At 43.3% G+C, this 143,436-nt stretch overlaps 1 protein-coding gene across 1 annotated transcript; it reads right to left on the bottom strand.

Moving 5' to 3' along the window:
* Positions 1-61,444: 61,444 nt before the first annotated feature.
* On the bottom strand, positions 61,445-123,979 carry LOC126252015 (uncharacterized). The gene is made up of 4 exons (XM_049952799.1): positions 123,827-123,979; positions 113,672-113,951; positions 85,343-85,445; positions 61,445-63,046 (listed from the first exon to the last, which is right to left on the bottom strand). Exons 2-4 carry the CDS (start codon positions 113,875-113,877, stop codon positions 62,828-62,830), a joined length of 528 nt encoding a protein of 175 aa, XP_049808756.1. The 5' UTR covers positions 113,878-113,951; positions 123,827-123,979; the 3' UTR covers positions 61,445-62,827.
* Positions 123,980-143,436: the final 19,457 nt, after the last annotated feature.

The following is a 143,436-nucleotide window of genomic DNA, read 5'->3' as shown; positions in this document are numbered from 1 at the left end:
GTGAATACTCTATTCAAGGATCACAAGAGGAGGAAGGATACTTGGAAAAGCCCGGGAGATACGAGAAGATTCCAGTCAGATTACATCATGCTCAGAAAGAGATTCCGAAATCAGATACTGAATTGTAAAGTATACTCATGGGCAGATAATGACTCAGATCACAATTTAGTAATGATGAAGAGTAGGCTGAAGTTTAATAGATTCGTCAGGAAGAATCAGTACGCAAAGAAATGGAATACAGAAGCACTAAGGAATGAAGAGACTCGCTGGAAGTTTTCTAGGGCTATAGCTACAGCAGTAAGAAATAGCTCAGTAGGCAATTCATATGAAGAGGAATGAACATCACTGAAAATGACAATCGCATAAGTTGGAAAGAAAACCATAGGTACAAGGAAAGTAACTGCGAAGAAACTATGGGTAACAGAAGAAATACTTCAGTTGAACGATGAAAGAAGGAAGTACAAAAATGTTCAGGGAAATTCAGGAATACTGAAATACAAGTAGCTGAGGAATGAAATAAATAGGATATCTGCGAAGCTAAGGCGAAATGGTTGCATGAAAAATGTAATGAAATTGGAAAAGAAATGATGAAGAAAAGTCAAAACAGCTTTCGGGGAAATTAAAAGCAAGGGTGGTAACATTAAGGGTACAATGGGTTAAATGCAGAGGAGAGAGCGGATAGGTGGAAGGAGTACATTGAAGGCCTCTATGATGGGGAAGATTTGATAGATGTGATAGAAGAAGAAACAGGACTCGATATGGAAGAGATATGGAATCCAGTATTAGAATCAGAATTTAAAAGAGTTTTGGAAGACCTAAGACCAAATAAGGTGGAATAGGTAGATAACATTCCATCAGAATTTCTGCAATTATTGGGTTGCTACAAAACTACTATTCACGTTGGGTGTGAGTCTGGCGATATACCATCTGGCTTTCCGAAAACTATCATCCATACAATTCCGAAGATTGTAAGAGGTGACAAGTGCGTGAATTATCGCACAATCAGGTTAACAGCCCACGCATCCATGTTGCTGACAAGAATAATATACTGAAGAATGGAAAATAAAATTGAGGATGTGTCAGACGACAATGAGTTTGGCTTTAGGAAAGGTAAAGGTGCCAGAGAGGCAGTTCTGACGTTGTGGTTGATAATGGAAGCAAGACTAAAGAAAAATCAAGAGGCATTCATACTATTGGGCGATCTTGGAAAAGCGTTCGACAATGTCAAATGGCGCAGGATTTTCGAAATTCTGAGGAAAAAAGGGGAATGCCATAGACAGTGATATACAACACGTACAAGAGGCAAGAGGGTAGACCAAGAACGAAATATTCATATTAAAAAGATGTGAGACAGGGAAGTAGTCTTTCGACCCTGCTGTTCAATCTATACATCGGGGAAGCAATTATGGAAATAAAAGTAGGTTCATGAGTGGAATTTAGATCAAAGGTGAAAGAATATCATTGATTAGATTCGCTGGTGACATTAGTATCCTCACTGAAAGTGAAGAATTACAGGATCCGCTGAATGGAATGAACAGTCTAATGAGAACATCGAGAGTAAATCGAAGAAAGACGGAAGTAATGAGACGTAACAGAAATGAGAACGGGAAGACACATAACATAAGGATCGATGGTCAGGAAGTAGATGAAGTTAAGGAATTCTGCTATCTAGGCTACGTAATAGGAGCAAAAAAATGGTTCAAATGGCTCTGAGCACTATGGGACTTAACTTCTAAGGTCATCAGTCCCCTAGAACTTAGAACTACTTAAACCTAACTAACCTAAGGACATCACACACATCCATGCCCGAGGCAGGATTCGAACATGCAACCGTAGCGGCCGCGCGGTTCCAAACTGTAGCGCCTAGAACCGCTTGGCCACAACGGCCAGCGTCTCTTTAAAGCAGACATGATTTCCATCCTTATAGTGGCACTACTTAGCGCCACTCTTATACAACTGACACGAAATTTGAAGAAGACTCCTACCAGTTTTCGTTTTTGTTGCACAACTACCTTCCTGGTGTTGCGATTTGCGATTTCTTTTCATCAGTATCTTACGCTCTGCTAGTGACTCTACAGTTCCGTTGGCTTATCTTACACATACTGTCCTCATAATTTGTACCTACGATTACACATGTGTTCTGCAAAGTGCATGTACTCCTTAAAGTGCATGGCATGGCACATGACGTCTCAGGGCATGCTGTAGTTAGTCTAGTATTGTCTCCACAGTCCCTACAGGAGCGATACGTAGGTGCTGCAGCTTATTCTTAAATTCTTCACCTACTAGTCATTCCTTAAGCTTTGTAAGTAGGTTTTTGCAGAATAATTGGCGTCTGTCTTTAGGTCTCTGGCAACTGAGGATTTTCGACATTTTCGTGAGGCTTTCGTAAGTGAAACAAATCAGTAACAATATGTACCACCCTCCTTTTTATACGTTCAATATCTCGTATTAGTCCTATCTGGTACGGATCCCACACGCTTGAGCAATATTCTAAGACGGACAGCCGCGCGGAGTGGCTGCGCGGTTTGCGGCGCCATATCTCGGACTGCGTGGCCTCTCCCGCCGGAGGTTCGAGTTCTCCCTCGGGCATGGGTGTGTGTGTTGCTCTTAGCATAAGTTAGTGTAGGTAGTGTGCAAGTGTAGGGACTGATTGACCTTAGTAGTTTGCTCCCTTAGGAATTCACATAATTTGAACATTCTAGGACGGACAGGACCGGCCTTACGGGGAGGGGAGGGATCAACGGGGCAAAAGTCCCTGGTCCTGTGCCTCTGGAGACGCCTGGGTGTCTTGCCAAATAGAAATCAAACACAATTTTTAAAACCTGCCCTGTTATTTTGAGCAAAAGACCTGGGCGCACTGGAGGTCCTCACTGAACCCGCGGGATTGTCTTGAATAAAACTATTAACCCAGAGTACTACGGTTTTGCATCTAATGCATGGTCAATACATCAAACACTGTACAGCAAAAAATATTATTGTGATATACAAATAATTGTTGTAATAATAATGGATATATTTTAATTTCTATTGATTGATACCGTGATTTACTGGAAGTATAAGAAAAATTTTTAAATCAGAGTAAGGACAGGTTATTCTTTATCAAATAAGTTCATTTCTAGCCATTTAGAACGCTTATGTTGCGTAATATGTACGACTATGCATGTACGAACTTCAAACTTCACACCCATCGTCAAGTTTTGGTTTTGCATACTGATTGAGCAGTGGCGCTCGTTTTATGAAGTTAAATTTTTTTCACTAATTTCGTGCAAAAATAATATAAGTATTTAAAGAGTATTCACCAGTAAAATAATTAAGGGTCTTAAAACGAATTTTGTGTCGGGCAGTTTTTGATTTGCCCACTCTCCATGTAAGTGTTAAATACATAAAATTTTTAATTAAGTGGGAAGTGATTTTTGAAGAATGAAAATAGATGATTTTCTTGATTTTTTTTCAAATAATATAAAAAGTAATGCAATCTCTGATGATATAGTTTTATTCCTTACATTTTTTTCTGTAAGTAATCATTTTTGTGCCAACATCGGGCGCTCCCCGTACAGGTGCACCAAGTGGAACGGCCCCTTGCAGCCGGGACATTGCTCACCGGTGGAAATTTCAGATTGGACCTCTCACAAAATAATTATGTATAAATAATTTTCAATATATTTTCTATCAGCATACTTAGAATAATCGAAAAACATTAAGTTCTAAGAAAATGGCGACTTACTGAAACAAGTGTCATTTTCTTCCTCCACGACATCGAGACAAAAACGTGCACCGAAAACAGACTTTTTGAGATATCGCAAAACGGCTACGTACGCTGACGGCGAATTCATTCAGAGTGCCCATCAAATCCCCATCAAAATCATACGTACCATTCTCAAGTTATGTCTCCCACCCATTTGAAAAGCACAGCTTCCAAAAAACGCGTTTAAAGTCTTGGAACTACACCTATAGAAAGCGATTCATGGACGATAAAGCAGTCCCACCAGATCCCAAAGGAGGTCCTCCACCATCTTCCCCGTGGTCATGGTGATCCCGCAGACCTCTTTGTCAGCTTCTGTCATCCGCTGCTCTGCTCCATCCGCCTTTGTGCAGAAGTTGTAACAGGCTGACACGATCTCAAGTTGGAGCAGGTTCATAATTTCCGTAACGGCTGTTACGCCGTCGTTGCACTTACATGCTGAATATTTATCTCCAGCTGGGATGGTTTTCGGAGATAGTTTTTCATAAAACGCCTTGTAACTCGGTAACGAAGCTTCTGGCGAACTTGGGACGAAGACTACCAATAAAGTAGACATCCCTAGAAAACATTTTCAGCACAAAAAAAGATTTTTTGAAATTTAAAAAGTAGACTACCCCTTTAATTGACATTTACAACTTTTACATTTGACACTTTCTTCTTTTCGTCGTTTCAAAACGATTTTCGCGTTCCGGAGGATTAGGAGAATGTTTACGTTTAGGTCGTTTTAAAACTTTCTACACTTTGACTTTTCATTATTTACGAAGTAGAGAGTTTTTATATCGTTGCATCACACAGTTTTGAGTTTTTTTTTTTTAATGGAATCGAATGACACAAGCGGCAAAAAGTGTTACAGCACCTCAGCAGGATATAAAAAACGAAAGCGTAAGGCTGAGAAAGACAGTGCTGCGAAAATGGAACAGTGATTGTTACCCATTGTGCCACACACTAAATCAGCAGTGTCTGGAGAGTCAGAAGGACGTCGGGGCGACGTTGAGGCTTCCTTAACTGATAGTGCACTGGATTAGGATTCTCAGAGAGTAAGTACGTCATCAGTTAGAGAGTTCCACTTACAACTGATTAATATTGTTGATATGGTAGATGTGACTCCCTATGAATCCCACACAGTGCTCAATATTTTTATACTGCGCTACTCCACCGTCGATGAAGAAAATCAGTACACAATGAAAGAACGTTTCTCGGCTTTGTTGACTATAACGATAAGACTGGTCAGTCAATCGTTATCATGGGCAGGTTTATGACAAAGGAAACTATGTGACTGGTATCTATTATGGAGATGAGGCACATACATTAAAAGAAAATCGGTTGTTAACTTTTTCTTCTTGCGGTGCTCATTCATTAAATCTTCGTGGTGTCCATACGGGTGACAGTTGCGCAGATGTAGTCACTTTTTGCGGAATTGTTTGGAAAACACATAATTTATTTCGCTCTAGTCCCCAAAGATGTAAAGTTGCAAAAGAAAATTTTGGCTCGGCCCTTTTTGGTCTACCGGAAACGAAATGGTATGCACGGATATATGCCGTGCGTGCATTTGCTAAGCATTTGCCCTGATGACAAAGACCGGTTGAGCCTGCTTTTAACTTTAATTTGGCTAATGAGGTACGTACTGAACTAAAGGGCATTCAGATGTATTTGAAATTTGAGTATGTCTTTATGCCTTCAATATGCACAAAGTATTAGGTGCAACAAACGTATGTAACGTAGTGCATCTAGCAAGGGAAGTCACAAAAGATGTTGAAAGTGCAAATAGCAAGAGTCTAGCGGAAGAATGAAACAAATTGAGAAATAATTTGCTATTTGCGCATAAAGTTGCAAGGTAGCAGAAAATATTGGACTATCACCTGACTTGACTGCAACGATTCGTGTCACAGAGAAACAGGAAAGCAAAAGAAAATGCTTTGTAGATGAAACGCCAGAAGAATATTTAAACGTGAGCCCAGAGGACAGTAGATACCACTCGTAAATGTTTTCAATGTTATTCTAGATACTGTTGTAGGGTACTTAACTATAATATGTGCTGCCGTAGACAACACAACATGATGGGCACATTTGGTCTCTTCTGGAACTACATAAGCCTAGACATTCTACACTATCAGAACTGGAAGAAAAAATGGTATCTCTGTATGGCGTAGACATTAATAAACAGGATTTGAAAGAAGGAATTTTGCACCAAAAATAGGTTTATGCAGCTAATTTTGGGCCTCACCCATTTCGTCCTTTGCGGCTTCTCAATGCTTTTCATAAGTACAATTTTAATAATACAGGGTATTTACAAATGGGTATCGGGGTTTTGACGCTTTATAATATTTATTACATTAAACTTTACAGTTATAAATGATATGTCAAATGAAAGAGCAACCCAAACAGTTGTGCTTGGCACCAGTGCGCAAGCGCAGCGCGCAATGTTTCCGCCGCAATCCGTTGAACTTCATTGTCCCCCTAGCGCTGGATAGGCCGCAAGGAGCCCAATGACAGGGCTTGCTTTGCATGGCCTCCACGTTCATCCGACCTAACGCAATGCGATTTTTTCCTTTGGGGCTTCATCAAGGATCGTGTGTATGTGCCTCCGCTACCAGCAGACCTCCCTGAATTAAGAAACCGGATTGAAGCAGCTGTTGCTACACTGAAGGCACACTTATCAACGTTTGGGAAGAACTCGCCTATAAACTTGATGTGTGCCGTGTGGCAAATGGTGCACACATTTAACATCTATAAGGTACTTGGTACAACTGTTTGAGTTGCTCTTTCATTTGACATATCATTTATAACTGTAAGTTGAGCGTTAAAACCCCGGTATTCATTTATAAACACCCTGTATATTTCCAAACGTAATGATAGCTTTATTGATTTTCTGCATCTTGTCTGTTTCTGTTATCCAGGCCGAGAGGTCACTCAGCAATTGAAAGAAAACAGTCCTTGGTCACAATTTTTAACGAATTAACCGGGTTTCAACACTGCTAGGAGTGTCTTCCTCAGAATTTAAATCAAAGAATGGTCTATAAAATGCTCATTGCACGCCGGCCGGAGTGGAGCCGGCACGGTAGCTCAGCGTGTTCGGTCAGAGAGCTGGTTGGCCTCTGTGATAAAAAAACTGAGTGCAAGGACCAACAACGAACTTGAACGGATGTCGTGTGACGTCCGCAACGACCAAACACAACGATCAATTAAAAAAAAATCATGAGATTAAAAAAAAAGAGTGGCCGAGCGGTTCTAGGCGCTTCAATCTGGAACCGCGCGACCGCTACGGTCGCAGGTTCGAATCCTGCCTCGGGCATGGATGTGTGTGAAGTTCTTAGGTTAGTTAGGTTTAAGTAGTTCTAAGTTCTAGGGAACTGATGACCTCAGAATTTAATTCCCGTAGTGCTCAGAGCCATTTTTTTGCTCATTGAATTATGACTTAAAACGTATGGTACAGAGTATAAGTACAGAATCATCGTGAAAGACTGGCAGTACTTATATGTCATTTATAAAATAATAAAATGCCAAAAGGGCATTAGTCACAAAGATATTTAAGATAAAAAATTGTGATGGCGAGCCACCAAGGGCTGCTCGTTACTTGTGCAGTTACAGGTTGCACGCGGACTGAGGTGCCCGCGTTAACAAATGCGGCCAGGTGAGCATGGCACTGCGACGAGCTCGCCATCTAGTAGCCGTAGATACAATTAGGCTACTTCACATTGAACTATAGGCAGAAGTGATAATGAATGAACAGTATTTGGTACATAATGGAAAGCAATGTTTGTTTGATAGTAGCATACAAGATAACATTTTGTCTACATCGAAGCTTATAATAGTAAGATAAAATACGAAAACATCATTATGAAAATGTAGATAGGACTGAATGACAACTTGTAGAAAGCAATATTGACGTGAAATACAGCCAAGAAACATTTGATAATTAGGAAACATAGGACTACCTTAGAAGGAAAAGAACATTTCGGCAACCTGCACAAGGAGACCCGAAGTCAGATATCAAGTAACGGCTTTATACCGTTGAAAAAATTTTTGTTACGTAGCTGTAGCTGTTCGTTAAGGATGAGGCTATCCTTTAGAGCAAGATGTTTGAAAATCTCTAATTCTTCTAGAATATCTAGTCTACGCCCTTTCTTTTCGGTGTGCAAAATGTTGCTATCGCAGATGGCTTTTGGTGAATGACCTGTAATTAGAAGATGGTCGGCAAAATACGCATTTTAGTGGCTAGTGCCACTTTTTCTTAGCAAGTGTTCTTTATATCTGGTAGTGAAGGCACGTCCAGTTTGTCCTATATAGTAAGAGGAGGAAGTATCGCAGGCAATTTTGTAGACACCAGAATTTTCTAAAGGGGGACGAATAGAATGTAAATTATGAATGAAGTTTTCTTTCAAATTGTTATTAGTAGAAAAAGCAACGTTGCAATATTTCTTTCGAAGAATGCGTTGGTTCTGATAAGAGATAGGCCCCACGAAAGAAATATAGAAAATTTTTTTGAGTTAGACTCGATAACAGAAGTGCCCAGTGTAGTAATTCTTTTAGCGGTTTTCTTTTTAAGGACGTCATCTACTATGTTAGGTTTATACTCATTGTTAACTGCTATTGTTTTAAGTAAATTGATTTCGTCGTTGAACTTTTCTTTAGAAAGTGGGATAGAAATGGCTCGGTGAACAGCAGAATGAAAGAAGGCTTTTTTATGCGATTGTGGATGAGTAGAAGATACAGGAACGATCTGGTCGGTATATGTTACTTTACGAAAAATATTGAAAGAAATTTTATTTTTTTCTATGGTAAGCGTCAAGTCAAGGACGTTTAATTGACGTGCCTCATTTTCAAATTCGGTAGTGAAAGAAATTTTCGCATGAAGATCATTGAATAGGTTAAAGATACGATCAACCCCGTCAGCGGGTCCTTTTTAGATGATTAGAATATCGTCAACGTATCTGGAATAAGAAAGAATACCTAGTGACGCAGCTGGAAAACAATTAAAAAATTTTTCTTCTAGGGAGTTGATGAAAATATCAGCGAGGATACCAGCTAACGGATTTCCCATAGCGAGACCGTCGGATTGCTGGTACAAATGTCCATTAAATTCGAAATAGTTGTACTTGACTACGACTGAGATGAGATTCATGGACATTTCTACCAGCAATCCGACGGTCTCGCTATGGGAAATTTTGAGGTCACTCAGCGTTCTCGCACGAGTTAAAACTACAATACGACAACTGCGGCTTGTTGGATTAGCTATGTTCGCCAAACAGTCAGTTAGCCCACTCTTTAGGTTATACCGGGATTATAAAAGAGTTCGCATCGAAAAAAGCTAAAAAGAAGGTAAAATTCTAGGGAGACAATTATTGAACCAGATGAAATAAAATCGTCATAACTTCTGAACGGATGGCGCTAGGACGCTCAAACTGCACGGTTGGCCGCGGGGCATGATGGGAATTAGTGTGGGCGGTATGGTTTGGTTTTGCGACTGAGGCCACTTTCATTTGGATGGGTTTGTTAATAAGCAAAATTGGCGTATTTGGAGGGACTGAGAATCTGCATTTCGCGATCGAGAAATCTCTTCACCTCAGTGGGTGACTGTGTTGTATGCAATGTCTAGTCACGGAATAATCAGTGCGATATTCCTTTATGGCAAGGTTTTGGAAGATGATTTCATCCCCATTATCCAAAGCGACTATGATTTCTACAAGATGTGCTTCATGCAAGACGGAGGTGGACCCCATCTAAGCAGAAGAGTGTTTGGTGTCCCGGAGGAGCATTTTAGGGGCCGCATTCCGGCTCTCGGGTACCCAGAGGCCACTGGCATGCGCCTCGATTGGCCGCCATATTCTCCGGATCTGAACACATGCGACTCCTTTTTGCTGGGCTATATTAAAGACAAGGTGTACAGCAATAACCCTAAAACCATTGCTGAGTTGAAAACATTCATTCTGGATGTCATCGATAGCATCGATGTTCCGACACTTCAGCGAGTCATGCAGAATTTCGCTATTTGTCTGTCCCACATCGTCGCCAGTAATGGCAGGCATATCGAACATATCGTAACCTAAATCCGAGTATCTTTAGTGACGTTTACATCTTGAATAAAGTGTATGCATATCGTAGATTGTAACTAATTTATGCCTCTTTTCATATAGTTCAACAATTGTCATCCTGAATGTACAGAGCGAGCATTAAAAAAGTTCCTTAAAAACAACGTCGTTTGTTTTTTTTCTTTCTGCATTAAAAAGTTCTAACTTTATCCAAAATGCAGAAGTTCAAAAGAAAAAAATTGGGGTAGGCACCCAGGAACGCTTACCAGGGGCCAGAATAGAAAATCCTACTGCTGAACCTGAAGATGGGACAGATAGTGACTGCATTTTTCAGAATTCTGACAATGAACCGCAGTCTGCCACCTGATTTACCTACGACTGTGCGTATGTCATCATACCATTTCACATCCTCACAAATCATTATATCTTGATATTCGTACAAGTAACTGGTTCCATTTGTGACTTACTGATGCTGCATGTAGTTACTTTTCTACGCTTCGTAAAGTGCACAGTTTTTCGTTTCTGAACGTATGGAAAAGATGCAAATCTTGGTCACTATATTGAAATCGTGTCACAATCTCACCGGATATTTATTCAGAGTCCTCACTTGATAATTGTGCAGTTCTTCTCAACAAAATATTTAATTATACATAATTCTAATATTCGTTCCCTGACAGGTTAATATTGAACGATGTGAACAACAAGGGACCTAATACACTTCCCTGGGGAACACCTGCAGTTACTTCTACTTCTGTCGATGACTCTTCGTCGAAGATAACATACTGTGTCCTCCCAACCAAGAATCATCAGTCCAATCTCAAATTTTGCTTGAGACCCCCGTCTAACAGTACTTTCGGTAATAATCGTTGGGATAGCACGAAGTGTTTGCTTTTCTGAAGCAATTCTAAATCCACTTGATTGCCTTGATCTTGACATAGAACGTTTAGAGAAAAAAGCAGAAGCTGCGTTTCTCACAATCAGTGTTTTTGGAATCTATGCTTGTTGGCTTGAGTGAGTTGGTTCTGATCGAATACCTTGTTATGTTTGAGTTCAGAATATGGTCTAGGATTCTATAACACATAGACGTCAGTCAGATACGTAGAATGGTAGTTTTGTGGGTCACTTCAGTGACTATGCTAACTTCCTCTTCTTGTAGACCTGTGCTTTTATGTGCTTTCTTCCAATCACCGGGCACAGTTTCTTTGCTCAAGGGATCTACTGTATATTTTGGTAAAAATGGGAAATAAATTAGTAACAAATTCTGAATAGAATATGACAGGGAACCCATCGGGCTCTTAAATCTTTAATTTTATCATTTCTAGCCGTTTGGCAACTCACTGAAGTTTACATCAATCATCTTTTCTGCGATCCTAGAAACATACTGGGCCAATATTTAGGTATCTTCGGTAAAGGAGTATTTGAAAATGGAATTCATCATTCATGCTTTTGCTTTGTTACCCTCAATTTCAGTTCTTGCGTCATCCACGAGTGTGTGGACACCAACGTTGCTGCCACTGACAACGTAAACGTATCATCACCACTTCCTTTGGTTTATGAGAGATTTTGCGATAAGATTTTGCTACGATAGTCGCTGAAGGTTTCACGCATTGCTCTCTTGACAGCAAAAAATGTTTCATTCAGCATTTCCCTATCTATAGCGCTATGTTGTGTTTTACACCTGTTATACAGTTGTCGCTGTTTCTTTAGAAGTTCCTTTACAGTGAGAGTATACCATGGAGAGACACTTCCATCACGTACTGTTCTGCTAAACACTAGGCCTATATAATCAGTGTACGGTCAACTACTCTCTTAAACTTAAGCCAAAGTTCCTTAATATGCACCTGCGCAGAGGTGAATGTTTTAACTTACACTTTGAGTCATGGCACGAACGTCTTTAAGCAGCTTGTCAGTATTAAAATACACTCCTGGAAATGGAAAAAAGAACACATTGACACCGGTGTGTCAGACCCACCATACTTGCTCCGGACACTGCGAGAGGGCTGTACAAGCAATGATCATACGCACGGCACAGCGGACACACCAGGAACCGCGGTGTTGGCCGTCGAATGGCGCTAGCTGCGCAGCATTTGTGCACCGCCGCCTTCAGTGTCAGCCAGTTTGCCGTGGCATACGGAGCTCCATCGCAGTCTTTAACACTGGTAGCATGCCGCGACAGCGTGGACGTGAACCGTATGTGCAGTTGACGGACTTTGAGCGAGGGCGTATAGTGGGCATGCGGGAGGCCGGGTGGACGTACCGCCGAATTGCTCAACACGTGGTGCGTGAGGTCTCCACAGTACATCGATGTTGTCGCCAGTGGTCGGCGGAAGGTGCACGTGCCCGTCGACCTGGGACCGGACCGCAGCGACGCACGGATGCACGCCAAGACCGTAGGATCCTACGCAGTGCCGTAGGGGACCGCACCGCCACTTCCCAGCAAATTAGGGACACTGTTGCTCCTGGGGTATCGGCGAGGACCATTCGCAACCGTCTCCATGAAGCTGGGCTACGGTCCCGCACACCGTTAGGCCGTCTTCCGCTCACGCCCCAACATCGTGCAGCCCGCCTCCAGTGGTGTCGCGACAGGCGTGAATGGAGGGACGAATGGAGACGTGTCGTCTTCAGCGATGAGAGTCGCTTCTGCCTTGGTGCCAATGATGGTCGTATGCGTGTTTGGCGCCGTGCAGGTGAGCGCCACAATCAGGACTGCATACGACCGAGGCACACAGGGCCAACACCCGGCATCATGGTGTGGGGAGCGATCTCCTACACTGGCCGTACACCACTGGTGATCGTCGAGGGGACACTGAATAGTGCACGGTACATCCAAACCGTCATCGAACCCATCGTTCTACCATTCCTAGACCGGCAAGGGAACTTGCTGTTCCAACAGGACAATGCACGTCCGCATGTATCCCGTGCCACCCAACGTGCTCTAGAAGGTGTAAGTCAACTACCCTGGCCAGCAAGATCTCCGGATCTGTCCCCCATTGAGCATGTTTGGGACTGGATGAAGCGTCGTCTCACGCGGTCTGCACGTCCAGCACGAACGCTGGTCCAACTGAGGCGCCAGGTGGAAATGGCATGGCAAGCCGTTCCACAGGACTACATCCAGCTTCTCTACGATCGTCTCCATGGGAGAATAGCAGCCTGCATTGCTGCGAAAGGTGGATATACACTGTACTAGTGCCGACATTGTGCATGCTCTGTTGCCTGTGTCTATGTGCCTGTGGTTCTGTCAGTGTGATCATGTGATGTATCTGACCCCAGGAATGTGTCAATAAAGTTTCCCCTTCCTGGGACAATGAATTCACGGTGTTCTTATTTCAATTTCCAGGAGTGTACATTAGTACTATACCTTCATGTACTCTGTAAAAGAGCTGTATCGTTCACGAACGAATGAGCCCAAAGGAACGGTTCACTGATGAAAGACCGGGGAACAACTTCTAAAGAACGATTGTCCATCGTTCACTTCTGTCGCGGCTGATCTCGTTCCCGGGAACGGTCGTTGAGCGTTCTCTTCGGCCAGTTTTGTTTTTTGTCTGGCCAAGAAAAGCGAGCAGTGATTGTGTTTTTAATCGCAGATTTTTTAAGTTCCGTCCGTTTGATTTAAGGACTAGTTTTTAAGATAACCCTTAACCATTTTTAATTGTAGTGTAAGGAAGTCTATATACGAGGGCAGTTCAATAAGTAACGCAACACTTTTTTTTCTCGGCCAATTTTGGTTGAAAAAACCGGAAATTTCTTGTGGAATAATTTCAAACATTCCCGCTTCGTCTCGTATAGTTTCATTGACTTCCGACAGGTGGCAGCGCTGTACGGAGCTGTTAAAATGGCGTCTGTAACGGATGTGCGTTGCAAACAACGGGCAGTGATCGAGTTTCTTTTGGCGGAAAACCAGGGCATCTCAGATATTCATAGGCGCTTGCAGAATGTCTACGGTGATCTGGTAGTGGACAAAAGCACGGTGAGTCGTTGGGCAAAGCGTGTGTCATCATTGCCGCAAGGTCAAGCAAGACTGTCTGATCTCCCGCGTGCGGGCCGGCCGTGCACAGCTGTGACTCCTGCAATGGCGGAGCGTGCGAACACACTCGTTCGAGATGATCGACGGATCACCATCAAACAACTCAGTGCTCAACTTGACATCTCTGTTGGTAGTGCTGTCACAATTGTTCACCAGTTGGGATATTCAAAGGTTTGTTCCCGCTGGGTCCCTCGTTGTCTAACCGAACACCATAAAGAGCAAAGGAGAACCATCTGTGCGGAATTGCTTGCTCGTCATGTGGCTGAGGGTGACAATTTCTTGTCAAAGATTGTTACAGGCGATGAAACATGGGTTCATCACATCGAACCTGAAACAAAACGGCAATCAATGGAGTGGCGCCACACCCACTCCCCTACCAAGAAAATGTTTAAAACCATACCCTCAGCCGGTAAAGTCATGGTTACAGTCTTCTGGGACGCTGAAGGGTTTATTCTGTTCGATGTCCTTCCCCATGGTCAAACGATCAACTCTGAAGTGTATTGTGCTACTCTTCAGAAATTGAAGAAACGACTTCAGCGTGTTCGTAGGCACAAAAATCTGAACAAACTTCTCCTTCTTCATGACAACGCAAGACCTCACATAAGTCTTCGCACCCGAGAGGAGCTCACAAAACTTCAGTGGACTGTTCTTCCTCATGCACCCTACAGCCCCGATCTCGCACCGTCGGATTTCCATATGTTTGGCCCAATGAAGGACGCAATCCGTGGGAGGCACTACGCGGATGATGAAGAAGTTATTGATGCAGTACGACGTTGGCTCCGACATCGACCAGTGGAATGGTACCGTGCAGGCATACAGGCCCTCATTTCAAGGTGGCGTAAGGCCGTAGCATTGAATGGAGATTACGTTGAAAAATAGTGTTGTGTAGCTAAAAGATTGGGGAATAACCTGGTGATTTCAATGCTGAATAAAACAACCCCTGTTTCAGAAAAAAAATGTGTTGCATTACTTATTGAACTGCCCTCGTAAAACTTGCGGTTTACGCATTCCTCCCAAAAATAAAACGTGACACTTGCACTTGATTTCGGCTCACTGCGAAAAGAGGAAACGGTGCCTCTCCGTTTAAAAAAACGTAGAACGGCATAAAATCATATTTACATTTTTTCTCAAAAAATTTTATTCAGTAGTAGCTTGTTAACGAAATACTTTTTCACTTTCGACTTAATTACTCGTAATTCTTTTTCTGTGGCACCTTATGCGAATACTCAGACAGAACTGAGTTGTATGTATTCTGTTTCTCGTTTTGTAAATTATTCATTACAGCGTTCCATAACCTTGACGCCTGTCTCAGCTAGATAATTTACAACTAATGGTTTAGTTTAGCCAACTTGGTCCAACGTGCAGACATCACACAGCGAGGTCTGACTTGTGACTGCGCTGCAGATGAATGAGAGGCCGACACACACACACACACGCACGCACGTACACACATACACACACCTTAGAGGTGCCGCCAGACAAGCAGCAGAGACGACTAACGCTAGCAGTTTTCATCTCGCCTGAGGACACAGTATGCAGATGATCTAAAAGTTTTATATTACACTTCTTTCTAAACACCGAGAATATTTCCAGTAATGACGTGTTATCAACATGACTTGACCACGTCGCGCATTCATCGCACATTGCCTATGCGGGTTATCAACGATGAGAGATATAAAACTGGATGCCTCTTCTATATGATACTGGAAGCTGTAGCGGTTGACGGCCGCCTGCAGTCAGGGACCCATTCGGTCCTCTACGTATACAGAAAAATCCCATTCCTTTAATATGTGAACTGATGTACATATCACACCTGGAAAACAAACTTTCTTTTTTTCTTCTCCTTCATGTCCTATTATATTTTTCACAACGACGGTGTGTCTGTATCACTGTATCTGACACATTTGTCTTTTCTATTTATTGTAAAATATTAGATGGTACATATTTAGTTTCTTTTAGATCTTAAGATGATCCAGGGTGGGTGAAGCATGTCATGTAATTAAAAATGTGCAACTGAGACTGAAAACTAAATGAAAAGTGTTTCTCTGTATCTTTTGTCGCTATCATGTGACTTTGGACCAAGCGCACCGGTTGATGACTGACAGTCGGGTACCACAACAGTAGCTCCAGCATGCGTCAGATATCTAAACCGATGCGCCTGCAACATATGTGCCTCTCCAGCGTCCGTATCACATATCACAGCCAGTTTCCAGTTTTTTGGCCATCTGCTGTTAGAATATCCAGTAACGACTAACAACTAACGAAGAACCGACAACATGGTTCTCGCGAAACTCCGCTGGGTATTTTTTTCTAGGGAACATGTGTTTGAGGCGTAAATCGTTTCCTGAAACGCGTTGTGCAAGTGATAAATAAGTATAGAATAGATCTATCAGGGTGAGTAATCGTAGGCATTTTTACGATGGCGTATCGACAGTAGCGTAGCGTGGAGGAGCTGTTATACATTCCCACATACACTGTTATCTATTCTAGCATTAGGCAACAGGTTAAAAGCACCTAACACACAAATCGATAACTTCAAGAACCAACCAATTGTAACGTGCCAGTCACGAAGAGTGGGACTTTTAATGTTGCTGTTGGGCACGTTAAGAGTGGAAATATCCGTCATTACTAGTAATATTCTCAATATTTAGAGTCGCCTCGGTTGCTTCCTGTTGGGCAGCACCCTCAAGGTATGTGTAGGAGGGAGGGGGTGTCCATCAGCAGTGCGGTCACGAGAGTTCTGACAGGCAGAACCTGCTGGCGTGATTTCTGCGCATTGTACCCTGTCGACTGCTGACGTAATTGTTCTACCTGTGGCGAGGAAGTATCCAGTCGGTAAATATTTACACGTGTCTGCGGTTCAGACATTGGTTTGTTTATGTAGCTGTTTTTCGTAATGTACGGTTAAGTTATTCGTACCAACAGATTTAAAGACTGCAGTGTGTTAATTGTCCAGCCTCATTTTACATCATTGGAATACTATAGAGAAAATAAATAGCACAAAATAATGTACAAATCGATGTGTTGTGAGCTGACGTACACAAATCTTTTCTTTCGCTTCTATCAATTACGAGTATGCTAAGGCGGTCTTATAGTGGGGTCACATTAATAACGCAGGGATAATGTAGTCTTCATATGCATTCATTGTTAAACAATGCAATGTGGAATTTGTTAAACGTTCAAACATGTCATATTTATATTTTTGTTTCGGAATACTGGCTGGTGGTCGTGCTTTGTAGTGCTTACTGACAACGCTGTGATATCATTAAATTACAGTAATTCTGTCAATAGGACAACAAGCCAATTTTAGTACATATTAAGACGTCACTAACTAACAATCTGGGGGCAGCATAGGTAGGGGACTTGACAGTGTTTCAGATTGCGGTAGCTTCTCGTCAGCCATGCAAGACGTCAGTAAACATGAAGGAAAGCGATCATTCGTCAGTGTACTTGCAGAAGGTGTAAGCAGGGGTTTATCAGCTGTTAAATTTTTTCCAGTATACCTATTGCTGATACAGTATGATTCACGTGCAGGAGAATATGGCAGTTTCGTCTCTAGAAGCGCGTCGTGCCGCTTTTACCCATATCCCCCAGGCTAACCTTACCAAGATGATGGACACGGAAAGATTGGCAAGTCGCGATCGAGTGGTAGGCCAACATTTACACATTTAGATCAGCTAGCAGTCAAATTATATATATACATCGGCAAACAGTAGGGCTCTGCAGGCACTTAACTCGGACTTGGAGTGCAATGGCACTGGTATACTCATCATTTAGTGGTTTATACACACAACATTCAATTTAGCTGGTAGACAGATCTGCAGATGTCCAACTGCAATTTCATATTTCTCTGTCTCAACAAGACCTGACAAGTCGGAGCTCCTGTGCATCACTGAGACGACGCAAATGCATGTGTGTTTATCTCAAGACGGCCAGAGGCTTGCAAAAATGCGTAGTCTGCGAGTTCGGACTTGCTGCTGGCTCATCGACGTCTATGGCGTACTACATCAAGCAAACACTCTACGAATTCATAGCATGCACCTCCAACATATGGACCCCATAGCCTCTGTTTTTACCTCACGATCGCAGAAACATAGCATAGCACGGATATCCAGAGCACTCGAATACTTAAGGTAAATGCACATGGGAGGATGAGTAGAGCAGTGCAAGAATTGAGAGGACGTGTTGCTTCAGAGCAGTAGTTTATTTGCTGCACAGATTCGTACTTAGAATCAATGGAAGGTGTAGTGCTTACAGAAAAAAGTCCATAATTTGCTGCTAAGTGTGTTAATTAATAAAGTAAACTTGAACCAGGCACTAATTACGGTAATATTGGCAACCATTTCTAAGTAGGGTAGCATCCAGTCACATGCAGTTCACCTAGAGTAGTGGGGGACTAACATTTTCCGTCATTTTGTTGAATCTAAAATGCAAAACATCTAACATCTCGCAAGAACCAAACTTTTGTAATTTATGCTTTTTTTACATAAATGTATGGTCAGTGTAGTTCAGCCAGTCAGTCGTATGTTGATGGGACTATTGTACTTCACGCATGCGTAAACCCGTGTTATAAATGATCTACCTTACTCACTCTGCTACATTGAGTTCACATCTTTTACAAACTCTTAACATACATTAAATGACAAAATGAGCTGGTAATGCGGCTAATTGCCAATTTTTACCCATTCCTTATGAGTTTAACACGATCAAACTACTGTCATCTTCTATCCTATGATTTATTTAAGTATTATGGAGAATTTTGGTTCGGAAATATTTCATTTTATGCCTATTTGTTATTGCAAAGTGAGCGAAATCTTACATATAATACAATTTTATCATTTTGTTCGAATTTTCATAGAGGTCTTGCATATTACAATAAGCATACAATTTTGAACATGGCCGATAATGCAGCAACCGTAGACGAAATTTATAATATTACTTGAAAATACAGCTCTTCGGTTGCAACCGAAGAGCTGTATTTTCAAGTAATATTATAAATAAGCATACAAACTGCATGTTTTTTTAATTACACTATTGGCCATTAAAACTGCTACACCGCGAAGATGACGTGCTATAGACGCGAAATTTAACCCACAGGAAGAAGATAGTGTGATATACAAATGATTAGCTTTTCAGAGCATTCACGCAAGGTTGGCGCCGGTGGCGACACCTACAACGTGCTGACATGAGGAAAGTTTACAACCGATTTCTCATACACAAATAGCAGTTGATCGTCGTCGTCTGGTGAAACGTTGTTGTGATGCCTCGTGTAAGGAGGAGAAATACGTACCATCACGTTTCCGACTTTGATGCTGCTCGCGTTGGTCGAGATCCAATGACTGTTAGCAGAATATGGAATCGGTGGGTTCAGGAGGGTAATACGGAAAGCCGTGCTCGATCCCAACGACCTCGTATCACTAGTAGGCGAGATGACAGGCATCTTATCCGCATTGCTGTAACGGATCGTGCAGCCACGTCTCGATCCCTGAGTCAACAGATGGGGACGTTTGCAAGACAACAACCATCTGCACGAACAGTTCGACGACGTTTGCAGCAGCATTGACTATCAGCTCGGAGACCATGGCTGCGGTTGCCCTTGGCGTTGTATCACAGACAGGAGCGCCTTCGATGGTGTACTCAACGACAAACCTGGGTGCACGAATGGCAAAAGGTCATTTTTTTGGATGAATCCAGGTTCTGTTTACAGCATCATGATGGTCGCATCCGTCTTTGACGACATTGCGGTGAACGCACATTGGAAGTGTGTATTCGTCATCACCATACTGGCGTATCACCTGGCGTGATGGTATGGGGTGCCATTGGTTACACGTCTCAGTCACCTCTTGTTCGCATTGACGGCACTTTGAACAGTGAACGTTACGTTTCAGATGTGTTACGACTCGTGTCTCTACCCTTCATTCGATCCCTGCGAAACCCTACATTTCAGCAGGATAATGCACGACCACATGTTGCACGTCCTGTACGGGCCTTTCTGGATACAGAAAATGTTCGACTGCTGCCCTGGCCAGCACATTCTACAGATCTGTCACCAAATGAAAACGTCTGTTCAATGGTGGCCGAGCAACTGTCTCGTCACAATACGCCAGTCACTAGTCTTGATGAACTGTGGTATCGTGTTGAAGCTGCATGGGCAGCTGTACCTGTAAACGCCATCCAAGCTCTGTTTGACTCAATGCCCAGGCGTATCAAGGCCGTTATTACGGACAGAGGTGGTTGTTCTGGGTACCGATTTCTCAGGATCTATGCACCCAAATTGCATGATAATGTAACCACATGTCAGTTCTAGTATAATATATTTGTCCAATGAATACCCATTTATCATCTGCATTTCTTCTTGGTGTTGCAATATTAATGGCCAGTAGTGTAGTTAGCAGACGCTTTACAAGCGGAAATATTTCGTTTAAAGCTCCATAGTGCTTGAATGTGTTATACCTTACTTATAATACAACAACCAGTAAATAATTTTATTTTTGTTCAAGATATTGTCTCTGTCATAGCCTCTGGATACGTCACATCTCTCTCTGTTAGCATCTTTGGTCTCATGATTGTGTTTCATAGCATTTCGTTCTGCGGTTTAAGTGACATATTGTAATTAAAAAGGCCTTCTTCCTTTCTAAACTCGAACTGCTTCTTCCTTCCGAAAATCCGACACCCTCTTCCTTCTTTCCTTCCTTCCTAATATGCTGTTTGTCTTTTGACTATGTTGAGTGTGTCGCATATTTTTTATTAGATGATGGTGTTATAGAGAGCCTTTGCACCATATTTCTGATTGCAACTTCGTCGAAAATTGTTATTGCACATAACTTGCAGCAGACCTGCGTGATTTGTAATAATAACAGTAATTATCAGTCATCATAATCGATTATACGAGGGTTGTCCAGAAAGGAAGTTCCGATCGGTCGCAAAATGGAAACCACTGGGAAAATCTGGTAAAGCTTTGCACAGATGTGTTGGGCAGTGTCTCAAGTATACCATCGATCGTATCGCGTTGCTCTTTCAGTTTTGAGTGAACAGTGAGCACGTAAAGATGCGTAGGGAGTAGCGTCTCCCGCCAAGTACAGGTGAAAAGTATTTAAACCGACAAACTCTGGGAGATTGTAGAGGACCTCAAAACAAATATTTTTCGTAAGGTCTTTTTTCCTACGAGGATTATTTAAATCGGTGGAGGCCGTATTACGATCTTCAGTTGTTAGAGGCCGTATTACTATCTTCAGCTGTAGGCAACTGCTGTCCACCAGTGTAGTAGTGCATTGTCTCTGTTTAGTAATGGAGCGATACACCTGGAGCTACTACGTAGGGCACTACAACGGACGAGCTGCACAGCAGGTTTATCAACAACAATACCCTAATCGCCTTATCCCGCATCATACGACATTTGCTGCTGTGTACCAACGTCTGCATGAGACCGGGTCATTTAGAAGATTACCTGGACAGGGACGCCGTCGCACGATAAGAACACTGCAATTTGAGGAAGCTGTCTTGCAGCATGTGGAACGGGATCCTTCAATCAGCACTCGTGCAATTGCACGTAACGTGGGGATGAATCAGGCGAATGTAAGACTTACAGTCCTTCTAGAGCAACTGTTACGTCCATTTCACTTACAACGTGTCCACAACCTGGAACCAGTTGATTATCCACCCAGAGCGCAGTTTTCGCAGCAGTACCTGGAACAGTGTGAAATGCATCCTACATATCCATCCTCTGTGTTGTTTACCGATGAAGCAACGCTCGGGCGTGATGGAGTCTTCAAGCCGGCCGCGGTGGTCTCGCGGTTCTAGGCGCGCAGTCCGGAACCGTGCGACTGCTACGGTCGCAGGTTCGAATCCTGCCTCGGGCATGGATGTGTGTGATGTCCTTAGGTTAGTTAGGTTTAAGTAGTTCTAAGTTCTAGGGGACTAATGACCACAGCAGTTGAGTCCCATAGTGCTCAGAACCATTTGAACCATTTTTTTGGAGTCTTCAAGATGCACAATTCGCATGTTTGGAGTGAGGATAATCCACATGCCACAGTTACTAGCGCTCCTCAAGTGCGATTCTTCGTTAATGTGTGGGTCGGTGTCGTTGGGGACTATTTAATTGGGCCGTATCTGCCACCTAGGCCATTAAATGGCAGGCACTATTACAATTTTCTCGCCAGAGCGTTGCGAGAATTACTGGAAAACATCCCGCTCCCTACAAGACAACGCATGTGGTTCCAACATGACGGGCCGCCGGCAAATTTCAGTCGTCGTGTGCGTCGATTCCTGGACCGAAGGTTCCCAGAAACGTGGATTGACGGAGGTGGTCCTGTACCATGGCCTGCTCGATCCCCAGATATGTCCCCTCTGGACTTTTCTGTGTGGGGAGAGATGCGCAACCTTGTTTACGCAACTCCTGTAGCATCAGAAAAGGATCTGGTTGCCCGGAGAGTAGCAGCAGCAAGAACAATTCTGGATACTCCTGGGGTTTTTGCCCGTGTCAGATAGAACATGGTCCGACGGTGTAACCTTTGTTTACGTGTCAATGGAGGCGTTTTTCAAAATCTACTGTAATTGAAATTGGGTTGTGTTAATGTGTTGTCTCTTGGTCATAAAAAATGGAAAAGTGTTTGTTGTTTTAATTAATTTGCCACCAGAGAAATAAAATACTCCTCATAGGAAAAAAATGATATGAGGGAAAAATATTTGTTTTTATGTCCCCTACAACCTCCCAGAGTTTGTCGGTTTAAATACTTTTCACCCTGTATAAGGGCCTACTTAGAGATTTCGCCTGTGCCATGCAGCCCACGTAACACAAGTCGAGCAGTTCCTCCTTCGTGCCAATTCTCGGCCGCACACTGCAGGGGCAATGAAGACGCTCCTGCAGCGTCTCCGATGAGAAGTGTTTGATCACCCACAATACAGTCCGTAATTGGCTCCCCCTGAGTCTTACCTCTGCTCATAAGAACCGCTGGCTATGAAGACAAAATTTTTCCACAGACAACGAGCTGCAGACCAGTGCAGATTAACTGGCCTAAAGCACAGGCGGCTGCTTTCTATAACGAGGATATTGGAAAATTGATACAACACTACGACAACACTCGAAGTTGGAGCGGCGACTATGTAGAGAAGTAGATGGATGGTGTACCTAACTGTTGCAAATAAAACGTTTCTGGTTTTCACTGTGGTTTCCATTTCGCGACCGATCAGAACTTACTTTCTGGACAACCCTCGTATTTTTGTGGTACGTAACATGATGCTTTATCTTTCTCCCTCCTTAAATTGTCCTTCGAGAAAATTTAAATGTGGAAATATTTTATTTGAGGCTGTACTGCGACTTACAAGAGTAAGTCTAATTCATTACATCCAGACTATAGATCTGCTGTGTGCTTGCTTGCTTAGCGTAGTATTTTAGCTAACATGTATTCTTCTGCAGTTATAAGTACTACAAAAAGTACTACAAAAAGTTCACGTTAGTTTTACGACATCGATTCCTTAGGCCTACCTTCCAACATTATTAGGCATAGAAATACTATTACAATACCTACCTTAGGGTTTTAGACACTAATTTGACGACCGTGTATGTCGAAATTAACGTTACTGTACTTGATGTGGACACTACACTCTCTTTACATTCTAGTCGTACTTTTGCAAACATTTTGAGATATTGTGGCACGTAATAAGCATCATTGCTATGGAGAATGGTTGGAAAGAATGCTGTGGCATTTGAGAAGCATAACTGATGTGGAAAGTAATTAATTTAAGACTCTGTTGTGTCGTAAACCAAAAGTTTTAGATAGAAAAACAGTAATTGTCGTTTTTACCAGAGTAGACATCTGTTGGTGACAGTAAGAAATGTGGCTTAAGGACCGACCTACACATGTTTCTACAGTGCAGTAATCTGTTATACGAAGGACGAACAATGTAATGCGTGATCAAAATGTCAGTATAAATTTGAAAACTGAATAAATCACGGAATAATGTAGATAGAGAGGTACAAATTGACACACATGCTTGGAATGACATGGGGTTTTATTAGAACAAAAAAAAAAATACAAAAGTTCAAAAAATGTCCGACAAATGGCGCTTCATCTGATCAGAATAGCAATAATTAGCATAACAAAGTAAGACAAAGCAAAGATGATGTTCTTTACAGTAAATGCTCAATATGCCCACCATCATTCCTCAACAATAGCTGTAGTCGAGGAATAATGTTGTGAACAGCACTGTAAAGCATGTCCGGAGTTATGGTGAGGCATTGGCGTCGGATGTTGCCTTTCAGCATCCCTAGAGATGTCGGTCGATCACGATACACTTGCGACTTAAGGTAACCTCAAAGCCAATAATCGCACGAACTGAGTTCTGGGGACCTGGGAGGCCAAGCATGACGAAAGTGGTGGCTGAGCACACGATCATCACCAAACGACGCGCGCAAGAGATCTTTCACACGTCTAGCAATATGGAATGGAGCGCCATCCTGCATAAACATCGTACGTTCCAGCAGGTGTTTATCAGCCAGGCTGAGATGATGCTATTCTGTAACATATCGGCGTACCTCTCACCCGTCACGGTAGCAGTTACAAAACCAGAATCACGCATTTCCTCGAAGAAAAAAGGCCCGATAACGGTAGATGTGGTAAATCCAACACATACCGTGACTTTCTCGTCGTGCAATGGAGTTTCCACGACAGTTCTAGGATTTTTGGTAGCCCAAATTCTGCAGTTGTGGGACTTGACAGACCCTTGGAGCGTGAAATGAGCTTCGTCGATCCACAACACGTTACTCAACCAATCGTCATCTTCCGCCATCTTTTGAAACGCCCACACCGCAAATATCCTCCGCTTCACTAAATCGTCAGGTAACAGTTCATGATGCCGATGGATTTTGTGCGGATAGCATCGGAGGGTACGCCTCAGTGCCAACCAAACAGTAGTGTATGGAATGCCAGTACGACGTGCGACTGCACGAGAGCCGACTTCCCCGTGCAGAGACGAACCCGCTACAGTCTCCATTTCTCCCTGAACTGTCTCAGCAGCATTACGCCTTGTGCTCGGTCGGTCACTACGGGGTCTATCGTCTAAACAACCCGTGGCTTCGAACTCCGAAATCATTCTCGCCACAGCTGCATTTGTCAACGGACCTTTACCCTTTCGAATCCCCTTCTATGGCGATAGGATCGTAACGCTGAACTAGCACATTCCCCATTCTGATAATACTGCTTCACTAAAAGCGCCTTTTCAGGTAACGTCAACATGCTGCGACTGCTGGCGCATCTGATTCTCTCTCTCATTACAGCTCCTTTTATACACGATTGTCATGCGCAGTCATCTACATCTACATCTACATCTATACTCCGCGAGCCACCTTACGGTGCGTGGCGGAGGGTACTTATTGTACCACTATCTGATCCCCCCTTCCCTGTTCCATTCACGAATTGTGCGTGGGAAGAACGACTGCTTGTAAGTCTCCGTATTTGCTCTAATTTCTCGGATCTTTTCGTTGTGATCATTACGCGAGATATATGTGGGCGGTAGTAATATGTTGCCCATCTCTTCCCGGAATGTGCTCTCTCGTAATTTCGATAATAAACCTCTCCGTATTGCGTAACGCCTTTCTTGAAGTGTCCGCCACTGGAGCTTGTTCAGCATCTCCGTAACGCTCTCGCGCTGACTAAATGTCCCCATGACGAATCGCGCTGCTTTTCGCTGGATCATGTCTATCTCTTCTATTAATCCAACCTGGTAAGGGTCCCATACTGATGAGCAATACTCAAGAATCGGACGAACAAGCGTTTTGTAAGCTACTTCTTTCGTCGATGAGTCACATTTTCTTAGAATTCTTCCTATGAATCTCAACCTGGCGCCTGCTTTTCCCACTATTTGTTTTATGTGATCATTCCACTTCAGATCGCTCCGGATAGTAACTCCTAAGTATTTTACGGTCGTTACCGCTTCCAATGATTTACCACCTATGGCATAATCGTACTGGAATGGATTTCTGCCCCTATGTATGCGCATTATATTACATTTATCTACGTTTAGGGAAAGCTGCCAGCTGTCGCACCATTCATTAATCCTCTGCAGGTCTTCCTGGAGTACGTACGAGTCTTCTGATGTTGCTACTTTCTTGTAGACAACCGTGTCATCTGCAAATAGCCTCACGGAGCTACCGATGTTGTCAACTAAGTCATTTATGTATATTGTAAACAATAAAGGTCCTATCACGCTTCCTTGCGGTACTCCCGAAATTACCTCTACATCTGCAGATTTTGAACCGTTAAGAATGACATGTTGTGTTCTTTCTTCTAGGAAATCCTGAATCCAATCACAAACCTGGTCCGATATTCCGTAAGCACGTATTTTTTTCACTAAACGTAAGTGCGGAACCGTATCAAATGCCTTCCTGAAGTCCAGGAATACGGCATCAATCTGCTCGCCAGTGTCTACGGCACTGTGAATTTCTTGGGCAAATAGGGCGAGCTGGGTTTCACATGATCTCTGTTTGCGGAATCCATGTTAACTTTTTTTTGGTTCTAATAAAACCCCATGTCATTCCAAGCATGTGTGTCAATTTTTACCTCCCTATCTACATTATTCCGTGGTTTATTAATTTTTCAAATTTATACTAACTTTTTGATCACCCGGTACTTACTCTATGGTGCACCCATGTATTTGTGACACTGAGCAACAACAATTGACTTTATTTCGAATTTCTCAGTATTTGGGGAGTAGCGTTTACAGTAAAACTCATGTTTGACAATTACGTATTAGTAAATCGTTGATTACATTTTATAAGCAAAAAATTGGTCTTCAATTATTTATAGAGAGTATGTTATATTCTCATTCCAATATTCTATAGTGAATGGTACATAGCTTCAAATGAAATTTACTTATGTGGCTGGTGAACCAGTCCATAAACGATTCTTTGGGAGTGTTTAATGCAAACATGATTCGTCATTTTTTACACAGTTCACATACTTTTAACACCAAACTACTTTCGTTCCTCTCACTACATAGCACACACTTTGAGTGGAGAGCAAATTGGCAGAGAACAGTAGGGCCCTGTGGTTGTTGGCTGAGAGCATGATGATGTAACCTAATGTAATTGGCCGAGCAAAGCAGGGAACGGGGTGCGGAGGGCAGGGAAGGGAAGGGGAGAGGTTGACCTCGAGTATAACAAGCATAATTGCATTAGGTGTAATCTGACACCGGATGCAAAAAAAGGCTGATGTCAGCGATTTTTGCCAGAACTGGTACTGTTACCCTACGTACAGATATGTGATGATTATAAAAACGGGACTTTCCGTCCGTTAATGCGCAGTAAGCTACATTTGTTTACGTTGAGCGACAACTTTCAGTCTCTGCATAAGCGTCTATGTTCTACAGGTTTTCCTGCATTTTCCTACAATTTTCTAGCATTGTAACTTTTCTGTATACAGCCATATCATCCGCAGACAGCGTCATGGAGCTTCCGTCGCCATCCGCCAGGTCATAGTGCAGGGTGATCCAGCTGTTCCTACCTATAGGTTTTATGCAACACGCAACGCCATCAAACACCACTTCCATAGTCTTCATATTCTCTCGCTCGCTACGTGCAAACTTTTAGTCCTGCAGAAAAAATGAACAGGGCCCTTTTGTAGTAAATTTAATGTACTTAAATTTTTTCCGGAATACGTTTCCCTAAAACCCGTAGCGAAAAAGCATCCGAATACAAAATAATCGCATTAAATTTTCTACAAAAAAAGCCTTCTCATTTTTTTCTGTAAGACAATAATTAGCCAGTATAGAGCGAGAGAATTTTAAAATCTCGACTGTGAGCGCTGAAAGCGTTGCGGGTTGCACAAAACTCACAGGGGCAGCTAAATCACCCCATATACTACTTACTGGCCATTAAAATTACTACACCAAGAAGAAATGCGGATGATAAACGGGTATTCATTGGACAAATATATTTTACTAGAACTGACACGTCATTACATTTTCAGGCAATTTGGGTGCACAGATCCTGAGAATCAGTACCCAGAACAACCACCTATTGCCGTAATTACGGCCTTTATACGCCTGGGCATTGAGTCAAATCGAGCTTGGATGGAGTGTACAGGTACAGCTGCCCATGCAGCTTCAACACGATACCACAGCTCAAAACGAGTAGTGACTGGCGTATTGTTAAGAGACAGTTGCTCGGCCACCATTGACCAGACGTTTTCAATTGGTGAGAGATCTGGCCAGGGCAACAGTCGAACATTTTCTGTGTCCAGAAAGGCCAGTACAGGACCTGCAACATGCGGTCGTGCATTATCCTGCTGAAATATAAGGTTTCGCAGCGATTGAATGCAGGGTTAGAGCCACGGGTCGTAACACATCTGAAATGTAACGTCCACTGTTCAAAGTGCCGTCAATGCGAACAAGAGGTGACCGAGACGTGTAACCAATGGCACCCCATACCATCACGCCTGGTGATACGCCAGAATGGCGATGACGAATACACGCTTCCATGTGCGCTCACCGCGATGTCGCCAAACATGGATGCGACCATCGTGATGCTGTAAACAGAACCTGGATTCATCCGAAAAAATGACGTTTTCCCATTCGTGCACCCAGGTTCGCCGTTGAGTACACCATCGCAGGTGCTCCTGTCTGTGATGCAGCGTCAAGGGTAACTGCAGCCATGGTCTCCGAGCTGATAGTCCATGCTGCTACAAACGTCGTCGAACTGTTCGTGCAGATGGGTGTTGTCTTTCAAACCTCCCCATCTGTTGACTCAGGGATCGAGACGTGGCTGCACAATCCGCTACAGCCATGTGGATAAGATGCCTGTCATCTCGACTGCTAGTGATACGAGGCCCTTGGGATCCAGCACGGCGTTCCGTATTACCCTCCTGAACCCACCGATTCCATATTCTGCTAACAGTCATTGGATCTCGACCAACGCGAGCAGCAATGTCGCGGTACGATAAAACGCAATCGCGATTGGCTGCAATCTGACCTTTATCAAAGTCGAAAACGTGATGGTACGTGTGGTGTCACCGCTAGACACCACACTTGCTAGGTGGTAACTTAAATCGGCCGCGGTCCTGTAGTACATGTCGGACCCGCGTGTCGCCACTATGTAATCGCAAACCTAGCGCCACCACATGGCAGGTCACAAGACACGGACTTGACCTCGCCCCAGTTGTACGGACGACATAGCTTGCGACTAGACCTACCAAGTATTCCTCTCATTTGCCGAGAGACAGATTAAATAGCCTTCAGCTAGTCCATCGCTACTACCTAGCAAGGCGCCATGTGTATCATTGCTAATTGCTTACTACTATGCAAGAGATGTATTTCAACAAGAACAAGACTACATTAAAGTTAAGTATATTAAAATCTCTCTTCTTTTCTTTATAGTTTTCATCCAGTCTCCTGTTTCAGAATTTACGCCCGTCTGCGTTAGTTTCGCGTGCACCTAGCCACTCATTGTGTCGAGACCTTAGGGAATCGACACAACAGTACGCATTTCTCCTCCTTACACGAGGCATCACAACAACGTTTCACCAGCCAGCACCGGTCAACTGCTGTTTGTATATGAGCAATCGGTTGGAAACTTTCCTCATGTCAGCACGTTGTAGGTGTCGCCACCGGTGCCAACCTTGTGTGAATGCTCTGAAAAGCAAATCATTTGCATATCACAGCATCTTCCTGTCAGTTAAATTTCGCGTCTGTAACACGTCATCTTCATGGTGTAGCAATTTTAATGGCCAGTAGTGTATACTGCCGCAATTTTTGTTGCATGCAATATATCGTAGTGATTAGCGTCGTTGGCTGTAAAACTGCTGGTCGCTAGTTGAAACGTGACTGCCATCAAATATCTGTTATTTAGTATTCATCTTTCAGGAAGGTTTCGAAATTTCTTTAGTGTGCAATGTTTGCTTGTTGTGGAATATTCAATGTCTGTATGAAAGGGAGCACTCTCTGTCCTGGAGTTCCTTTCTGTTCTGGCTGTGCATTGGTGTCTGTAATAAGCGTGCTTTGATTTCTAAGTGCTGTACGTCACTGACGACCCTGGATTCGGATTTGGTCTTATGACGTAACATGGGTCTGGGAAGACGCCGGATACTTCGAAACTTGTACATCACCATGGCTCCAATTAGGCAATGTAAAAACTGTCGGCCGGCCACTGTGGCCGAGCGGTTCTATGTGCTTCAGTCTGGAACCGTGCTGCTGCTACGGTCGCAGGTTCGAATCCTGCCTCGTGCATGGATGTGTGTGATGTCCTTAGGTTAGTTAGCTTTAAGTAGTTCTATGTCTAGGGGACTGGTGACGTCAGATGTTAAGTCCCATAGTGCCTAGAGCCATTTGAACCATTTTTTTAAAAACTGTCACCTTGAAAGGGAACCGCTTTTCCCCTTTCACTGGCGTCCACTTTCTACAGAACAGCAGGTCGTGTTTTGTGCACATAATTTCATTGTATTTCGGTACCGTGGTACCAGTGTGTCCTGGAGAAGGGATAGACAAACTGTGTTATTTTATTTTTCAGTGCACATCACTTACTAATCATGAAGTCCCTTATTGCCTTAGTGATATTTTTTATGTTTTTCATTTTTGTTTTCTTCCGGTGGTTGGTTTCGGGTGTTGAATGGCTTGGAGTGTGTCGTCTGCTCAGGTGATAGATGAAGCTTTCATAGGTGCTGCCTCTGAAGCCCCAAGCCAACTTAAGTTATCTTCCAAGCAGGGCAAAGCAGGAACCAGGGGTTAAAGATGTGTACCGTTCTGCAGGTGTGATAGGCCATGGTTGGTAGGAAGTCCACCCCCACCCCCCTCTCCACCACATGCCGGATGGGAACAGGTCGCTGCTGTCGCCATATTAGGCACTCGGAAGCAGGCGCTGGAGATGGGCAATTGACTTTAGTATGTGCTCCGCAAATTTTGCTGACGACGAGGGTATTGTAAACGGAATATTTAGGTTGAATTACATCCTACTTCATTCCTCTTTAGTAAATATTAACAGTAAGTAAGAGAGTGATTTTTTAAATTTACTTGCATAGGAAAATTTAGTAGTAACTACTTAATGAATCAGACGCCTTTGTCTTAAAGAAAGCGTATGCTTTGAAGCCAGGCTTGCTAATGACTTCTGCGTGTGCTAGTCTTAAGAGGAGATTATCTGTGTGTGGAGTGTAGAATTAAGCCGAGTCTACTCGCATGTGAAATCATTTATACGTATACATGATGAGTACACACTATTCTCGTTGTCTGTGGCGGACCTCGTGACCGCTGGGTGTAATGACAATAATTGTGGAGAAAGCGTGCTTGATTGTTAAGAGTGCCCACATTCCTGTTATACTGTTCCTTTCGTCTTCAAATCTTAGGACATGTAGAAGATATTAGCGAGGTGGTATTTGAGTACGTGCGAATGTTTAATTGACGGCACATCCTTTTCCCTCTCCTTGTGCAGAAGAACATTGCGTTTGAGACCAATCGTTTTATGGAGAAAGTGAATAAACGTATTGTCTCCCAACAAAAGTGGGATTTGGTAAAATAATCGTCAGTAGTTTACGATATACGAAGGACACCAGTAGTTTTAGTAGACAAAAAATGAGAGAGTTATCTGTTTCTCCCCAAGAGTGAATTTACTGTGTAAATAAATGTTGGAAGTCTTCAAAGAAGATGGAGGGACGTACGTTTTGATTTGCATACTATACCTTACACCACTTCCGCCATTTTGTACGGCGATGGCCGCCATTATCAACATGGCAAGGCCAGTACGCGCCATGAGCGTGGAATAAGAGCGATGTGGACAATCCAATAATACAATGAGTGGCTCACTTTGCGTAACTTTCATTGATGTAAATTCACTTAGGCGTTATCCGCTGTGCTACTTAGCTTTTGAACAATACGTAGTAATGAATTCACTTAGGCCCGTTATTTTCCGTTCCCATGGTCCGCACATTCAGGAAACCATTGGACACCAGAACAGCGGGAAGGCCGCTGCACATCAGGCATCCATCAGTATTTTCTGGAGATGTTCATCATGACTCGAGGAAATGGCTGAAAGGATTCGATGGACTCACCAAACACAACAGGGGGATGACTTGATGTGTAAGCCATATTTGCACTTTTACGTGTGTGTGTGTGTGTGTGTGTGTGTGTGTGTGTGTGGTTTACGGGCATTCAGCGAAGAGATTATCAGCGTTTACACTTTTATACTTTTTCATGAACAGCACAGCCCAGCAGTGGTTCGTGAACAATAAAGAGAAGCTCGATGGGTGGCGGAAATTCCAGGTGATTGGTGACTATCAACACCAAGTCCGCTTAGCGGAAGAAGAATTGAAGAACAGAGTACAGCCTCATGAGAAAACGATACAGTCTTACATGCAGATTTTTTTGGCCCTATGCCTAATATGGCAGATGTCGACAAAATGTCACGTTTGATGAAACGAGTCGCAAGAAGACATGTACCAGGCTCTTCTGGTAAAGGATGTTACGATGACACAGGAATTCATCAAGTGGTGCCAATGCATCTAGAAGATGCAACAGAAAAAAAAATAGATTCGAACAAAAGAGGTATGACCGACTTCCGAATGTGGTCCCGATGGCAGCTGTAGGTGAACGCCATGACCCCATCTCTCTCATGTGGCAGGCACTCGGACCGAGTAGACAAGGCCATGAATGTCGACCCCATCCGGGAGTAGACAAGAGGCAGCAGTCACAGGAGGTACATACATCAGGAGATAACACAGAATATTGAAGAAGAAATGTATCTGTCAGTAGCTCCAACCTTCGACACCAGTCGAACGTTTCATGAAGAATGCACTCGACCAAAAGAGTCTTAAGCTGCAGCCGTCAAACGACAACCCAGCATCCGACCAACGCAGGCCCAACGAACGCCTCCGCTAAGTATAACGCTTCGCAGATGAATAGACATTTGGCGAAGAGAAGAGAACACGCTGGCATGATTCCACTTTGGACGCCCATGACACACTGTACGCTTTTGCAGAGAAAGGAGACGAATTTTCGACGACTACAACGCCGCGAGATGTCAACCATCACAACAGTTCTACTCACGTCAGCAGCCGGCCGCTGTGGCCGAGCGGTTCTAGGCGCTTCAGTCCGGAACCGCGCTGTTGCTGCGGTCGCAGGTTCGAATCCCGCCTCGGGCATGTATGTTAGGTTTAAGTCGTTCTAAGTCCAGGGGACTGATGACCTTAGATGTTACGTCCCATAGTGCTTAGAGCCATTTGAACCATTTGAACTCACGTCAGCTAGCGACGGGAACTGTTAGGCCACATTGCAAGCAAAACGGATCGCGGCATTGCTTATTGCGAAAAGTAATAGTTCTGTAACACTCCCTTGGGGTAGCCTGGGGTTATTCTTACGTCTGTTCTTTTTATGCATTGACCTCTATTCCCCTTATACGTTGATCCCTCTTCCGAAATTTCCTTTCACTTCCTTCACTGCTTGTTCCTAGTATAAGTTTAACAACTGTGCTGATAAGTAACAGTTCTGCCCTACACATTGCTTAACGCGAACTTCAATCGCTTTGTCTTCGTCTTTTATTAATTCCTTTTTATTTTTTGTATACGTTTTTTCTAAACGCAATTCACAAGGTGTTTTCCGTACCTTAACTCGACTTGCCCTTGGACTACAAAAGCATTATTCCGCATTAAACTGACACAATACTTCTCTAGGTCAACAATGGTTGAAGGTATTCTGATTTTTCTTTATTCTTCCTTCTATTACCAAACGCCTCATCAAAAGTCGAAACTGCTTCTCTGAAATGTTCTCCTTGTCAGAAATCGGAACCGTTTTTTGATCATTACCTCTTGAATGCTCGCTCAATACCGATTTATCTAATGAAGTTTCTTCATTTTCACTAATCATTCAAATGAGATATTGTTTAATGGAAAGCTGGGATGCTCAAGATTATAAGTGAAAATGACCAGAATAATGGGAGAGCGAGCACAATCGCAAGACCGCTTTGAGTAGCACGCATACAGAACCAGATACGTTGTTCGGGCTTTGGCGCCGTGGACAAAGGCAGAAGAGGGATCAATACACTTCGCAGTTGACGGTCGCCCGATTCGTTTGCGATTCGGGAGCTCTCTGCCTGTCCACGGGCAAACATTTACCGCCTGCGAGAAGTAGGACAATGCGAGCCAGACTCTAGATTTCACTTTCGGGTGTTGTCTCTCAGCGGTATAACTTACGATCGTTCACCGTAGCTGTAACTGTAGCAATTTAAGGTTACTGATAGTAGCTTACACACTAGCCACTCCGGTGATCCCTCCAACACTGTAACAGCCTATCATCTGTTACACAGAGAACTTGGTATCGAAAAGACGCACCGCCAGTTTTTCCAAAGTATGAGTAAACAAAAAAAATTCTGTAAGATATTCTCTTAAGAAATTTCTTATCCTCGTTCAGTTCTTGAAGGTCATTACTTTTGCAGTCACCTGTGGACCTAATTTATGGGATAAAATGACGCACAAATTTATTGTTAGCATGTACCCTGTGGGACAGCCACTTCTACGGGACGAGCAGTCCATGAACTGTCGCTTTTACCAGGGGAACAAATCAGCGAAGTCTTAATAAGTATGGATTCACCTTTTCATCACTCTGAAAGGACCTGCGTGGAAGCTAAAACAGGGATCTTTGTCTTGCTGGAGAACTTTGTCATTAAGTCAGGTACTCTTCTTTCACACTGTGACACATGGCCGTCACCACATGAAACATTTTCTAACGTCGAGGGAATTCAGAGTCGAGTTTGATGTAACGTCGAAGGAATTCAAGGACGAGTCTGTTATTGGGTATTTGTTCCTGAAGCGGCAGCATCTCCTGGTACCGGAAGCCAGGTGGAGAGAGAAGTCGAGCTAGCAAAACCTATTCTGTTTGCCATGCTTTCTGCAATGGAAGCCAAGATATCTCTGATGACATGCTATCAGACTACTGTGCCTCCGACAGCAAAACCAGCATAAATTTGTGAATTGCTTCCGATATAGCTTTTTTTTTTTTAGGGGGGAAGGAGGGAGTCATCAGTCTTCTGACTGGTTTGATGTGGCCCGCCATGAATTCCTCTGCTGTGCCAACCTCTTCATCTCAGAGTAGCACTTGTTATTTGCTGGATGTATTCCAATCTTTGTCTTCCTCTACAGTTTTTGCCGTCTACAGTGCCTCATCTTGTCCCTTCTCCTTATCAGTGTCTTCCACATATTCCTTTCCTCTCCGATTCTGAGCAGAACCTCCTCATTCCTTACCTTATCAGTCCACCTAATTTTCAACATTCGTCTGTAGCACCACATCTCAAATGCTTCGATTCTCTTCTGTTCGGTTTTCCCACAGTCCGTGTTTCACTATCATACAATGCTGTACTCCAGACGTGCGTTCTCAGAAATTTCTTCCTCAAATTAAGGTCCTTGTTTGGTACTAGTAGACTTCTCTTGGACAGGAATGCCCTTTTGCCACTGCTAGTCTGCTTTTCATGTCCTCCTTGCTCCGTCCGTCACTGTTAATTTTACTGCCTACATAGTAGAATTCCTTGACTTCATCTACTCCGTGTCAGTCAATTCTGATGTTAAGTTTCTCGCCGTTCTCATTTCTGCTACTTGTCATTACCCATGTAGCTTTTACGGAATCACAATCTAGTCCTCCACAGAATTCCTCTAGCTCTTGTCCCTGAAAGAACTAAATTCACGTGTACTTACGGCTGGGGATTGTGACCGTAGCGAGATCGCGATGAAGGAGTTGTCTGTCGTTCGCGTGCAGCTGAAAGCTCTGTTGGCAGCTGTCGGTCGGCCACATGTGGCTCTTGGGAACTGCGCAGGCGATGGAGCGACAGGCCAGTCTCCAGTATCGAAGGCTCTGCGCAGATTGCCATCTGCTCGTTTTGCCGACGTGGCACGCAGAAGACCTCTGTTTGACACCACGTCTTCATCTCTTGTTCTCTGGCGGGACGTGCATACATCTGAAAGCAGCAGCACGAGAAAGGTTTTGTATGTGGTTGATCGACGGAAGGTTAGCCCTATACTTCTAACGAGAAAGTTTGAGGTATTTCCTCCCGCTGAAAATAAGACAGAGCCAGCGGGTGTAGCCTCTCCTGCATTTGCAGCGGTCTCTCCCGCGTCGCGGTCGTGGCACCCACCTCGGGGAAAGAATTGGCCGTTGGTGGCAGGCAGTTCCAGTGTTGGGCGAGTGGTGGCCCCTCTTAGGCCGCGTTCTCAGTGGCCAGATGCCGACGCCAGAGGCATAACATAGGCTTGGTCATAGTGCGTCCGATCTCCTTCGTCAATTTGTGGCAAGGTCAAGGAAGTTAGGTTAAGTTAAAATGCCTTCTGTCAAGGAGATCAGAATCTATTTTATCCTCCGTGTGAGGGGTGGATGCCACGATGCCTATGTGCTTGGAGTCGAGTGTTGCAGTGCGGCTGTTGCTATTAAAAAGACGTGGAATGCATGTGAATGAACTATATCTGTCTCGAGAAGAACGTGGAGGCAACTATGTACTCTTTCCTCAGTTATTGGAATAACCAGACAAGTTTAGTAACCATACAAGTCTTATGAACAGATGAGATTAAGAGAGAAACGTTCTGTTACACACTCGAGATGAGTGGCTGGCGTTTAGCAAGCATGTGTAAGACAAACGAACAAATACCTTTTAGATAATATACTCTGGTCATCTAAAGCACTGAAAAGCGGAAATACGTACACCACATCTGCAAACCATCTCAAATAATACACTACTGGCCATTAAAATTGCTACACCACGAAGTTGACGTGCTACAGAAGCGAAATTTAAACGACAGGAAGAAGATGCTGTGATATGCAAATAATTAGCTTTTCAGAACATTCACCCAAGGTTGGCGCCGGTGGCGACACCTACAACGTTCTGACATGAGGAGAGTTTCCAACCGATTTCTCATACACAACCAGCAGTGACCGGCATGGTGAAACGTTGTTGTGATGCCTCGTGTAAGGAGGAGAAATGCCTACCATCACGTTTCCGACTTTGATAAAGGTCGGATTCTAGCCTATCGCGATTGCTGTTTATCGTATCACGACATTGCTGATCGCGTTGGTCGAGATCCAATGACTGTTAGCAGAATATTGAACCGGTGGGTTCAGGAGAGTAATACGGAACGCCGTGCTGGATCCCTACGACCTAGTATCACTAGCAGTCCAGATGAAAGGCATCTTATCCGCATGGCTGTAGCGGATCGTGCAGCCACGTCTCGATCTCTGAGTCAACAGATGGGGACGTTTGCAAGACAACAACCATCTGCACGAACAGTTCGACGACGTTTGCAGCAGCATGGACTATCAGCTCGGAGACTGTGGCTGCGGTTACCCTTGACGCTGCAGCACAGACTGGAGCGCCTGCAGTGGTGTATTCAACGACGAACCTGGGTCCACGAATGGCAAAACGTCATTTTTTTAGGATGAATCCAGGTTCTGTATACAGCATCATGACGGTCGCATCCGTGTTTGGCGACATCGCCTGAACGCACATTGGAAGCGTGTATTCGTCATCGCCATATTGGCGTATCACCCGGCGTGATGGTATGGGGTGTCATTGGTTACACGTCTCGGTCACCTCTTGTTCGCATTGACGGCACTTTGAACAGTGAACGTTACATTTCAGATGTGTTATGACCCGTGGCTCTACCCTTCATTCGATCCCTGCGAAACCCTACATTTCAGCAAGATAACGCACGACCACATGTTGCAGGTCCTGTACTGGCCTTTCTGGATAGAGAATATGTTCGTCTGGTGCCCTGGCCAGCACATTCTCCAGATCTCTCACCAATTGAAAACGTCTGGTCAATGGTGGCCGAGCAACTGGCTCGTCACAATACGCCAGTTACTACTCTTGATGAACTGTGGTATTGTGTTGAAGCTGCATGGGCGGCTGTGCCTGTACACGCCATCCAAGCTCTGTTTGACTCAATGCCCAGGCGTATCAAGGCCGTTATTACGGCCAGAGGTGGTTGTTCTGGGTACTGATTTCTCAGGATCTATGCGCCCAAATTGCGTGTAAATATAATCACATGTCAGTTCTAATATAATATATTTTGTCCAATGAATAGCCATTTATCATCTGCATTTCTTCTTGGTGTAGCAATTTTAATGGCCAGTAGTGTCGAATCACTATCCTACTGACACAAAAACGTCAGTAAGCAGTAATAACAATTCTCAGATAGCTAACGCGCACCTACCATAACCCAACAAGGTTCACTATAGTAACTTTAAGCATAATATAAACCAGTCTTCTAAATTGAACAAATTATTTTTTGAGCTTAAAAGTTACGAGTGAAATTTCCGATAAAGATTTTGCCTACTCGTAGTTGACAATAAAGCTGCGATTTCTGCCAGTAGATTTCGAGCTCGTATATCCCGATTATGAAATTTTTCATTCTCCGGATCCCGTAAACTCCTTCTTTGATGGACTAAATTTATCAGTCTTGTGCAGCCATATTTCATATGTGAGAACATCGGCTGATTCGACCGAAGGAAACAAACTGATTTGATGTAGCTGATTATTGTTCGTAGTCTGTGTGTTCGGGCGATGAGATCAGCCGCATTGTGCTGGCGCACGCAATGGCTTGCTGATTTGGAATGAACAGTCGTCTTCGTCTGATGTCGGTCGTCGGCGGAATCCACTGAAGTCGGTGTATTGTGATAGCAGCCTTAAGGCCGATCCCTGCTACAGCGCGGCGTGCGGCACCGGTAGCGGCAAGCGTTTTCCGCGGTGACGCGGCGGCATGCGGAACTGGCGTTCCCACCTGAAAGTGGCAGACGCTAGAGGTAGCCAATGACAGACAGACAGTAAGATAAGGGTGGGGATCCACTGAAAGGCGTGTCAACGCGCATCTTCGAGACAGATTCATTCGTCAATATAACGGTAACTTAGAATGTGCATTTGCACTACACTTATTTCAACCACTCTGCGAGTGTTAGTTAGTGAAACAATGAAAGAAATACTATCACAATACTCAACTCCATCTCTAAACTGCCATTAACATTATCATAGCAATGAGTGAGATAAAACCAACACCCACCCACCATAGTGGTACAAGTTTACACGTCTACCAATACAATAGGTGATGAACAGTTTGGAAGGATATACGATAAAATAAAGAAAATTATTGAGATTGTTAAAAGAGACAAAAATTTGAAGTGTAATGAAAGACTGGAATTCGGTAGCGGGTATAGGAAGGTGAAATAGAAGAAGAACATGGGCTAGCGGGAAGGAGTGAAAGGGGGAGGCAGCTGCCTGGCAAAATTTTGCACAGAGCGTAATTTAATCATCTCTAACACTTTGTTCAAGAATCGTGAAACAAGGATGTGTACGTGGAACACAGTAAACTTTTCGACACCAGATCTTAAACTCTACGACATTTCCAGGTGCTGATGCAGACTGACGATAATTTGTTGCAGATTACAACGAAAGAGACGGCTACATGCAGCGAATTAAGGTATGAAACCTGAATAAGTTAGGAGTCATAGGTTGACGATAATCTTAAAGGGATCATTAGGCGACGATTGATCGAAATAGAGGAAGGAATACAATACAAGACGAATGGGTACGCTTGAGAGACCAGGTAGTGAGAGCAGCTGAAGATAACAATGGGAAAAAGGTACAGTAGAAATCTTTGTGTAACATACGATGTATTGACTTCAATTGACAACGGGAGAAAATATAAAAAAGGAGTAAATCAAATAGGTAACAGAAAATACAGATGTCTAAAAAATTACACTGACCGAAAGTGCAAAATGTAAATCAACAAAGGCTTTGCAATTGCACATGGAAAAGGTAGATGCTACATGTAAGACAATTAAATTAAAAAGAAAAACGCTTTGGAGCAAAGAAAAGCAGCTGTACGACTATCGACAACTCAGATGGCAAGCCAGAACTGAGAAGAGAAGGCTGGAAGGTGGAAGGAATATGTGTGTGGGGGGCGGGGCTGGGAGGGGCTACACAAACTAATCTGAGCACAATGTTAGAATCCTATGAAATTTGGTAACACGCAACGCAATACTGATACTACAACTCATCTTAGTAGATAGACTGAAGAAAGGCAAACCTACGTTTATGGCGTTTATAGATTTAGAGAAAGCTTTTGAGAATTTTCACTGAAATACACTCTTCAAGGCTCTGGAGGTGTCAGCGATAAAACACAGGGTCACAAAATTATTTACAGCTTATGCAGAAGCCAGATTGTAGTTCTAAAACTTCAAGGACTTGAAAGAGATGTAGTAGTTGAGAAGACAGAAGTAGAGAAAATATAAAATGTAGATTGGCAATAGCAAGAAAAGCATTCCTGAAAAAGAAAATTTGTTGACACCGATTATAAATTTGAATACTGGGAAGTATTTTGTGGGCGATAAACAGGTCTGTCAAGAAGTCAATGGATGCTTTCGAAATGTGGTGCTAAAGAAGAATGCCGAATATTGGATATGAAGATCGTATAAGTAATGAAGAGGTACTGAAACAAACAGAGGAGAAAAAGGAAATTATGGCACAACTTATCTAAAATAAGAGGTTGGTTAACAGGACATATGAGGCATCAAGGAATCATCAGTTTGTTAATGGAAGAAAAATTTTAGAGCATAAGGTAAGCATATTGATGAAGAGGTTTACACAGAATATACTACAGTGGAACGCTGTATCAACACAGTCTTCGGGCTGAAGACCACAAAAACAAATAGATGAATTGTATTCTTGTTAACGCGTTCCTGCAGCAGCTGGTAGCACCTTTGATTAACTAGGTTTCCAGATTATTTTGTTTTTAATTTAGCAGCTACTACGTATCACTTGTGCACTTGTGAAGTATTTGTGTATACTTTCCTCTTACTACAAACAGTCTTATGTTAGGAAAAAAGTTCAAGAGTCCGCGGATTCTAAAGACGGTGCTCAGAATATTGTCTATGGTTCTTTGTACCAAGCTGTTTCGCAAGATGCGATCGGGGATGTACAGTCTTTTGGCAAAAGAAACTGAATTATCAGAGGCTACATATCCTGCCTGTAAAGAATACTTTAGCGATGCTGTAAGGAATCATTGGCAAGCTGGTGTTATTACATGTCGTTCTAAATTATTCTAAATGTTGCAGATAAACCAAGTTTCTTAAGGCAAAATGAAATAATTAATACTTGTTAATATGGAGCAATTATATCTTATGACATGCCAGCAAATTAGTTTCTGTTTAAGCTATGTAGGTCTACATAGAACATTGTAAACATTAACGTGTGCCATGTCACTGCCCTTCTCATTCCATATGCTGCTGAATGGCTTTTAAAAAGTACATCGATCGATTGTAAAAAACTATAGTTGGTTCCATATCTCAGTAGATAAAGTTTCGCATATTTACCGTATGACAAAATACGTGACTCTTTGCGAGCTATCATTTGCAAAAAAACAGTTTCGATAATCTAAAGCATTCACGAAATTTGATGCTGTTACAACCACGTGATTTCCAACGAGCATGGCGACCTGCAAGGGGCTACCGCGCGACCCGTCCGCCGACTTATCATCCAATACCTCGAGAATGGTGGTAGCTATCGTTCTGCTCTCAACTTTAAAAATCATTTCGATATGTTACGTAAATTTCATACACAATAATGTGTTACCTAAAATGAACTGTATGCAAAGTGCTGAGGACATCAGTCCCATCAGACACACTACTCAATTTAACTTAAACTAACTTCCACTAAGGACAACACACACACACACACACACACACACACACACGCACACGCACACACACACACAAACACACACCCATGCTCGAGGGAGGACTCGAACCTCCAACGAGGGTAGCCGCGCGAACCATGGCAAGGCGCCAAAGACCACGCGGCTACCCCGAGCGGCTGTCGCGGTTTACTTGAAAGTGATACAGCAAGTAACCACGACAAAAAATGAAAAGAAATTCAGTCCTTCTTCGGGCGAAGATATCAGACTGTAAGATGCGAAAGAATTAAATTTTTTCACCGAATAGTTTCCTTGAAATGGGATGATAAGTATTTCATAGCTGCCGTCGCGTCCGCGCTAGCGCTTCGGCGCAAGTTCCTATGGTCAAGGGTTGTGTACCTGATGTCTCGCTCAACGATTTCCGTGACTGGCGGACCTGGGCAAATAGGGACCGATGACCTCAGCAGTTTGGTCCCATAGGAACACACCACAAATTTCCAATTACCTGGACAAACCACGACGCAGAGCTGGCTATACCGCGCCACTGACGCGCGGTTTTGACGCGCGGCAATCCTAGTGGGAACCGGCCTAGGGATACAGCGTCATGGGGAGAAAATTAGGTTATGTACACTCGGTGTGCATCCCGGTAGGAATTGTCCTCCAGATGGAAGAGGTCATCCCAGGGGCAATTAAGGTCACAGGTTGCAGTGAGCTGCAGATCGTCGCTCATGTCGGCACCAACGGCGTTTGAAATAATTCTCAATTCTTCCCAGATACAGTGTGAAATGTTGTAGACAGAGACCCCCACTCGTGAGATCTCTGCACAGTTGTCATTTGCAGCATCATTCCAAATCATCTGTGGATTCCTGGACCTGTGACACACAGTAGAAACTTGTAAAATCGCCCTGAATAGACAGGTGTGCACTGTAACCAGTAAATGGGCACTAGGGTGGAAAAGTATGTGTTATATGCACATGTGCTTTCTTTTATATTAGGTGAAACACTGAGACAGCCAGTAGAAAAATCAGCACAAGATACACCAATTACTTAACAGACCGGAGAAGTACGAAAAGCAAAATCACAAAGCGCATATTTCTCGTAAAAATCAGTCGACCCCTCATCATGGCAACAACTGGGAGTTGCTTGGAACTCGAAGCAGAGAGTAGGTAAGTTTTCACCAACGCGTGGAAGACATACTAGGAAGATATATTCTCTATGAGGAGAAGGAGAAGGAGGAGGAAGAGCAGAACAGCGACATCCAGAAGTAATAGGACTATGGAGGTCCAAAATGAATACAGTTGCAAACTTACGAGGGGCGTTCAGTAGGTAATGCAACAATTTTTTTCTGAAAGCAGATTAGTTTTATTCAGAATTCCAGTGCACCTTATTATTTCCAACTCTTTTGAATACAAAACCCTATTTTTCAACATAATTTCCATTCAATGTGACGGCCTTACGCCATATTACTGTGATGGTCTGTATGCCCGCATGGTACCACTCTCTACTGGTCGACGTCGGGGCCAAGGTCTTGCAGCATCAATAACCTCCCCATCATCCATGTACGGCTTCCCACGAAGTGCATCCTTCATTAGGCCAAACAGATAGAAGTCAGGAGGTGCGAGATCCGGGCTGTAGACTGGTTGAGGAAGAACAGGCCAATGAAGTTTTGCGAGTTCTCGAGTGTGCAGTCTTGTGTGAGGCCTCGCGTTATCATGAAGAAGGAGAAATTGCATGTCATTCTCAATGGAGGGACGTCTTCTGAAGTAAGAGTGATTTCAGGTGTGTCACAGGGGAGTGTCGTAGGATCGTTGCTATTTGCGGATGATGCTGTAGTATATCGAGAGGTTGTAACAATGGAAAATTGTACTGATGTGCAGGAGATCTGCAACGAATTGACGCATGGTGCAGAGAATGGCGATTGAATCTCAATGTAGACACGTGTAATGTGCTGCGAATACACAGAAAGAAAGATCCTTTATCATTTGGCTACAATATAGCAGGTCAGCAACTGGAAGCAGTTAATTCCACAAATTATCTGGGAGTACGCGTTAGGAGTGATTTAAAATGGAATGACTATATAAAATTAATCGTCGGTAAAGCAGATGCCAGACTGAGATTCATTGGAAAAATATTAAGGAAATTCAGTCCGAAAACAAAGGAAGTAGGTTACAGAACACTTGTTCGCCCACTGCTTGGATACTGTTCAGCAGTGTGGGATCAGTACCAAATAGGGTTGATAGAAGAAATAGAAAAGATCCAACGGAGAGCAGCGTGCTACGTTACAGGATCATTTAGTAATCGCGAAAACGTTACGGAGATGACAGATAAAGTCCAGTGGAAGACTCTGCAAGAGAGATGCTCAGTAGCTCGGTACGGGCTTTTGTTGAAGTTTCGAGAACAGACCTTCACCGAGGAATCAAGCAGTATATTGTACCCTCCTACGTATATCTCGCGAAGAGACCATGAGGATAAAATCAGAGAGATTAGAGCCCACACAGAGGCATACCGACAATCTTTCTTTCCACGAACAATTCGAGACTGGAATAGGAGGGAGAACCGATAGAGGTACTCAAGGTACCCCGCCGCCACACACTGTCAGGTGGTTTGCGGAGTATGGGTGTAGATGTAGATGTAGAATTTCGTTTCCATGTTTGTGGCGACGAACACGCTGAAGTCATTTCTTCAGATTCCTGAGGGTAGGACAATATACTTCAGAGCTGATCGTTGCACCATGAGGGAGAATACCAAACATAAGATCCCCTTCAGAGTCCCATGACTTTACCTGTTGAGGGTGCGGCTTTGAACGTTTTCTTCAGGGGAGAGGTGTTGTGGCGCAACTCCATGGATTGCCGTTTTGTTTCCGATTCGAAATCATGTACCCATGTTTCGTCGCCTGTGACGATGTTGGAAAAAACATCGTCACGCTCAGCCTCTTAACGAGCAAGCAACTCCACACAGATGGTCCTTCGTAGCTCTTTATGGTCTTCTGTTAGGTGGCAAGAAACCCGGTGGGCACACTTCTGAGTACACCAAGTGATGTACGAGTGTGTCCGCACTACCAACAGAGACGTCGAGTTGAGCAGCAAGGTATTTGATTGAGATCCGTCGATCACCTCGAATGAGTGTCCACACGTTCCAATGTTGCAGGAGTCACAGCTGTGTGCAACCGGCGGGCGCGCGGGAGCTCGAATAGGTTCCTCTTGAATAAATCATCCAATTTTTCTGAAACTGTAATTTTATCATACATCATATCGTCCGATTTCTGTCCAATTCGGACAATTCCTTCTAAGTCCGTGTTTTTTCTTTTCTTATAGTGTAAGATTAAAAGTTTTCATATGGTTTCGCTAATTTGGCAGCTCACCGTGCCTGACAAAGATTTTTCTGTGTTCTCAACACCAGTCCTAAACAACCAAGGACGCTCAACTCCCTCTCGACTCTATTAAAGAGATTAATTAACGGAAACGCAACACAACGATATTGTCGTAAACATTCGGACTACGCCACGCATCCCACGCCGACTACATCAGCACGAAAGCTTGAATCCTCCTCTGTACTTATGTTTTAGCTGACAGTAAGAACACATAAACTGTTATTTCGTGCTGGGGACGAATTCTGAGCCTCATGAAAGGAAATTTCGGAAAGTACAGCGTCAGCTTGACGCAGAAGAGGGGACTCAGTTTTCGACCACATCAGAACCAGGAGTTGCATTACTCTGTGTGGTAAATCGGTAGTACGTTCCAGTTGGAACTTCGAATTATTCGCTTTTGTGCCCTCAAGACTTGTGGAAAATTCGCTGATAAGACGCAGTGTGTACAGTTTATTCAGCGGTTTCGCGGGCTTTCCCAATTTCTTGATTGCATTTCTGAGAACTTGTATTACTTACAGTTGTGGGTGCTGGTCGAGTGTTTGTTTTCGTGAGTTAGTCGCCTGTATTTATTTGTGGTCTGAGGAATAGTTGGGACACATCAGCCCTCAGAACAAAAGTTTTACAATGTGACCCTCACTACAGTTGTAATGGAACTCAGAAATGAAGTTATAGACATTAATGCTTTGTTTTAAGGACACTTGGTGAATTGCTTCGTTGTTAATACCAGTTCAGGTTCACAACAGCTATCAGTGAACAGTGTTTATGAATTTGCTTAAATAAACTTTCATTTTTATTACAAACTATTAGCCTTAAATACGGACATTTATAGTAGCGTGCCATTTCTTTATTATTTTTTGTGCCCTTGCAGAACATTGCTTTAACACTGATTTAAAACTGAACTGTAATCAGTGGTTGCAGCCACCCTGTAGGCAATATAGAGCCATAGGCAGTAGTTTCGTTACTCTCCCCTTCAGCCACATTCCAGGGAAGCTTAATTTATTAATATCAGTACTAATGTTTGCATTGCATGAGAAAACTTAGTCAAGATATAACAAATTATGGTTAAAGCTGAAAGACGTTGTCCGGGTCTAGATCAATAAGTTGCAAGTAAGGTAATAAAAGATGGCAAAGACCAGCATTAATGTAACCTTACCATCTGAAGAATGTTGCGGAAGCAGAGACTATTGCACTCTTGCTACAGAAGTGACTGCAGAGAAACAGACAGAGAAAAGGTAATAACAAATCGTGCGTATGTAAGCAGCGCCATTCATGGATCCCATAATAATTTGCACAGTCAGATCTTTATGAAACATATATCAGACAATCCTAAGAAGCGCTCATACATAAAGTCGTGGGCTGGTACAGTCCTTCCATTCAATTTCACGTATATCAGTCCGGTGCTGAAAGTGAAGATATCAGACAGAAAGCAGTAATGTAAAAACCCGTGTTAAAAATCTATTCAACCATGAGGATACTACCGTAACAATGTTTAACACTCAAATGAATTAAACAATTCTCAAGAATTTAGCACGTATCCACGGAAAACCACTCATATGAAAATCAGTCAGCTTTATTCATACACGATATACTGCAGCTAATAGATGCAATTAAAGTGGTAAATAATTTCTGTCTTCCTAGGTTTCGGAAAGGTGTTCGACACTGAACCACATCATTGGAAATTATCAGCTACAGATCATACATAGCATCTTCGCAAATAGTTTGCCTTTTTTATGAACATTTGTCTAATAGAACTAAGAATATGATACACTGGACTTGACAGCTCAGGTCAGCAGCACTACAAGATTATTCTCTCCTATTACTGTTCCCTGCAAAAAAAAAAAGTATGGAACCCAAACACAGAATTTGGGAAATTATCCTCAGCGGGTAGGTCAGAACGTTTCTCTCCAGAATCAACATCTAATTACATCTGTATACCGTATACACTGTCCCATCCCACCTGTCAGTTGGCGTCAGTGCTGGTAATGTGTTCCCGCCGTGGCAGAGCATGTGCAAAACTGAAAAAAAAGCGCAACACCACAGCGACACAGGGAGTGACAATGTGTGTTGGTGCAAGGCAGTGGCAACAACTTGGAGCGAGCGCTAGCGGTTGTGGGCAGCAGCGGCAGGGGGAGACTCTGTATGTGGCACCAGGCCATGGATGGTGAGTCTGGTTTTGTTTACGTCCTGGAATGGCTGACTCCGCGACGCCAAGTACCTGTTGGCTGCTGGAAACCAGTGATAGCGGCCGCATTTGTACGGAGGTCGAGGCGACTGCTATCTTCCTCCCCATAAGTTGGTAGCTGAAGGGGCGGACGATCCGCAGGAAGCCATCGAGCAAGAATAACAAGTGGGCAGGTAAAATGGGGCCAACTGTATAGAGAAAGAGGCAAATTTGAGTGATCAGCAGAGGAGGCAGCGTGATGGAGTCTGGACCTGAGCTAGCAAGCGACTTATAACAAAACGAGGCATAGGTTCCTGTTCCAGGGAAGCAGACGGTGCCTGTTGCCCTACACCAGAGAAGGTCATGTTGACGAGACTCAAGTCAGCCCGAGGCAGTGAGGCGAGCGTAACGTTGCTATTGTGTGCTACGCTGCTGAGGCTGACGGCAGGCTGAGAAGTCGTCCCTGTGCTGCTGGCAGTCGCAAATTGAGCACAATTGTCACTGACGTCCTTTTTACGACGAGAGCAAACTTTATCGTTGTTTTTTCACGCCGCAGCGTGGGCAAACGCAAGAAAGCAGGCCGGGGTAAAGCCGCCTCAGCAAAGGGCCCATCAGTGGTTCAGCTCAGTGTACTCACTGATCGACCACAGAAGCAGTAAGAAGACGATCGGACACCTGTACCACTTTTGTAGATCCAGCACAAAGCAACAGGATGGACAGCAGTGTACGATCAGATGACGAACTGCAGTAAGCACCAAGTCGGCGTCGAGCCCGTCGACTCACACATCATCTACATCTACATCCATACTCCGCAAGCCACCTGACGGAGTGTGGCGGAGGGTACCTTGAGTACCTCTATCGGTTCTCCCTTCTATTCCAGTCTCGTATTGTTCGTGGAAAGAAGGATTGTCGGTATGCCTCTGTGTGGGCTCTAATCTCTCTGATTTTGTTCTCATGGTCTCTTCGCGAGATATACGTAGGAGGGAGCAATGTACTGCTTGACTCCTCGGTGAAGGTATGTTCTCGAAACTTCAACAAAAGCCCGTACCGAGCTACTGAGCGCCTCTCCTGCAGAGTCTTCCACTGCAGTTTATCTATCATCTCCGTAACGCTTTCGCAATTACTAAATGATCCTGTAACGAAGCACGCTGCTCTCCGCTGAATCTTCTCTATCTCTTCTATCAACCCAATCTGGTACGGATCCCACACTGCTGAGCAGTAATCAAGCAGTGGGCGAACAAGCGTACTGTAACCTACTTCCTTTGTTTGTGGATTGCGTTTCTTTAGGATTCTTCCAATGAATCTCAGTCTGGCATCTGCTTTACCAACGTTATATAATCATTCAATTTTAAATCACTCCTAATGCGTACTCCCAGATAATTTATGGAATTAACTGCTTCCAGTTGCTGACCTGCTATATTGTAGCTAAATGATAAAGGATCTTTCTTTCTATGTATTCGCAGCACATTACACTTGTCTACATTGAGATTCAATTGCCATTCCCTGCACCATGCGTCAATTCGCTGCAGATCCTCCTGCATTTCAGTACAATTTTCCATTGTTACAACCTCTCAATATACCACAGCACCATCCGCAAAAAGCCTCAGTGAACTTCCGATGTCACCCTCAAGGTCGTTTATGTATATTGTGAATAACAACGGTCCTATGACACTCCACTGCGGCACACCTGAAATCAGTCTTACTTGGGAAGACTTCTCTCCATTGAGAATGATAGACCTGATGGCAGCGAATATCGGCACGCAAGGGGCGCATAACGGCACTATGGCTACCCACACCGTCGCTGTGTCCCTGATGAAGAAGCCACAGCAGCGAAGGAAGCCCACAAAGGCGCTCCTCAGGAGGCTGCCCTTGCTTCTCGACGAAGCAACGGTACAGAAAGGACTACGAAGTGCTCAAGCCGCGCAACAGGACGAACATGAAGAAGCCATCCGTGTTTACCGTCGACCTGCAAGCGGCAGGCCCTGACTGCATCTTCGAGCTGCCCTGAGAAGGGAGAAGCTCTATAGCCCGATCTGGTTCAAATGGCTCTAAGCACTATGGGACTTACCTTCTGAGGTCATCAGTCCCCTATAACTTAGAAGCGTTGTTGTTGTTGTTGTGGTCTTCAGTCCTGAGACTGGTTTGATGCAGCTCTCCATGCTACACTATCCTGTGCAAGCTTCTTCATCTCCCAATACTCACTGCAACCTACATCCTTCTGAATCTGCTTAGTGTATTCATCTCTTGGTCTCCCTCTACGATTTTTACCCTCCACGCTGCCCTCCAACACTAAATTGGTGATCCCTTGATGCCTCAGAACATGTCCTACCAAGCGGTCCCTTCTTCTTGTCAAGTTGTGCCACAAACTCCTCTTCTCCCCTATTCTATTCAAAACCTCCTCATTAGTTATGTGATCTACCCATCTAATCTTCAGCATTCTTCTGTAGCACCACATTTCGAAAACTTCTATTCCCTTCCTGTCCAAACTATTTATCGTCCATGTTTCACTTCCATACATGGCTACACTCCGTAAAAATACTTTCAGAAACGTCTTCCTGACACTTAAATCAATACTCGATGTTAACAAATTTCTCTTCTTCAGAAACGCTTTGCTTACCATTGCCAGTCTACATTTTATATCCTCTCCGACCATCATCAATTATTTTTCTCCCCAAATAGCAAAGCTCCTTTACTACTTTAAGTGTCTCATTTCCTAATCTTATTCCCTCAGCATCACCCGACTTAATTCGACTACATTCCATTATCATCGTTTTGCTTTTGTTGATGTTCATCGTATACCCTCCTTTCAAGACACTGTCCATTCCGTTCAACTCCTCTTCCAAGTCCTTTGCTGTCCCTGACAGAATTACAATGTCATCGGCGAACCTCAAAGTTTTTATTTCTTCTCCATGGATTTTAATACCTACTCCGAATTTTTCTTTTGTTTCCTTTACTGCTTGCTCAATATACAGATTGAATAACATCGGCGAGAGGCTACGACCCTGTCTCACTCCCTTCCAAACCACTGCTTCCCTTTCATGCCCCTCCACTCTTATATCTGCCATCTGGTTCCTGTACAAATCGTAAATAGCCTTTCGCTCCCTGTATTTTACCCCTGCCACCTTTAGAATTTGTAAGAGAGTATTCCAGTCAACATTGTCAAAAGCTCTCTCTAAGTCTACAAATGTTGAAAAGTGCCGGCCGGAGTGGCCGTGCGGTTCTAGGCGCTACAGTCTAGAACCGAGCGACCGCTACGGTCGCAGGTTCGAATCCTGCCTCGGGCATGGATGTGTGTGATGTCCTTAGGTTAGTTAGGTTTAAGTAGTTCTAAGTTCTAGGCGACTGATGACCTCAGAAGTTAAGTCGCATAGTGCTCAGAGCCATCAGAACTATTTTTTGTTAGAAAAGTAGGTTTGCCTTTCCTTAATCTTTCTTCTAAGATAAGGCGTCATGTCGGTATTGCCTCACGTGTTCCAACAGTTCTACGGAATCCAAACTGATCTTCCCCGAGGTCGACTTCTACCAGTTTTTCCATTCGTCTGTAAAGAATTCGCGTTAGTATTTTTCAGCTGTGACTTATTAAACTGATAGTTCGGTAATTTTCACATCTGTCAACTCCTGCTTTCTTTGGGATTGGAATTATTATATTCTTCTTGAAGTCTGAGGGTATTTCGCCTGTCTCATACATCTTGCTCACCAGATGGTAGAGTTTTGTCATGACTGGCTCTCCCAAGGCTGTCAGTAGTTCTAATGGAATGTTGTCTACTCCCGGGGTCTTGTTTCGACTCAGGTCTTTTAGTGCTCTGTCAGATTCTTCGCGCAATATCGTATCACCCATTTCATCTTCATCTACATCCATTTCCATAATATTGTCAAAATGGCTCTGAGCACTATGGGACTCAACTGCTGAGGTCATTAGTCCCCTAGAACTTAGAACTAGTTAAACCTAACTAACCTAAGGACATCACAAACATCCATGCCCGAGGCAGGATTCGAACCTGCGACCGTAGCGGCCTCGCGGTTCCAGACAGCAGCGCCTTTAACCGCACGGCCACTTCGGCCGGCATAATATTGTCCTCAAGTAAATCGCCCTTGTAATAGACCCTCTATATACTCCTTCCACCTTTCTGCTTTCCCTTCTTTGCTTAGAACTGGGTTTCCATCTGAGCTCTTGATATTCATACAAGTGGTTCTCTTTTCTCCAAAGGTCTCTTTAATTTCCTGTAGGCAGTTTCTATCTTACCCCTAGTGAGATAAGCCTCTACATCCTTACATTTGTCCTCTAGCTATCCCTGCTTAGCAGTTTTGCACTTCCTGCCGATGTCATTTTTGAGACGTTTGTATTTCTTTTTGCCTGCTTCATTTACTGCATTTTTATATTTTCTCCTTTCATCGATTAAATTCAATATTTCTTCTGTTACGCAAGGATTTCTACCAGCCCTCGTCTTAGAACTACTTAAACGTAACTAACCTAAGGACATCACACACATCCATGCCCGAGGCAGGATTGGAACCTGCGACCGTAGCGGTCGCGCGGTTCCAGACTGAAGCGCCTAGAACCACTCGGCCACAGCGGCCGACTAGCCCGACCTGGACCGAAAGCCCCAGTTCTTCTGGTGTCAGGATAAAGGCCGTATGGCAGCAATGCCGCGAGGTGTGTCAAACTCTCAGGGGAGCATGACAGTCGCACCGGCGGTAGAGGCAGAGAGGAAACGCCAACGTGCGCCCGCTGTGTAGTACCACATGTAGCCAACTGACGAGGCTGGTCAGCCTTCACGAGCAGTAGCCAGATCCTAGGCGAAGTGACGACACCGGTCGCAGAGGTGCACCACCGTCCGACCAAACTGAAGACGACTCCACTAAACGAAGATTCACCTGTAGCTCCCGCTGCCAGCAGGTGGCCAGAATTTCCCGTCAATGTCGCAAACGGGGGGACGGGAGCAGCTGCCCGATCCTAGGAAGAGGCAGCAGCAGACGACGGACGACGTGAGAGCCGCAATGCTTGACATAGTTCCTGAGGTAACTGCGGCCCTCAAAACAGTTAAGAGGTACATTGCGGCCGTCCTTGCTGCAGAGAAGGTGGAGGGCTGCCGCCAGCCGTGGCAGCTGCTTGCAGGACTTGCTCCCTACCTCCGAGAGGAAGTAGGCGTGCCAGCGCCACGGAAGGATAACAACGGTGCTGCCAAGCAGGCGGCCTTCCCCCCAGCAAACGCAGAAATGCGAGAAGCCGCCTGCGCGACCCCTAACGAGAAGAAGGAAGCAGACGAACGGGCGAAAGGTTAGCAGCTTCTGCTTCCCACTGAAGAGGCTCTCGCAGGCAAGAGTTAACATCGACGACCCTCAAAATGGTTAAAATGGCTCTGAGCACTATGGGACTTGACTTCTGAGGTCATCAGTCCCCTAGAACTTAGAACTACGTAAACCTAACTAACCTAAGGACATCACGCACATCCATGCCCGAGACAGGATTCGAGCCTGCGACCGTAGCGGTCGCGCGGTTCCAACTGTAGCGCCTAGAACCACTCGGCCACGACGACTCTCACCAAACGGGAGGACCACGCAGTAGATTTTTATTATTATTTGTTGCATGATGATACAAAGCTTGGATCAAATACATAATTTTAAGAGTATACAGTGTAAGAAATGACTAGCAAAATACATGTACAGAATCAAATGTTCAAAGTACACTACTGGCCTTTACAATTGCTACACCAAGAAGAAATGCAGATGATAAACGGGTATTCATTGGACAAATATATTATACTAGAACTGACATGTGATTGCATTTTCACACAATTTCGGTGCATAGATCCTGAGAAATCAGTACCCAGAACAACCACCTCTGGCCGTAATAACGGCCTTGATACGCCTGGGCATTGAGTCAAATCGAGCTTGGATGGCGTGTACAGGTACAGCTGCCCATGCAGCTTCAACACGATACCACAGTTCATCAAGAGTAGTAACTGGCGTATTCTGACGAGCCACTTGCTCGGCCACCATTGACCAGACGTTTTCAATTGGTGAGAGATCTGGAGAATGTGCTGGCCAGGGCAGAAGTCGAACATTTTCTGTACCCAGAGAGGCCCGTACAGGACCTGCAACATGCGGTCGTGCATTATCCTGTTGAAATGTAGTGTTTCGCAGGGATCGAATGAAGGGCAGAGCCACGGGTCGTAACACATCTGAAATGTAACGTCCACTGTTCAAAGTGCCGTCAATGCGAACAAGAGGTGACTGAGACATGTAACCAATGGCACCCCATACCATCACGCCGGGTGATACGCCAGTATGGCGATGACGAATCCTCGCTTCCAATGTGCGTTCATCGCGATGTCGCCAAACACGGATGCGACCACCATGACGCTGTAAACAGAACCTGTATTCATCCGAAAAAATGACGTTTTCCCATTCGTGGACCCAGGTTCGTCGTTGAGTACACCATCGGAGGCGCTCCAGTCTGTGATGCGGCGTCAAGGGTAACCGCAGCCACAGTCTCCGAGCTGATAGTCCGTGCTGCTGCAAACGTCGTCGAACTGTTCGTGCAGATTGTTGTTTTCTTGCAAACGTCCCCATCTGTTGACTCAGGGATCGAGGCGTGGCTGCACGGTCCGTTACAGCCATGCGGATAAGATGGCTGTCATCTCGACTGCTAGTGATACGAGGCCGTTGGGATTCAGCACGGCGTTCCATATTACCCTCCTGAACCCACCGATTCAATATGTGGTTAGCACACTGGACTCGCATTCGGGAGGACGACGGTTCAATCCCGTCTCCAGCCATCCTGATTTAGATTTTCCGTGATTTCCCTAAATCGTTTCAGGCGAATGCCGGGATGGTTCCTTTGAAAGGGCACGGCCGATTTCCTTCCCCATCCTTCCCTAACCCGAGCTTGCGCTCCGTCTCTAATGACCTCGTTGTCGACGGGACGTGAAACAACACTAACCTAACCGATTCCATATTCTGCTAACAGTCATTGGATCTCGATCAAAGCGAGCAGCAATGTCGCGATACGATAAACCGCAATCGCGATAGGCTGCAATCCGACCTTTGTCAAAGTCGGAAACGTGGTGGTATGCATTTCTCCTCCTTACACGAGGCATCACAACAACGTTTCACCAGGCAACGCCGATCAACTGCTGTTTGTGTATGAGAAATCGGTTGGAAACTTTCCTCATGTCAGTACGTTGTGGATGTCGCCACCGGCGCCATCCTTGTGTGAATGCTCTGAAAAGCTGATCATTTGCGTATCACAGCATCTTCTTCCTGTCGGTTAAATTTCGCGTCTGTAGCATGTCATCTTCGTGGTGTAGCAATTTTAATGGCCAGTAGTGTATTATGCTAAATTATCTACACATTACGCAAGTTCTTGTATTTCTAAGTCCAATCTGTTGATCCAGTTGTGCCCTTCAGGTGATGCATGGTGGATGTCATTCATTGATCCTCCGAAGGCTCGTTTCGGGCATTCACCAACAAATTGATTAATTGTTTGCAGGGCGGCTCCACAGTCACAATCTGGAGATTGGGCAAGGTTACTCGCGTCCGTGACATACCCTAAGTCACACGTGACTCCTGGGTGGTGCCAAATGAGTAACGACGACAGGATGAGAGCAAACTGCCCAAAAAGGCCTCCCGGTCATAGAATGCAATGAAGGCTGCAGTGCTCGAGCCTCACCGCCTGACTTGCTACTATGGCCCGCAGCTGCAAGAAGACGACGCTGGGGGACGAAGCTGCAGCCAATCTGGGCCTGCTGCTGCGCCAAATAACTGACACAACACTGCAGAGGGGGCCCACAGCAGCATATTGCACTCTCGCACAGATTCGGACTGATCTCTTTAGGTGAGCAGATGACTATGACCATGCTATCGAACTACATGATACCGACTACTGACTTAGCCTACCCTTGCGTGGTCTGTCGCAGATAGCAAGAATTGCGCTACTGCTCTTACTACCCTTCAAGACAGTCGTGGAGGTTTTTTTCCCCATGGCGCTTGCCATGGCACTTTCTCCCGTCTGCCCGCTATTCTTCAAACGTTTTTCTCCACTTTTTATACTGCGATAGACCCGCTTCAACGGATAATCGTAGCCAGACCCAAAGACAACATCTCACGTCGTGCGGTAGCGTTCTCGCTTCCCACGCTCGGGTTCCCGGGTTCGATTCCCGGCGGGGTCAGGGATTTTCTGTGCCTCGTGATGGCTGGGTGTTGTGTGATGTCCTTAGGTTAGTTAGGTTTAAGTAGTTCTAAGTTCTAGGGGATTGATGACCATAGATGTTAAGTCCCATAGTGCTCAGAGCCATTTTGAACAACATCTCACTCCTGTATTCTGTGATGCCCATATTCAAAAAACTAGCAAGCGCAGAGGTGATAGAGCTTTTGTGATGCTCGCCATATTAGTGCGGGCTTGGAGGAATTCCACTCTTTTGAAGAGACTCAAGTAGAGTTGGACTGTGGTGTGTGCTCTCGAAAGGCGATGCACAAGAAGAGTGGCATAACGATTGTGAAAGGCGGAGATACTTGTGCACAGACGACTGCTTCTGACAGCGTTTCAGATTTAGCTGTGCCAGTTGTTGCATTGTCATAGAGGCGGGGTCGCTGTAAGACTTATTGTTGTTATCTGAAATAAGACTGACAAGGAGAAGGTACTAGGCGAATTGGACCCTGTATCTTATTTTATTGTCAGGTGTACTTGACTGATTTACCTTTCTGATATATAAACTACCATGTTTTTGAGTTTCAGGTCCGATTTGTTTGGTGGCTTCGCCAGCTCTGGTTACGCTTCTTCTGTGTGCTCTAATTATCTTTATCATTTAATTATATATTTATCGTTTAGCGGAATTTGTATTAGTTTCGGTCGTTTGTGCGTCTTCTGTAGCTGGTTTATTTTGTATTTTCTGTTCTAAGCTAGAGCACTGCAATATCAATGATTCTGTTATTCCTTCCAGCTTGTATGGTTATTATTGCGCCGCGCGGAGTGGCCGTGCGGTTTGAGGCGCCATGTCACGGATTGCCCGACCCCTCCCGCCGGGCCGACCGGTGTGGCCGAGCGGTTCTAGGCGCGTCAGTCTGGAACCGCGCGATCGCCACGGTCGCAGGTTCGAATCCTGCCTCGGGCATGGATGTGTGTTATGTCCTTAGGTCAGTTAGGTTTAAGTAATTTTAAGTTTTAGGGGACTGATGACCTCAGAAGTTAAGTCCCATAGTGCTCAGAGCCATTTGAACCCTCCCGCCGGAGATTCGAGTCTTCTCTCGGGCATGGGTGTGTGTGTGTGTTGTTCTTGGTTCAAATGGTTCAAATGGCTCTGAGCACTATGGGACTCAACTGCTGAGGTCATTAGTTCCCTAGAACTTAGAACTAGTTAAACCTAACTAACCTAAGGACATCACAAACATCCATGCCCGAGGCAGGATTCGAACCTGCGACCGTAGCGGTCTCGCGGTTCCAGACTGCAGCGCCTTTAACCGCACGGCCACTTCGGCCGGCTGGTCTTAGAATAAGTTTAAGTAGTGCGTAAGTCTAGGGACCGATGACCTTAGCAGAAACTCACACACATTTTAACATTTTTTTTTTGTTATTATTGCTCGGGTTGTCTATTGTTTTGTGCCCTCCTTGTTATTGTAAAGCTTCGTGTATTTGAGGGGTTTTGAGGGGCATGTTATGTTAGATAAGACACAATGTGTATTTATTGGATTGTGTTTTAATTTTGCTCCTGTGCTCTGACTTGCTCAGTCATGTTGTTGATAAATGCGTCTAAAACATATTAAGTATTTACGCCAACAGAGCCCCTAGTCACATTACACTCCCACGTTTCCTCTGTCACAAAGCACTTGTTGTCGGTAGCGTAGGTTTTCACAGAGGTGTGACGTGGGCGATAAACACACAGGAAGAAGAAAACAGAAGCTTTTGAAATGTGCTGCAGCAGACTAATGCTAAGGATTAGTTCAGTCAATCTGAAAACTAATCAGAAGGTGCTGGACAGAATTAGGGAAAAAATATATGTCACAACTGGATTAAAAGAAGGGATCGGTTGATAGGTCACATCCTGAAGAATCAACTGATCGTCGCTTTGTCAATGGAGAGAAGTGTGCGGGGTAAAAACTGTAGGGGGAGACCAAGGAACGATTACAAAAAGCGGACACAAATGCACCTCCAGAAAAGAAAAATTAGTACACTCTTTTAGAGATTTCCATTTCACTCAAGATGTATTGTTGCAACAGTGCATATGGTGTACATGAAAATAATTACATTTACAGATCAATAGCACAAGTGGTTCTGAGGTAGCAGGTATCGACACACGGTGAAACACCCCTATTAGTACGTGTCGTAGTCTCCACGGGCGGCAGTGCAGGCACTGAGTCTGACATCCGCTCAATTGTACAGATGGCGAATACTGTTCTGGGATACATTACGCCATGCCTGTTCGACCCGTTCATGTAGTTCTGTAAGAGTTGTTGGTTGACGAGTCTCATGAGTCGTTTCTTGTCCCATCATATCCCACACGTACTCGATTGCAGCCAAGTCTGGAGGCTGTGCTGTCCAGGAAAGTTGCCGCTCGTCTTGCTGAGCTCGTTGAGTTTCACGGGCAGTTATGGGGAACATTAGTATACAGGGTGATTCACGAAGATATGCAAATATTTTAATATATTGTTCTACAAGTGAAACTAAAGAAAAAAGTTCGTATAAACATAGGTCCGTAAATGTTTAGTTTTGGAGTTACGGCTAATAAAAGATTTTGCCTGAAATTTAGCAACTTCGCTAGCATGAAGCCACCACAAAACTGTACGAGATTAAAGTAAAGCATGATTTACATTTTTTGTTGTTGTTATTGATCTGGGGGATCTAATAAAACATGTCACAGACGTGTATCTACAGTAGTTTTCCAGAGTATCCAGAGAAGCAAAGAAGTAATTTCGTAAATTTTTTAATTTATTAACTACTTGGCCCAATTCGTTTTTTTAAATTCCAGGCAATTGCACAAAGTTTTCAACTGAAGTTGTAGGGAATTTAATTTTGGAAAAATGACGGTAATAACGTTAACTGGAACTGTATGAATGTGTCAGGTAATCTGCTTTTATTAATAGCATAGCACACGTGAATTCATGCTAAACCGGCGAAAACGAAGCTCAGTGTTAAGGAAGTTATACAGTGTACATAGAGTTTCTCAATACATTCAGAGCAAACGTTCAAAAATCTCTCCACCGAGTTCAATGCATTTAGCTGCACGTGTATGTACAGATTTTGTTGCTCATTTCAGTTTCACAGCGTTGTCCTTAATTTCGTTTGTTGCATTCATAATGCGAGCAAGTGATGCCTCACGTGTATTGACTTTGTCCTCATAAACTATGTCTTCCATCCATCCCCACACACAAAAATCCATTGGTGTCAAATCGGGCAAACTGGGTGGCCACAGACGTGTATCACCACGACCAATCCATTTCTGGGGAAAATGTTCATTTAAATGTATAGTAAAGGCGTTGGTGAAATGTGGAGGCGCGCCGTCATGTTGAAACTACGTTTGCAATTGCGTAGCAAGTGGAACACCTTCGAGCAAGCGGGGCATTTCTTCTTGAAGGAATTGTAAGTACGTCTCGCCAGTTAGACGCCCTAGGAAAATGAATGGTCTAATAAAGAGTGTGTTGATAGTACCACAACACACATTTATGCTAAATCGTTGCTGGAAATTGCATTGCACTGTTGCATGTGGGTTTGCTTCAGACCATACGTACTCATTAAGTAAATAGTTCATACCTTCTCGAGTAAACAGTGCCTCATCAGTAAATGAAATGTATTTGCGTAACTGCCGATTAGTATTTAACCAGTTGCACAATTCCATGCGGAGGGCAGGATCTCCCGGATGTAAATGACGCACTTTTTGTTTATGGTAAGGATACAGATTATTATACTCTAGTGTAAGCCATACGTTAGACTGTGAAATGCCTAATCCTTGAGAGATGCGTCATGTACTGGTATCCGGGCTGCGTTGAACAGCATCCATAATATCCTCATCATCGTCTTCACGTATCGAGCGCTCGTACTGATTATGAACGCTATGTGGGTAACCTGTCTCCCGTAACATTCGAAATACTCCACTAATGGTTCGTGCAGTCCGAATCCTCCGAGTTGGATAACGTACGCGATATTCGTTAACTGCAGCCGTTGCATTATCATCACATTTGCCGTAAATAAACGCCATATCAGCGTATTCCTCTGACGTAAATTTGAAAGGCATCCCTATTCCATAATTAATCTACAATCTACAACAGTTACTATGTGGTTTCACTTAAATACACTGTTGTTATTATGTTCTTTCACTGAACAATACAGAAAACTAACTCGTTACAAGGTTAGAAAATGACTGAAACAACTCACCAACGGTTGCCAACAATGACATAAGCGTTTTTACATTCTTAATGGAAAGTAAACAAATTTGCTTGTATAATAATCTTTGCTTCTCTGGATGTTCTGGAAAACTACTGCACATACACGTCTGACATGTTTTATTAGATTCACCAGACCAATAAGAACGAAGTAAATGGAAATCGTGCTTTATTTTAACCTCGTACAGTTTTTGTGATGGCTTCATATTAGCGAAGTTGCTAAATTTCAGGCAAAATCTTTTACCAATCGTAACTCCGAAACTAAACATTTGCGTTCCTATGTTTATACGTATTTTTTCCTTTAGTTCTACTTGTAGAATAACATGTTAAAATATTTGCATATCTTCGTGCATCACCTTGTATTGGAACAACACATCACATGCCTGTTGCGAAAACACAAAAGAACGGATCTAACAACATTCTGCACGTAGCGAGCGCTGTTAGCTTCTGCTTTAGAAACACCAAAGGTGAGCGAGACTTGTAACTTATCGCACGCCACTGTATCTTGGACTAAAGCACACTGCGAGACAGCGCTCACCAGTTCTACGTCGTGCGCACAAACTACCATCACTTGCGTGTAGGCAAACTCTACTTTCATTACTGAAGACCACTGCGCGCCATTTCACCTTCCACGTGATCCTCTGATGGCATCAGTTAAGCGTACACGTCGATGCTAACAGCATGAATGGAAGACGGGTTGGAGGTGTGCGTGCCCGTAGTCCCATGCCTAACAACCAAATGGTTCAAATGGCTCTGAGCACTACAGGACTTAACATCTGCGGTCATCAGTCCCCTAGAACTTAGAACTACTTAAACCTAACTAACCTAAGGCCATCACACTCATCCATTACCGAGGCAGGATTCGAACCTGCGACCGCAGCAGTCAGGCGGTTCCGGACTGAAGCGCCTAGAACCGCTCGGCCACAGCGGCCGGCGCCTAATAACCGGTTCGCAACAGTTCGTGTTGACACGTCTCAAGTCCTCTTATCTGTGATATGGTAGCTGTACGGTCTGCCACTGCTGATCTTACAACTCGATTATCCTGGCGGGCGTCTGTGCTGCGTGGAACGTCAGAACATCGTCTGGAGGTGTGTGAATGTTCGCGTGATCAGCAATACCAGGATCGCTGCACAACTGACGCAGCACGTCTAACTTGTGTGGCAGTTCTTTAGAAGGACCAACCTGCCAATCTGATGGACACAATTTGATCTCTTTCATACACGCTAAGCTGGCTGTCGGAAGCACGAGTGTATTCCGTGGCACGGTTGCTTGCTTCGCACATTTGGACCATAGTGAGCCTTCTGGGTGTGAGCATTCCCTACTAAAGGGTAGGCCAACATGGCGCTCTGGTAGCTATTCCACTACGCAGTCTGTTCGCGGACGACGTTGAAACCATTTTCACTACATCTACTATCCCCCGAGTGGCATATACCGTCATCGGATCTAAATCGATGTCGTCTATCGCAGTGTACCAATTTCTCCGGCATTGTAGAGACAGGTTGAATTAGTTATGCAGAGATGAAGAAATTTTCATAAGAGGAGCATCAAATCAGACTTCGGATTGATAACGGCAACAAAAACAAGAGAATATTTGGATTGTGTTGTGTAATGTAACACTCAAGTCCGGAAATAGGAAACTTGTCCTATGTAAATATTACTGTAACAACATTAACCCATTTCTTCCCAGTCTTGCGAAAACGCGACACGAAGTTTTCAGTAACTTATTTTTCTCGCCAAGTTTGATACTAATAGTGAAATATAAAAAACAGAGAGAACTTGTGAATGCCTTTTCAAAGAGGTATGATGAGTTTTGTATAATATGTTCACTTTGACTGCATTTTGAGAAAACAACACTGGGGAGAAATGGGTTAACTAAAGTGGTCTGCACTCTGTCAAGCTTCTCGCACTTCTGATGTGCTAGTGGTTGCATCTGCAGAGTGATGACGATAGCAACGCTTTGTGAAAATTCCGTGAGCTGAAAAAAAATGACAAATCAAAAATAAAACGAACAAAATTCAATTAGAGGAAGAAGGCAGAATTCAAATCAAACTACTTGGTATTTGGAAATTGCAAATAAATTTAATATCCAACTGAGCGTTGGAGAGTCTATTTACAGTGATGTATAAATATAGAACCTGTTGTGCAGCTTTACTTTAGCGTGTGAGCGGAACACATTCTTAAGGACACAAGAACCTTATTCGGATACATTAGAATACGAGGTACAGCTTAAGTTCTTTCCATGCTGATCAGATTAGCTCCATTAACAGCTGTAGTTTCACAGACAGAACAGCCGTTGACAATCAGCGGTTAAGGGGGGTAGGACGTCAAACGGGCCGACTTGAAGCAGGAGAGGCGCCACAGGACATTTTAATTTCCACTGTCTATACTTTTACAAATAAATTCATAAAACTTTAACAGCATGACCAGGAAGGATTCAGGATTCATACCGATAGCATTGGAAGCTCAAAAACGTAACAAAACACTTTTTTTTTACATGTGAAAGTTCATCATTTTTTTCACCTACTACTGGCTGCATTTGTTGCTATAGGTACACTTCTCTTCCAAAGTAAGAGAGATTCTTCGATGACTTTTGCACAGCATACAAGCCATAGTTACAGGTGTATGAAACTCTAAAAGTTATTTAATTTATGAAAAAATGAATGAACTGTTACATTTTAAACTTCATGTTTAGAAAAAACTCAAGTTTTATAGTTAATTATCTCTATTTTTTCCACAGTTTTGTAATAGATTTGGAAAATTCTAGAGTTTCATATACCTGTAACTGCTGTTTGTATGCTATGAAAAATTCATCGAAGAATCTCTTTTGCTTAGGAAGGAAAGTGTACCTATAGGAACAAATGCAGCCAGTAATAAGAGAAAAAATGATGAAATTTCACATGTAAAAAAAAGATATTTTGCTACGTTTTTGAACCTCCACTGCGATGAGTGTGAGTCCTCAACCGTTCCTGGTCATGGTGACAAAGTTTTATGAATTTGTTTGTAAAAGTATAGACAGTAGAAATTAAAACGTCCTGTGGTGACTCTCCTGCTCCAAGTCGGCCCGTTTGACGTCCTACCCCCCTTAAAGTACATGCAAGTAGATGTCCAGGGTGATGGTGATGGAATCTCTTACTTCACTGGATCTCTGCAGCTAAAATTAAACAAGTATTAGCGCAAAGCGGCGACGTTAACTTAATATGCGCTCAGTAGCTCCGACTATGAGAATTCTGGTGTGAACATCACGGAAAGAGCCCATTCACTAGACACGCAACGACATTGTAATTCATCGTTTGTTTTTGAATAGTCCCAGGATGTTTAGTAGAGATTTCGAGGCAGTGAGTAGCTGAAGCAAACTTCGCGACAGAGTGACAACAGAGGGACGTTAGTAATTGGCAGCACCACATAGCATTTAGCCCAGCATAGCGACTGCTTCAGTAAAGTCAGAACGGTTCTCTGGTTCGGCAGCATTGGACTGGGCTGTCCGGCTGTGGTTAGAAGTAGGGCTGGAAGTGGACGTCCTGGAAGACGGTGACGGGCCCGGAGCGGGGGTGCAGGGCGGTGGCGAGGCAGCGGTAGAGGCCCACGTCGAGCGGCGAGGCGCGGTCCACCAGCAGGGCTGAGCCGCCGGGCAGCGGGCGCGGCCACAGGTGGCCCTGGCTGTGGATGCGGCTCGAGCTGCCGGACCTGTCCACTCTGGTCCACACCACGTTCTGCAACACGCAGTTACGTCCAATATGAAATACACACATCAAAAAAAGTTTTGCATCACCCCGGTTCCCAGAACTCTTAAAGATAGACGTTGACTGTGGATATTGTATCACAGACACAGTCCCTTTCAGTGTTCAGAGATGTCACTAAACCCTCCCAAAGATGCAAACAACCATGCATGAGCGGCGCTTATGAGACGGAGGGGGTCCGACAGCCGATCAATTCCAGTCGTTCCACCAGGAAGGACGTACACGGCTCGTGTTGTTTGTAGTTCAACCATGGCTAGACGGTCAGTACCGCGGCTCTATCACGTCCGCATTGTTACTCTGTGCCAGGAAGGGCTCTCAAAAAGGGAAATGTCCATGCATCTCAGAGTGAACCAAAGCCATATTGTTCGGACATGGAGGAGATACAGAGAGACGAACTGTCGATGACATGCCTCTCTCAGGCCGCCCAAGGGCTACTACTGCAATGGATGACCGCTACCTACGGATTATGGCTCGGAGGAACCCTGACAGCAACGCCACCATGTTGAATAACGCGTTTCGTGCAGCCACAGGACGTCGTGTTACGACTCAAACTGTGCGCAATAGGCTGCATGATGCGCAACTTCACTCCCGACGTCCATGGCGAGGTCCATCGTTGCAACGACGACACCATTCAGCGCGGTACAGATGGGCCCAACAACATGCCGAATGGACATCTCAGGGTTGGCATCACGTTTTCACCGATGAGTGTCGCATATGCCTTCAACCAGACAATAGTCGGAGACGTGTTTGGAGGCAACCCGGTCTGAACGCCTTAGACACATTGTCCAGCGAGTGAAGCAAAGTGGAGGTTCCCTGATGTTTTGGGGTGGCATTATGTGGGGCCGAAGTACACCACTGGAGGTCATGGAAATCACCGTAACAGTTGTACGACACGTAAATGCCGCCCTCCACCCGATAGTGCAAGCACATCGGCAGCATATTGGCGAGGCATTCATCTTCATGGACGACAATTCGCGCCCCCATCGTGCACATCTTGTGAATGACTTCCATTAGGATAACGACATCGTTCGACTAGAGTGGCCAGCATGTTCTCCAGACATGAACCCTATCGAAAAGGTCTAGCTAGGATGGACTGAAAAAGGCTGTCTATGGACGACGTGACCCACCAGCCGCTTTGAGCGACCTACGCCGAACCGCCGTTGACAATCTGGACCAACAGTGCTTGATGAACTTGTGGACAGTATGCCACGACGAATACAGGCACGCATCAATGCAAGAAGACGTGCTGCTGGGTATTAGAGGTACTGGTGTGTATAGCAATCTGGATACCACCTCTGCAGGTCTCGCTGTATGGTGGTACAACACGCAATATGTGGTTTTCGTGAGCAATAAAAAGGGCGGAAATGATGTTTATATTGATCTCTATTCCAATTTTCTGTATAGGTTTCGGAACTCTCAGCAGAGCGGTGACGCAAAACTTTTTTTGATGTGTTACACGTCATTACTACACTGAAGCGCCAAAGGAACTGGTATAGGCACGCGTATTCAAATACACAGACATGTAAACAGGCCGAATACGGCGGTGCTGTCGGTAACGCATATACAAGGTAACAAGTTTCTGGCGCAGTTCTTAGATCGGTTACTGTTGCTACAATGCCAGGTTATCAAGGTTTAAGTGAGTTTTAACGTGGTCTTACAGTCGGCGCATGAGCGATGGGACATGGCATCTCCGAGGCAGCGATGAAGTGGGGATTTTCCCGAACGACCGTTTCACGAGTGTACCATGAATATCAGGAATCTGCTAAAACATCAAATCTCCGACATTGCTGCGGCCGGAAAAAGATCCTGCAAGAACGAGACCAACGACGACTGAAGAGAATCGTTCAACGTGACAGAAATGCAACCCTACCGCAAATTGCTACAGCTTTCAAAGCTTGACCATCAACAAGTATCAGTGTACGAACCATTCAGCGAAACGTCATCGATACTGGCTTTCTGAGCCGAAGACCCACTCGTGTACCCTTGACTACTGCACGACATAAAGCTTTACGCCTCGCCTGGGCCCGTCAACACCGACCTTGGACTGCTGATGACTGGAAATATGTTGCCTGATCGGACGAGTCTCGTTTCAAATTGTATCGAGCGGATGGACGTGTACGGGTATGCAGACAACCTCATGAATCCATGGACCCTCCATGTCAGCAGGGGACTGTTCAAGCTGGTGGAGGCTCTGTACTGGGTTTGGACGTGTGCAGTTGGAGTGACATGGGACCCCTGACACTACTCTGACAGGTGACACGTACGTAAGTGTCCTGTCTCATCACTTGCATCCATTCGTGTCCATTATGCATTCCGACGAACTTGGGCAATTCCAACAGGACAATGCTACAACTCACACGTCCAGAATTGCTACAGAGTGGCTCCAGGAACATTCTTCTGAGTTCAAACGCTTCCGCTGGTCACCAGACACCCTAGACATGAACATTATTGAGCATATCTGGTATGCCTTGCAACGTGCTGTTCAGACGAGATCTCTACCCCCTCATACTCTTACGGATTTATGGAAAGCCCTGCAAGATTCATGATGTCATTTCGCTCCAGCACTACTTCAGACATTAGTCCATGCCATATCGTGTTGTGGCGCTTCTGCGTGCTCGCGGGGTCCCTACACGATAGTAGGCAAGTGTAACAGTTTCTTTGGCTCTTCAGTGTATAACATCTCATGTTTATTTTAAAGACTCCAATGTATGAAAAGTAGTTTTATTGCGACATACGAGGTATGGCTATGAAATAGCTGGACTGAGGCTGTCACAGAGTAAGTACGCATCCAGCAAAGATGAAAGACCGATAATTGTTAAGAGTGAAGTCTTCTCATCCGAATGCGGGATCTCTGGCGTCTGAAGACAAATCACTATGGCCGTGGCTTTCGTTTGTGTAAGAGCTGTTATTGTAACAATACAGCAACGAATTGGCGCTAAGTTTCACATGACACTTGCAAAACTGCTACTGAAACCTATCTGTTACTAAAAGAAGAATATAGAGAAGACTGATTATCACCTACGCGAGTTTTTGAGTGGTTTAAGCTTTTCCAAGGTGGCCGAGAAGACGTTGAAGATGACTCACGTCCAAGACACCCTTCAACAGCAAAAGTGCGTGAAAATATCGAAAATGTAGGTAATTTGATTCGATCTGACCGTCGGCTGAGTATCGATCGAATGCTGTAACTGAAGGAGCTGGGAAAGAATGCGTGAGGCAAATTTCACATAACCAATTTAACATGGGAAAAGCGTGTGCGAAACTGGTGCCGAAAATTCTCACAATCAAGCCAAAAGAAGCACTTGAAAATATTTGTTCTGACACTTTGAATACCATTGAAAATCATCGTAATTTCTTGGAAAGAGTGATAACATGTGACGAATCTTCGTTTTTCGGTTATGATCCAGAAACTAAGTACCAATCCATGCGCTGTAAGGGTCCTAGTTCACCGAGAGCGAAAAAAGCTCGAATGAGCAAATCACGATCTAAACCTATGTTGATTTTTTTTTTCGATATTCATGCAGTTGTGTATCTCCACCGGGTTCCTGAAGGTCAAATTATTAACCAATATTACTACCTTGGAGTTCCTACTGAACTCCACCTCAACTCCGCGAAAAAATAAGAAAAGAAAAACTACCCGAATTGTGGAAGAATAAGTCATGGGTTCTGCATCAAGTCGACGCACCGGCTTATACCGCATTCTCTGTTAAGAATTTTCTACTGTTGTTTCCTACTCTTGGATCACCCACCGTATTCGCATGACATAACACCAAGTGACTTTTAGCTATTTCCGTAGGTCAAATCTGTATTAAAAGGGAAAAGATTTCAGTCTCTTGAAGCAGTGAAAGAAAAGCGTCATGTGTCATCATCGAGCTCACAGGGGAAGATTTCCAACACCGTTTCCATCAATGGAAAATTTGCATGTAGCGTTGTAGGGATAGAAGAGGGAAATATGTTATGGTGACAATAACTAAACATGTACGTTTTTGAAATAAAATGGTTTACAGCAACAGTCCTGTTGTTTTATAGCCACACCTGGTTTTCAACATACTGCCCTCTGTGATTCTTAGCAAGGCAGCGATGTACATCTCTGATCGAGCAGTTTTCATCCTCTCTTTGAACTCGCTGACGATTTCAGAGATTAGTTCTGGATAATTATTTGTATCAGCCGCCATTTTGTGGAAGAATAATTGGATTAGTTATTACTGCGACTTCTAATGAATTTAGCATATAAAACTAGCATATATGAGTGCATGCTGGCAATCGAAAATTTACAATGCGTGAAAGAAGAATAAAAAATACTAAAAAGTTAACGAACTCTTTATCATTTAATAGTCACTACTAATCCCCACAGATTTTCATGTTCGTAGAACAAGCTTCCGGACAAGGATGATGTTGATGAAAAAGCAAACTGTTGCCGTATTTCGTAATTTCAACAGATACGCTCATAATAAGAACGTCAAAGGGACTTTATATTCAACACAACATTCAACGAGATACGAGACCGTACGCGGTGTTTAAAAAAATAAATCTCCCTACTGTTATAGGAGACAGTATAGTGTGTTCATAAAAGAATTACCCAGTTATGAATTTTAATAGTACTTTCATTTGTATGCCCATATTATCCATAGTTGTTTCGTGCTTTACACTTATTGAGCGTATTTGAATTCCGACTTTGCGACTACAGTCATTCATGGTAGCGTTTTACAAGTCAGGTTATCTTTGTACCATTTACTGCTTTTTTTCAAATGGCTCTGCTCTATCCAGTTGCATTATTTTGTACTAAAAGTAACAGGTTTATTACCGATATCATTTCTAGTTAGTATTTCAATTGTACTTCCAACTTTCTACAAGGCTTGTGATTATCTGTTAATTGCGTTGGCTATGAAGAGAACTTCTGCCGATAGTGATCTAAGCTGAACAATGCCAGCTCGCCAGCTGCGACATAGCCGCGAATATAAACAGTGATCAAGGTACTGTCAAATGTTTTTTTTATTCCAGTCTTTGATCACAATATAAATTCCTTTGGTGATGACCGGTTTCAGTCAGTAATGACCAGCTTCAGATCTGTTCTACACCATGTTCCTAATGTGATAAACCCGTAATGGCATCGTCAAAACATATAAATACACTCAGCAAAGCATCTTCAGGTAGGACTAAAATATGGTGTAAAATAGGCCACATCGCCCACAAAGTCATTTTGCAACTGGCTCCCACATGGAGAGAGGACAGTTGTAAGTCTCAGGACTGTTGGATATGAATTCCAGGTTTCCCCTTGTAATGTCCCCACAGAAAATACCCTCTACCACGCACCAATTAATCATTGTCAATCAAACCATCCACATTCATTCACTTTGGAAAAGTATCTGATCTGATTTTCTCGTAACATATGCGGCGACAGCTCGACGACGCCAAAGTATTTTCTAGTGCGTTTATTCTTTGAAATAACAGAGATGCATATATGCATTCTCGATGGTTGTTAGAGAGGGGTAACTAGGACAGCTTCTGGAGTATCGATTGAGGGATTGACGCGTTTCTGAGAGATACATATTCCGCTTTTCTTCTCGCTAAAGCGAGCCAATTAACATTTGTGCCGCTAGCGGTTTGTTTGAATAGAAAGAGACTGTAAACGGAAAAAAATTAAGACGTGGAATCACCGGAGATCTGGACATGTAATAGAGATGGATTTAATACACAATTTCCTTCATAAATAAGGTTTGTGACTTTTTTTGTTCTGGAGTGAATGAACGAATGAGTTTTCTGAATCATTTGATGATCACGTTGGCCCTGTAATTAGTGGGGAAGTTTCAGCTGTGTCTAAGAGAGCCTGCAATCACTGAGTCTGTGTTAAATCGTCCAAAAAGGCTTCGTACACATCTGGAATTCGCAATCTTTCGTAAAAGGAACAAATTGTCCACACGATTGATTCTCCCGACTGAATGCAGTGTTTAACAGTGTTAAACCCTCTCTAGTGGCGAAACGCCGGATCCTGACTGGCATTGGCAGTAGCTTGTGCAAAATTCTCTGCAAGCGTCTGAGCGATGTCTCTGGGTGTTATTTGTAGACATCCCTGTTTCAGCACTGCTGCCATTTGTAAACGACTGCGTTTACCGGAAATCCTCCTGATGGCTTCCCATAGTTTCGTATAACAAGTGGAACGGTTGATAGAGTCCAGAAACGCTTGCCATGACCTTTTCTTGCTCTCCTTAACTACACGTCGAGCCTAGCTCTCGCGACTCGAAAGGCTTTAAGGTTGTCTGCTGTAGGGCAGCATTTAAACCGTTGAAGAGCCGCACACCTGTCCCGAATGGCTAAACTCATATGTCCAACAAGATACAGGTCGCCTCCTAAGATGACCTGAGGACTTTGGGATGGATAAGTCAGCAGCTTGATGCATCACTCGCATGATGTGGTCCACTCATTCCTGGACGTTGTTGCGATGTTCAAAATGGCTCTGAGCACTATGGGACTCAACTGCTGAGGTCATTAGTCCCCTAGAACTTAGAACTAGTTAAACCTAACTAACCTAAGAACATCACAAACATCCATGCCCGAGGCAGGATTCGAACCTGCGACCGTAGCGGTCTTGCGGTTCCAGACTGCAGCGCCTTTAACCGCACGGCCACTTCGGCCGGCTGCGATGTTCAAACACAGTCACCTGGCTGAACAGCGTCCAGTTAGCCCTGCTAACCATTCACCCTGCTGACCGTTCATGTTGGTGGCTTCTCTTCGGTAGTGCTCCAGTCAGTGGTGAATGCGAAGTGGTCTCTGGAATGGACGTCATCAATAACTTCCCACTGAACAGAGTTGGCGAGGGCTGGAGAGCAGAAAGAGAGGTAAATGGCCGAGAATGACCCAGTAGCAGTGCACAAATGAGTGAGAGTACCTGTGTTGAGGATGCACAACTGGTGAGATGTCGTAGGCTCTCCAAAATCCGACCCTGAGGCCAAGTAGATGTCGAGCCCCACAAGACATGATGGGCATTGAAGTCTCCCAGGCGGAAAAATGGTCGAGGGATTTGTTCTATAAGATTTGTGAGAGTCTCACAGCCTGTTGCATCTTGCGGAGGTAAATTCAGCCAGCAAACCGTGATCCTCCGACAATAGCTTCAACTGCAACTGCTTGCATGTCAGTAGCCAGGGGGAGGGCAGAGGAGTGGTGTGCGATAGTGACAAACAAACACAGCGACCGCCACCCCCCCCCCCCCTTGGCTCTTTCCGGCGATAGTTCATCCTTGTGGTACAGCATATGGCCCCATAGCGCAGGAACGTCAATATCTTTAAAATGTGTTTCTTGTAAATGCAAGCCTGTGCTGGGAGTTTCAGTTCCTCCTCCTGAACCCATTCATGTTCCACTGTAGTATGGGAATCCTTTTATTGGTATGGTTTTCATTTACCCCTATCTTTGCGCCGAGAAGCTGAAGTACTTGTGGATTGGGGAGTGGGGGGGGGGGGGGGGGACTGGAGGGATTGCCTGGATCCTAGGTATCTACATGGTGTGTCCTCATCAGTCAGACGTGCCAGAATGATGACGGACGGCACCTGGGACAGCTTTTGACTCGAACGTCGTGATCCTTTCCCTACATCCTGTCCCTTCGAGGATAAGGGGAAAGGGGGCGTTGAGAGGCACTCTGCATTTTGTGTCTTCTTGATGCCCACTACGGAACTGGCGCTGGTGTTGGCCGCTGCTTGCATTGTTTTATCCTCACCCGCTTTGTCTTGACGTATACACAGTCAGGTGGGTAGTGGCACGATGGACGTCGTCATGTCGAGGCGTCCACCTTGGGAATAGATTTCCGTAGCATGGAAGAATAAGAAACGGCAAAGACAAGGGATTTCATCGCCTTATATTCTTTTTTGGCTTCGGCAAAGGGGATCCGCTTGGTCACTTTTATTTCCTGTATTTTGCGTTCCTCAGCAAAAACAGGACAGTCTCGGCTCCAGATTGGGTGGCTCCCAGAGCAGTTGATGGAGGTCGCCGGTGATGGGCAGTCAGTCTCAGCCTCATGGGCTGCTTTTCTGCACTTTCCGCACGTCGCTTCACCTCCGCAGCTTATGGTTGTATGGCCAAAACACTGGCATTTATAGCACTGCATAGGGTTCGGTATGTAAGGACATTGTCATAATATGTTCATGCAGGGTCGGAGAAATGAATGTGGCCATGAATGTGGCAGTTTTTTCAGTTTCTCCATTATTCCATCGTGTTCGTTGCTCCACATCAACTATCCGTATTTTACGTCAAATGTTCAAAAACACCCTTTTGTAATTGTTAGGTGCACCGCCAGTGTTTTTTGTTTCAGATGGACGAAGGTAATGTTGACAGGTGGCTCACTCCACTGCTTGCTTTACATGCGACTAACTTCATTGTTCCGCTAGCATAAAACTCGTAGCATCAACTGTTTAGTACAGTGAAGTGGACGTGTACTCAAATGAGGAGTCAGCAGTTGCCCATTTGCTGTGTGCTTGTTAGCAGGTTGAATTGGCTGTGGCAGAACGACATTGACCCTATAGAAGGACATTCGAAACAACTGATCATCTTCTTACGGAGCTTGGGCCTTTTAAGCTTACTGCCCGCGATTGTAAGGACGATGACACCTCAACTCAAGGAGGAAACTCTTCGTGCAGTTGACGATGACAGCGTAAGGCAGTTAGCTGCAACCAGTAATGTTGATCACATGATTGTCTGGAGAGTGCTATACAAGAACCTGCTGTATCCGCACCATGTATAGTGCGTGAGGGCACTATCAGCAGCTGATTTTCGTGCTAGGGTACACTTCCGTGAATGGTTCAATCAACAATCTGTTAACCCTCACTTTAGAGCAAATGTGTTGTTCATGGATGACGCTTCGTTTCAATCTAGATGATTAATGTGTTCAACAGTTTTAGTAACTGAGTTCTAACACGGAAATAAACGTTTCCGGACCCATGTTTATATAACATATTTTCTTCTTCTACAGTTGGAGAATGTTTCCCCAAAATTTGGCCATACCTTTTTATTATACCCTGTTTATAGCATTTAAGTGATGGTTATACATTCTTTGCTTTGTTATGTTTGTATTAGTAAGCACAATAACATTTTACGGTAGCACGAGACAGTGGGATAACAAATAATCAGTGGAGCAGTTACATATACGAGGTTAAGTCAATTATTATCCGCAATTTAGTTATACTGTATTTTTGTTTATTTTGAGAGTACTGTCGTTTTACGTTGATGACGCATGCTTTGTTTATTTGTTGTTATAACTTTGCAATTTTCAAGCTGCTAGGTTAGTTTCATTATCGCTGCCGTGCTGTTAATCATGGGTGCTCCGGTCTCTATTTGCACCAAAGAAGAGCAACGTTCAGTGATCCGTTTTTTTGTGGTCGAAAGGCGTATCAGGGGCTGAAATTCATCGAAGACTTTCGGTACAGTACGGCAACAGTGTTCTGCCACAACGGAGTGTCTACGAATGGATTAAAAAATTTCGGAATGGTCGCACATGTGTTACGCACGATGAAGCAGCCGGACGACCGTTTACCGCCACAAATGAAGAAACACCGAGCGAGGTGGCGCAGTGGTTAGCACACTGGACTCGCATTCGGGAGGACGACGGTTCAATCCCGCGTCCGGCCATCCTGATTTAGGTTTTCCGTGATTTCCCTAAATCTCTCCAGGCAAATGCCGGGATGGTTCCTTTGAAAGGGCACGGCCGACTTCCTTACGCATCCTTCCCTAATCCGATGAGACCGATGACCTCGCTGTTTGGTCTCTTCCCCCAAACAACCAACCAACCAACCAACCAAATGAAGAAACCATTGACCGTTCACGTGAAATGATTCTCTTAGACAGACGATTAACTATTGACGAACTAGGACATCGTCTGCAAATTAGTCACTGTTCTGCCTACGAAATTATCCACAACAGACTTGGGTTTCATGAAGTTTGTGCAAGATGAGTCCAAACAACTCTCACAGTTGCATAAACAAACGTGCTTGGACATCTGCAAAAAACATTTGGATCGCTTTGGTAACGAAGGGGATAACTTGTTAGACAGGATCATTATTAGTGACGAAACATGGATCCATCATTACGAGCCGGAGAGTAAACGTCAGAGTACGGAATGGAAACATCCAAATTCGCCGTGCAAGAAAAAGTTCAAGACCCAACCGTCCGCAGGAAGACTGATGCTTACGGTTTTTTGGGACGCACAAGGTCCAGTACTGGTACATCATGGGGAAAGGGGCACAACAATAAACAGTGTACGTTACAGGGGGACGCTTACTGCCAGGCTAAAGCCGAGGACTGCTGTCAAAAGGTGTTGTGTTGTTGCACGACAAAGCCCGTCCGCATACTGTTGCCTACAATGCTGAAAGGCTCCAGAAACTCAAATTTGAAGTACTGGATCATCCTCCATATAGTTCCGATCTTGCACCTTCTAACTATCACTTGTTTGGTCCACTCAAACAGGCATTAACTGGCCGTCAAAATGGTTCAAATGGCTCTGAGCACTATGCGACTTAACTTCTGAGGTCATCAGTCGCCTAGAATTTAAAACTAATTAAACCTAACTAACCTAAGGACATCACACACAGCCATGCCCGAGGCAGGATTCGAACCTGCGACCGTAGCGGTCGCTCGGTTCCAGACTGTAGCGCCTAGAACCGCACGGCCACTCCGGCCGGCAACTGGCCGTCGATTTGCCTCTGACGAAGCAGTGAAATAAGCGGTGCATTCCTGGCTCGCAGCTCAACCGAGAACCTTCTTTTATGAGGGCATCAGGAAGCATGTACAACGATGGACCAAGTACGTTGAAACGCTACGAGACTACGTCGAAAAATGTTTTTTCTTGTAAGTTTCCTATTTGATTACAATAAAATTTTATAACTACTTTGCAGATAATAATTGACTTACCCCGCCGGCAGCGATGGCCGTGCGGTTCTAGGCGCTTCAGTCCGGAACCGCGAGACTGCTACGGTCGCAGGTTCGAATCCTGCCTCGGGCATGGATGTGTGTTATGTCCTTAGGTTAGTTAGGTTTAAGTAGTTCTAAGTTCTAGAGGACTGATGACCTCAGATGTTAAGTCCCGTAGTGCTCAGAGCCATTTGAACCATTTGACTTACCCCCGTAGTAAAAAGTACATTTAAAACGCTAGTGTTATTCTTAGTGACGGAATTTTCGCAAGCTTTATTGTAGAGAAGATCATGGGAGACCAATCGAAGTTAAATGCGTAGAAAGAAAACATTCCTGTGAGCCGGCCCTTATTTCTGGAGCTTATTTAGCGTCGTGGAAGCAAGGATGCCTTTACAAGAACGGACAGCCACGCGGGCAACTTGAGCCCAGACACAGCAGTGTTGCCATTAATTCGCGTGACATTCACTGCCACATTCAGTATTTGCAGGGAAATGTCAAAGATTTCGAGTGAGGTCTAGCACAGCGATGCTCCGACCTTTGCAATAGGTTGAACCCTTCAGCTAGTGCGCGGGGCGCTGATCCTTTACTTGTTAAAGGTCGATCCTTGTCCTATCATTTTCAGTGCAGTTCTTTGCCGCATATAATGAACCACGTAAATAATTCATAAGTATTATAAAAATGTGTGTGTGTGTGTGTGTTTCCCGTGTCTTCTCCTAAACCACTGGCCCGATTTCAGCTAAACTTGGTACACATATCCCTTACTGTCTGCACCAGCAGAAACGCTAACTCCAGAAACGTTTATCGATACCTCGTCCTGAACCCCGAGAGAGTACGGACATGCTTTCAAGTGGGTATTCCATTTTCAGTGTTTAGAGTTATATACACTGTTGGCCGGAACATTATGACTACTGCAAACCGCGTAATTGAATGCCCCATGGTAGCGTTGAGGGGATGTGACGCACTAAGAAAAATATAAACGAGTAAGCGGAGCAGAGACGAATGGGGGAATCATCCCAGCGACAACAAAGGGCGCAAATGGGGAAATCCACTGACATAGCGACTTTGACATGGGGGAGATTGTTTTGGTCGCCTGGAAACGAGCATCTCGAAAAGGTCGAAGCTGACTGGTTGTTCGCGTACCGCTGAGTGAGCTTCTGTGGAAAGTCGTTGAAGGACGGTGAATCATGAGAAGGTGACTAGATGTTGGACGCCAATGCCTCGTCACAGAACGTAGAGTTCGGAGGCTTGCCTGATCTGTAAAGCAGCACTGGCAGCGATCTAACGACAGAGTACAGTGCTGACGGAGGAGGTACAACTGTTATGGACATACTGTTCAGTGCAACAGATAACCCCTACGTGTTTTCTTATCGACCCAACGACACTGACAATTATGACTGCAGTTGGCACGGGATCATTGAGATTGGGCCGTGTATCAAGGGAAACGTGTGGCCTGGTGGGATGGATTAGGGCACTTGTTACACCACGTTGATAGTTGTTTCCAGATACGCCGTCATGCAAGAGAATGGATGTTTCACAGCCCCCCGGACGCAGGCCTGTGGAGGGAGACATGCACCTCGGTTTCCACGAGACCTGTGGTTGTAATCAAAGGTGTCATAATAATTGTGGACTACGTGACATTATTGTAGACCATCTGCACCTCTTCATGCTTGATGTCTTCCCCGACGGCAACGCCATCTTGCAGCAGGATAGCCCATGTTTCAAGTCCAGAGTCGTGCTGCCGTGATTCGAGGAGTATGTTAATGAATTCATGTTGTTGTCGTGCCCAACGGACTTGCCTGATCTGAACTCAATGAAACTCATTTGGGGCTCTTTCTGGCGGCAGCTCTGTGTCCACAAAGCACCGGCCCGTAATTTACGGGTATTGCGTGAACTATCGTAGACATCTGATGTCACATACTTCCGTAAGTCTACGAAGGAATTTTCAAATTCATTTTACGGACCATTGCGTTCCAAAGATTGATTCCATTAAGTAGATAGTCATAATGTTTTGCCTAGTCTATGTACGAGGTGTGATCAAAAAGTAACGGAAATTTTTTTTAATTTTACGAGCTTTATACATCCGATTTTCAAAATTCTTTTTTATCTTGTTGGTACACATGTTCCTTGTGTATGTTTGCATTTTCAGCTGTTTCTTAGTTTATTGTTGACAGTCGAAAAGCTCATACGTGTTTTCGAGTGCTCGGCGGGTTTTTACTTTCAAAAAAGATGTACCAAAGAATTTACATTAAATTTTGCTTTAAAAATGGAATAAAGGACAGCACTGCATTCTGGTGTTGACTGTGGCTTCTGGCGAATCTGCTGCGAGAAAGATAAGATGAAAGATAAGAGTTTACGAGTGGTGTAAACGTTTCAAAGAGGGTCGAGAAAACGTCGAAGACGACGACCGCCTTGGACGCCTCAGCACATCCATTACTGACGCCAGTCACTGTGGAAGAAGTAAAGAAAATGGTCCTCAAAAATCGCCGAATCACCATCAGAGAGGTTGCTGATGATATCAGCATAATCTTTACCTCATTCCAAGCAATTTTTCGGATGTTTTGGACATGAAACGTGTAGCAGCGAAGTTTGTTCTGAAACGGTTGAATTTCGAGCAAAAACGACGTGGGGTAGGCATCACTTGGGAAATGCTTAATGAGGTCGATAACGATCCAGAACTTCTAAAGATGGTTATGATAGGTGACGAAACACGGGTAGATGGGTATGATGTCGTCCCCTTGGAAACTCCCTGAAGAGCCAAGACCGATAAAAATGCGACACGCTCGATCGCACGTGAAGGACCTCCCCAGTATTTTCTTCGATTACAATGGATTGTGCATCATGAGTTCCTACCTCAGTAGGCTCAATAAAGAATACTATCTGGGAGTTATGCGCCGCTTTCGTGGAACAATGCCAAGAAAACGTCCAGAATAGCTGCAAGACTACTCGTGGAAATTGCATCATAATAATGCTCTCGCTCACATTTCAATTCTTGTTCGTGATTTTTTACTTCTTTTAATTCCCGAGGTCGAAAAGAATCACGAAAGGACGTCGTTTTGCCACCATTGATGAATGAGAAACAGAATCGCTGAAGGAGCTGAAGATCAAAACAAGAGGGAGTTCCAGAAGGGTTCTACGATTGGAACAGACGCTGGTACGAGTGTATTAGATCTAAGGGGGATTACTCTGAAAGGGACAAAGCTGATGGTGATGAATAAATAAATATTCTTTAAGAAAAACAAGAAATCCCGTTAATTTTTGATCATACTTCCTATGTTCAATTTATTGTTATTTTTACGTTGTTTATTGACAACTGGTGATTCGGAAGGGTATTAAGTGTTCACATTTTTGCAATGTTTGTTGAAGCAGTGAATCATTAAAAAAATGTGAGCAGTAAACTGTTTGGCCACGAACAATGAGTAGATCATTATTGATGACATTTGTCAAAGCATAAGAACACAGATCACGCTCTCAGAGTGATATCCTTAGGAATTCGAAGAGTTTCGTATCTTTTGCTTAGTGATATTGCGCCTGCGTTAACTTGAAAGGTGTACGGTTATTTGAGTACATCTACCTTTAGAGTACACTTGGTTTAAGATTCATGAAAGAAGGTTGTGTACATGGAAGAACCCTGGAGATACTAGAAGGTTTCAGGTAGATTAAATAATGGTAAGACAGAGATTTAGGAACAACGTTCTAAATTGTAAAACATTTCTAGGGGCAGATGTGGACTCTGACCACAATCTATTGGTTATGAACTGTAGATTAAAACTGAAGAAACTGCAAAAAGGTGGGAATTTGTGGAGATTGGACCTGGATCAACTGAAAGAACCGGAGGTTGTACAGAGTTTCAGGGAGATCATAAAGGAACAATTGACAGGAACGGGAGAAAGAGATACAGTAGAAGAAGAATGGATAGCTCTGAGGAATGAAGTAGTGAAGGCAGCAGAGGATTAAGTAGGTAAAAAGACGAGGGCTATTAGAAATCCTTGGGTAACAGAAGAGATACTGAATTTAATTGATGAAAGGAGAAAATACAAAAATGCAGTAAGTGAAGAAGGCAAACAGGAATACAAACGTCTCAAAAATGAGATCGACAGGAAGTGCAAAATGGCTAAGCAGGGATGGCTAGAGGACAAATGTAGGGATGTAGAGGCTTATCTCACTAGGGGTAAGATAGATACTGCCTACAGGAAAATTAAAGAGACCTTTGGAGAAAAGAGAACCACTTGTATGAATATCAAGAGCTCAGATGGAAACCCAGTTCTAAGCAAAGAAGGGAAAGCAGAAAGGTGGAAGGAGTATATAGAGGGTCTATACAAGGGCGATGTACTTGAGGACAATATTATGGAAATGGAAGAGGATGTAGATGAAGATGAAATGGGAGATACGATACTGCGTGAAGAGTTTGACAGAGCACTGAAAGACCTGAGTCGAAACAAGGCCCCGGGAGTAGACAACATTCCATTAAAACTACTGACAGCCTTGGGAGAGCCAGTCCTGACAAACGTCTACCATCTGGTAAGCAAAATGTATGAGACAAACGAAATTCCCTCAGACTTCAGGAAAAATATAATAACTCCCAAAGAAAGTAGGTGTTGACAGATGTGAAAATTACCGAACTATCAGTTTAATAAGTCACAGCTGCAAAATACTAACGCGAATTATTTACAGACGAATGGAAAAACTGATAGAAGCCGACCTCGGGGAAGATCAGTTTGGATTTCGTAGAAATGTTGGAACACGTGAAGCAATACTGACCTTACGACTTATCCTAGAAGAAAGATTAAGGAAAGGCAAACCTACGTTTCTAGCAATTGTAGATTTAGAGAAAGCTTTTGACAATGTTGACTGGAATACTCTCTTTCAAATTCTGAAGGTGGCAGGGGTAAAATACAAGGAACGAAAGGCTATTTACAATTTGTACAGAAAGCAGATGGCAGTTATAAGAGTCGAGGGGTATGAAAGGGAAGCAGTGGTTGGGAAAGGAGTGAGACAGGGTTGAAGCCTATCCCCGATGTTATTCAATCTGTATATTGAGCAAGCAGTAAAGGAAACAAAAGAAAAATTCGGAGTAGGTATTAAAATCCATGGAGAAGAAATAATAAGTTTGAGGTTCGCCGATGACATTGTAATTCTGTCAGAGACAGCAAAGGACTTGCAAGAGCAGTTGAATGGAATGGACAGTGTCTTGAAAGGAGGATATAAGATGAACATCAACAAAAGCAAAACAAGGATAATGGAATGTAGTCAAATTAAATCGGGTGATGTTGAGGGTATTAGATTAGGAAACGAGACACTTAAAGTAGTAAAGGAGTTTTGCTGTTTGGGGAGAAAAATAACTCATTATTGTCGAAGTAGAGAGAATATAAAATATAGACTGGCAATGGCAAGGAAAGCGTTTCTGAAGAAACGAAATTTGTTAACATCGAGTATAGATTTAAGAGTCAGGAAGTCGTTTCTGAAAGTATTTGTATGGAGTGTAGCCATGTATGGAAGTGAAACATAGACGATAAAAAGTTTGGACAAGAAGAGAATAGAAGTTTTCGAAATGTGGTGCTACAGAAGAATGCTGAAGATTAGATGGGTAGATCACATAACTAATGAGGAGGTATTGAATAGAATTGGGGAGAAGAGGAGTTTGTGGCACAACTTGACAAGAAGAAGGGACCGCTTGGTAGGACATGTTCTGAGGCATCAAGGGATCACTAATTTAGTGTTGGAGGGCAGCGTGGAGGGTAAAAATCGTAGAGGGAGACCAAGAGATGAATACACTAAGCAGATTCAGAAGGATGTAGGTTGCAGTAAGTATTGGGAGATGAAGAAGCTTGCACAGGGTAGAGTAGCATGGAGAGCTGCATCAAACCAGTCTCAGGACTGAAGACCACAACAACAACAACCTTTAGAGTATATTCTATCAATTAGGTACGACATTTTATTATTTTTATTTGCCATGCTCACCGTATTCTACGCGAACCATTGCCTATAAGAAGTGATCCGTAGGGTATGCGTTCTATTTTATTCTAACTTTCCCTCTGCAATCAACAGCCTCTCTTTCATGGACATTCTCGGCCTTGCTTGAAATCCACTCTGTTAGTTTGGCTGTGGTATAAGGCGAATTTTCTGCTGTCCCCGAGCTTAGAAACTGAGGGCTGAACCGTTGGAATGCTCAAGACGACAGCAGAGGGAGGACAGCAGAACAAGGAGAAAAATGGTGGCAGATGACCCCATTCCTCTCTGTCTTGTCGTACGTGACTTGGAGCGCGCAGGTGGAACGATCTTTCCCGTCGAATTCATGAGCGAGTGTTTCTTTTGGTTGCTGGAAGATTTCTGTAGAAGCTTCCACATCTTGTTAGAAAATCTGTCAGTTAAAACGGGCGAACAAAGGATCTGTAGAGCGGGATTTTGAACGGAGCCGATTGGACCGTTGTATTGCGCCCAGAAGCTAGGTCATTGATTGGCCGGAAATTGCGTCAAAAAGTCTGTCCTTCTGGGGTGTTGAGGAACGAAAGGTCGGCAGTGGAGACGCGACGAGCTGCAGCTTCGATGCGTTGGATGTGCTGTACCACGAGGCAATAACGGTGAGACCGAATGCAACTGCTTGCTGGTGTGATGTTACTTAGGTCGCAATTAGATCATGTTAGTAGTCACAATTGTGTGTACCAAATTCTTTCCGAATATCTGACATCTTTGCCACATGTGTCTTAAACTAAATTCTTTACACCGCCCTGTTTTAGGTTGACCGATTTGTTCGTTCTCTCGTTTCAATAACAGTGATTAACATCAGTTTTTCTCTCGCTATGCCCTTGTCCTGTGCAAGTCGTTTAACGAAACTGTAATTTTATTAATAACGCGAATCTCTGTGAATGAGTAAGAGTATCTGTCTCTCTTGTCCTTTACCCTAAGCAACACTTTTCTGTTGTACCATGTTGGATCACGCACAAGCTTGTAAAATCCTTTCTCTTGTTCCCATAGAGGCACCCCGCATGCTGACCACTTTGCCTGCTAAGTTACTGTCAGGTCTTCATTTCGTAAGGAACAGTACCATTTAAGAACATTGCTTGATACGAAATTCAAATTTCCATCATGTAAAAGCAACTGTTAACAAATCCAAAGGTTTGAATTCAATGTTTCACTTCAAGCCTCCCATGTCATTTTCACATGCATCAGACAATATAGAAAATATATGAAGTACGGCTAAACGGTGCATTTGTCTCCATTAGGTGATACTGTGATGCTTCTGTCCGTTGCATTAGGTCAAAGAAATTGTTTATGTTGTTGTAAGGGCAGAAATGCATTGTACACTCTTGCTAATAAATTAAGGATAATGCTGATACATGGTGAAACAACACTCTGGTGGACGGTTTGCGGGTTTAAATCACCTTGGGGTATGTCTATACGGTGCATTTGACCTGCGGTCGTCACACGGTGGCACTAGCAGCAGTCCACATATGCAGAGGTGTGATGGTGCATGTCAATGTACGGTGCAGCGAGCAAGTATGCAGAGGTTTTCAGACGTGCTAATGGTGACTGTGTGTTGAAAATAGCTCAAAGAACACATATTAATGACGTTATGAGGGGTAGAATACTAGGCCGACTGGAGGCAGGTCAAACACAACAGGTCGTAGCACGGTCCCTCCGTGTGCCACAAAGTGTGATTTCAAAATCATGGCAACGATTCCAGCAGACGGAAACTTGTCCAGGTGCTACAGTACGGGACGTTCACACGGTACAACACCACAAGAAGACCGATATCTCACCATCAGTGCCCGCAGACGGCCACGGAGTACTGCAGGTAGCCTTTCTCGGGACATTACCGCAGCCACTGGAACAGTTGTCTCCAGACACACAGTCTACAGACAACTGAACAGACATGGTTTATTCGCCCGGAGACCTGCAAGGTGCATTCCACTGATCCCTGGTCACAGGAGAGCCCGTAAAGCCTGGTGTCAAGAACACAGTACATGGTCACTGGAACAGTGGTTCCAGCTTATGTTCACGGACTACTCCAGGTGTCGTCTGAACAGTTATTCTCGCCGGGTTTTCTCCTGGCGTGAACCAGAAACCAGATACCAACCCCTTAATGTCCTTGAAAGGGACCTGTATGGAGATTGTGGTTTGATGGTGTGGGGTGGGATTGTGATTGGTGCTCATACACCCCTGCATGTCTTTGACAGAGGAACTGTAACAGGTCAGGTGTATCGGGACGTCATTTTGCACCAGTATGTCCGCCTTTTCAGGGGTGCAGTGGGTCCCACCTTCCTCCTCATGGATGATAACGCACGGGCGACCGAGCTCCCATCGAGGAGGAGTATTTTGAAACAGAAGATATCAGGCGAATGGAGTGGCCTGCCTGTTCTCCAGACCTAAACCCCATCGAGCACGTCTGGGACACTCTCGATCGACGTATTTCTGCACGTTTTCAAACCCCTACGACACTTCAGGAGCTCCGACGGGCAATGATGCAAGAATGGGAGGCTATACCCAAGCAGCTGCTGGACCACCTGATCCAGAGTATGCCAACCCGTTGTGCAGCCTGTGTACGTGTGCATGGTGATCATATCCCATATTGATGTCGGGGTACATGCGCAGGAAACAGTGGCGTTTTGTAGCACATGTATTTCGGGTCGGTTTTCTCAATTTATCACCAATACCGTGGACTTACAGATCTGTGTCGTGTGTGTTCCCTATGTGTCTATGCTATTAGCGCCAGTTTTGTGTAGTGCCACGTTGTGTGGCACCACATTCTGCAATTATCCTTAATGCAGTGTGTGTTGCCTATCATCCAGTCACCCTCTCCGTGTGAAAGACTGTAGGCGTCTCTAAACTGAAATTCTTGATTCGCTTCTAAAATATCTTTCTCCTCTTAAAGACACTCGTTCTTACGGTTGTGTTGTTGAAAATCACTCTAGCAGTTTACTGGGGCAGGGAGTATGCAGCACACTTGGTTGGTAGTCCCTGCGAGTGCCATCAACCGTCGTCGTCCCGGGGCCGACGAATACTAAAAGGATCCTTAACGTCACTGTGAGGCGACAGCGAACACTTAGTCTCTGACAGAAGAAGACTTTGAAACGCCCAGTATAGATCGCTGGAAGCGGGGAATGCCGTCCCGCCTTCCTTTTTTTTTAGAATTTTCAAAATGGTATTTAAAATGGAAAAATTTTCTAGCACAGGAATCTATGGTCCGCTGTGAAACAGTTAAATACCTAAATTAACCATAGTGCAAGACAGTCAAAATTGTTACTGACCTAATACAAGATTTTTGTTAATGTACGAGGATTGGAATTTTAACAGTGGCAACTACCTATTTACAGCTCGTACAAAATAGATACGTGTTCCAAAGTTTTACTAACCTTCAGAGTAATCGCCAGCATTGTGTATAATCCGGTGTCAGCGATGTAGAAGTCGTAGGATAATCTTAGCAGTGTCAGTTGTGTTGACAGTTTGAGCGGCGCGGTCTATTGCCCGACGTCGTGAAGTGTTTCCTTCAGTTTAGAAATCGAGTTGAACTCACGAGGGCTTAAGTCAGGGGAGTGCAGTAGGTGGTACAGCACTTAGCAGCCCCATCTGTCAAACAACTCAGTAACAACTTGCACTGTACGTGCTTGAGCATTGTCCTGCAAAATGATGGTCAGGTCCTGCAGAAAGTGCCATCACTTCTGTCTCTAAGCTATTCGTAGGTTGTGTTCCAAAAATGAAGAGCATAGAAGTGATGACACTTTCTGCATGACATAACCATCATTTTGCAGGACAGTGCTCAAGCACGTACAGTACAAGCTGTTACTGACTTGTTTGCCGTCCGGAGTGGCCGAGCTGTTCTAGGCGCTGCAGTCTGGAACCGCGCGACCACGACGGTCTCAGGTTCGAATCCTTCCTCGGGAATGGATGTGTGTGATGTCCTTGCGTTGGTTAGGTTTAAGTAATTCTAAGTTCTAGGGGACTGATGACCTCAGAAGTTAAGTCCCATAGTGCTTAGAGCCATTTTTTTTTGTACTTTAATTAAGGGGCTCCGGAACGCCCTATACTTGCAATGTTAAAATAACGCTTATAAATTACATCTTTCCTCACAAAGTATTTGAGGTAGGAAGTTGAACTTTTTACAGATTATTTATTGGAATATGGGCTACAACTTAACACAGGGATTTTACAAAATTTTAGTTCAGTTATTAAAGATGATTTTTTTTTCAATTGTAATGAAAATTCACAACATTTTTTTGCAATTTTTTATTTATATATTCAAAAATATACAGTTTTTTGGAAAAAGGCTATGTTAAATTATGCAGAAAGTACTGTGTAACATTTACTGAAAGTTTGAAACAAATATGTTTGGAAGATCCTTAGAAAACATGTAATTAGTATGAGAAAATAAAAGTTTAGGGAATCGAGCGATAAAGATTGGATTAACTTTTTAGTGCATTCCAGGTCCATAGGATGGATTATCTTCATCCTCTGCAAACTCCTCCTCCAGCTTCCTCTTGTTCCTCCTCCTGTTTACTCTTGCTTGTATTTCTAGACTCTTTACAGCCCTGTCTGCAGCCCGAAGGCGTTCCTTGTCTAAAGCAAGCATCGCTCGTACCATGTTAGAACCTATCTCCATTCCCATATTTCTAAATACCTTTGGTTTCCAACATTTCTCCTTTTCTTAAAAGCCTTCAGAGGATTTCTAATAACTTTACTTTTACTCATTATTATACTTCAACAAAACAGAGACTCAAGAAACAGAATTAATTACGAATATTTTCGAGATAACGACAGAGTAAATAAACATGAAACCATCGACAATCACACCAGCGATATATATTGAACCATCACAGGTTAGCCACAACACATACTTTATCTCACATCACTAAAATGTACCTGATGAACACGGACGTTAATAATAACACCATTTGACAGCAGTTTAACAGCGCCACTGTGGGTCACGCCCATGTAGAACACATTTCAAAAAAAAATTAAAAATAGGTGTAGTCTTCGGAATTGAATAAATTATGTATCTATTAAAAGGTAATAGTCTGCAGATTCAGAAAACGCAAAAAAGTAAAAATTGAACTTTTCATGATTTTGAGCCTTTCCGGAGCCCCCCTTAACCACTGTGTGGCCAGTGCACTTATGGTGTACGACACCATCATCAGTGGATGTGTTAGAAGAGCTATAGTAACGCGTGATTAAGTGTATTACTGTCACATTTTTGCCTATTTCCAACCAACAATACGGACTAAGGTCACTAGTTTATCATCAGGTCACTCCACGCTACCAAACATAAAATCGCAGCCGGCACCTTACGAACTTTCAATTAAGTTTTTGGTGATATTAAACAGATCCATGTAAAAGTTACCTGCAGCTGAATACATAAGCAGTTAAGTAACCAGTCGGGGAAGCACTCACCGAGAGCAGCGGCACTGGGAACAGGCAGTGCAGCTCCGCGGCGCCCCCAGGCAGCGCCCGCCAGCCGCCGTTTCCCATCCGCACGCGTGACTTGGCTGCCCACCTGCACACACACACCACATTTGCCGCCTCAACAGAGATTCAAGGGGACGCGTGCTCTCTGCGTTCTTCGTTCACACGACTGCACCTAATAGCCTTCCACAGCTTGTGCTACATCTCTCCGCAGTCCTTTGTTCTGTTCTCGTTTCGTTAGTTGCAATTTGTACCAGTTGCGATGATACAGCTTAAAACAATAACAAATCTAGACAGGAGGGATTTAAAGACATTAGCTGCCAGCGGGAATTGATTTGTAGCAATCGGGAAAAAGTTGAAAATTTGTTCCAGGCAGGGATTCGAACCTGGATCTGCTGCTTACTAGGCAGATGCGCTGATCAGTATGCCATCTGGACACAGTGGTCACCACAGCCACAAGGACTGTCCTAGCGGTCCTCCAGTCAGATCCAAATTCTCATCTCATGTACCGCTGTAGTGCCCCTAACCATTAGCCGCATTACACGTGGCCCAATTCCCATAAGAGTTCGAGCTTGTTGTCATCTGCATTTAAGGGATCACTGGCCATCAGCTCCTTGATTATACATGTGACGACTGTTCTTTAGACACTTAAATAATTTAGGCGGTGACAGCAAATGATCCCTTCAGTGCAGATGCACACCAAGCTCGAATTCTTAAGGAAATCGGCGAAATGACGCGAGTAATGAGGCTAATGGGCAGGGGCACTACATCAGTAATGTGTGGTAAAAGTTGAGAATTTGTGTCTGATGGGAGGCGTGCTACAGTAGTTGTGTGGGTGTGGTGAGACCTGTCTGCTACGGTCGCAGGTTCGAATCCTGCTTCGGGCATGGATGTGTGTGATGTCCTTGGGTTAGTTAAGTTTAAGTAGTTCTAAGTCTAGGGCTTTATAACCTTAGATGTTAAGTCTCATAGTGCTTACAGCAATTTGAACCATTTTTTTGCCGGCACGATAGCTCAGTGTGTTCGGTCAGAGGGTTAGCTGCCCTCTGTAATAAAAAAACTGAGCCAACGGCTCAACACTGAACTTGAACGGGTGTCCTCGGACATCCGCACCGAACAAATGCAACGAACAACATCGAACAAAATGAGAACAAAAACGAAAAAAACAAAAAAAAGTGGTCAACACATCTGCCTACTATGCTGGAGACCCGGGTTCGAGCCGGCCGCAGTGGCCGTGCGGTTCTAGGCGCTGCAGTCTGGATCCGAGCGACCGCTACGGTCGCAGGTTCGAATCCTGCCTCGGGCATGGATGTGTGTATGATGTCCTTAGGTTAGTTAGGTTTAATTAGTTCTAAGTTCTAGCCGACTGATGACCTCAGAAGTTAAGTCGCATAGTGCTCAGTGCCATTTGAACCATTTTGAACCCGGGTTCGAATCCCAGTCTGGCACAAATTTTCAACTTACCTCATTGATCTAAATAATTGCCCACTGGCAGCTAATATTTTTAATTCCTTTGTGTCTCTATTCATAGTGGCTGTAGGACGAAATTGGTGTTTCTTCTTTCGGACATGTCCAAAAGAAAAGATACGACATATATAAAAAGTGAAGCTCCTCAATGAATTCAACTAGTGTCTGTTTGTATAGGCATGAGAGTACAAAGGACATATAGACATATCTGACATGTGTGTCAAAACGCTATACTCATAGAAAGCACTCTGTAATCTAGTAAAGGAAAACGATATAATAGACATTACATGAAATGAGCTAACATGATCATGAACAGGGTTTTTTCACTAGAATTGTATTAAATAGAGAAAACAAATGAGAGTAGAAAGGACACCAAAAATCCTGAATAATAAAACACACCGTAAAAGTCTCTTGATAATCTTTGTAATTAGTAACATGCTGCCAGCATGTGATGAAGATGTACAGAATGTTTCAAAATCTTTGCGACAAGCCTCTAGAGGTGGTAGATCACGTCATGGCGTACAACTTTTGTTAGAGACTTGCCAGCTTCCTAGCGGCACTGCAGTGTAGACCTCGGTTACAATAATTACGAGGCTTATTCGGAAAATAAGGTCCGATCGATCGCGAAATCGAAAACGCGGTGAAAATCCGATGAAGCTGCGCATAGATGTATTGGACAGTCTCTCTAGTATTCCCCTGGATCACGTCACGTCACTCTTTTCAGTTCTGAGGCCACAGAGAGGACGTATATATTGCTAGAACAACAGTATGCCCGGCCGAAGTGGCCGAGCGGTTCTAGGCGCTTCAGTATGGAACCGCACGACCGCTACGGTCTCAGGTACGAATCCTGCCTCGGGCGTGGATGTGGGTGATGTCCTTAGGTTAGTTAGGTTTCAGTAGTTCAAAGTTCTAGGGGACTGATGACCTCAGATGCTAAGTTCCATAGTGCTCAGAGCCATTTTTGAACCAATAACAGTATGAAGTATGAAGCCCTGTGAGAGATTTCGCCTGATTTCATGCAGCCCTTGTAGCGTAACTCACATGCAGTTCATCCGTTTGACAATTCCTGTCCGTACTCTGTAGGGGCAGTGTTAACACTGCTGCAGCGTTTTGGATGGGAAGTGTTTGATCACCACTGTACAGCGCGGAGTTGATTCCCTCTGATTTTCATCTCTGCTCACATGACTCGCTGGCTACGAAGACAACACTCTTGCTCAGACAACAAGTTACCAGGTCAGCGTAGAGAAGTGGCGGTAAGCACAGGCGGCTGCCTTCTATGAGGATGTTATTGGAAAGTTGGTACAGTGCTCCAAATGGCGGAGCGGTTACTATCTAGAGAAGTAGCTGGAAAGTGTAGCAGACGGTTTCAAATTAAACTTCTTTGATTTTCAATGTCGTTTCCGTTCCGCGACCGATCGGACCTTACTTTCCGAACAACCTTCGTAACCGTGCCCCTGAGAATCGGAAGGTGCAGGTACTCTGCAGCGTTCGTATGCAGTGTGTGTTGCCTATTATCCAGTCACCCCCTCCGCGTGAAAGACTGTAGGCGTCTCTAAACTGAAATTCTTGATTCGCTTCTAAAATATCTTTCTCTGCTTAAAGACACTCATTCCTACGGTTGTGTTGTTGAAAATCACTCTAGCAGTTTACTGGGGCAGGGAGTATGCAGCACACTTGGTTGGTAGTCCCTGCTAGTGCCATCAACCGTCGTCGTCCCGGGGCCGACGAATACTAAAAGGATCCTTAACGTCACTGTGAGGCGACAGCGAACACTTAGTCTCTGACAGAAGTTGTTCCCTATGACGTGATCTGTCACCCTAGACCTTTGTCGCAAAGATTTTGAAACGCCCAGTACAGATTGCTGGAAGCGGGGAATGCCGTCCCGCCTTCCTTTTTTTAGAATTTTCAAAATGGTATTTAAAATGGAAAAATTTTCTAGCACAGGAATCTATGGTCCGCTGTGAAACAGTTAAATACCTAAATTAACCATAGTGCAGGCCAGTCAAAATTGTTACTGACCTAATACAAGATTTTTGTTAATGTACGAGGGTTGGAACTTTAACAGTGACAACTATTTACTTACAGCTCGTACAAAATAGATACGTGTTTCAAAGTTTTACTAACCTTCAGAGTAGTCGCCAGCATTGTGTATAATCCGGTGTCAGCGATGTAGAAGTCGTAGGATAATCTTAGCAGTGTCAGTTGTGTTGACAGTTTGAGCTGCGCGGTCTATTGCCCGACGAATTTGTAGCAGTTCTGAAGCGAATGTCGTGAAGTGTTTCCTTCAGTTTAGAAATCGAGTTGAACTCACGAGGGATTAATTCATGGGAGTGCAGTCGGTGGTACAGCACTTAGCAGGCCGGCCGAAGTGGCCGCGCGGTTCTGGCGCTGCAGTCTGGAGCCGCGAGACCGCTACGGTCGCAGGTTCGAATCCTGCCTCGGGCATGGACGTGTGTGATGTCCTTAGGTTAGTTAGGTTTAACTAGTTCTAAGTTCTAGGGGACTAATGACCTCAGCAGTTGAGTCCCATAGTGCTCAGAGCCATTTGAACCATTTTTTTACAGCACTTAGCAGCCTCATCTGTCAAACAACTCAGTAACAACTTGCGCTGCACGTGCTTGAGCATTGTCCTGCAAAATGATGGTCAGATCCTGCAGAAAGTGTCATCACTTCTGTCTCTAAGCTATTCGTAGGTTGTGTTCCAAAAATGAAGAGCATAGAAGTGATGACACTTCCTGCAGGACCTAACCATCATTTTGCAGGACAATGCTCAAGCACGTACAGTACAAGCTGTTACTGATTTGTTTGCCGGCCGGGGTGGCCGAGCGGTTCTAGGCGCTACAGTCTGAAACCGCGACCGCTACGGTCTCAAGTTCGAATCCTGCTTCGGGCATAGATGTGTGTGATGTCCTTAGGCTAGTTAGGTTTAAGTAGTTCTAAGTTCTAGGGGACTCAGAAGTTGAGTCCCATAGTGCTCTGAGTCCCATAGTGCTCAGAGCCATTTGAATCATTTTTTTGAACTGATTTGTTTGATTGATGGGGCTGCTAAGTGCTGTACAACCTACTGCACTCCCGTGACGTAAGCCCTCGTGAGTTCAACTCGATTTCTAAACTGAAGTAAACACTTCACGACATTCGCTTCAGAACTGCTACAAATTCGTCGGGCAATAGACCGCACCGCTCGAACTGTCAACACAACTGGCACTGCTAAGAGTATCCTACGACTCCCACATCACTGGCAACGGGTTATACATAAAGCTGGTGACTACTTTGAAAGTCAGTAAAACATTGAAACACGTATCTATTTTGTGCGAGCTGTAAATACATAGTAGCCACTATTAAAAACAAACACCAGCCACAACGGGACCATGGAATGGTTTCATTCAAAAGTAATCACCATACACGTTAAGACATATATCCGACTGGGAGAGGAGACGATCAATTCCTGTTTAGCAGAACGCGGTCGGCCACTGACAGTTCCACAACCACACCCACTCTCGCACTTCTTCGTCCGACTGAAACCGACGTCCACGTATGTCGTTATTCAGGTCGCCAAAGACGTTAAAATCACACGGTGAAAGATCTGAACTGTAGGGAGGTTGTTCCAGTGTTTCCCAACTAAATCACTGAAGCGTAGCCTTCGCCCGATTGCTAGTGTGGGAGCGGGCGTTATCGTGCAACAGGATGCTTCCTCTGCTCGTCGAGTTCCTCGAGCGTGGAACCACAATCAATGCGTAGGGCTACGAAGCACTTTGCAGAAACTGCGACGCGCCGTGAAGTCAAAACGACCAGGAATGCTATCGGACGGAATCATCTCTAGCACGATAACGCCCGCCCCAACACCGTCAATCGTACGAAGGCTACGCTTCATTTGTTGGGAAACACCGCAACATCCTCAGTACAGCCCGGATCTTTCATCGTGTGATTTTCACATCTCTGTTGACCTGAAGAACGACTTGCGTTGACATCGGTTTCAGTCGGGCGGGGAAGTGCAAGAGTTTGTGTGACTGTGGATCCATCAGCGGCCGACAGCTTTCTACGAAACAGGAACGGATTGTCCCGCCTCCCAGTTGGGCAAATGTCTTAACGCGTGTGGTGATTACTTTCGAGTGGAACCATTCCATGGTCCCGTTGTGTCGGATATTCTGTTTTCATTTGACTGCCCCTCACACCTGACATAATGGGTGAGGTTATTACGCTATTAAAATTGAATATTGGAGCAGTACAGAGAAGACTGACTGTACTAACTGCAGGTCAGAAAATTTTCGGTAGATAAAGACTTACTGTGATTGGGACGTTGATGCGAATAAAATGGAATTAAGAAGCAATATCGCTAATGTTAACCTGCATAAAGTTCGTTACTTAATATGAAACAGAGAAAGTATTTACCAGGATTCTACTATTACGTTCACTGCCTTATGACAATTGAGCTGCATACTCGCATGTTTCATAGTTAGTGCACTGTGTAACGTGTACCGATTTACTGAAGAAGTGTATTGTCGTATTGATTTGAGAGAAGTTACATTAAAAGTATTGGAGAAAACGTCACTAGAGTATTGCTGCAGAATAATGAGAATGATAGTTTTCAAAAGTTTTTCCGTTAATAGCGAAGTTTTCAGGAATAACGAGGTTTTTAAAGAAAAATGGTAGATAAGTACTATATTTTCACTTTCTTGTAATTATGTCATTTCTTAATCACTATAATCAATAATATACAGGAAATCTATTGAATAATAAAGTAACGTTTCATTCAAATGTGGCACCTCCGTTGAATATTTACTAACATGGTATATAACTGTGAGACATAGATACCATTTAGACCACAAACACAACTATATAATGTTGGAGTCAAAGACACTATCATTAAGTTCTTAAATTATTTATCTGATTTAAGCACATTCATTCTGCGAAGTAATTACAGCGATGATCTTTGGTAAGAAAATCGTATACCGTCTGATAGTTGAATATGATAAAGTAAGGTAATGATAAAAGGTGAACTATTTTCTGAAACATATTAGCGAAAGAAACCATTAAAAATAAGTTTTAAAGATCCAGCAACATAGTTTTGCAATGATGAATAGTTAACAGGCCTGTATCTGCCTACTATTCGCTTTGCTGCACCAGTGTTCACTGGAAGACATACTATCACATTCTTGGAAGATATCCTACTTGATCTCCCTGTCTGTTCGTGGTTCCAGTATGTTGGGGCCCCAGCTGACTTCGCGCATCTTGTTCGTGAGCGCCTGTGGCAGATAATCCTGCAAGGTGGGTAGGAAGAAGAGGTAAAGATTCGTCATCAGCTCGTTCTCTTGACCTAGCCGCACTTGATTTCTTCTTGTGGTGTCATGTGAAAATTCTTTTACACAAGTAACTAGCAGAGTCTGAAGGAAGTCTCTTGGTAAAAATTCTTGCTGCCTGTGGCACTGTTCGACCAACGCCACAGTGTTTTGAAAAGAGTAGACAGAATTTTGTACGATAATATTATGTCTGTGCAGAAGTTGCGGAAGGCCACTTCTAACAACAGCTGTGAATGTAGCAAAATATGCAATTTGTCTTTCTAATTCTGAAGGTGGCAGGGGTAAAATACAGAGAGCGAAAGGCTATTCACAGTTTATACAGAAACCAAATGGCAGTTATAACAGTCGAAGAGCATGAAAGGGAAGCAGTGGTTGGGAAGGGAGTGAGACAGGGTTGTAGCCTCTCCCCGATGTTATTCAATCTGTGTATTGAGCAAGCAGTAATGGAAACAAAAGAAAAATTCGAAGTAGGAATTAAAATCCATGGAGAAGTAACAAAAACTTTGAAGTTCGCCGATGACATTGTAATTCTGTCAGAGACAGCAAAAGACCTGGAAGAGCAGTTGAACGGAATGGACAGTGTTTTGAAAGGTGGGTATAAGATGAACATCAACAAAAGCAAAACAAGCATAATGGAATTTATTCGAATTAAGTCGGGTGATGAAGAGGGAATTATATGAGACACTCAAAGTAGTAGATGAGTTTTGCTATTTGGGGAGCAAAATAACTGATGATGGTCGAAGAAGAGAGGATATAAAATGTAGACTAGCAATGGCAAAGAAAGCGTTTCTGAAGAAGAGAAATTTTTTAACGTCGAGTATAGATTTAAGTGTCAGGAAGGCGTTTCTGAAAGTATTGGTATGGAGTGTAGCCATGTATGGAAGTGAAACATGGAAGATAAATAGTTTGGACAAGAAGAGAATAGAAGCTTTCGAAATGTGGTGCTACAGTAGAATGCTGAAGATTAGATGGGTAGATCACATAACTAATGAAGAGGTATTGCACAGAATTGGGGAGAAGAGAAATTTGTGGCACAACTTGACTAGAAGAAGGGATCGGTTGGTAGGACATGTTCTGAGGCATCAAGGGATCACCAATTTAGTATTGGAGGGCAGCATGGAGGGTAAAAATCGTAGGGGGAGACCAAGACATGAATACACTAAGCAGATTCATAAGGATGTAGGTTGCAGTAGGTACTGGGAGATGAAGACGCTAACACAGGATAGAGTAGCATGGAGAGCTGCATCAAACCAGTCTTTTTTTTTATTTCTCCAATTTATTGGTCATAACATTCCACAGTAGTACATAATTTTCAATTGACATTTAAAAGTAATAAAACAAACTAAAATTAATTACACGTTCCTTGACATTTTAGAAAAAATCCAAGTCTAAACCAGATAGTGACGTTCGTCACTTGATAGTATTTGTTTTTGTTTTTCAAAGATCAAATTGTCTCTTGTTTCTTCATGTTCTGAATCGCATCCTCGAAAATGGAGCTCACATGACTGTTCTTCTGAGGAAGTTGGCGTATGTATCATAATAATTATTCATGCGTAGTAGCTTGTGATGCTGGTCGGAGATGTACGTCCAAAATTCTCCTTCGCTCCTTTCTTTACTGGACAGCAGGTAAAATACCGCGTGTCCCTTCAACCAGTTGACGGCATTTTTCTTCCAGGTGGGGTATAGTTCTCCTTCCGGGTATAAAAGGCACGATGGCGTTATCAAATACGGCGGTTTTCCCCAGCATAGTTGCTAATTTTTTTCTGATTGACAACCATATATTATTTGCATTTCCACAGACAAATTGATGTTCATCTGTGTCAATCATGTTGCAAGTGGTTCACAAAGGGGAATCAGCCAGATGAATGGAATGTAGTCTGGAGTTTGTTGGAAATTTCCTATTCACAAAATAGTACCACAATGACCGCACTTTTGTTGGTAAATGCGGGTGGTGTGTACTCCTCCAGATATCATGCCAAGAGTGACCGACGTATTTTTGTTCTATGATGTTCTTGGTCTGAAAGTTCATTAAGTTTTGGTATAATTTCTTGACTTTGATGACAGCTTTCTCGGGTGTTTCCAGTCTAATGTAGCTATATTCTACGAAGAAATGTTTTAGGTGGTAGCGTTCATTTGGGATGTGGTGAACGTCTATTGGGGCGTCCTGGCTGGTCGGCGCTATTTCATTTAACAGAAATGCGGCAACACTGTTGACTGACCGCTTCCACAGTTTATATGTTTTACAGACGTACAATGCTTGTGCTTTATTGTACACGTCTGTGAGATTCAATCCACCGTTGTCAGTCGGTAGAGTCAACGTTTGGTACTTGACTTTGAAGATGTGGCAGCGGCTGACGAAGTGGCCAAAAGCAGCCAAAATCCTGTTCGCCACTTCCCTCGGCATTGGCAGGGCTTGCGCCACGTAATTTAATTTAGAGGATAAATAGATGTTGACGAGAGCCACTCTTTGTGTCTCATCAAGAGTACGGAGATTGTGCTGACGTATACAAGCACGGATGGTGTTGAGGATTCTTCTGTAATTAACTGCGACGGTCTGCCGAATATTGCTTTATACTCCACCCCAAGACATGTCATGGTGACAATTTCCTTTATTTCGCCATATGCCCTGCAGACAATCCTACGGCCGCGTGTAGTGAATCCTTGTAGGTTGTGGCTCAGGCGAAAAAGTAATGGCTCAATTGCTATTGCAAAGAGTGACATAGACATCGGGCACCCTTGTCGCACCGAACGTTTCATTACAATGGGCCTACTGGACTGACCGTTTACCATAATTGTCGATGTCGACTACTGCAGAAGATTGGTAATAATGTTGATAAAACCTTGCGGAAAGTTCATGGCACGCATGGTGTGAAAAAGATAAGCATGATCGACTCTATCGAACGCTTTCTCAAAGGCTAATGATACGATGGCGCACTTTATTTTACAGGATGCGGCAATGGAAATAATAACTCTGTAGTCGCAAAGTGTTTGGTAAATGGATCTGTCTTTCCCTACGCTCGATTGATATGATCCAGTGACTGTGTTCAATACAGATTTTAATCTTTCATTTATGATGCGGGCAAATATTTTATAGTCAGAATTTACGAGAGTGATAGGCCTAAAATTTGTTACAGAGTTTGCTGCAGGATGTTTCGGGATTAGAACAATGGTTTACTTCTAGGAAGTCGTGTGGGACGCCATTGGCGGGATTCATTAGTTCGTTACAGATACACGCTTATTTGGGAATCAACTGCCTTCTGAACATTTGATAAAACTCCGCCGGGATTCCGTCAGGCCCAGGAAACTTATTTTTCGGGCTTCGTGTTATAGCGTCCGCGACTTCTTCTTCTGTAATTTCAGTTAACAAGTTGTTTGCTTCTACCGGGTCGAGCCTGCGTGTGAATCCCGTCATGAAGTCATTGTCCGCCGGGATATCCATTGTCGTATTACCTAATAACTCTGTGAAGTACTTGTGAATTTTGTTCTTGATGTCACTTTGCTGGTCAGTAATCTGCCGTCAGAAGATCTTAGTTCTGTTATTATTTTCCTGCGTTGCCCCTTCCTCTCATTAATCACGTGATATATGGATGTTTGTTCTCCTTTTACGGCATCGTGAAGTCCTGCTCTTACTTGATGACCTTCCAGCTGTTTCCTCTTCAATCCGAGAAGTTTAGCCTGAATCCGTTTTATTTCCACGTAGTTGGCGATCACGGATACATCAGATTAGTACAGGTCACGAAGGACTTGGAAGTAATATTCTATCGTCCGTTTTTGCCAAACATTTTTCTCGCGGGAGTAATTCATCAGCGATTTTCTTATCGCGGGTTCCACACATTTCATCCACCATGCCAGTGCCGAGGTATATGAAGTGAATTTGTTCTCGCACGCGTTCCATACGTTATTGAATATTTGATGGTATTCAGGGTCTTTTAGGTGTTCCACGTTCAACTTCCACAAGCCTCGTCCCCTGTACGTTTCTTGCCGTTTTAGGTTCATGGTACATATGTATGCAGCGTGATCCGAAAAGATAGTGGGCCATAACTCTGTCTGGAGGACGTGCGTTTCCAGGTCGACTGTTACATAGATCCTGTCTTTACGACTAGCGGAATGATTCGTAATACGAGTGAAACACGGCAATGCGCCGTTCTTGAGCTCCCAGGTGTCAATTAAGCGGAGTTCTGTAATTACGGCTCCGAGTTCTGCACAGTTATTAAAATGAGGCGTCTGGTCTTTTGCAGACAGTTATCGTCACCTCCAAAAGTGATATGCTCGTAGCGGCCACCGAAAAGGGGAACTATATCATCTTTATAAAATTCAGCTCTTCGCCTCCTGTTTCCGATGCCAGATGGTGCATAGATATTTATAAAACGCGTACTGTGAATGGTGACAGCTAGACCTCTGGCGTTTGTCAGTTTCTCGACATCTTTGATGATGATTCCTTCTTTGGCGAGTATCGCCGTTCCGAGGTCACGGTCGCTCCCTGGATTTACGACTGCTTGTAACCTGTGATGGCATCTAGTCTAATATCTGTTACTTTTTGTAACATAATAACATCAATATCGACGGCATAGAGCATATATTGCAAGTTGTTAAGGTTTAATTCGCTACGGATCTTGTTTAGATTCAAAGTCCCGATTCTATAAGCTTGTAATGAATTCGTGATTAATTAAGTAAGTATACAAGTCGTTATGGCTCACTGTCGACGAAGCCTAAGGTTTTCCATGTAATGGCCGAGACGATGTCTCGTCACTCATTTGCTTGTCTTTCTGCACTGGTATCTTTCCTCCTGGTAGGTGTGACACTTCCTTCATTTCCTCATCTGCGGGAAATTCTTCAATGATATCTGCCCAGTTTCTCGTATCACTGCGATGAGACAACTCTATCTCTGGCCGACGTTGAGACGGAGTCATGTTCTTTGTTTCCTTACTTGTGGACCGTTTCGTTTCGCCATCCTGTTGCGTCTGCGTTTTTACTTTTCGAAACTAGTCTTTTGCCGCTGTGTGCGCTGTCTGTGGGTCTACGTCAAAATTGACAGAAGTCATACCACTGATTTTGCGGCCGATTTGTTGTGCGTTTTCACGCACTGATTGTACCTTTTGAGGAGCGTCAGGTGGAGCTATCCTCCGTTTTTTTATGCTTCTGGGGAAGAGATCCGGATTTCTGTCGCTCTTCAGTCTCGGAAGCCGTGCTGGGATCTTGTGCAGCATCCTCGTTCTCGTCTCTCTGTACATCTTGCTCAATAGTTCCGTCATTTTTGGAAAGACATCCTGCTTCTGTGATGGGCGCCGCTTCAGGCGACGGAACGACAGTGGTTACTTCAGTAGAGCTAGTGGTCACTGACAAGCTTTGGTCGTCGTCTTTTCTGTAGCCACTGCTCTCCAAAGCGAAACTCAATGTCGTAGCAGTGTGGTCACGGGTAGCCGTAGCATATGTCACTGGTAAGGTCGTCATCGTCATGGGTGGGACTGCTTCCCCCGCTGGTAACTGCGTCACTCTCCTCTGTATACATTCGGAACGTACGTGTCCAGTCTGTCCACAGCCGGAGCGAGTACGCGGCTGTCCATCATACATCACAATAGCTCTATAACCGCATACGTAAACATACGAGGGAATGTGCTGCTGAAAATCTATTTTTATTTGCCTGACACCATTTAAAACTGGAAACGTTTGAAAGGTGGTCCACTTTTCCGCAACATTACTAATGACCTTCCCGTATGCTCTGAGGACGCAATTAATTTGTTCCGAAGTTATTTCAAAGGGAAGTTCAAAAATACGGACTGTTCTTATCCCGAAACCTGCATGATCTACTTTGACATCACCAACGTTTCCATCACAGTGATTAAATTTAAAAGATCCTCCACATCCTTCAACAATCTTATCACAGCATTTAGTATTCACCATCTTTACATAAACTGTGCTACTCACAATCGATAAGTGGATCCCAATTATATCAGTGGAACTGAGCTTTACTACATCGCGCAAGAACTGTTCTACTTCGAATGCTTTAGGTCGTGCAAAACGTTCATCGAACGTGAACTTCAAAGTATCTTTGCGAATCGGTTGCGTCATATTCATGTTCGATTCATTTTCAATTATACAAGTGACGTGTAAGCCGCAAGAGCGCCCACTTACTTGTCAGCACGCGGCCGTCCGCAGCGAGCACGTAGACAAGGCCTGTCCGCACAGCTTGCCCACCGAAGCACGACTTGGCGCTGCTCAGGGATGCGTTGACACCGCAAAAACACACGGTAACACTAATTTGTAGGTGAACACACACTAAATTATCTATATTTTTCAATATTTCTCGAGAACCACACGAAAACTGATGGTTGTTGACGTTGCTGCCAGTCTCTGGACTGAAGACCACAACAACAAGGAAAATATTACAAAAATGTATCTTCTTTGATTTTTATCATTTTCAGCAATCCAAGATGGAGTGCAACCTCACCGGAACGGAAATTATTGCCGCCAAATGCTACATTAACCGTTGCAAATATTTTGAGATCGCTCATGGAAGACTGATATGTGTGTCTGGCACGAAAGACTCACACTACAGGTGTACGAATAACGCAACTTTTGCGTGTATCATATGGAACTGGGTGTTGTCATGTTGCTTCACGGCACCTACGGAAGGCAACCACGTTGTTTCTACACTCTAAGATGAGAAAAACGACGCACCACGAAAGAATTATCCGAATGGCATAAAAATCATTAGATGTGAGGTAGATACACAGACAAACAAATAATTAAAGTTTCATAATAACTGAATGATTTATTCAAGAGAAATAGCTTCAGAAACTCAGTAAGTCAATAATGCGTTGGTCTATCTGTGGCCATTAGGCAAGCTGTTATTCGGCTTGGCACTGATTGGCGGAGTTGCTGGATGTCATTCTCAGGGATATCGTGCCAAGTTCTGTCCAATTGGCGCTTTAGAACGTCAAAATCCCGAGCTGGTTGGAGATCCCTGCCCGTAATGCTCCAAACGTTTTCAGTTGAGGGAGATCCGGTGACCTTGATGCCCCAGGTAGAATTGGGCAAACACGAAGACAAGCAGTAGAAACTCAGGTCGTGTGCAGATGGGCATCGTCTTCCTGACATGTAAGCCCAGGAAGGCTCGCCATGAAGGGCGACAAAACGGGGCTTAGAATATCGACGACGTACTGCTATGTTGTAAGACTGCCGCGGATGCCAACCAAAGGGGTCCTGCTATGAAAAGAAATGGCACCCCAGACCATCACTCCTGGTTGTCGAGTCGTATGGCGGGCAACAGTCAGGTTGGTGTCTCACCACCTCCAGACACGACTTCACTGATCACTGGGGATCAGTTCGAAGCGGGACTCATCACTGAAGGTAATTCTACTCCAGTCAATGAGATTCCAGGCCGATGACGTTTCTGGAGACGCCCCGGTCAACGGTGGCATACCCGCTTGACTGTCACCCGCCAAACGGCCCGACAAACGGGAGTGATGATCTGAGGTGCCGTTCTTGTCATAGCAGGATCCCTTCCGCGCCTACGCCTCGTTTTGTTTCCCTTCATTGCAGGTCACCTTGGGCTTACATTTCAGCAAAATAATGCGCCTCACATGATGATGATGATGATGATGATGATGAGATACTCCGAGGAGCGTAGGGGACGATGAGAGTGACCCGCACCGCCGTACTAGGCAAGGTCCTAGTGAATGTGGTTTGCCATTGCCTTCCTCCGACCGAGGAATAAATGATGATGAAGACGACACAACACCCAGTCATCTCGAGGCAGGTAAAAATCCCTGACCCCGCCGGCAATCGAACCCGGGACGCTGTGCGCGGGAAGCGAAAACGCTACTGCAAGCTGCGGACTGCTCCCCACAACATGGCGATAGTTCCTACTGCTTGTCATCGTGCTTGCCAAACCCCCTACCGACCAGGAAGGTTGCTGGATCCCTCCCCAATCGAGAACATTTGGAGTATTATGGGCAGAGCCCTCCACCAACTTGCAGTGGTCTGGATTTACCATGTAATGTACCTGATCCGGACAAGTATCATGTGCCACGGACATCAAAACATTACGGAACTTGTTGTGAAAACGTGCACCAGCCTTCTGGACATTAATCAAGTGATGAATTTCGGTAGGTTTGACTACTCGTAAACTGAATAACAATATACTGTTCAAATTGTCAGTGTAGCAGCCTTTGTACACTGCTCCTGAGCCAGTGCTGCTGCATCTGCTGTTACGCTGGTTAAAGGACGAAACACCCAGTATGACGCTACGTCACATAAATGGACATTTGGAGAAAGGGAAAGGAGGTTTTTGTTGTGAGACTTGTGAATTATAAATTATTTCAAGACTGTGTACGTGTGCGCGATGTATAAGAAAGATTAGAAAAAGTTAAATAACACCACCAAAAATCACAAACAGCGATGTGATATAAAAATAAAAGAACAATCTTTTTATTTGTGTAATGAAAATGAACATGACCAGAGACTATTGCTTTATTGAAAGCTCTCCTGTTTTTGTTTCGTCTAGCGGTAGGCCATCATTGTAGTGGTGTCTGATAATTAACGTAAGTTTGATCTGTATTTTTGAAAACTATAATAGAAATTGTTATTAGAAAGTGTGTATTATTGACTTAGTTGTCACCTCTCATGATCGCAACCGTTAATTCTCATTAACTAAGTTTTTACAGAACTTCGTAGTGCAGGGAGCTCATCTCCCCTAGCAGGATTTAGTCGGCCATTACGTTGACGATTCATGTTATTACATGTAAAAACGAGAGACTTCTTAATTTTGATCTTTCATTAATTTCAAAGTTAAAGACAGTAGTGATACCAAAATTCACAGCACCGGAATGAGTTCAGTATGTTTCGAATTTGGACGCCTAACGGCAGATGAGATTCTCTCCAGTTTTGCCTTGCAAACAATGAACAAAAAATATTGAAATTATTTTCATTCAGTAAGTTCCGCAATATCTCAGTTAATCTTTATGTACGAGGGTTGTTTTTTAAGTAAGGGCCGTTCGCACGTATAGTCCCGTAGTTCGCGCGGACGCCGCAACAAGCCACCACGCCACTTGCCGGCATCCTTCCCGTTCACACTGATGCAAGTTGCAGCTCTGTAGCTGACGTGTACGCATCGCTGTGCTACTGTATAATGTTTACCATTATTATATCGCCCGCCGCGTGTGAGATACGGTCAGTGATACGTTTTTTGACCGCGAGAAGCCTATCAGCTGCAGAAATTCATCGTCAGTTAACAGAAGTTTATGGCTTGATTGCAATGAGTGAAGGTAAAGTGCGTCAATGGGTTAGAGAGTTTAAAAATGGCCGTGGAGGAGGAGGAGATTAGTGTTTAACGTCCCGTCGACAACGAGGTCATTAGAGACGGAGGGCAAGCTCAGGTGAAGGAAGGATGGGGAAGGAAATCGGCCGTGACCTTTCAAAGGAACCATCCCGGCATTTACCTGAAGCGATTTAGGGAAATCACGGAAAACCTAAATCAGGATGGCCGGAGACGGGATTGAACCATCGTCCTCCCGAATGCGAGTCCAGTGTGCTAACCACTGCGCCACCTCGCTCGGTAAAAATGGCCGTCAAAACGTCCATGACGAAGAACGCTCAGGCCGGCCCTCTGTGATCACTGATGATTTGGTGGCTGCAGTCGAAACAAAGATTCGTGAGGACAGAAGATTCACAATTTCCACTCTTTCTTTGGAATTTCCACGAGTTTCAAGATCGGTTTTGAACAAAATTGTGCCTGAAAACCTAAACTTTAAGAAACTGTGTTCTCGGTGGGTACCCAGACTACTCACAGAGGACCACAAAGGGAAGAGATTTGCCACTTCATTGGGCTTTTTGATTCGTTACGAGGAAGAAGGGGATGACATGTTGAGTCAAATTGTCACTGGAGATGAAACATGGGTATCCCATATCACTCCCGAAAGCAAGCGACAATCGATGGAATGGCGACACACAACCTCGCCCGTCAAGGTCAAAGCCAAACAGACGCTGTCAAAGCGCAAGGTTATGGCAACTGTGTTCTGGGACTGGCGCAGTGTTTTGCTAGTGGACTTTATGCCACGAGGAACGACAATCAACTCAGATGGCTACTGTGCAACTCTAAAGAAGCTCCGCAGAGCAATTCAAAACAAAAGGCGCGGCATGCTGACAAAAGGAGTTTTGCTCCTGCACGATAACGCTAGGCCTCACACCTCTCAAAAAACTCGGGATTTGATTGATTCTTTTGGCTGGGAAGTTTTGGACCAGGCACCATACAGCCTCGACCTTACTCCTAGCGATTTTCAGCTTTTCCGGTACCTGAAACACCATCTTGGCGGGCAGCGCTTCAATGACGACGATGAAGTGAAAGCGGCCGTGAAGTCTTGGCTGTCGGAGCAGGCGGCCGAATTCTTTGAAGAGAGAATTAAAAACTTAGTTGTACGGTATGACAAGTGCTTAAATATACAAGGCAACTATGTAGAAAAATAGGTAAAAGTGTGTAGAATCAGAAAATAAAATTTTTTTTACAAAAGTATTTGTATCTTTTTTTAAAAATAAAAACGGTCCTTACTTAAAAAACAACCCTCGTAGTTTGGTACATAAATAACCAGTAGCCCCTGAGACGCATATTAATAATTACAGTTTGCGTAAGAATACACATTTTTTCTTTTCTAAATTTCAGCGCTCACGCGAACTATGTATTAGAAGGCGGTGAGTCGCGCGTTGTGTTTAAAAAAATAATGTATCGCACGTACTTAGTGGCAGCCGATGTCCGTACGAGTGTTATCGCGGTATAAGTTAATTAAAAGTCTCATGCTAGCCCACAATATTTAAAGCCACCCCAACCAAAATCATAAAATATATAAAGTGCCCACACCCACACACATATACAGTTATACCGTGATGCCTATCTTTCACTTGTTCAAGTTAACATCCTTGAGTAAAATAAACTCAAAATTCAATCTAGAAATTCTGACAAACAGGCTTCGGTTATCAATGTGAATCTCTTTCCAACAGTGAAATCAGTTGTTTGGTGTCTGTCGCAACATCGTCTTGAAATGCGTCAAAGACAAGAGTATTCTTTTGAGAATGTCGTGCGTTTCCGGGCAACGGTGTTATTAGATACGCGGCTTTCAGCGTGCTTCCTGGGCTGAAAAGCCAATTTCCTAGCTTCTTTTCAATGTTATCCGGCTGAGTAAGAGATTGGAAAAACCGCATTCAATTTCCCTTCTATTCGGCGTCACGTGCGGAAAGCGGATTTCGTTTCACGTGAATGCGGTGTTTCTCGGAGGACTGTCGCGGTTAATGTTTCATTAAGCTGGTGGATCGACGAAAATGGAGTTTACACCATCGTATCAACGTTTTTAATGAAAATAATTGATGGTGTGGCAATGCAGTAGTCCTTTAACTGTTTACTTACATTAAACAAACGATACGAACATTTGAAAGGACAGTCTTACGACGTTGTGGTTTGTGCATGAATAGTTGGAAGTCAGTGCTATTTATAATAGTTCAGGTAAACAGAAGTTTGGACGTACATCGGTTTTGATTCGTAAGATAGAGAACATTGAGCAGCTGTTTTTTATTTTTTTTATTTTATTTTTTTTTTTGCATTTTTCTTGTTCGTTTTCTGTTTATGGAAAACCTCAGTGTGTTCGGATACATTTTTACGTAAGCAAGATATCAGGAATGTTTCAGCATTTCTAAAAAATTGAAAACTGTTTGCGATAGTACCATTAAAGTTAAAAATCAAAAATATACCTTTTAGTTATTTGCTCGCTTATTCGTAGCTTCATTATTTTACGTAATACCACACAAGTAAAAGATTTGCCACTTCTTGTAAGAACAGTTAGCAGACTGTTTTGCTAGTTGAATTTTAAGCACAGCTGAATACGATGAGGAGTTTAACAGTCTCGAACCCTAGAAGGAGATACACGTTACTTTTCTGTTTAAGGCACCACATGCTGCCAGTAAGCATAGTTATTCTAGGTCATTCAGGAAAGTAACTGACAATTATATTGTCTTCAAAAATCAAATTAATTCCAAGAGAATTTGCCTAAAATCGCCTTCAGCTACGCTGATACTAACATACAGCAATGTTCCACAGTCCAAAATCCAATGGCTATTTCCGAAGAAAATACATAATTTACAACGTAAAATATTTTTCTGTTTCTAACATCTAACCGATTGACGTATGGTACAAAAACATTCAATAATGGTTTCTGAAGATTTTAAGTACCCCACTGTTGATTTAGAAAATCTTAACTCGATAAATGGCAGACGAAGGAAAACTCCCTGCGACACAATTACAAAAATTGTCTCTGAAAATTACCTACAACAAATGGTTCAGTAACCAACCCATGAATGATTTGTTGGCAACAAACAGATCCGACCTCTTTCCGGATTTCCGCATGCAGACTGGGATGAGTGATCAGTATACAGTACATTTGCAGAAATAGTGGACACCAAGGTACAAAGGACTACAAAAGGACGCAGAAAAGTCTCCATTTTCAGTAAATTTACGGAAAATATTTTTCACCAAGTAAGGAAAATTAGAAAAATATTTTCACAGGATGAGTCCATCAATGTAACACTTCTGAGAACAAACAAAGAAAAGTTGTTGTTGGAAGAGTACGGAGTGGGATGCAAAGCGGAAAGGCTTGCCCTCAATGAGCAGAGCTAAATAAATCTACGTTCTAGCAGCATTTGCTGTAACACTCATGTTAGCTCCAGAGAGATTGCGAATACCTCCATAATAAATCAGTCTAGCCATTTTCACATTTTACACACAAAGAGGTTCCCTTCGCATCATGCGTCATTTCAGCGTGAATTTCGTTCGTGAGATGATGGAAAACGCGTGGAATTCTGTCATTCGGTTCTAATGCGAAGCTTGAACAAAAAGATGTTCTTTAAAGAATTCTCTTTACCGATACGGAATAGATCACCGACCATACACATGTCAAAATAAGTAATTACTTAAATAAAAATCTTTTTAACGTAACACATTTTTAAAACGTATTAGAAGTACAAAATAGTTTCTCCTTGCCCCATACGGATGCCTAACCCCATATAGATAGTCCTGAAAATTTGTACTAGTGAATTTTTAATAGCTATGAAATTACCTGTAGAATTTAAAACGAAAACCGTGGGGCCGTGCAACATATAATAGTAAGGAGGTGAAGTACTCACGCATCAATTATGTACTGCATGCACCCCACGTTTTTTGTTCTAAATTCTACAAGTATTTTCGTATCTATTAAAATATAATAAGCACAAACTTTCAGGACTGTCTGTATCGAGTTAGGAATCTGTATGGAGTTAGGAGAAATTATTTTATACTTTCCAGCTCAAAAAATGGTTCAAATGGCTCTAAGCACTTTTTTTTCACTTGCCACCCTGATTTTACGATCCACCATCTAATTGCTTAAGATGGGTCTTTATTGACCACTTAGCCGCTGCGATCGGTATATGGGCGCTGATATGGCTGAACCTCCACACCAGTTCCCACATCCGATCGCACCATTGCCCGTGTCCCGCCACATGGAGGCGGGTCATAGTTGATCGTGTTTTGTTTCTGTCTCTTTTATTTTGTTTTCTTTTACTTGGTCATCTTTGTTTGCACTACGGGACTTAACATCTCAGGTCATCAGTCCCCTAGACTTAGAACTACTTAAACGTAACTAAACTAGGGACATCACACACACTCATGCCCGAGGCAGGATTCGAACCTGCGGCAGTAGCAGCAGCGCAGTTCCGGACTGAAGCGCCTAGAACCGCTCTGCCACAGAGGCCGGGTTTCCAGTTAGTTTTAAGAAAATGTTACATTAAAAAGTTTATATAAATTATTATTTTCTGCTTTTTACTTCTGTGTGTGTTAAAATTTTCAGTCTATTTCAAACATTTATCTTGAAGGTATAAATTAGAGCGAATTGAGTCCACATGGGGGCTTACCAAGAACCGTTTTTACCAAGAATCACTCGCAAGCGATACAGTAAAAGGGATAAATAGCACCGCCACACACCAGACAGGAGGGCAGGTTAATATTGCATTGCCGTCGAGTTCTGAGCTATAATGAAAGTTACAGTGGAGAACAAAGTACCTTTAGCCGCACACCAGACAAGAAAGCGAGTTAATAGTGCATTGTCATTCAGTTCTGAGTTGTATTGAAAGTTACAAGTCCGTAGCTCACCAGAAAGTTACTTTAAAATGAATTGAAAAATTTGTCTGAACAAGCAGATAAGAAAAAATGGTTCAAATGGCTCTGAGCACTATGGGACTCAACTGCTGAGGTCATTAGTCCCCTAGAACTTAGAACTAGTTAAACCTAACTAACCTAAGGACATCACACACATCCATGCCCGAGGCAGGATTCGAACCTGCGACCGTAGCGCTCTCGCGGTTCCAGACTGCAGCGCCAGAACCGCGCGGCCACTTCGGCCGGCAAGCAGATAAGAAAGCGACTTAATAAAAACGTGTTAAAAATATGTATTACTCGGCTGCTAAAGGTCGAAGGAATTTGAACATCGGAGGCAGCAATGAGAGAACGATTATTGAGGGTTCGTCGCAGACTACATTTATGAGTCAAAACATTATGACCTATGTGGGATGGATTTAAGTCATTGGTAGGCTTGCAGAGGTATGTGGCACCAGATGTCTATGCACGACGCACCGATCACGCAATTTCCCGTAAATTAAGGGTCGTTGGTTTGTGGCCGTGGAGCTGGCTACCAATAGCGTCCCAGAAGTGATTCGTTGAGTTCACGTGAGACGAATTTGCAGGCGAAGACATCAGCGTGAGTTTTGCTATGGTGCTCCTTAAACCACTCTACACGAATCTGGTCTTGTGACGAGGATGGTTACCCGCTTGAAACATCGCCGTCGGGAAGACATCAAGCATGAAATCATGTAGGTGGTCCTCAATAATGTTCGCAATGACCGTCAAATGTCCCACGGAAGTCAAAGCTTTTGTCGACTGTAGCATAATACTACCCTCTTCGGCCTGAATCTGTGGCGTGGCCCGTATTTAGAACTGTCGTTCGCCTTGGTGACGGCGGATGCAGACACGACCATCGACCTGGTATCATGATAATCAACAGCCATCCGTCTAGGAGACAGGTTCTTCTTTATCCGCTGGGCAATCACTGTGTTCCAGTCCCCACCGCAGCTGTAAATGATGAAGTCGTAGAGGCAATATGGGCACAAGTAAGGGTCGTCTGCTGCGGGGCATTTCTATCTTCAACGATCTGTACTGAACGTTTTGCTCCGAAACACTTGTGACTGGATCACCACAGTACGAGGGGCGTTCAATAAGTGCTGCAACACATTTTTTCTCGGCCATTTTCAGTTAAAAAGTGCGGAATTTGTTCTGGGACATCGTTAATTACTCCTGCTTCAGTCCCTATAGCTTCACGAACTGCCGATAGGTGGCGCCGCTATACGTAGCCTTCAAAATAGCGTCTGTAACGGGGTGCGTTCTAAGCAGAGAGCTGTCATTGAGTTTCCTTTGGCGGAAAACCAGAGCATCGCAGATATTCATAGGCGCTTGCGGAATGTCTACGGAGGCCTAACAGTGAGCCACTGGGCGAGGTGTCTCTCGTCATCGCAACAAGGTCGCGCAAACCTGTCCGATTTCCCGCGTGCCGGCTGGCCGCACACAGCTGTGGCTCCCGCAATGTGGGAACGTGCGGACACTCTCATTTGAGGTGATCGACGGATCACAATCAAACACCTCTCTGCACAACTGGATGTCTCTGTTGCTAATACTGACGCATTCGTCCACCAGCTGGACCGGCTGCAGTGGCCGAGCGGTTCTAGGCGCTTCTGTCTGGAACCGCGCGACCGCTACGGTCGCAGGTTAGAATCCTGCCTTGAGCATGGATGTGTGCGATGTCCTTAGGTTAGTTAGGTTTAAGTAGTTCTAGGGGACTGATGACCTGAGATGTTAAGTACCATGGTGCTCAGAGCCATTTAACCAGTTTTTTCACCAGCTGGGATTCTCAGAGTTGTGTCTGCGCTGGGTTCCTCAACGCCTAACAGAAGACCATCACGAGCAGCAAAGGACCATCTGTGCGGAATTGCTTGGCGTTACTAAGCTGATCACGACAACGCAGACGATGAAACATGGTTCATCCCTTGGAACCGGACACAAAACGGCCATCCATGAAGTGGCCACACCACCTCTCCTCCGAAGAAAAAATTCAAAGCCGCACCTCAGCCTGTAAAGTAACGCCAACGGTCTTCTGGGACTCTGAAGGGGTTATTCTGTTTCCTGTCCTCCCTCATGGTGCGTCGATCAACTTTGAAGTGTATTGTGCTACCCCCAAGAAATTGGAAAAACGACGTCAGCTTATTCGTCTCCACAAAAATGCAAACGAACTTCTTCTCCTCCATGACAGCGCAAGGGCTCACACGAGTCAGCGGCACATGAAAGGAACTCAGAAAACTTCATTGGACTGTTCTTCCTATTCCACACTACAGCCCGGATCTCGAACCTTCCGGCTTCCATTTGTTTGGCCCAGTGAACGATGCACTCCGCGGGAAGCAGTAAGTGAATGAGTGGCGATTATCGATGCAGCAAGACGTTGGCTTCGACGTCGACCAATAAAGTGGCGATAAAGTGCGGGCATACAGGACCTCTTGCGAAGGTGGCGTAAGACAGTTGCATTGAACGGAGATTGTGTTGAAAAATAGGGTTTTGTACCAAAAATACTGTAAGTAGGCTGTTTAGGTTTTTTTATTGGTAACGCCACCTCTGTATGAAAATCACTGGCTGTGCTGTGTGCAGTCTGTGGCTGCTTTGCATTGTTGTAATACTCGCCATTGTAGTGTTAGGCAGCTGGCTGTGAACAGCGCGTAGCGTTGCGCAGTTGGAGGTGAGCCGCCAGCAGTGGTGGATGTGGGAAGAGAGATGGCGGAGTTGTGAAATTTGTCATGAACTGCTCTATATATATATATATATATATATATATATATATATATATATATATATATATATGATATCAACCTGGCAGTAGTGGCGCTTGCTGTATTGCAGTAGTAACCAAGATTTTTGTGAGGTAAGTGATTTTTGAAAAGTACAGGTTAATGTTAGTCAGGGCCATTCTCTTGTAGAGATTATTGAAAGTCAGATTGCGTTGCGCTAAAAATATTGTGTGTCAGTTTAAGCACAGTCCTGTAAAAATGTTTTAAGGGGACGTTTCATATGTCGACCCTTAGCCGAGGATACCTCACTGGAATCTTCTGATTTTTTTCTTGTAGTTTGTGTAATTAGTGTAGATTTTGTTTATTGCTAGCGCGTAATTGTAGAGAGAATCTCCTTTGTAGTTGCAGTCTTTCATTGTTGTACAGTAAAACAGGTGTGGCACGCATGTGGATTTGCACCAAGTATTTCGCTGCTGCAATTAACTAGATATTATTTTCAGTGTTATGTTAATGTGTTCTCTTATTTTTGCTCTTCAAATTGTGCTTTTCTGTGTTGTCGTGTGAAATATTGTGACAATAATGGCGTGTGAAAAACGTAATACTAGGCTCCAAAGTAAACTGAGAAATGACAGTGAAGACGAAAGCAGTGTGTTAGCGCCGCAGAGTAATGAATTAACTAATGTTCAAAGTAGTAATTTGGTAATTGTGCATAGGGAAATGGAGCGGGCGGCAAACAATGGCATGGACAGTGAAACAATTAGTGAAGAGGGAAGCATTATCGATCGATCGGTCGGCAACAGCTCGCCTCAGGAATCGGGAATGACAGAACACAATATTGCAAATACTGTAGATTCAGGTTTTGCGTCCTCACCCTTTTCTCAAATAGGTCAAGACACATTTTCTGCTTTTCAAACTGCGAATATTGCCGGTTCAAATGCATTGCCGAATAGCACTGAGGAACATGTTTCAGACACCAGTGCATTGTTATTACAATTAATGCAAGAAATGGGACAAAAGCTTCAAAAGTTAGACACAATGGAACAAAATCAGAGACAAACACAGCAAAAGCTTCAAAAGTTAGACACAATGGAACAAAATCTTCAAAAGTTAGACACAATGGAACAAAATCAGAGACAAACACAGCAAAAGTTAGACACAATGGAACTAAGCCACAGACTGCACACAGCACAGCCAGTGATTTTCATACAGAGGTGGCGTTACCAATAAAAAAACCTAAACAGCCTACTTACAATACAACGGAATAATATGGTGTATTGGAGTCCTCAACAAAACTAACATGCTTTCGGGAAAAAGTGTTGGATTACTTACTTAACGCCGCTCCTGTTCTATCGTCTGATTTGCCACAGCTCGCCACCTGTAGTGCTTCACACATGGGGCGAACCTCCCAGTTTTGTGGTGAGACGTGGCCGTCCAGCAACTTGTCTACTCGTGCTTTCATCGTCCTTCAATCACTGTCCATAGATTCTCACGACAGTAGCACGCGAACAGCCGATCAGCTTCTCTGTTTCCGAGATGCTCGTTCTCAAGCTCCGCGATTTATCAGAGTAGCTTATATCAGTATATTTCCGAATTTGCCGCCCTTAACGTCACTAGATTGATTCCGCCACTGCTCCTTCGTTCAAAATGGTTCAAATGGCTCTGAGCACTATGGGACTCAACTTCTGAGGTCATGAGTCCCCTAGAACTTAGAACTAGTTAAACCTAGCAAGCCTAAGGACATCACACACATCCATGCCCGAGGCAGGATTCGAACCTGCGACCGTAGCGGTCTCGCGGTTCCAGACTGCAGCGCCAGAACCGCACGGCCACTTCGGCCGGCCACTGCTCCTTGCTCCACTTGCATACTTCCCTTACCGCGTCACGTGCCCACAATCCCACTTGCAAGCAACCAATGTCGTTTCAAATGCTTTCTAGAAATATGGAACCTGCCTGTTACCCTTCATCCCTTTCACGCAGGAGGGTCGTACAAACATACCGCCGTTTGAGTCTCGTACAGATTCCCGTATGGAGGACATAGTGATAGACATCCCTGGGATTGTGAAGCAGCTGATTGGGTTGAAAATAAATAAATCTCCAGGTCCTGATGGTATTCCAATTCGGTTTTACAGAGAGTACACTACTGCATTGGCTCCTTACTTAGCTTGCATTTAGCTGGTCATTGCGAAATGGTTCAAATTGCTCTGAGCACTATGGGACTTAACTTCTGAGGTCATCAGTTCCCTAGAACTACTTAAACCTAACCAACCTAAGGACATCACACACATCCATGCCCGAGGCAGGATTCGAACCTGCGACCGTAGCTGTCGCGCAGTTCCAGACTCTAGCGCCTGAACCGCTCGGCCACTCGGACCGGCCTGGTCATTACGTCTTGTCTCATCAGTGTAGGTATAAATTCGTTTATCAGATAGAGAGCAGTCTTATTAGATTGCTCGCTGTTGATGCTAGTGTCAACAGGAAAAGTGTGGTGGCTCGATGTTCACAACGTAGCTCACATACATACCGAAAAGGCTTAGCCCAGCCTAGCGCGCATTTTTAGCGATCTCAGTTATGAGAAACGTACTTTCTTCACAAAATCTTTAATGTTCCTCTGACAGCTGTTAATGAAAAATTCACCATACCTTTAACAAAAATTGGTAGGCCTGTTTTTACAGCCACAGGTAAACAGTCTAGTAAACTAGAAGCAAAAAATAATTGGGTTGCGATGTTACGAGACGAGCCGTTTTAAATAAAGAAGAAGAGTCAAAGAACTCGGATTTTCGTTACGATGTATACAAATCAGAGCAACCTCTGCCCTGAAATACTATGTGATCAAAAGTATCCGGACACCTGGCTGAAAATGACTTACAAGTTTGACTTACAAATTCGTGGCGCCCTCTGTCTGTAATGCTGGAATTCAATATGGTGTTGGCTCACCCTTAGCCTTGATCACAGCTGCCACTCTCGCAGGCATACGTTCAGTCAGGAGCTGGAAGGTTTGTTGGGGAATGGCAGCCCATTCTTCACGGAGTGCTGCACTGAGGAGAGGTATCGGTGTTGGTCGGTTAGGCCTAGCACGAAGTCGGCGTTCCAAAACATCCCAAAGGTGTTCTATAGAATTCAGGTCAAAACTCTGTGCGGGCCAGTCCATTACAGGGATGTTATTGTCTTGTAACCACCATGCCACAGGCCGTGCATTATGAGCAGGTGTTCGATCGTGTTTAAAGATGCAATCGCCATCCCCGAAATGCTCTTCAACAGTGGGAAGCAAGAAGGTGCTTAAAACATCAATGTTAGGCCTGTGCTGTAATAGTGCCACGCAAAACAAAATGGTTCAAATGGCTCTGAGCACTATGGGACTTAACATCTGAGGTCATCAGTCCCCTAGAACTTAGAACTACTTAAACCTAACTAACCTAAGGACATCACACACACCCATGCCCGAGGCAGAATTCGAACCTGCGACCGTAGCGGTCGCGCATTTCCAGACTGAAGCGCGTAGAACCGCCACGCAAAACAAGGGGTGCAAGCCCCCTCCATGAAAAACGCAACCACATCATAACACCACCACCTCAGAATTTTACGTTGGCACCACACACGCTGGCAGATGACTTTCACCGGGCATTCGCCATACCCACACCCTGCTATCGGATCGCCACGTTGTGTACCGTGATCCATCACTCCACACAACGTTTTTCCACTGTTCAATCGTCCAATGTTTACGCTCCTTACACCAAGCGAGGCGTGGCGTCGTTTGTCATTTACCGGCGTGATGTGTGGCTTATGAGCAGCCGCTCGACCATGAAATCCAAGTTTTCTCACCTCCCGCCTAACTGTCATAGTACTTGCAGTACCCTCTTCATCTGTCGGCGGTCTCTGTCAGCCAACAGACGAGGTCGACCTGTACGCTTTTGTGCTTGTACGTGTCCCTTAACGTTTCCACTTCACTATCACATTGGAAACAGTGAACCTAGGGATGTTTAGGATTGTGGAAATCTCGCATAGAGACGTATGACACAAGTGACACCCAATCACCTGACCACGTTCTAAGTCCGTGAGCTCCGCGGAGCGCCCCATTCTGCTCTCTTACGATGGCTAATGACTACTGAAGTCGCTGACATGGAGTGCCTGACAGGTGGGTGGCAGCCCGATGCACCGAATATGCGAAACGTATTTTTGGGGGGTGTCCGGATACTTTTGATCACATAGTATATATACCCCCCCTCCCCCGTTAGTCATATATTGACGTAAGAATATATATGATGTAACGCGTATATAAGTACAGATATTTCTATTGGTAACTGAGAACAGTGTACTGAACAAAATTGCACCACCATTTACGTAATTTGCAGAATAATAACTATAGCCACTACAAGTCGAAAGTTTTTAGGTTGGGTAGTACCTCCAAGCACATGTAGCAAATGTGACGCGTTTGTGGGAAGAATGTTCGACGCAGGGAAACAGCAACCAAACACTGATGTGTGTACATTAGGAAATTACCTAACAAAAATAAACAAAATATTTTTTTTGTTTAGCCTACGTTACTTCACTAGTGTCCTTACGAAGCGTCCACTACTAAAGTGAGACTGGATCGACCCCTGAACCGGTACTGGTATAATGAGCTACTACTGACTTGACTGAAGGCTTGTGGCTGACTGACCTGTCAGGACGACTGGTGACGATTCTGTTGTGGCTCGTCGGCAGGCAGTCGCGCCGGGACCACGCAGCGTCGCGGCAACGGTCGTAGCGGCCACCGGCGTCCTCAGAAGTGTACGCGTCGTCGTCGTAAGTGTAGCCGGCGCGGTCGCTGTCGTAGCGTGCGAAGGCGGGCGCCGCCAGCAGAGCCAGCACGAGCAGCAGCCGCATGGTGTCGCGGGCAGGCACCGGTTGGGGCGTTCCTCTGGATCCTTCGCCGACCGAAGTATCGACGGACCTCGCCACTGAAATACGTACACGAATTTGGCGTCGACTGCATATCTAGTATCAGAAAAAAAACGACGAATTTAAGCCAGAATGGAACTGCTTCCACTACGCCCTGATAACCGAACGGAAAATGTTATAGATAATTGGAGACAGTGAAGCAGGCAATACGAGGTGTGGCTAGAAAAAAACCGGACTAGTACTGGTGAAACAATAAAACGAATGCAAGAAGGCTGAAAGTCGCGTGGCCTGTTACGTGACTCTCGCTCCGCCTACTGCTCGAGTTTCATCTGCCTCCTGCACTCAGTCTGCCCGTGGCGTCTGTTTTAAGTAGTTGACGTTTTGTCTGTGCGTCGGAAAATGTTGAGTGTACAGAAAGAACAGCGTGTTAACATCAAATTTTGTTTCAAACTAGGAAAATCTGCACGTGAAACGTTTGTAATGTTACAACAAGTGTACGGCGATGATTGTTTATCGCGAACACAAGTGTTTGAGTGGTTTAAACGATTTAAAGATGGCCGCGAAGACACCAGTGATGACACTCGCACTGGCAGACCATTGTCAGCAAAAACTGATGCAAACATTGAAAAAATCGGTAAACTTGTTCGACACTTTCCTTGTCAACTCCTGTTAACTCAGACACTGCTCTGATTGTTAAACGGCGATCTTGTCGAACAAGTTTACCGATTTTTTCAATGTTTGCATCAGTTTTTGCTGACAATGGTCTGCCAGTGCGAGTGTCATCACTGGTGTCTTCGCGGCCATCTTTAAATCGTTTAAACCACTCAAACACTTGTGTTCGCGATAAACAATCATCGCCGTACACTTGTTGTAACATTACAAACGTTTCACTTGCAGATTTTCCTAGTTTGAAACAAGATTTGATGTTAACACGCTGTTCTTTCTGTACACTCAACATTTTCCGACGCACAGACAAAACGTCAACTACTTAAAACAGACGCCACGGGCAGACTGAGTGCAGGAGGCAGATGACAGATGAAACTCGAGCAGTAGGCGGAGCGAGAGTCACGTGACAGGCCACGCGACTTTCAGTCTTATTGCATTCGTTTTATTGTTTCACCAGTACTAGTCCGGTTTTTTTCTAGCCACACCTCGTATAGAACAATAATCATCTTGGGGTTGAAGCTCTTTTCTTCAGTGTTTGCTTTAACAATACGTATGTTTTTTGACAGGGTCCGCCTTTAGCAAAACACAGTTTTGTTCTTTAACCCAAACATGTTTCACTGCAGTTGCAGCATCTTCAGTGGACTTTTATTTTTCATCTGTTAAAGATAAAGAGTGTTCTTTGCTGTTTGTATACATGTCGCTATTAGTTTTTAAATCGTAATTACATATATTTGAAAAAAAAAACACATAAATTATGAATTCATACCTTCTTACCACATGGTGTGGTTTCTCTGATGTGTTGTGTTTCTACAGTGACCGTTTTGTTCCACAGTTTGTCATCTGCAACCGCTTACACCTTAAAGTAGATAAATTGTTTAAGCCAAAATTACGACTTGAAAACTTGTTATTTCTATACCTGAAATTATTCAATTCTATGTATGTGTGTGTGTGTGTGTGTGTGTGTGTGTGTGTGTGTGTGTGTCTATTTACATAACGTTTCACTTACATTTTCTTTTTATTCATCTTCATCACTCTCAAACACTATATATTGTGTTGCCACTGTCACTGTCACTGTTTCGCTTTACCAGCTTTCACACGCAAACACACACACAAGTTGTAAAACCTACTGTCACTCTCTCTCTCTCTCTCTCTCTCTCTCTCTCTCCTTTTCACACACAAACACTCACCCCCCTGCACACACACACACACACACACACAAATCCTAAAAACCTACTGTCTCTCTCTCTCTCTCTCTCTCTCTCTCTCTCTCTCTCACACACATACACACACACACACTCACACACACTCCCTTTTCACACACACACACACACAAACATATCACAGACACCTCTGAAAGATTCAGAAGAGCCGCCAGGAACACCTTCAACTGTTCCACTGTCAGCCATCTTGTTTTTACACCTTCAATTGCTCCACTGCCAGCCATGTTTGTTTTTACAGCTGGTAAACCAAAGACCTCGTAAAAAATAACTAGACTCACTGATGGCGCTGCAGTCGCGGGATAATTTGAACCTTCGGCTGGACGCCATTATAGTGGTTGTAATCTGATGTGTTGTGTAGTACTGTTGTTTATGAAGACCCTGATTCAACGTTGTATATTTGTTGGGACGTACATACAGTATTTGTTACTCGTAATTCTACTGTCTGTACGTTCTATTCAAAAGAAGTACAGTGGTGAAGAGTCATGCAGCGATTAATTGTACAAATAAATTCGAGATAGGAACGAATATTACATTTCACAGGTAAGTGTATATTTTAAGTTGTTTTGTATGTCAGTGCACTTCCTTAATAAATGTTTTTGTAACACGGTATTAGTATAATGTCTGTGCATCTATTTGCAGGTTTCCTTTCTCAAAACCATAGCTGTTACAAAAATGGTTACACGCTGTCAGGGGGCAACATTTCCGACCGACAGAATACCATTTTATATGTTCTGATCATTTTGAAGAAAGTTGGCTGATCTGTAGTGTTTTCATGGTCTAGGTTAGGTTGAAACTTGATAATTTGGTCGTGAGTTGCCAAAGCACTATGCCATATATAACGCAATTCTCGTCATAAAATCTAAAGCAAGGTAGAGTCAGAAAATATCTATTAATATAGTGGGCAAATCTTCGAGTATTTTGATGAATTTTGCGTACATCTATCGTAAAAGAACTACGAAAAATGCTAGGGGTCCAGTACGTAACTTTTAGCTACGGCAGATTCCATGTAGTACGTAAGATAAATTCATAAACAGTGACTAGTTGCTGTTTGTTCATAAATTAAAAAGTATATTGTAGTAACGTATTTAAGTGAGGCATTATGTTTGTGACCTAAGTCAAGGGAAGGCATTTTATAACCAAAAGCGATGTATAAACATTCGAACTCCGCGCGTCAGTTTACCACTCTAATGGCCGCCGCCCAGCTATTCAATTTGTCCGCTCTTCACAGTTGACCACTCGTGCGGTTGTGGGGGGCCTGTGGTAAACAGTGAAACAGTGACATTGACAGTGACAGTGGCAACACAATATATAGTGTTTGACAGCGATATAGATGAATAAAAAGAAAACATTATGTAAATAGACACACACACACATAGAATTAAATAATTTCAGGTATAGAAATAACAAGTTTTCAAATCGTAATTTTGGCTTAAACAATTTATCTACTCTAAGGTATAAGCGATTGCAGATGACAAACTGTGGAACAAAACGGTCACTGTGGAAACACAACACATCAGAAAAACCACACCATGTGCTAAAAGATATGAATTCATAATTTATGTGTTTTTTTCAAATATATGTAATTACGATTTAAAAACTAATAACGACATGTATACAAACAGCAAAGAACACTCTTTATCCTTAACAGATCAAAAATAAAAGCTCATTTAAGATGCTGCAACTGCAGTGAAACATGTTTGGATTAAAGAACAAAATTGTGTTTTGATAAAGGTGGACCCTATCCAAATAAATATAGAACAAGTGTGCTGTCTATTCAAAGTTGTGCCTCCGTATCAGTGTGCCAAGTAAAACACGTAACACAGATAGAGAAATAAAACATAAATAAATACGAATTCAAATTACACACATTTTCCAAAGTGAGTTTTTCAGATAGTAGCATCTGGAACTTCAGGACACACTGAAACTGTGCGCCCTACCTGCACTCTGCCAGAAGCTTATTTCTCATTGAAAGAATGGTTCAGTGGATATGAGCTCTCAATGAACCACCATAAATCTTCATTTTTGCCAGTACCTTTTCTGATTTCCACAGTTGCGGAAACTCTACTGCATATTGCCCAGAAATGGCTTAGACACAACCTAGAGGATTGTTTCCAGAATAGTCTTTCACTGCGCGGCGGAGCCGCTGTTTTGAAGCTCCATTAGAAATGCAGCAATCAATCAACAAACTACATCAGCAGAACATCAGTACGGATCATTAAGAAGATCGCGGCACTTCCTTCCAGTATCCTTGTCCAGCTGGACGAGTGTTACTCTATTGTCGATATCGACATAGACTTCGTCAAAGCGTTAACCTCAACGTTTCCGTCTGCCAGTGAATGTCGAGTAAAGCAAATACCAGAATCTGCATTTTTCTAAAACATTCATTTAACATTCCAACTTTAAAAAAGCAAAAGTTCATTATCGAAATCAACAGTGCAGCGATGAAATCTGTATTCACACTCTTAAGTTCCAGCTTCTCGAGTCTCTTTGTGTTTATGCAGGTTGCCCTCAAACTACGATTCGAGAATCTGTTATCTCTTCACTATGAAAATTCGGAGATGAGGGAGCTATTCCTATAAGAAGAACGGCAGTTCAGTTAAAGTGCTTAGCTCATAAATTTCCTCGTTATAATAACTTTAACGTCTTTCCACAAAGCACTGTAACAAGCGTCTTTAGTAAAGCACAGAAGATCCATTAAGACAGAAACCGAGCAGCAGGTCGAAAATCTTTCTCTTGCTCCAACGGTACCTGGTTTTCTAACACGTTGACTATTCCAAGTCCTGCAACAGCAAAACCGTACATCGGTAGCTGATCCCTTAAAGGGAAGACTCCATCTAAGAACTACTGAGATATGTAAAGAAAATTTAGTTGAAGTTTTATCTGATCAGCGATAAACGCCAAATTAAAAAATAATCAATACAAATTTTCCATTTTTGCAGCAAAAAGAATCCCGAACGTTGCGGAGAACTTCGAAATTATTAGTTACTTTTATTCGGAAAAATTCTGCCTGCTGCCCGTCCAGTTACAAAAAACAACTGAATGAATTATGTAGTGATTAGACGAGTATATTATACTATTATATGCTACTAAACGACGTCAAACTTAGCAGTTAAACGTAAAAACTAAAGAAAAATAATTAGTTATATATCTGATGTTTATTAGAACATATACTAAAAATGTTGAATGTAACAATGCATATATTTCAGGCAAACATTGGAAACTTCAAATGTGTCTCATTTCGATCACCAATGCTAACCCCCGCCCCTTGGGTAGAAGAGCTGAACACAACCTCTGCTGAAGGACGCAGCGGCAGAACGCTCGTTTCGCTTCGACGGCGCGACAAATCGGACGTCGGCAGTTCAAGAAATGAAGCCTCTTTCTTTAGTATCTTACGTGCGGAAGTGACCAACTAACCTGAAAAGGGCTCGCAGATACAAATCGTTCCTGACGTTAGTGTGTTAGCAACGTCTTCTTTTTTTCTGCGGGTGATCTGTTTCGAACTTGCTGGCAAATAGCACAGACAGTTGAACGATTACGACAAATGAAAAGCAATACACTGTTGTCCTCCAGCAAAAAATGCTTTTTAGCATTTTAGTGCGCTGAATGTAAAACTCGAAAAATCATTGACTGTTCACGCAATAATCCATTTATTCATGATAATCTGTTGTTATTTCAATTATTATCGGTTACCGAACCTTAAAAACTGGAATGTTTTCACTTTGGCTCAGTGGCTAAATAGGTAACTCCAAGTTCACAAATAAAAAAGTCGATCACAAGATTTGTCTCGCCAATCGCTGGTTTCACCTTTCGAATGATTTGTGTGAGCTAAAAATACCAAATTGGACCATGATTTTGAAATCTAAACTACAGGTCCCATTATGGCTCAACGGACAAGTCAGTAGAACAGCAGAAGAAAGGAAAGGGCATATCACAACCTGAGCGGCCATGCCTAGTAACATAATGTTATAGAATACATTTCTTTTATTTCCGTCAATGATCACATAGGCTTTTGTTCCTTAGACTACGGGTTTTGGTCAGCGATGAACATCTTCAGATCTGCAGCAAAACACGGTACAATCAAATACTGTTAGTGGACAGTCTACATGTCAAAACAATCAAATATGCCATAATGAAAAGTATTACTTTCATAGATTTGGAAACACTTGCTTAAAATATGACGAGCAATACCTGTTTTTCAACATATCTGAATATAATGGACAAAATCAGTGTGGCTTCGTAGCACTTATTTAAAATATGGTGTAAACTAGGCCACAGTGGCAACAGTCATCCAATTAACAGCGCTACTGTTCAAACCAAAGTGTCTTATAATCACACATTGCCTTTTACCTTTTTAATTTAACTTTATACGTGTTATAGTTTGTTCCATTTTATCACTGTAGCAACTTATGCACCTTAGGAGCTCACTATAGATTTCACCTATTGTATTTTTCATTTTATTGCATTTTTTACAATTCTAAAATTAAAGAATATAGGTAAACTTAAGGTAGCGACATCTAATGTGCCTCTGACACAAACACATGTTGTGTCTACTGTACCTCAGTCTGACTTGAACAGTAGCTCCTTTAACAGGATGACTCTGCCGCTTCTGTGCCCTAGTTTACACCATATTTTAAATATGTATTACGAAGCTAAGCTGATTCTATGTGTATTTCTCAACGATGCCCCTGTGGTCATTATATGTATTAGAACACTTTGTAAAACAGTTATTTCTCGTCATATTTTAAGCGCATGTTTCCACATCTATGGAAATAATACTTTTCATTATGGCATATTTTATTGTTTTGAAATGTAAACTGTCCATTAGTTGTATTTGATTTTCCCATGTTTTGCTGTAGATCTGAAGATGATCATCCCTGACCGAAACCGGATGTCTAAGGAACAAAATTTTTTGTGATCACTGCCAGAAACAAAAGAAATTTATTCTACACTTCCTTGATCACAGTTTTAATCAGCGACTATATTGCAGCATGTGAAACATACTGTTGGTTGCGTTCAAACCGGCCTTCTGTTTGAGAATTACTCATGAAAAGTGCTCGTGCTAATTTGCATTACTTGCGATTTTTCCTGCAATGTAATTGCTATTATGATAGCGGAAATTACCCGATCGTTGCGTTTTCTTAATGTGCATTGATACCAGCCGTATATCGCTTCATGTCCACAAAACACGGGGACACTTCAGTCCTTTTAGTGTTTTCCCTCCACGTAGCAGTCCGTGCTTCCAAAAGGGCAGTTTTCGATTCCTTGTATGTGATTATTTTGCTTGTATACATTTTAATTCTAAATGGAATTTTTCTGTTCTTGTATTCGAGATGCACTTGCACATATATCGCCAGTAAATCTGAAGCACGGCTTTGCCCAAATGAAGCAAGCCGGCCAGAGTGGCCGAGCGGTTCTAGGTGCTTCAGTCTGGAACCGCGCGACCGTACGATCGCAGGTTCGAATCCTGCCTCGGGCATCGATGTGTGTGATGTCCTTAGGTTAGTTAGGTTTAAGTAGTTCTAAGTTCTAGGGGACTGATGACCTCAGATGTTAAGTCCCATAGTGCTCAGAGCCATTTGAACCATTTAAATGAAGCAAAATGCGACAGGAGTAAATAGAAACAAACAACGACCATTCGCCAGTTACTTTCCCTTACCGCTACAGTTATCAAAAATAGCTAAAAGGCCGAAAAACGATGGTACATTCACATCCAAAGGAAGATGACATCAGCAGTTTGCACTTTTTAGATCACATCCGGCTACAATGCAAGTGACTTGCCCGAGTACACACACTGTTACCTGCTGAAAACGTTTCAGGATATTTCAACTTCTGGTGATACCATCTTTTTATTTTTAGAACAACTTCATCTTTAGCAGTGTTATAGATATGTCGGCGACAATTATGTACTCTGTAAGTATTAGTGGTTGATCATGTATGTCTATGTGGCCTTACACCTTGTACTAGTGTCTGGCAAGGTCTGTCCACCAAGGGTGTCATACCATGTCCGGTTAGCACGAATCGCCAATTCAGTCACCTGCCTGGCAAGAAGTTTCGCAAGTACGCGGTTTGTTTACCTACATCAATGTCGAACAGCATCGAAGAATTCGGCAGCGCCACTGTCTACAACAAGGTCCGCATGGGCCCTAAAGCAAATATCAATAGTGCCCAAGATTACACGATCGGTAAAAAAATTCCATAAAATTCCGTTTACATAAAGTTACGATAAACAGAATATTTTCGATTTGAAACTTCCGTCACACAATGTTGTCTCCTCATTGATCCATCCGGTTCTTAACATTGTCGCCCGTGCTACATTTCAACCCCCAGAGTCTCGTTCTTGTAACCGGCCGATCAGTCAGACTCACTGGACTGTTATCTTCCAGCTATTTCAGTCGCAACTGCGAAACTAGAGATTTAGAGACATATAATGAAATTAATTTATGGAAATACATGAAAATTCTGTGTTATTTCTGTATAGTTGTGATTAAGGAACTTTTTCATCGTCGTCCCCTTCACTACAAGTCGGTAAAAGAAATCTTCGTATGATTTGCAATTACTGCCAATATTTGCTATCTAACAGTATCGAAATACTGTGTAATAACTTTAATTTGATATGATACCAATTGCTACAAAATAGAATCACATTTGAAGGTGAACGTGTCTATAATGTTCTTTCACGAGCTTTGTGCTGTTTCTATAGTAGCAGATGATAAGCACAAAGCGATTAGCTTTAATTCAGTTGAATTTCTTCAGTCGAGAGCCCACGGACTAGCTTACTATGGGATTGAATCGTCAGTTCCAAGTAATTCCTTGGAAGTTTCTATCCTGAGCATGGTGGTAGCGTATATTTTACTGACGCAAGGTGGCTCAGTCGAGGCCAGATGTTAAAACCATTTCACAGCATAATTAATGAAATCAAATCGTTCATGATATCGAAAGCAAAATCTGTGCCAGAACTTGACGATGCCAACTGGGTGTCAGATTTAGCATTTTTCGTCGACTTGACTAGTCATTTAGGGTGACTTAAAGAGGCGTCTTCAAGATGAAAACTGCTTATCAGTAACCCGTTTCAAACAATAAACAGGTTCCAAATGAAACTGAAATTAGGGCAAGCACAAGTAAATGCAAATATTTTTTTCATTTCAAAACGCTGGCCAAACATAATCCTAAAGACAGGACGGAATAAACAACTAAACTTTTCGATCTGATGCAACAATTGAAAATCGAATTCAGAGTTTTCGAAAAAATAATCAAAATTTTTGTATTTATGCGACTCCTTTAACCGACAATATAGATACTTTGCCAGAGATTCATAGATGGAATGCATAGTTGAAGTGTGACATCCAAGTGAAAGGAAAATTTGATCGTGTATCTTCGTTGGACCTTTACGAATCATACCTGCCCAGAGACAAATATCCCTTGCTGCAAAGTCATGCGTTATATATCTAATCTTTTTTTGGAAGTCGGGAGAGCGGTGTGCTGACCACATGCCCCTCCATTTTCGTATACAGTGACGCCCGTGGGCTGAGGATGATACGGCGGCCGGTCGGTACCGTTGTGCTTTCATGGCCTGTTCCGAGTTGTTTTTTAGTTTTTCTTTTTTGGACGTACGCACGTATGTGAACAGATATTTGCAGACTAAAACATACAAAGAGTAAAAGTTGAACCAAAATCTCAGATTAACACCTTGAGAACACCCTGGGAAGGGCAACCACTTCGATCTAACCTGATACTGATCCATTAATCTCACAAATTCAAATGTCACATTCCTTGTATAAAATTATGAATGAAATGTCATTTATAAAACTTCAAATTAATTCCATCTTTTTTTTAGTATAAAGGATCATAAATTAATAAATTGTAAATTACTTACAGGTATTCCGTATATACCCACGACCATCCCTCATCGTTAGTGTTAAGTACTCGTATATTACGTGCGGCCCAAAAATACTCGTCTTCTTCAAAAGTGGCCGAGGTAAGCTAAAATGTTGGACACCCCTGGTCTACAGCCTTCTAGTTATTGGAAGTGTGAAGATCATTCTGAGTACCTTGCGATCGTGGTTTCCGGAATTCACCCTGCTTTCTGTTACATAAGCCGAGGAGCAGCGTCGCCTGCTGGAACGAGGGACTCGGGGTCCAGAGAGCCTGGCGCCAACGTACCCCAGCGGCGAAGAGCGGTCGTTGGCTGGTGGCGCCGTAGACCCAGCTGCAACTGCGGCCGCGCCGCGTCGTGCCGCTTCTTATTGGTGGCGGGGGAGGGGGGAGGCTGGCCACGGACGCTCACTTCGACGACCTCCTGGGCTAAAAGCCTTCGCGTGTACAGCACTGGCTTATTGCACTGTACCCTTACACAGGCTAGTGCTTTTGACCAGTGTCCCAGAAAATAGGGAATAAATCGCGTAGAAATGGAGGTAGCCGAGCGCGAGGAAAAAGGAAATCCGCGTTCCTCTGAGCCAGCGTACACGCCGGCGAGGACAGATTTGAGGAAGAGGGGCGGTCATGACGCTGCGGCAATCGGGAATGCCGCTGTTTTCGGGAAACCATCGATTGAGATGAAGCGGGGACTGCAACACATCACTCAGGTTTTGCAGCATCGGGGTTCAGAGGCTCGTCCTTCCTTCCTGTTCGTCCGTCTGCTTTGTAAATAACTCCGGCTGCAAATTGAGATTGACTTTTCGAAAGTTACGGATGCGGTAGCTGACCGAGGAAGAATGGTCAGAGGTTTGGCGTCTTTCAGTCTCCACGTACAAACAGGAAACTGACTGACTCATCATCGTCCTGCCCAAACCGCCAACGACAGAAACTTGATATTTGGAGACGGTGTTGATCTTATACTGCGGGCTCCTTTTAAGAAGGGATTTTTCGGAATTCCACCCATAGGGTGATGAAATAGGGTACGAAAGGATATTTGAAAATATGAAGTTATTAAGGCAATTTTGAAGCTAGAATTAGGAAAGTTGATATTTGGTTTCTCGGTAGGAAATAAATGGTTTATTTGGTTTCTCGGTAGGAAATTAATGGTTGGTTCAAATGGCTCTGAGCACTATGGGTCTTAACTTCTGATGTCATCAGTCCCCTAGAACTTAGAACTACTTAAACCTAACTAACCTAAGGGCATCACACACATCCACGCCCGAGGCAGGATTCGAACCTGCGACCGAAGCGGTCGCGCGGTTCCAGACTGAAGCGCCTAGAACCGTTCGGCCACTCCGGCCGGCAGGAAATAAATAAATACCTGTTTCGGATCCTTGGAAATTTATCTCCTATGGAGGTGAAATAGTGGGAGACTTTTTAAAAAAAAATAAATAATTACTAAAGAACCGCTAAAGAATTTACTAAGCTACACCTATGAAAACTATTATTTGATTCACGGTTAGAAAAAAATACCTCTTTCAGTGTTTTTGGAAATTCGGCCCATAAGGGGGTAAAACAGGACCTGGATGATTCACTGACTCGTCATCGCCCAGGCCAAACAGGTAAGGGTAGAAATTTAAAATTTGCAGAGGATGTTGATCTTATACTGTAGACATTATTTAGTAACGGATTTTTCGAAATTCGTTCCTTGTAGGAGATGAAAGGGTTTTTGAAAATATGTCGTTAATAAGACAATTTTGAAGCTAGAATTACGAAAATTGGTATCTGGTTCCTCAGTCAGAAATTAAAAAATATGTGCTTCAGCATTTTTGGAAATTCAATTACTAAGGGGTAAAATAATGGGTTAAATGTTTTTGAAAACAGATGATTGTTAACGTACTACTAAAGCATTTTTATAACTCATCTGTGAAAACTGGTATTTGACTTCTCCCTTATTAATAAAAAAACTACTTGTTTCAGTGTTTTTGGAAATTCAACCCATAAGGGGATGAACATTTTTATGGAAATTTTTCGTTCTATTAAAACATTTATAAAGCTAAATCTATGAAAATTTTATTTGACTGTAAAGAAATATGTGTCAGAGGACAAAAGTTTCCATGGAAATATCACCACATGAACTCAAAAGACAGGATTAACTGAGATCTCCGACTCCAGCTACCACACTCGCTTTCTGGTCAAGAACATACGGAAAAATCATGCTTCTATCGGCTTAATTAGCGTGAAAAATTTAGAAGATGTTGCCGTTTTTGAATAACATAAAAATTCGATTAAAGAAAAACAAATTCAATTAAAGAAGAACAAAAAAAACCTGTGCAAACTATACAGTATACGCGAAGGAAGCAGCGGGCGCTAAGCTCGTCTATCATATAGGTCAACACCACGCTGCCGTGCAACCAGTAATTAGGAGAACCCACTGGTTTCGAACATTTCAAGCGAGCGGGAAGCCGAACCCCAGATACGAATGCGCACCATCATAGACCAACTCCTTCCCACTAATGTCTTATAAGCATCAAAGATAATCCTATCTGCAACTGTCAGAAGAAAGATGTTGTTTACCTATAGTTTTTTCAAAGCATTAATAAGTGGTTCATAGCCAATTCACTGTCATTAAACTTTGAAAAGACCCACTATATGCAGTTCAGAACTTCCAAGAGATTTCCTTCTGGTGTGTGTATAAAATATGATGATATGGAAATAGGAGAAGTTGAGAGTGTAAAATTCTTGGGATTACAACTTGATAATAAATTCAGTTGGGAGCAACATACTAACGAACTGCTAAATTGCCTAAATAAGTCTATGTTTGGAATGCAAATGATGTCAGACATAGGAGATATAAATATTAAAAAAAACTGCATATTTTGCTTATTTTTACTCCATTATGTCATATGGTATCATATTTTGGGGTAACTCCACAAACAAAGAAAAAGTTTTTAGAGTACAGAAGCGTATAATAAGAGTAATGAGTAGTGTAAATCCAAGAACATCATGTCGAAACCTGTTCAAAGAATTGGGCATATTAACCACAGCTTCTCAGTATATTTATTCTTTAATGAAGTTTGTTGTAAATAATACATCTCTTTTTCCAACTAACAGCTTAGTACACAGTATCAACACTAGGAATAGAACAATATACATAAAGATTTAAAATCACTTACTCTTGCCCAGAAAGGAGTCCAGTATTCATCAACGCATATTTTCAATAAGTTACCAGCAACCATTAAGAGTTTAGTTTCAGACAAGGCACAATTTAAACATAATTAATAGAATTTTTGGTGTCCAACTCCTTCTGTTCCAAACATGAGTTTCTCAACAAGTGCAGTAGACCATTTTAATGAAAATTTATTACACTTTAATTTTTGACAATAATTGGTTGTAACAGCCAAGTAACTACCTACTGTGTGAATGATTGATGTATGGAAAGAAGATGTAAGTCTTAAGTCTGTAAATAGTGGAAGCTTAATTTTAAATCTTGCGCATAATCTGAGTGTTCTTAACTGAGGATCACTGAAATGAATAATTTACTTTAATTTTTGACAATACTTGGTTGTAATAGCCAAGAAACTAGCAAACGTCTGAATGATGGATTTAATGAAAGCAGATGTAAGTATTAAACCCGTAAATATTAGAAGTTTAAATTTAATTCATGTAAATAATTTTACTGTTTATTGACTGAGGAGCATTAAAATTAATGTCACTCAAGTTTTTCTAATTAAATTTTTGTAATGTTTTTATCTGACATGTCCCACACCCAGGAGTATTCCCTCTTTTATGGGTCTATGGAATAAATAATTAATCTAATCTAATCTAATCTAAAGCACAGCCAAACTGTTTACTGCAAAAATTTGTGAAACTGAATTTGCAACAAGTGCTCCTGTTTTACCGTGTCACGGATATTCTCAAATATATAAAGCGCTTTTTTGTTTTGTGCGGGACTGTAACGTAAGTGTATGAAATTTAAGGTTATATTGTGTTTGTATGAGCGCTGTAATTTGGAAGTGTATGCTTCCCAATCTCTGTTGAGCTCTCTTGCTTATATTCTATTTTGTTTATGGTTGATATGTCAAGATTCCTTAGGTATAAGTATTGAACCTATGTAGAAACTGTTAAATAATTTAAAATCATTGTTCAAGCTAAGCACGCCGGACAAAAAATTAGTCACTCCAGTGCGCACACACAGATAGCGCAGCGATCGAGCTACACGCTTTAACCGCAAGCGCCCTGCCTCTACCTGGTCATGAGGAAGTAGCCATCAGTGTGACATTTATGTTTCTAGGGGACATGGTTAAATGTAAGGACGTGACAGAGTGGTAAAAACAGTTAATCGTATTTCGTCGTGCCGATGGCAACACGGTGAGTGAAGTTGCTACATTGGTTGATGTCTCGCGGCGGACTGTTCAGTGTATCTACAAGCAGTGGCTACGAAATACGACTTTTGAATTGTGATCGGAAAAAGATCCCGACTGAGAGGGACCGGAGAAGCGTTTCACGGCTTGTGAATCAAAATCGATTCCAAACCCAACAGGAATTGCTACAGGCAGTGATTGAAGGTCCATCCCAACCTGTCAGAGAGAGAACATTGGGACGGGAACTGCATGCAATGAACATGTGGAATCGGTCACCTCGCAAGAGGCCATTGCTCACACAGGCACATAAAGCTGCGAGTCTTCAATGGGCTAGAAACCATCGAACGTGGACAGTAGCTGATTTGTGGAACGTAATGTAGCCTGAAGAATCACGTTTTTGCCTACATTCAAATGACGCACGTCGTCGAGTGCATCGAAGGTCAAACGGAACATTTTATCCTGAATGTGTACAAGATCTGGTGCAAGCCGGAAGTGGATCTGTGATGCTTTGAGGGTGTTCTTCTTATCATGAATTGGGACCTCTGCCTGAGGTGACCACTAATGTGAACCACCATGTTTATTTAAACATTCTGAATGATCATGTGTGCCTTTCAGTCAGCCACTGCACGATGAGTATGCTATTGGTACCCTTATTTTTCAAGACGACAACAGCAAAATTCATCGGACTGGAATAATATGTGACTGGTTTTTCTGAAAACTCCCCGACCCTACTACATCTCGATTGACCTGCAAAATCACCTGACCTAAGCCCCATAGAAAATCCGTGGGACATGTTGAAAGAGTGGGTAAAACGCCGGCGTCAGTATCCCCGCAGTCTGATGGAACTGCTTGCCTCAGCGAGTGGCTTAACTTGGCATCGGCTTACCTGGACAACCTCGTGGTGCCAATCCATAACAGAATCCAGGCGGTTATCAAGTCCAGTGCGGACTTACAGGGTATTAAATGATGCCCGTAATGACTTCTCAAGATGTGTCAAATTTTTTGGTCGGTGAGCTTATTTACACAGTGGTTTCTCTCTATGTGTGATTCTATATTTATTATTGGACTATGGTTCAATAAAACCAAGTCTAAAAAGTTCCTTCCCAACTGTTCTCTACTCCAAACTTGTGCTCCGTTTGTAATGAGTTCGTATTCGATTCAACGTAAAGCCCTCAGATGACGTAATGGCCATGGGTCAAACATGGGTTTCTTTTCAATCTGAGATATTGTTCCGTTACTAACAGTCGCGATAACGGTGGGGAAAACAAAACAAAAATTACTGCGCACCCACTACTGCGAAAGTGTATCCAGATGCACCATATTGTTCAGAAGTAATCATCCGAGAGTTTGCGATTGTCCAGTAGACTGACGAGTACGTCGAAAAATTGCAGATATTCGTTTGTAGCGAATGTGTGAATCTGCAGCAGAATTTTCGCTCTAATAAAACTACCCAGCAGGTTACCACTTGTGCCTTTGGAGCACATCAACTGAATTTTCAGGACTCTCCCCTGTGCTAGTCTCAAAGCTCGGTTGGAGGACTGAAGTCTCGAGTAGGGATCGAATAGTGCTACGACGTTTGAGCCAATACCGCTTAAGAATAGCAAATGATCGGCTTCCAAGGGAAGGAGGTTAGCTTTACCTTTGTTCATTATCGCCTCATCCAGAAGCTTGGTTGAATATCTCAGTGCTTTCTGGACATGGTCCTTTAGGAGGAATTACGCTGTTGACTTCCTCCTATCTCTGAACTGATTTTCCAGCCAGTTACAAGCGGACTTAACTCCGAACCATGGAGTAACTTGGAATTTTCACATTACCATTTTTCTAGGGGTTAAAGAAGAGATTAATAAGATAAATATCCTATGATTGGCTGGGATCAGATCCCAGACGTTTGGATTTGTAGTCTGTCACTGGACTGCAGTATTACTGAGCCACACAGAGATCATAAGAACACGAATGTACTAATTCTCCTATAGAAGAGCCGCTGTGATTAATACTCCAGAAAGATATCCGGGAGGAGTAAGGTTCAAATCCTCGTCCAACCCCTCCGGAGTTCGACGATTTCCTTAAAGCGTGCCATAGCAATTCTTAAATAGTTCCGTCAAAAAGTCCGCTAATGCTCTTAGTCAAGCAGTACGTTAACCACTAACATCTCAGAGTTTGCGTTTAAGATAATACAGGAAACGTTTCAATGGGGACAGGACAATATGTTAGAAACTTTTATTGAATATGCCTCCCGCAGTAGTACCAGGGCAATCACGTTCGACCTAAACCGGCTCTGTTACAAAATATCCATCAACGTCTTTTCCCAGTTAACTGCACAGTTACCGAAAAATCACTATGATTACGGGAAACTAAATTATTTTCAGGCTTGTTGGCCTCATTCGTCCCCTTATTCTTCGCTTCATGTATTACGGAAATTGCCTGTTAACGCTCTCCCTTATGGTCTTCCTAAAGCTCTTCTTCCAGCGAATTTGCAACTGAAATCCTTTACCCAAATTCTTTTCCCACCCATACGTTCTATACGTTCCTTCCATTTTTTCTATTTTCCTTCATTTTTTCGTTTAGGTTACATATTCCTAAATCTTGCTTTATGTAATCATTTTTTTTATGATCTTCTTTTGTGCGTCTTTCCACTCGTCTTAGATACCTCATTTCATGAGCCTGCATTCTGCTTTCTTGGTGTGTTGTTGTTGCCCATGCTTCACTTCCATAAGCAAGAGTTAGTATTGCTGTGGTTTTGTAAAACTTCATCTGGGTTTTTTCCTGGCTTTATTGTGCAACCTTTTTACCATCGTTCGGCGTTAACTTTTTGTCTACGTAATGGATACATTTGTACGTGATGTCGCATCATAGATAATTCAAATGTTTCTTCCTTCAAGATTTTATTATTCAAGACTGTTTTGATCTTACCGATTGCATGCCCTGAAATTCCGTTACTTTCGTTTTATCTGCGGGCAATGTTAGGTTGTAATATGAGGCAATCTGCTGCAATTTATAGACCCCCATGAAGATCATCTTTATTCTCTGCAATCGAAGTTACGTCATCTGCACATAAATTACATTTAGTCTAGTGTCACGGTCGGCACAAATGCCTTCTATACTCAATGTTTTTCATTTACGTATCGCTTCATCTGTGTATGTATTGAAGAGTGTCGCAGAAATACAGAATCCCTTTGTTTGTATTCATTGTGTTTGTGATTATATTTCCCATGTCGATCACAATTTCGGTTTTTATGTACAGGCAGCCTGTTACTGTCAGAAGTGCTATTCAAGAGTTTGCCAGAATCCAACTATGTTTTACTTTACCGTTTTGCCATTTCTGTACTTAGTATATGTGTCTATTTTGAGACGTATGCATTTTAAACCAACAGATGTTAAAATGCCAGAATGAGATTTTCACTCTGCAGCGGAGTGTGCGCTGATATGAAACTTCCTGGCAGATTAAAACTGTGTGCCCGACCGAGACTCGAACTCGGGACCTTTGCCTTTCGCGGGCAAGTGCTCTACCATCTGAGCTACCGAAGCACGACTCACGCCTGGAACTCACAGCTTTACTTCTGCCAGTATCTCGCCTCCTACCTTCCAAACTTTACAGAAGTTCTCCTGCGAACCTTGCAGAACTAGCACTCCTGAAAGAAAGGATATAGCGGAGACATGGCTTAGCCACAGCCTGGGGGATGTTTCCAGAATGAAATTTTCACTCTGCACCAGAGTGTACTTGGCTCGGATGGTAAAGCACTTGCCCGCGAAAGGCAAAGATCCCGAGTTCGAGTCTCGGTCCGGCAAACAGTTTTAATCTGCCAGGAAGTTTCATATCAGCGCACACTCCGCTGCAGAGTGAAAATCTCATTCTGGAAATATCCCCCAGGCTGTGGCTAAGCCATGTCTCCGCTGTATCCTTTCTTTCAGGAGTGCTAGTTCTGCAAGGTTCGCAGGAGAACTTCTGTAAAGTTTGGAAGGTAGGAGGCGAGATACTGGCAGAAGTAAAGCTGTGAGTGCCAGGCGTGAGTCGTGCTTCGGTAGCTCAGACGGTAGAGCACTTGCCCGCGAAAGGCAAAGGTCCTGAGTTCGAGTCTCGGTCGGGCACACAGTTTTAATCTGCCAGGAAGTTTCAGTTGTTATAATGTTTTCTTCCAGCTCATGATGGTTGAAACAACCGAAACCAGTCGAATAAATACAATTTATACAGTTGATTGGCAAACAAAAAAAAATGCTCTTTTACAAATGTGAAAATAATTTGGTGGAAAAATTTGGAATAGAGGTGCTGATGATATGGAGCAGTACGAATACTATTTCAATACAAAAGAATTACTAAGGAACGATTGGTCGTTGCATATAACATATATTACTGTTTCACGAACCTGAACTGCACCATACCGCCCTGAGAAGTTTCATCGTGCTAGAACATCTCAGTGGCAGTCGACGAGTAGGTTGCTACAAGCGTGACCTTTGGCTCCGCCGAAAGACATCCACGTTCTCCTGCTGACACCCGGGATACGTTTCACATCAGTTAATACGCCAACCTTTGAAATAAGAGTGTAGGTGGAGGGGCGAGGAATTAAAAACTAGGTACTTACCCGTAAGTACAGAATCAGTACACGACTTCCTTACAGTCTTATAACAATAGGAGTCATACATGGCCTAATCAATTAAATGAGACAAAAGTTGAACAAGCAAGGAAAACTGCCCTGTCGAAAAAAAAATGCAAAAATACTTCAACATGTTGGACACAAAAAGTCTTGTAAGTTGTCGTAAGTGAGATGAGTAGGATTCAAGCTCGCTGCTGGCCAGACAGTTTTTTTCCCAAGCGTTCCCAAAACCACTTGTGGCGAGTGTCGAAATTGTTTCGCAAACAAGGACATTATCCACCAAATTATCTGTTCTGTCTCTAGTAACATTGATGGGATGTTAAAATCCGATCTATTTTTATTTACAACAAAGTTACAGAGACCAAGAAAAATAAGGAAACTTATCAAATAGGCATAGCTCTGAATCGAAGCACATTCTTTTTCTTACTGACTAATATCCTGGACCTTTAGTTTAGATAGTTCATGTTCAGTAACGTAACCACCCGCCAGGTTAGCCGAGGGCAATTAATGCGCTGCTTCCTGGACTCGGGTAGGCGCGCTGGCGGATTAACGACGAGGGCTGGTGTACTGGCCAGCCTGGATGTGGTTTTTAGGCGGTTTTCCACATCCCACTAGGTGAATACAGGGTTGATTCCCATGTCCCGCCTCAGTTACGCGACTCCCAGACCTTTGAAAACGTTCGCACTATTTCATGGCTTCCACTAGATGCAGACACCTGGGGTATACTATTTCCGTCGCGGGGAGGGGGGCGGGGGGGGGGGGGTGGCGTACGGGGTACCGACACAAAGGGCATCCGGCTACCCTCTGACGCTAACATCGCCAAATCCATAGTAGTAACAAGGCGGACGCTGTGTTGAAGTGGGACAAGGGCCCAAAGAAAATGAATGATGTTCATTAATGTAAGATGAATTTACACCATAAGAATTCCTCTAAGTAACAAAAACTAAGTGCGATAGCGCCCTGGTTGAGGAATGGTTTTATTTTGTTGATTTTACACCGTTGATAACAATTTATTTTAGTTTTCTTCCTATGTCTTACCTTATACTTCTGTAAGACTCTGTCATGTCTAATGATTTTGCAGGGATCTGGAGTCAGAATATCGACCCCATTTATTCTAGTTACACAAGTTCGAAGGCGCCACGAACTTCTTTGCAAACGTTTTCAATGGAAAAAAACGCCATATGTTTAGTGTAGAAGATAAGTCGTCTGCTTCTTTTTCTATTCTTTCATGTGTAGCCCACCTTCAATTCGGTAACGACAATGGATTTAAAGATCACTAGATACTGCAGATACTCGAGTTAGAAGGTCATACAGCAGCTTCCACAGAGAAGATGACGTGCTGTGAAAATTTTAACGAGATGAGCATTCTTATTATTCGATGGAATTGACGACATACACACGCAAAAGAAATGAGGTAGAATCCTTGCCCTCTTTCTCTTTTGCTTTTCCCGTTCTGTCCCCCTCTCCTCAGCCTACTGACGGACTGCCCTCGATAGAAAGAGCGCAGAAAGGCAAGTATTCGCACTATGGCAAGAAAAATTCGCAGCCACTGAAGCCGAGCAAGCGTACACTCTGCCTATTTGGCGCCGGGAGCCATCAGCAAAACGTTGCCAAAAGTGGACGTGCTGTAGAGTTCCCACCACCTTTCACAAAAACGCCGCACTCCGCCCGCTGCTGACTTTCCGTGCCGACGGCCGCGATAGGATGGCGGTTTTGCCCCTCCGTTAACGGCAGTCTCGAAGAATGTGTCCCACATACAGGTTCCGCGTGACGCAAGGAATGTACCAGTATGGACCAGTGGTCCAGAATGAATGTAACTGTAAACTATGTGGCCCACTGCAGTTTCCGAAATTTTCTGAACGAACCTTTTAGACTCTGATCACAGGAGCGTAAAACGTGCTAGTGCTTACTGACATAAATCGTGCAGAGTCTGCATGCGGCACTGCGTAGCATCTGAGCAGAGCAGTGGTTCCCAACATTCCTGAGAACGTCACCATGGAGTGTGATAAGGGACCAGCTAGTCTCCGCACCCCCTCCCCCAACAGCATCAACATTATATAAGTCTACAAGATTTCGTGGCCGTTTTCACTGACGTTAAAATCTTCTGGATTGTTAGGTCGCATCATGTTTCTTCAAACAATCGGCGCCTCGACCGCTCTACTACGGGAACTATCTACAGGGTGTTACAAAAAGGTACGGCCAAACGTTCAGGAAACATTCCTCACACACAAATGAAGAAAAGATGTTATGTGGACATGTGTCCGGAAACGCTTAATTTCCATGTTGGAGCTCATTTTAATTTCGTTAGTATGTACTGTACTTCCTCGATTGACCGCCATGATTTCATACGGGATACTCTACCTGTGCTGCTAGAACAAGTGCCTTTACAAGTACGACATAACATGTGGTTCATGCACGATGGAGCTCCTGCACATTTCAGTCGAAGTGTTCGTACGCTTCTCAACAGCAGATTCGATGACCGATGGATTGGTAGAGGCGGACCAATTCCATGGCCTCCACGCTCTCCTGACCTCAACCCTCTTGACTTTCATTTATGGGGGCATTTGAAAGCCCTTGTCTAGGCAACCCCGGTACCAGATGTAGATACTCTTCGTGCTCGTATTGTGGACGGCTGTGATACAATACGCCATTCTCCAGGGCTGCATCAGCGCATCAGGGATTCCATGCGACGGAGGGTGGATGCATGTATCCTCGCTAACGGAGGACATTTTGAACACTTCCTGTAGCAAAGTGTAGTACGTTCTGTTGCAGTGTGTTTCCATTCTATGATTAATGTGATTTGAAGAGAAGTAATAAAATGAGCTCTAACATGGAAAGTAAGCGTTTCCGGACACATGTCCACATAACATATTTTCTTTCTTTGTGTGTGAGGAATGTTTCCTGAAAGTTGGCCGTACCTTATTGTAACACCCTGTATAAGTCGTAGAAGCCTTTTTCATGGAGTATTTAAGGCTATGTGATATATACATCTCAATCTTACCGTCACAGATGCGTGGTATCAACAGTAGATTGAACTCAGTCTACAGTGGACAACAGCAGGTCCTGTTGAAGATCCCAGCAGAGGGGTCTGAACGTCGATTGTTTGAAGAAACATGGCGCAGCCTAACAGTCCTTGGGAGTTTAACTTCAATCATCAACATTAGCACCGAACTAAAAATTAAAATGAAAAGTAATGTTCTTTGAACACTTCTTTTTAAAATGAGGAACGATAAATGGTATTTGGTTTTTGTAGGAGCTTTATTAAATCACGAACTAATGAGACAATAGGTACTACTTATTTCTAACAAACTTTTTTACAGAATTTAAAATCAGTCCTGTCAATACGTGTGTTCTCTACGTAGTGTTTGTGTATTACTTGATTGCTGGGCTCCTTACTTCTGAAATGGTGGAAATTAGAAGACTTCAAGCTGCCAATGCTTTTTATCTGACCACTCCCACTAATAATAATACTGTGTGGGCTCTACAGCAATGTAGTAGTCATTAAATAGATACTGTTCTATTTTGATAACAGCTTGTTTATTCTTGCGAAGTGAATAATAAAGCAATTTCTGGTCTACTACTGGAACTATCTACAAGTCGTAGAAGGCTTTTTAATGGAGTATTTAAGGCTATGTGATACATACATCTCAATCTTACCGTCACAGATGCGTGGTACGAAGTACGTAAATAGTGGATGGATTACATGAGTAATATGTTGTTCAAAAATTCGCTGCACCAGCTGTAGCCTACCCCAAATTGTGGCACACGTTAATGCTAGTATTTTTTTTTAAAAAAAAAAACCTATTTATTTTGAAGCCAGGATTGCAGTCCTATAAAATAGAGATAATAGTAACGATGTAAAATAAATTAATTTCAGTTACCGAAATGCAGTTGAATCCTTTTGTTTTTTACACTTCAGAAAATGCATTTTACCACTCACAGAGTAATGAACTATGTTGGGAACAACTAGGGCACAATGTTTTCCTCCCCTGCAGTCAGTGATTTTCTACCGAAAATACGTAATGGACGTCTATAAAACGAAGCACGTTATATCTTCATACACGGCGTGTAAAAAATACTTGAAAAAGGAAAGTGTTTGTAGTAAATCATTCATTGCCATAAATTGAGTTCCACCTGACTTTCATTTTTAATCTCTTTTCGTGCATTGTCAACACTAACAATAGGGGCTGGTTTTTACTCCCTATTGGTGAAAAAAAATTTTCATCTTGTCATTTAAGGTTCAAACATTTCGCTACTTGTAAAAAAATTCAATAACTAACATTTCATTATGCTTAGTTAACAATTCGAATCCCCACCCAACAGAAAACTTTTACGTCGCCTCATTTCAAGTTGAAACGTTTGCACACTTTGTTACTTGTGAATGAAACCGTATCTGACACCTTTCGTGGTTACTTAACAGGGACTTTGGTTGCTGGATAGCAATCCCCACCCCGTACAACAATTTTCGTCCTGTAATTTCAAGTTCATACTTGCTGATACTGGCCACAAATTAGACATTTCACGTCTCTTTACGAATAGTCAGCAACGACGAACGGTGCTGTGTTCGATTCTCGGTTAGGACCGAAAACTTTGCTTTGTTAGCATTTACTATAGGTGCTGGATTTGAACATACATCCAAAATGAAACATTCGTCGTGTCACTTAAAGGTCAAACATGCATACAACTAGCTTCTCATGAACGCCTTAGACATTTAATGTAACTTCGTGCTAGATAACGAGGGTGATAGGTGACTTTTAAACTGTAGGTAGATCCACGTGCCAGTACGCATCCACTAAATTACCAATAATCCGCTGTTGATGTTGAGGTTTCCATAGATCGCTTGACGATGTTATTCGCGGTTTTTTCTAACTTGTTGGTTCTGGTATTTCAGTTTCAATTTTACTTTCCAAGTTTCAACTTTTTACGACATAATTTAAAGACACTGAATTGTCTTCTACGATCTGTAGTGAGGGAACGACGTATCTTTGTTCTTTGGATGTTCAGTTGTCATCCTATTTACAGAGAAGAATCACACGCTTCTGTGACGAGCTTCACCTTACAGAATTAGATGCCACTATAAATAGCATAAACATTTGAATATGACTGCATAAAACGGAACTGAAGTCAAATTTATTCCAAACTGTAACATTATTGCATGCTTGGAGCTTTGTTACAGTTACCTTGCGTGCTCGAAGCTACGTTAAACCGAAAACGTAAAAGAAATTCTTCTGCTAATATTTATACAAAGGGTACTAGGGAAGTTTTGCAATACAGCTTTATTTATCTATTTTTTTCGAAGTAATTTCCGCCACATTGAATACACCCCTCCATCCTCCAAAATCAACGCCCTAAATGAGTTCTCCCAAGTTTCTGTAAGGAATAAGACACACTCGTTGTTTCAAGCCCTCAGGAGATCCTTAAAACTTGAAAACTGCACTCCTTTCAGCTTCATTTTTGCGTGTGGGAACAGCGCAAATTCACAAGGAACGACGTCTGGACTGCAACGAGGGTGATCAGTCCTGTACCCCACACATATTCAAAGCGCGCTTTGGCATGGTGAGCTGGAGCGTTGTCGTCATGGAGGAACCAAGTGTCCATTCTTGACTTCGGTCGCAGCTTCTTCAAGGACTGGATGACTCTGGGCAGCCACTGCTCAGTATACCACTAAGCTGTGACTGTCTTCTGTGTGTCCAAAACAACAAGCTCCACAGTTCCACTCCATTTGAAGAAACAGCTGTTATTTTCTTCTTTACTGATCGGGATTTTCTGACAGCTACGGGTGTGTCGTCATCTTCGAAGACCCAAGCTTTGTTATGAGTCTCAGTCGGTACGTCATAACAGTACAGCCAAATCTCGTGACCTGTCACGATGTTATCCACATGCTGAGATTGTCCCTTAGAAACTTCTTTAACATCACCCAGCACCAAGTCACACGTCGTGTTATCTGCTCTTCCATAAGCCTATGTGGCGCCCAGAGACAACAAAGTTTCTTTACTTGCAAATGATCATGCAGAATCGAACGAATTGCTGGTGCATTTAGCCCTAAGGTACCCTCCATTTGCTTATAGGTCACTCACCTGTCTTCGTCGAGAATTTTCCTTAGAGCATCAATATTTTCCTCCGTCACTGATGATAGTGGACTTCCCGTCCTCTCAGCGTCCACCAGAGTGTAATTTCCTCTTTGGGGTTCTCTGTGCCACCTGAATATAGTTGTATGATGTGGGCACATATCACCGAATGCAGGAGTCAGTTCTTCAAAGCACTAATTACATTTAAACCACGCGCGAAGCTGTACCGTAAAACTGCCTAAATCTCATTTTGTGACCACGACGCCATAGCAAACACTTCAGACTAACACTGCTGCGCCCACAGACGTGGCACAGCGCCTATAATGCAAGTATTCTCAGAACACAGCAACAATCAGCCTCCTGCGACTTACTGTTGCATCCTACTGAAAAACTTTCCTAAAACCCTTTGTATATGGGAAGTAATCCGTTTAGAAATTTATGTTCCCAGATTAATTTGCTACACGTCAACCGAAGTGAAGAACCATGTTCTTCTACATTTCTCTCACCCCTTGGAAAAAGGTGGTTTAATTAATTTTAAGATGTGGGACACGTAGCATTATATTACCCAAGACAGATAATTTTCTATCATATCACAGAGAATTCCTGTTATTGCACAGGTAGGAGATAAATACATAAGACACTTCATTAACCAGTTCATGAGAACTACTTATCAAGCGAACGATAGTGAACTGGTGGATGAATCCTTTTACAGAACAACTATGTATCGAACCACCATAGAACTTTTGAATTCCAGATATCTTTTCAAAATCTCCTATTGCAAAAGAATTAAGTTTTTACTAGTGATTACTGAATGATTATGCGGTACTGTTATGGATATTGGTTTTATCATATACTAATGACAGTGGTAACATTTTTGAAGTATCGTTTATTGCAATAAATTCCAGTTTACAAGCGTTAAGTACTGTCTCATCTCTAATGGTATGTTTCCTTATGTTTGCAGTATTGCAGTGTTACATTTGAACTGACTGACTTACAGGGCAGAATTCGCTAGTGGTCCCTTAAAGGCAACCATTTTGCAGAGGCAAACGACTATTCCGAAAAGAGGGCCTGCAAGAGTGTAGTGGTATGTGTTTTCTGCAAATCAGGCGGAACGCAATTCAGGTCTTTCGGATATTTCCGAGTACGATAATACCGTTGCGACAATGTTTGCAGAATATTTTAACTGCTTCCTTATGAGTGGTCCAGTATTTGATGAACTACCGTACAGCACAACAGTGAAGTCACACTGACGAGACCGGATATTTCTGCAGCATAAAAAATTTTGTAATTTAATTACAACAGAATAACCTGTACTAAAGGAACTATCAGTTCCCTGTCATATACTAAACAACACTTGTATGCTTTCGCTTTATATTAAGATATTTTTTTAAAGATTGTTGCAAGCGCCTGTTGAGTTAAAGAGTGCTCCTGTCCATAATAACGGATTTAAGGTACTCCATGCAGTCGTGGTTTTAGTTTATGACGGTGAACTAATAGCTCCATCAGGACAGGTTACTCTACAACTATGCCATTCGGAACCTTACACGACTTATTGTAGTGCAATCAGATTACAAATGCTTCGTAAACGTAGGATTACAGCACAATTGTAAATTGTTGCTTAACATATCTGAATATGGGCGACATGAAAAACAGCATTCAACAGACAGAAAATAAAACCTTTTTTGTTTGATTCCTTGAACAGTTTTATTTATCGCTACGCAATGTGCTTCAACGAATTCCTTTACCTTCTAAACAATGAACATCATCATGGAACTGTAATCAGACATAAAACTCCAACATAACTTTTCGACACATTCGTCCATACTTCTGCGTATCTTTTTCCCCCTATTAACAGATTGCTAAACATCAATGCCGCAATCAACACGAAACCTGCGAGTGAACTTCTAACGGACAAGAAGAAGATTGCCGGTCCACCAAAGCCAGAGATAACTCAGCGCCTTACGTAGCGAAAGACGCAGGCGGTTTGCAATGACGTTGCGTTTTGACAAGCACCTCGTGATCATTCAGCGGAATTTGAAACGTAGTTAAATTAATCAGTTAACTACAGTGCGCTGCTGTAGACGTACCTTTAGAGGTCCTGTGAATTTGAAATTAGTTTGACAGATAGGTTAGAAATATACATCTCATAGAAATCGGAGTTACTAGGTACGGTGCACGCAGCTGGCCGATTTGAAGTAACTACCTCGACATTTGCCTGGTCCAACATAGGGACAGGTATAGGGCAAATTAAAGTAAAAATTCAGTATTTTTGTTGCTTTATTGAGTGAATTTGTGCTTTTAAAGTAACATCTCGATGTTTAATTTTCTAAATTTACGTTAGAAATATGTGAAAAAAATGTTATTTCGGCAACTTCAGTCTGCCACAAACCCCTTTTCCCCTACTGTCGTCCACGCATTCCACACACTGAACATTTTTGTTGAACTAATTTTCTTGCCACTTAATCGAAAAGAAAAGCAGACATTTTTTACGGCTGTGACAAAGAAAGTGGCTGCTCAGTTCTCATTCATCTGTTTACAGATGTATTTTATCATGAATAGAATGTGAGATACAAACTGATTTCCATTTTAGTTAGCAGCTATTTGCTTGTTCTGCCCAAAATAGATTGTAAGAATGTTATAATATTCAAAAAGTCGGGAAAATGTTGAATTTTGTGTATAAAGAGCAGGCAAAGTTCACATAAGAATATTACCAACGTTGCTCCTACATGTGAAGAGAAAAATATGAGAAGAAATTGACGACGTAGACAAAGCCAAAGATGAATTTAGTAGTGGATTTAGGTTTATTAATTTTGAAATTCTTGCCCATATGGTGAATTCATTTCTGTATCTCTGTGTTCGGAAGCCGGGTCGATGGGCTAAGATAATGGCTGCCACTGACCTTCGACCTTCACGAGTCGGCAAAATAATGCTAACACATATGAAAAACCGATGTTGTTGTTGTTGTGGCCTTGAGTCCGAAGACTGGTTTTATGCAGCTCTCCAAACTAATGTATCTTGTGCAAGCCTCTTCATCTCTGCACAACAACTACAGGCATTCCCTTAAGTCTGGTTACTGTGGTCAAGCTTTTGGTCTTCCTCTACAATTTTTACAGTCCACGCTTCCTCCGTTACCAACTTAACGATTCCCTAATGGCTCAAGATGTGTCCTATTAACCAACCCCGTTCTTTAGTTACGTTGTGCAATGAATTTTTTTTCCCATTTCGATTCGATACTTCTTGATTAGTTATTCGAAGTACTCGTCTATTATTCAACATTCTCCAATAGCACTACATTCAAAAGCTTCTGTTCTCTTCTTGTTTGCACTGTCCATTGTCCACGTACAACGCTACACTCCAGATACGTTCAGCAAAGCCTTCCTATTCTGAAATTTAAATTCGATGTTAATAAATTTCTGTTTTTCAGAAACGCTTTTCTTGCTATTGTCAATCTGGATTTTATATCCTCTCTACTTCAGCCATCGTTTGTTATTTCGCTTCGCAAAAAAATGGTTCAAATGGCTCTGAGCACTATGGGACTCAACTGCTGAGGTCATTAGTCCCCTAGAACTTAGAACTAGTTAAACCTAACTAACCTAAGGACATCACAAACATCGATGCCCGAGGCAGGATTCGAACCTGCGACCGTAGCGGTCTCGCGGTTCCAGACTGCAGCGCCTTTAACCGCACGGCCACTTCGGCCGGCTTCGCTTTGCAAAAAATGGTTCAAATGTATCTGAGCACTATGAGACTTAACTTCTGAGATCATCAGTCCCCTAGAACTTAGAACTACTTAAACCTAACTAACCTAAGGACATCACACACATCGATGCCCGAGGCAGGATTCGAACCTGCGACCGTAGCGGTCGCGCGGTTCCAGACTGAAGCGCCTAGAACCGCTCGTCCACCACGGCCGGCTCGCTTCGCAAATAGCGGAACTCATTTACGACTTTTAGGATCTCACTCCATCATCCATCGACTGATTTAATTCGACTAAATTTCATCACTCTTGTTTTACTTATGCTCACATTCATCTCGTAAACTCTTTCCAAGAGACTGACCATTCCGTTCAGCTGCTCTTCCAAGTCTTTGCCATCTCTGAGAGAATAAAAATATCAACAAAACTCGAAGTTCATATTCCTTCTCCCTGAACCTTAATTCCTTCTCCAAATTTCTCCTAGTTTTCCTTTAATTACTGTCAATATACACAATGAATAACAGCAGGGTCACACTACTGCCCCATCTCTCTCATGCCCTTCAACTCCTATAATAATTGCAGTCCGGTTCCTGTATAAATTGCAAGCTTCATATTTCAGAGTATATTCTAGTCAAAAGCTTTCTATAAATGTACATACGCAGTATGTGTACATTTGCCTCTCTTCAAACAGTCTTCTAAGGTATGTTGCAGGGTCAGAATACCCTTGTATGTACCTAAATTTCTCCAGAATCAAAAACGATTGTGATCCCTTTTGGCTGTTACCAAATTCTCGTGTAATTGTATCAAAGTTTTGCAATCATTATGCCTTAAATTGATGGTTTGCAATATTTGCACCTGTTACTACCTACCTACTTTGAAGTTGGAATTATTATATTCTACAAATAATGGACAATCCAGGATGGAATGTAACAATACAATGAAAAGGATAGTTGCTACTCACCATAAAGCAGAGATGTTGAGTTGCAGAAACGCACAACAAAAAGACTGTCGGAAAGCTAGCTTTGGCCAACAAGGCCTTTGTCAAAAATAGACAACATACACACACGCACGCAATCACGCAAACGCAAC

The sequence above is a fragment of the Schistocerca nitens genome, chromosome 4 (assembly GCF_023898315.1).
Source record: "Schistocerca nitens isolate TAMUIC-IGC-003100 chromosome 4, iqSchNite1.1, whole genome shotgun sequence".
Lineage (NCBI taxonomy): Eukaryota > Metazoa > Arthropoda > Insecta > Orthoptera > Acrididae > Schistocerca > Schistocerca nitens.
The sequence above is the reverse complement of the archived record's forward strand: the minus strand, read 5'-3'. Positions and strand labels throughout refer to the sequence as shown.

What these genes read in the sequence shown, in the direction of transcription:
- LOC126252015 (XM_049952799.1), bottom strand. Translation starts at nt 113,877, where the DNA reads ATGCGGCTGCTGCTCGTGCTGGCTCTGCTGGCGGCGCCCGCCTTCGCA. An exon ending in GTCACCAGTCGTCCTGACAG is followed by an intron (nt 85,446 to 113,671) that starts GTCAGTCAGCCA and finishes GTGTGTGTGCAG; the next exon opens with GTGGGCAGCCAAGTCACGCG. An exon ending in TCCCAGTGCCGCTGCTCTCG is followed by an intron (nt 63,047 to 85,342) that starts GTGAGTGCTTCC and finishes TGCGTGTTGCAG; the next exon opens with AACGTGGTGTGGACCAGAGT.